The following is a 137,725-nucleotide window of genomic DNA, read 5'->3' on the forward strand; positions in this document are numbered from 1 at the left end:
CTGCTTGTGAAATCCTTTGGGTTCATGTCCCCGGCATTAACCAGCCCCCATGGGCAGCCAGCCCTGCGGACCCCTGTGCTCTCAGGTGTGCTAGTGCTCGCCCCGCGCCATCCCACCCTCCACATGGCAGGCACCCAGCGGCTCCCATCTTTCACGCCAGATGTCCAAGGGGCTGAAAAGTAGTTGAAGATTTTTCTTTTAATTAAAGGAGCTCTGCAGACATGCTATATTCATATATATTTCCCCTTATTTTTTAATTTATTGCTACATCAGCTATTAAAAAAAAAAAAAAGGCAGAAAGAAGAAAGGAAGAGAGCTGCCACAAGCTGAGCGCCTTTCGGGATGACTCACTGCAGTACTGAAATGGCTGCTGGCTTCAGACTCGCCCTGCCTCTGCGATTTGCTTCCAGACTGCAGAAGAGACCATGGCAAGAGGTTTTGCCCCCCATCCCCACGTGGAGGATTCGCCGTGTGGTTGTTGACATCATCACCCCTGGGCTTTGGCGGGGGGAGACCTGCCTTCCCCAAGAGAGGGAGATGGGGGGGAGACATGAAAGGAAGAGATGGCGAGGCATTTCCAGCTGACCTGATTTTCTGCCTGTTTCCTTCTCCACATCACTGCCAGTTAGCTCAGGAGCGACGGCAGAGGCGCGGAGCTGGCCCGTGCTGCGGTGAGTTGCACCCTTCCAGCCTGGCTGCAAACCCGGCTGTGCCAAGTAAGGGCCCTTGCACCTCAGTTTTCTGGGAATGATCATCAGAATGGGAGTCTCCTTTTCCTGCCATGGCTTGCCAGTGGCAGTGTGAAGTCAGGCCAACCAGCTCTGGTCAGCTAATGGGAGAGTCAGGCCTTTTGCTTCTGAGTTTGTGCAGCAAAGGGAAAATTCACCTCAAGTACCATCGACGCTGCAGCCAAGTCCCGTCTGAAGGATGCTGCGATGCCAGCACAAGCCTGCGCAGGGTCTCTGCAGCTGGGAAGGTGAACTTTGCTCTCCTGCAGCCCTTCCAGCCAGGGCTTTGAGTTGCAGCAGGAGACATGGAGGTGTCTCCCCTCTGTGTCCCCCCAGCCCCTTCCCAGGGTGATCCCTTCCACCTGGGGCCATTACAGGCAGAGCCCCTGCAGCTCCCTGCCTCGCTTCCCACTCATGCTTCAGCTCCTCTGCATGGCCCAGGGGATGCTCAGCAAACACCCCGGTGCTGGGAGAGCTGGTTTTTTGGGGGAAAGGGCTCAAGTCTACCCTGCAGTGGTGCATCAATGAGGCTCTGGTGCAGAGACAAAGCGCTGGAGGGAGTGGGCACCCTTGCAGAGCGAGGCATGGCTCCTTCCCTGAAAAATGGGTGGCTGAGAAGTATTTTCAGAAAGGAAAATTCACCCCGATGACCATATGTCAGCGACAGGCAGAGAAAACCCCACGTGGGAGCCAGCCCTCCTCCCACCCCGTGGGCTGCACCCCGCTGGGGCTCAGCACCCGCTGTCAGCTGGGCTTGCAAGTGCCCAGAGCAGACAAAGCTGGGCATGTTTATGTTGCAGCTTCCAGGGATGCTCAGCCATCCCTAATTGCCATAAAAATAAATGCTTTTTGCTTCGTATCACAGAACAGAGGAATTTCCCTCAGGGTATTTTTTTTTTCTCCTCAGTTTGTCTTTTTTTTTTCCTTTTCTGAGGCCTCCCTCAATGTCATCCCTTCCCCCTCCCTCCGCTGCCTCCTTCCCATGTAAACAAGCACATGGCACACACAGTCTGACACATCACACACATGGAAACACGCTGATGGCCCCCCAGCAGCAAGCGGTGCCTGGCACCGGGACAGGGCTGGCAGCACAGGCGGCCATGGGAGCAGGGGTGCAGGCAGGGGGAAGGGTGCTCACCACCAAAAAGAGCTCTCAGCTGCCTGTGTGCGAGCCTGGAGAAGGGTGAGCACCCACAGGCTCCAGCCCCTCGGGCTGGTATCGGCAAGGCGAGGGATCTGATGCGCAGGGTGGTGTGAAGTCTCGTCCCGGCTGACACAGCTGCTCTGTGCTGGCTGCCCAGTGATGAGCCATTGCTGTGCAGACACGCGGTCCTGGCCAGCACCCCTGGAAGGTCTCCCATCTTCTCTTTCCCATCTCTCTGCTCCAGCAGCTCACTTTTGGGGAAGCTGCTGTGCTTGCAGTGGTCCCCGGGGATGGGTGGTGATGGCCCTGTGCGGCGGTGGCAGCTTGCTGACCTAAACCCCAGCGTGTGCCATGCCCGGGGCTCACTGCCCTCGCCCGCCTCCCAGTGAGCCTTTACAGAGGCAACTGGGAGCTCAGCCAGCCAGGGGGGCTCTTCCCTGGGGGGCTGCCCCCGTGCCTTATGCACCCCCTGGTCCCAGGGAGGAAGATGGTGCTGGACCGCATGGAGGGGCTATAAGGTCTGAGGTGCATCGTCCCCCGGACCCCTGGGTCCCCCGGCGTGGGACAGCACCACACAGCCCCAGGGGCTCGGCCCCCCCAGGGCACCTTCCCAAAGCGCTGGGGCTGGCGGGGCCGGGTGATGCTCCCCGGGCTGCGCAGGGCACTGCCGGCAGGTCAAGGCCACCGGGGCAGGGGCACCCCCGCCCGGCCCCGGCCGGGGGTCCCGCTGCCAGCCCCGCGCAGCGCAGCCCGGCAGCGGGGCCGTGCCCGCCCGCCAGCCCGCCTTGCCGAGCCCGCTCCCCCCGGGGGTCCCGGTGGGCTTCGTCAGGAACGGAGTGGGCTCCCCCGTGCCGCGCATCCCCGGGCGTCCCCTCTCCCCTGCACCGGCGCGGGGGGCCTGCGCTGCTCCGGCCCCGCCGTGCCGCCGAGGCGAGCACCGGCCTCGCTCCCCGCTCCCGCCCCGCGGCTCCGGGCGGGCGGGCCGAGGGCGGCACCCCCGGGAGGGGCGGCGGGCGGGACCCCCCGGCCCCGCGGAGCTGCCGCCGCCGCCGGCCCCGCAGGGCTCCGCGGCTCCGCGCCGGGCGCGCACGCTGCGGCGGGGGCGGCGCCGAGGCAGGTGAGCGGCGGCGCGGGGCCGGGCTCCGGCGCCCGGGGTGCGGCAGGCACCGGCATCGCGGGGACCCGGGGCGCCGGCAGCCCGGGGTGGGCACTGGGGGCGCCGGCATCCCGGGGCGGGGTGGGGACCCGGGGCACCGGCATTCCGGCGACGCGAACCATCGGCATCCCGGGGTGCTGCAGGCACCGGCGTCCCAGGGATGGGGGGCACCGGCATCCTGGGGTGCGGCGGGAGCCGTGAGATCGGCAACCCAGGGAACAGTGGGGACCGGGGCGCCGGCATCCCGGGAACCCGGGGTACCCGCATCCCCGGGGCATTGCAGGGATCGGCGCCCTGGGGCGCGGTAGGCACCCGGGGCACCGGCATCCCGGGGTGAGAGGGCAGCCGGAGCAGCGGCATGAGGGGTGAGCAGGGATGGGGGCAGCGGCAGACCGGGATGAGGGGGGAAGCGAGGCACGGGCATCCCGGGATGTGCAGGGAGCCGCCGTGCCAGCATCCACATGGCGGAATGCTGCCGGGACCGGGGGCACAGGGACACTCCTCCCCGCCCTTCTGCAGGTGGGTGTAGGAGAGTCCCGCTCCCCGAAGCCCCCCCCGCGGGGGCTGCACCTCCTCCTCCCCAGGGACGAGGGCAGGGCGCGGGGGTCCCCTCCGGAGAGCTGTGCACCCACTGCGTGTGGCCCGGGAGGGGAGGCTGGCACAGGGCAGGGCACGATCGGCAGCAGGCACCGGGCCGGCCGCTGGCAGCAGAGAGCCGAGCGGTTGGTAATCACCCCCTCCTGCACCCCGAAGCCAGCAGAGTCCCGTGCCGTGTCGTTCCCCCGTCCCCCCCGTCCCCCCCGTCTCCCCCGCCATCTGCATCCCCAGCCCTGGGCATCTTGGTGGCCTCTCAGCGCACAGCAGCAGCTCATGCTCTGCCTGCAGGGAGCAGCCGGCAGTGGGAATCCCCCTTCCATGCTCGCCCCTGCCCGCCTGGCAACCCCCCCCCGCCCGCCCCCCCACCCCCCCCCCCCAAGGTCCTGAGCACCTTCAGGCCGGTGGGGACGGGAACGCTCAGAGCTGGGGACGGGGCTCTGCAGAGGCACTTTTGGATGACCAGAAAGCAGGTGTCTCCGCGGTCCTGCCCCAGCCCATGGCTCACGGGGACACCATCCTGCAGGAGCTGGGGGGTCAGCCAGCCCCACTGTCCCCTCAGGTGCCCAGCGAGGGACACCCAGCCCTATGGGCATCCCACACAGGACTTCTCCAGCGGTTCGCAGCCACCACCCCTGCACACCTGGAACATGCAGGGTCACAAGCCCGGGGTGACGGGGTGTTTAGGACTGGGCTACAGGCAAAGGATAAGGGTTTCCTCCTTCTCTACGAATTTCTAATGGCTCCTTTGAGACAAGGCACACGACTCCCCGCTGGGAAGCCTCGCTGAGCTGTAAGTACAGGGCTTTTTATTTGGACTGTTAATCTAAATCCATTGTACCTGGCTGGAAAAGCCCCTGTGTGCAATACTCCCTGCACTTGCTGCATACTCACTTGAATGTCTATTAGCATCTTCCTTCCCACTCCCTTGGGTCCCCTCTGCCAGTTAGAATAAATATACATAACTTCTATATGAATGCCTTTAAGAAAAAAAACAACGTTGTCAAGGGAAACTCTTCTAGCATTTCTTACAGATATGCTTGATCTGTTTTTATATTTTTTACTGTCATAAATGCATATATCAGAGATTTTTTTCTCCACAAGATACATATTCATCTGGATGCCCAACACCCAGCTCACACTGGGCTTGTGTAATTCTGATGGTTGTCTCCTTAAAATAGCTTACAGTGTATTTCAGAATTTATCAGAAAGACACTGGACTTATCTGTTCCATTTTTCCAATCATTCATGGAAATCTGGGGTTAGCTAAAGGAAAATTTTGCAAATTCACATTATTCTAGACAGACATATCTGTGTTCTCTGTCCATTGTTCTTTAAAATAAAAAAAAACCTGCCAACCTTCCAAAAGTAAGCTTCTGTTTCCCAGCAGATACCCCTGGAAATGTGACGGGAACATGCTTTGATGATCCAAGAGGGGAGATCACGCCAGGTTCAAACCCCGGGTTTGTTCTGAAGCTGAGCTTAGCTAGTCATGAAACGAGTAGGCAAAAGAGTTATAAAACTATTAATTGCTGCATTAGATTCCTGGATGAAAGCTGTACGTGGGCAGAAATAATTTCCTCCATTCAGAAGTGAACATCAGCAAGGAGCATCTCAGACAGTTCACGACCCTTCTCCTTGCGCTGCTTCCTGCGCGGGAGGGAGGGAGGGAGGGGGAGTGGGGATGGATGGAGGGGTTTCCCTGGAGTACAAAGGCTTGCGGGGTCCTGACACCCACATTTCTTTTTTTTTTTTTTTGAGCTGGGAGAGAGGTGGGAGCTGGCTCCCTCCTGGCTCTCGGGGTTTGGTATGTCTTGCCCAGAGCTGCAGCTGCACAGCACGGCTGTGTGCTGTGAATGGTCCTGCTGAGCTGGAGCATCGCTTTGGACTTGTCCTGCTGTCCCAGCACAGCCCCTGGTACCCACCCAGGCTGCCCTGTGCCCCAGCCCAGCCCCAAAACCACCTCGCCTTTGATTTCAGTGACATTTGGCCTGGCCTCCCAGAGCGGCTGCTGTATAGGGAGGGTGTGGAGAGAGGCTGAGGACGGGCGTGGGATAAATTGGATCCCACAGATCCACCCCCACAGCCCCTGTGTGTGTGTTTGTAGCCTGAATGCATGAGCATCCTTCTGGAAGGAACCTGGATTAGTCATCCCCACCCCACAGATGGGCTGTGTGATGTCTTCCCTGGAAAAGCTAATCTGTCACAGAAATTCCAATTTATCCCTTAGAAAGGAGTGTTTACACCCCTTTTTCTCCCTTGTTTTTGTCTTAAGCATTAAAAAAGTTGACCCTTCTCTCTTTTTGCTCCCCTTTGAAAGGCAAGAGAATGAGTCCATTATGCTCTGAGGCTTATCAAGCTGGTTGCTTCCTTCATACATGGTGTGATGGGAAGTGCTGGCTTGGTGTGTAAAGCCTGTGTCTTTAAGAAGCCCCGGCTGGGAGATGCAGTGGAGTTAGCAGATGCATTTGCCAGGCTATTTCACACAAATCTGGCATTTGCTGCACCCACAGCCCCACTCAGCTTAAAACCACACCTCTGGGCTTTATTTCTAACCATTACTCCATCACTTGTCCCTCTCCAGCTCTGCTCTGACCTCCAGATTTAGACGTGAAAATGTCCCCCAGGTCCCTCCTGGTTTGACGAACCCTTTATGCTGCGTTTCTCAGACACTGGAAAACATGCAGAGCCCTTCCCCTGCTGGAGCGTTTGCCCCATAAACCCCACGAGATGTCCGGCGAGCAGCGCAGGGCTGGGGTGCAATGGGGTCCACAGGGGAGCTGGGATTCCCCTGGGCGGGGGGGACCCACCTCGTGTCGCTGACCTGGCCTTGGCCCTCGGTGGCTGCTCTCAGACCCAAATGTCCTGTGCAGGGTCTGGTGGCACCTCAGCATCACCACGGGGGCTGTTGCAGGCTCTTCCCTTGGCTCCTGCTGCCTGTCTGCTTCTGCCCCTGTGTCACCTAGAAGTTTGAAAACTTCAAGGGGTGACACAAGACAGAGAAGGTGATGGATTTTTCTAGTAATCTGCCTGATTAAAACCAGGGAGGGAAGCCTCTGAGATGGGAGACAGCCAGTCTGGAGGTCACAAATGCCTCAGTGACCCCTGCAGCAAAAGCATCAATGGCAGCAGAAGTCATGTCGGTACCAGCAGTGACCCTGAATTGTGAGCAGAGCTCAGGAGCAAGTTAAAGAATCAGAATCATTTAGGTTGGAAAATACCTTTAAGATCATCAAGTCCAACCATTAACATGCCTAATAGCGGCATGCTTTTCTAAAAGTAGTCACTGCATGGGGAAATGTAATTTCTCAACCACGAGAGCAAAGGCAACATCCTTCCTGACAACACCCAATGCCCCCATGTCAGGAGTGGGGGGACGTGTGGGTACAGGGCTGCTCTGCACGTCCCCAGGCATTGTGAAGAATAAGGTAGGTGGAGAAGTTTGATTTCAAGGTGATGCAGGAAGATCACAAACCTTTTTATCTGCCTTTTTTTGTCTAAGCTTCTGGTCAAGATGGGTAAATGCATATGAAGGTGTGGGAATGCTTCTTTTTGTTAGATGCTTTAGCTGCTTCTCATTGGGAAATGGAATTTCTGCTGCACAGAAAAGCCCAGCCCCCTGAAACTTTTAAAATCCTGAAACCCAATAAAAATCAAAACTTCGGGTTTTATTTCCCTAACAATGTACAGATTTTTAATTCAGTCATCAATGATTCTGAATCATGTTTTTGTTATGTTTCAATGTTACAAAAATAATCTTAATATTTTACATGACAGAACACACAAGAGGAAACAGAGCAGGCAGATAAATTGTTTTGACACATCTTTCACTGAAATTCTCCCTAAAACTCACACCTTCTGTAAAAACACTGATTTTGGCAAAACTGCCTTTGCTGCTGGGAAGGCTGCACCCTCTAAGGACTTTTTGACCAGGTCTAATTAGCAACATAGGTAGTCGGGCTACAAAGCTCTTCTGCAGAATCGCTGCAGTGGTGACTTGATGAGATCTATTTTTTCCACAGGGAATTTTTCTTTGGGGGATAAATCTTTTCTTCAGTGACTAATTCCCAGCTTGAACAAGGAAAGCCCCATGGGTTAGGTGCTGGAGGTGCAGTAAGCTGCCTTCCTTAGGCTGTTAGTGAGCTACAAAGGGAGAAACTTTAAGAGATAAAAAAAATGAGGTGTTTCACCTGGAAAAATTATCAGCTTTCTTTTTTTCCTTCCATACCACAGAAGAACAACTGCCCAAAGCTGTTTCTGTCTCCCGTCTCCCCTCTCCCTGGTCCTCACTTTTCAAAATGCAAACATCCCTCCTCGCTCCCCAGGGTGTTTCTGTCCCCCTCCCCAGCAGCACCTGGATCGGGGGGGAGCCCTGTGCCCCCTCCAGCCCCGCTGTGTCTCACCCGCAGGTGGAGCCAGCTCCTGCTCTGCTGATCATGGTCAACAAGACCTTAAATTACTGGCGTCCCAGTTTTGAGGAGGACGTTATCAACATCAACGTAGGGGGTCTGAGAAGGCGGCTCAGCTCCAGCGCCCTCTCCAAGTTCCCTGACACCCGCCTGGGACGCCTGCTCTCCTGTGACTCGGAGGAGTCCATCCTGCAGCTCTGCGATGACTACGATGTGAGTGCCAGGGAGTTCTACTTTGACCGAAACCCTGGTTTCTTCCTCTACGTGCTCCACTTCTACCAGACGGGGAAGCTGCATGTCATGGAGGAGCTGTGCGTCTTCTCCTTCTGCCAGGAGATCGAGTACTGGGGCATCAATGAGTTCTTCCTGGACTCCTGCTGCAGCTACCGCTACCACGAACGTAAGCTGGAGAGCCGGCACCACAACTGGGATGAGGAGAGCGAGGTCAGCAGCGTGGACACGTCCCCCGATGAGATCTCCGACATCAACCATGACCTGCTGCGCTACAGCACGCTGCGCTGTGGCAATGTGCGCAAACGCCTCTGGCTCACCATGGAGAACCCTGGCTACTCCATTCCCAGCAAACTCTTCAGCTTCGTGTCCATCAGCGTGGTGCTGGTTTCCATAGCCACCATGTGCATCCACAGCATGCCCGAATACCAGGAGGTGGACGAAAATGGCAACGTGCTTGATGAGCCCATCCTGCACAAGCTGGAGTATTTCTGCATCTCCTGGTTCACCTTTGAAGTGTCTTCCCGCCTCCTGCTCTCCCCCAACCCCAGGAAGTTCTTCAAGCACCCGCTGAACCTGATTGACATTGTCTCGGTGTTGCCCTTCTACTTCACCCTGCTGGTGGACTTGACCATGGGCAGTGACTCAGAGCTGGGCAACCTGGGCAAGGTCGTGCAGGTGTTTCGCCTCATGAGGATATTCCGGGTGCTGAAGCTGGCTCGGCACTCCACCGGACTGAGGTCACTGGGGGCCACCTTGAAGGTAAAGTGGCTTTCTATCTCCCTATCTACTCCTTTAGCCTCTGGGCAAGAAGGAGACCTGTGGTATGGCTGGGGGATGTGGACATACCCATTCCCAGTGAGCTACCAGCTCCGGGTGGTGACTGGCAAGCTTGCTTGGGGTGGTGGGCTGGACTGTTGGTGAGTCTGCTAAAGCAATCAGGTGTGAGGAGCACTGCATGAGTCCTCTTTGTACACACACTCAGAGCCAACAGCAATTCACCCCATTGCTTGCAGACTTTGCTTCACACACAACTGGTGCTTCCAGGGACTCAGCCATCCCTTCCCACCGTGGTGTGCGAGCCCTGTTGCATGGTGTTGGAAGGGACTCAGCCATGCACGGGTGGCTGGAGATGTCCCACCACAAGTGAGTCAGTGCCTAGTTTGGGCTGCAAAAGACCTTCTGAGCAGGGACCAGGCCAGGCAGCAGCTGCTGGGTATGCCAGCACCAGCGTGAGTGGCTTGAGCTGCTCCTGTCCCTAGGCTGGGAGGAGAGGGGAACCTCCTTAGGGCATGCTGCCAGCTGGCCAGAGACTAGCACCCAGCCCTTGGTGTTTGCCCATCTAGGGAGACGTAGAGATCCTGGTCCAGTTGAGCTGACAGCTGGATGCTCCAGGATACGATGAGATTGAGACTGGGACATGGTTAATCACGGGTAGCACAAAGCAGCAACAGAAAAGCAAAGGGTGCAGGGCCTGGGACAACCAGCCAAAGGCAGGGTCCAAGCCCCCAGCAGAGCCCGGGCTACTCTCAGTGTGCTGGAAAACCTCGGGAAAAGCATGGTGTGCAGGGCTGGAGGAAGCTGGCCCCAGGTCCATGAAGTCCTGAGGATGAGGAGATGCTGAGACCTGCAGGACCGGGGCCCAGTGGGTTTGGTGAGAGGTGGTCTGCATCCTCCATCATGTGCCCCAAGGCTATGTTTCTCCAGCCTCCCTCTGCAGCACCCCCAGGCTCCTTGGACAAAGAACAGCTGTGACAAGAATCAAAGCATGAAGCTGTGATGAAATCCTCAGCAGCCCGGTGCTGCAGCCCAGCCCTCCATCGCTCAGCCAGCGGTGCAGACCAGATGTGGTGCCCGGTGTGGCTCTTTGCTCTCCCCCTGCCCTCCCTCCTCCACCCTCCTCGTGCTGAGGGCCACATGCCTGAATCTGGGGGGAGTGAAACTGTCCCCTCACCTCCTGCACTTAGAAAGTCCAGCCTGATGCAGAGGCCAAATCAACTCAGCCTTTAACTGTCTTTGAGTCTTGGTGACCACATCCAAGTGGCCACATCTGAAAGCCAATCCTCGAGCCTGCCAAGACGCAGAGTGACACACGCTCCTGATGCCCCACCAGATGTGGGGCTTGTGCTGGGCACAGGGGGATGGCCACCAGGGCAAACATCTCCTTCTCCTTGTGGGACTGCCTCTGGTCCCCATGTTCAAAGCAGAAGACTGGTTTTTCAAGCACTGCTGATGCAAATATTCCTATGCTTTCCCCCGCCCTTCAAACAAACTGCGCCAAACAAATGGCCAAGGAAAGCCAAGGAAAGCAATCTTCGGAACAGAGCCTGAAATCCAAGCAAAAGGCTGCTCTCCTCCTGCTCAGAGCCTGGCAGGGGCCAGTGCTGCAGCTCCTGGTGCTGCTCCCCCTGAAGGGCCATTGCACGGATGAGGCAGGCACAGCTGCAGCTGGGGACACCTGGTTTCTCGCTGCTGCAGCAGTGGCAGGGCTGGCATGGGATGTCCTGGCATTGGCCCGACTCGACTGCCAGGGCTGGACCCATTCCTGTGGGTGAGCCATGGAGAAAAGCAACCCTTGAGTCTGGCTGGGGATGAGGATGGACAGCAGGAAAGGTCTTCTGCCAACTTCTGCTGTGAAACAGGACCAGCCCAGCACTAATCTTGCAAACCCCACAGAGCACCAGAATAAGTGTGTGTGGGGAAATTCCCTGCAACCTCAAAGCCTGCTGAAAAGAAGATCCAGGGAAGATTGTTTGAAATGAAGATGCCTGAAGTCCTACCTGCATCATACTTCTGAACATCCACCTTGAAAGAGCAATTAGCAAGTGACAGACCCGTGTAACATACTGTTTGTGAAATTTAAATAAAATTGTACACGTGGGAAGGGCTCCCTGAACCCTTTCTGCACTCCGTTTAAGTGTGAACAACATGTTGCAGCAGAGCAGGGACTGACGGGCTCATCTGCATGTTATTAAGCAGCAGACAAGATCCGAGGAGCTGGCAGCATCCTGGCTCCGGCCTCTGCCGAGCCGCTGATTCACCGAGTGACGTGCTGGAAAGTGCCGCTTTCCCGGGGACTCCAGAGTCAGCTGTAAATGGGGATGAGCGAAGACACAAATCTGACGCAGCAGCTTGGCGTTGTGATTTACTGGGCACATAAATTACAACGTCTTGTTAATCATAATTTACTTCCTATCGCAAGAGCATAAAGCAGCAGCAGAGGAGTAAAGGCTGTTAACAGCCAGGAAGTGGGAGCGATGGCTCTGGCAAGCTGAGTAATTGTTCCCCTGCCACGAAAGTGCTAGCAGAGGGATTTCTGCCATTTGAGCATTATAAACTCTGAACAGTCTTCAGATCACTTGGGGCCTCATCCAGGACCCATTTAATTTGAGGAGAGGCTTCCCACCTGTCTCTGCTCTTCCTCCCTGCCATACACGACATCCATCACCATTCCTGCAGCTTCCCTGGTGGGAGTTTGGTGCCTGTCTCCCACCAGCAGTCAAGAGGTGTTCGGCACTGAGTAACTTAGGTGTCTGCAGGGATCTACAGGAGTTGCTGTCCAGCCCCTCAGAAGCCTAAATACACAAACAGGTTGGAAGAGCCAGAGCTGCACATCCCCAGACAGCAGATACATCACCCTGCTGTTGCTACCTGGGCCATCTCTGTCTCGGTCCCCATGCTGGTATCTCCAGCAGGCTCAGACTGGGCTCTTCACACCATTTGTCTTCTGCTGTGCTGGAGGAAAGGTGCATTCAGCAGGGAAGGAGCCCATGCATGGCCTATGGCTGTCCCAAGGGCAGACAGCCCTCCGGCCTGGCAGGAGCCCAGAGGGGCTGCTGCTGGGGTGGCTTTTCTGTTGGAGCCTTTTATCACCCAGCATCACCTGCTGCAAGGCTGGCTGCTCGCTCAGCTGCATCCCACCCAAACCCCAGCTCAGCCTGCATCCCACCCAAACCCCAGCTCAGCCTGCATCCCATCCAAACCTCGGCTCAGCCTGCATCCCATCCAAACCCCAGCTCAGCCTGCATCCCATCCGAACCTCGGCTCAGCCTGCATCCCATCCAAACCCCAGCTCAGCCTGCATCCCATCCGAACCTCGGCTCAGCCTGCATCCCATCCAAACCCCAGCTCAGCCTGCATCCCAACCAAACTCCGTCTCAGCCTGCATCCCACCCAAACCCCAGCTCAGCCTGCATCCCACCCAAACCCCAGCTCAGCCTGCATCCCACCCGAACCCCAGCTCAGCCTGCATCCCATCCGAACCCCGGCTCAGCCTGCCTCCCATCCGAACCTCGGCTCAGCCTGCATCCCATCCGAACCCCAGCTCAGCCTGCATCCCATCCGAACCTCGGCTCAGCCTGCATCCCATCCAAACCCCAGCTCAGCCTGCATCCCAACCAAACTCCGTCTCAGCCTGCATCCCACCCAAACCCCAGCTCAGCCTGCATCCCACCCAAACCCCAGCTCAGCCTGCATCCCACCCAAACCCCGGCTCAGCCTGCATCCCACCCAAACCCCAGCTCAGCCTGCATCCCACCCAAACCCCAGCTCAGCCTGCATCCCACCCAAACCCCAGCTCAGCCTGCATCCCACCCGAACCCCAGCTCAGCCTGCATCCCATCCGAACCCCGGCTCAGCCTGCCTCCCATCCGAACCCCGGCTCAGCCTGCCTCCCATCCGAACCCCGGCTCAGCCTGCATCCCAACCAAACCCCAGCTCAGCCTGCATCCCAACCAAACTCCGTCTCAGCCTGCATCCCACCCAAACCCCAGCTCAGCCTGCATCCCACCCAAACCCCAGCTCAGCCTGCATCCCACCCAAACCCCGGCTCAGTCTGCATCCCACCCAAACCCCGGCTCAGCCTGCATCCCACCCGAACACCAGCTCAGCCTGCATCCCACCCAAACCCCAGCTGCAGCTGCCTGCCCCTGGATCAATGAGTGAGCCACATGAGGATAAATGGCTCAAATAGGCGGCAGCCTGCCTGAGGATCAGCTGGGAGATTCCTGGAGCCTCCCCTGTGCCACAAGCCCTGACCCTGCCTGTAAATTAAAGTAGTAGGAGCAATTGAGCTCCTGACTTTTCTCTTGCCTTCACACTTCAACACAATCCAGGGCCATAACTGACGCTCTTTAAAAATGTATAAGGTTACTTGGCTCTGCTGCTCCCGAGCTGGAACATACAGATGTGCTGTTAAGCTCCAGCCAGGAGCAAGTCTTTCATGGCCAAGTGATACAGCCTTGAAACTCAGTGGCTCTGAGCTCTTTGTCCCTCTCAGGGAGCTCCCTCAGAGCTGCTATAGGGCATTTGCAGCCACAGGCGACGGCGAAGGAGGTTATTTCCCCTCAGTGTTACTGGCATTAGCCAAGCAACTTTTGCTAGCAGTCTAAGCAAAGTCTTCTAACTCCCTGCCATGAATCTACCTCTTTTATGTCTCACCTTGATTGTGGAAGCTTTTTTCCCAAGTCCTCTGCTGCTTGCTTTGCTCAAATGTTATTTTGTTTAGTCATGATATGGTCTCCAATAAAGCATTCCCTGCCTGTTAGGAGACTGGGAGAAACCCCCCATGCTCAGAGCTCTGCTTTCCTTGCCCTGAAAGATGAAGAGCAAGCTGGCAGATCAGTGGGCAGAAACACCCGAGAAATTCACTTGTGACGATTAAAAAGCGAGTGGACGAGCCATGTGGTGAGGGTGGCAGTGGCTTTGGCACTGGTGTGTGGTTAGCCTGGCTCTGCCAGAATACGGGGGCTCCACGGTCCCCTCCTGGTCTGGGAGGCTTTAAGAGCAGGCTGTGCCGGGGTCCTTGGCCCTGCTGCGTGCAAGGTCTTGGCTCACACCTCCCCAGCCACAGGGCAGGGGTGGGAGCTGGGTGCTGGCTGCGGACCAGCGCTGGCCCATGGCGGTTTGCCTGGTCCCAGCTTGTCCTCCAGCAGCCCCCTTCTTGGCATCACCTGCTGCCTCGTCCCCCAGCCGCCTGCTGATTTTCTCCCCAGGGCTTTTGGCACAGGTTTCTACTTTGTTCAGCAACTAAGGACATCCAAAGAAAGCCTGCGACACAAAGGTTTTACTTTGAAACCAGAAAAAAAATGGCTTCTTCAAGGAGCATGGCACACCCCTGCCATTCATCTGTCCCCCCAGGTCCTGCGTGCCTCCCCCCCCCCCCCCCAGGAGGCTGGGTGTCCCATGGCTCCGTTCCTGCCAGGGCTCCCAGACCCCTCGGGCTGGGGCTCATCGAGCCAGGGGGTGCAGCACCCTGTGGGGGTGGGTGCTAAGACCAGCCCATGCTGACGTTGGATGGATCCCCTAACCGACCCGTTGACCAGGGCTGCTTGGATTCTTGTCAGCTCTGAGGGTCGCTTCGAGTCTCCCGTGGAGGAGCAGCAAAACCTGAAGGGAAATGTAATCGTCTCAGGAACAGTAGCTTCTGCAGGAAAACTCCTCCCCTTACATGTCTGATAAAGGGTTAAACGGATGCTGAGACTGTAGGTGGTGTTGAGGCACAGGAGGAATCAGGTCCCCGGGGCTCTGGCTGTGGGGTTCCCCAGTCCAGCAGCCGGGAGCTTGGGCTCAGAGCCGGGTGGGAGCTGGAGCTGAGCCTGCGGCAGGGGCACACACCCTCCCCCAGCACGCCGCCGCTGTCCTGGGAGGACGTAAACTGCTTTGCTTAGAGGCTGCCTGTTAGGTGGTTTCTGAGGACCTGACAAGATAAAAGGAAAACGTGTCTAAATATTGTTAGCTGAGATCAGGCTGGAGCAAGTGCTGGAGGCAGGGGGGTGGCCTCTGCTGGGGAGCCCTGGCTGGGAAGCACGGGTCCCCTTTCCCTGCTGGCACTGCCTGCCTCTCGCGGGCTGCCGGAGGGCAGGGGGCAGCTGTGGCTGCCAGGTGTGGGTCACAGCCACCCCCAGCCCACCTCAGCCCAGCCCACAGCGGGACATCCCACAGCAGAGATGGGTAGAGGCACCGAGATCCCCAACGGGGGTGAGCAGGAGCCTGCATGCAGGGCTGTACTCGTGCTGGGGGATCCCGGTGTCCTGGCATGTGGTGGTCCCCGCTGACCACCCCTCCGCTTTGCCTTCCAGCACAGCTACCGGGAGGTGGGGATCCTGCTGCTCTACCTGGCCGTGGGGGTCTCTGTCTTCTCCGGCGTGGCCTACACGGCTGAGAAGGAAGAAGATGTTGGCTTCGACACCATCCCGGCGTGCTGGTGGTGGGGCACGGTCAGCATGACTACTGTGGGCTATGGCGATGTGGTGCCTGTCACCGTGGTGGGCAAGCTGGCTGCCTCGGGCTGCATCCTGGGGGGCATCCTGGTCGTGGCGCTGCCCATCACCATCATCTTCAACAAGTTCTCCCACTTCTACCGCAAGCAGAAGGCGCTGGAGGCAGCCGTGAGGAACAGTGGGAAGAAAGACCCCGAGGATGTGGAGAGCACCTCAAGTCGTGACCGAGACTCAGAGGCTCTGAGCGAGACCTCGCTGGACAGAGGCAGCCCCGACCGCCGTGGTCTGACCCCTGGCACCCACCCCACACCCTGACCCCACCGTGCCGCGGCACCGGGGCACGCGCGGGACCTGCTCACCATGAGCATGGCGTGGCTGTTGCACCAGGACATGGCAGAGGAGCCAGGCTCTCCCCACCTCGCAGCGTGCCTGGCATCACCCCTGCCCTGCCAAGGACAGGAGGGGTTGGAGGAGATGCCCAGCGGGTGCCGGCTGCCTCCAGCCCCCGGGATGCAGCCCCCAGGTCTGCCTGGACGTCACCCAGCGACAGCCCTGCTCCCCCCACCGCTGCAAAGGGAGGCTGCGGCGCTGAGGTACCCCTGCCAGAAAGGGAGTGAGGAAAAATCCTGACAGGTGACCCCTGATCAGGCACTGCCCTGGATGCGTGAAGGGGGATTTTTCTCTGCCCTGAGGTTTTGTGCTGTCCAGGGTGAGGTTAAATAGCCTGAGGGTGAGGCAGCCCCGACCAGGCTGACTGCCCTTGCAGCTCCTGTGCCAGGTCAGCATCAGCTCCAGCCCCAACCTCATCCTACTCCCAGCTGGAAACAGCCTCGAAATGCTCAGCTGCCCCGTTGGCCATGGGGGAAAGGGGGTTGGAAATGAGCCTGTATGGGAGGAGAGGTGGTGTCCAGCTCAGTGTGAGCCCCACTGTGCGCAGCCCCTGCAGTGGGATTGACTGGACCTCACGTTCCTTCCGTTGCAGTGGGGGTTTAAGTGCTCTCCTGCACGGCTGCTGCTGGGACCCCCAAGCGATCCGGGTCTGGGGCCGTGCTGGGAGGGAGCGCGGCACAGCTGGGAGCACTGTCCTTGAAGGGGGGACACCAGCCAGGGATGAGCAGGCAGAAGGGACGCTGTCCTCTGAGGCAGGAGAAGCTGGAGGGGATCAATCTGGGAGAATCAAGGGGCTACCCCCAGAGGGTCTGTCCCCCCCAGGCCCTTCGCTCTGGGGGGCTCCCATGCCAAGGGCATTTCTTCTGGCAGAGCAGCTGCTGGCACCCAGCCCTCGGGGCAGAAAGGAGGCAGAGACCCTGCAAAGGGCCACCAGGGAGCAGGCATGGGGAGATGCTCCTGGGCACAGAGAAGCTGCCTCTGCCATCTGCCATCTGCCATTGCCATTGTGCTCATGATTTCCACCGCAGGAAGAGCTGCCAGGGAGCCCAGGGGCTGCAGCACCCCATGATGGGGTGGGGGAGATGACCAAAGCCAGCTGGGTTTGGCACGTGCCCTGGTCTTCCTCACCACGGCCCCCAGCCTGGCTTCATTCTGCCATCTCATCCCTCCCTGCCTCGAGGCCAGGCAGGGGCAGGAGGCTGTAAGGACACCCCCCATCGTCATCACACTGCCCTGGGCATCACCTTGGACCCCACAGGGACCCCAGCTCCCCGGGTGCCGATGCACTCACCCCGCTGCAGGGAGGGAGCACCCCACATCCATGGGACAGCCGGGGCAGAGGGGACCTTGCACCGCCCCTCGTCACCGCAGCCGCTGAGCACCACAGCCGGGCAGGGACATCTGCCTGCAGCACTGGGCCCCCTTCCCACCCGCGTCCCCAGCCTGGCTGAGCACATCCAGGGCTGCTCCCAGAGCTGTATTAATTCCCTACACAGCTTTTCCTTGCCCCCCAGCTCTCTGTTTGGAAATCGTGCAGCTCTTCTGTGCACAGAGGAATACATCCAGCTCCTGTTCTGAGCAGCAGAAACGAGCACCCTGCGATCACCTAATCAGCTCAAAAATACGTTGATGGCTGCGGGATGGCCCCGGGTGCCTGGATTGTGGGGTTTGCTGCCGGTTGTCCTGGCTGGCTCTTGGCATAGCCGCAGCTGCCGGTGCTGGCTCTGCCTGTAGTGATGTGCTGATCAAACCCCGGTGGGACCTGGGGAAGGGTCCCCAAGGAACAGTGGTGTGGGATGGGAGGTGCTCACGCTCCTGGCATCATTGAGTCTTCCAGTATCGACAGTTTGTGGCCCGCTCTGCGCTCATCCTTACTGCGGGCTGGGACTGGTGAGCTGCATCATCTGCTCCGACCGGCTCCCGCTGCACTGTTACTTGAATAAAGGAAGGAGTTTCCTCTTCTCTCCATAAGTATTCCAGTAGCAAAATGTATTCAAATGTGAAGACTAAATTACATGTATTAATTAAAAAGCATTATGCAAACAATTAAGAGCATGTAAATTAATTTTCTATCTATGCATGGGATGCATACTGTATATTTTATTAAAGACCTAAGTGACCCGCTTTGGACGCTGGTTTTCTGTTTCACAGCTGATCGGCGTGCCTGTGCTTGTGTAGCGCATGGGCTGGGCTGGGGTCGGTGCAAGCAGCCCCCGGGGAGCAGGAGCAGCCCGGCTGCTCCCGGGGCGGCTGCAGGTCCCGTCAGCCAGCTCCAGCACCGGCTCCCAGCACAGCGGAGCTCCCACCCGGACAGCATCATACCTGCCCCGGGTGGTGGGCAACAGTCCTTGTACCTGGACCACTGGTGTCATCCAGCCTGGAGCAGTCTCCCTGGAGGCCCAATGAACGGGGTGTCCCCAGGGTGGGAGCCGGTGGGCTCTGGGAATTGCCGCACAGGGAGCCCGGCATTGCGGCTGGGAGGGAGGGAAGCGCAGAGCAGGTTTCAGAGGGAGATGAAAGGATTGCAATTAACATTAAAAACGCAGGATGATTCCCAAAGCAAAAAGCTTGCGCCATCCAAGCATGGCTTGTTCCTCCACCCCATTCATCACACAGCCGTGGAATCTGGGAAGCAGGCAGGGAGGAGCAGAGGCTTGCAGAAAGGCACCCACTGTGATCAGCAGCACCCAGGGACACGAGAGCTGAGCCGCCGGCTCCAGCAATCGCGGCGCTGGGAGCCGAGGAGCAGCAGCCGGCTGCTATTCCCCCTAAGAGCCACCCTTGTTTTATGAAACTAATTTTAACCGCAGGCTCATGGGTCACGTTTTGGACTAGAAGTAGTAAAGGCTCCATTCTAAAAGAAAATACGGTTCTAGCAGCAAGTGTTTGCTGCTTAACAAGGTTTAACAGCGTTTCTGGCGCACCTTTGCCAGCAGCAGGCTGGAGGGTGTCTGTGCACGTTCCCTGCGGCTTGCCAGCCGTTTTCGCTCGCAGCTGCGGCTGTTGGCCACGGCAGGGGATCAGTGCCCAGGATGAGGAGGGAATACAGCCCACGGCAGCTCCGGAGACCTGAGAGGAGCCAGTCCATCACACTGACAGCTGCGTTCACCCCTGCTGCTTTCATTAGCTCCAAGTATGAGCCAGGAGGGCTGAAGCCCACCCAAATTCCGGCTAGCTTGTGCAGGCCAGCAGCTGCTTGAATACCACAGCTGTGCTTAAATCCCATCTGCTGGCATGGAGAGTGTCCCCTCAGCTTTAACGGCCCTAATCACATCCAGCCTCTGATGCTTTCCTTGCTGCAAAGTCAAAGCTCAGACTGGCTTCCAGCTATTGCTAACTGAGCAACGTTACCGTGGGCTGCCTCTGGCCAGCACTGCTTGTAGACTTCAAGAAGTTCAGTAGCCCCTTGGGAGGTTTAGAAGAGCCCTAAGGATAGCACCACACAGCACCAGGATGCCTAAGGAAACACCGTTGCACCTGCAGGGGGTTTTAAGCCCCCAAACAGAGGCTGAGCACGCAAGGAGCAGCATCCCTAGCCAGGCTGAGCGAGCCCAGCGCCAATTTTCTTTCCAGAGAGAAGATACCCCACCAGCGTGTCCAGCTGCTTCAAGGAGGTGGCTGCTCTTTGGGACCCGGCTCTCCCATGTTTCAGGGAGCGCAGTTTGCGCTCTGATGGTGCTTGGGCTTTATCCATCTTTGTTCTCAAGGCAGCATAAAAGGCTGAGCAAGCTCCTGACACGGTAGGCAGCCTCTCCGATGCTCTGAAATGAGGGAGGGTGGGGGGTGGTGTCTCTAGGCTGTGGCTGGGGAGAGGAAGGCTTGCTGCTGCTCTCCCTGTGTTAAGTGCATTCCTCTGCTAGATGCGTTAGGAGGGGAGGGTTAAAAATAGAGTTTAATCCTTATTCCTTTGAGAGTTTTTCCATTTCAAAGAATAAAAATCCATATGCTGCTAATCTTCCCAAGGCAGAAGCTCCCCTAACTTGGGGGTTAGAAGCAAGGCAGGACCTGCCATGAGTCCCTCTGCCATGACGCCAACGGCAGCTGCCCTTGGAGCGGGGCTGGTGTGTGAAAGCTCCAAGCTTAGGTTTGGGAAAGCCACGAAAGATGTTTTCTTTTTTTAGCCTCCTGCTCTCTGTGAAGACATTAGGATTTGTATGGCTGTGAGTAACTGCACTAGGAAAATCCTCCCACTGCTGTGCGGGTAGATCTAGCAGAGCTTGAGTTCTGCAGAGCAGGGAAGAGCCGGGTGCGGGAAGGTGCCCAGCAGCAGGAGTGGGTGATGACAGCCCACGTTTGTGTTAGCAAGACACTTCTGTGCAGCGATAGGTTGCCAGGACTGGTCTGACAATATTTCTAAGGCAAGTAGGAAATTCGTGTTCTTTCGCTAATCCCTAATCAGTTTTCCTGAGAGTGACTGTGTTTTCATTTGGTACAGTGGGTAAATCAATTACATACTTTATCAGGTTATTTCTACAGAAACTGCTCTCCACACTCACAAAATGATTGATGAGCGACTCTCTTGCCTCCAGGGAATGGTGATTAAGGGGTGACCTTATTAAGCTATTTCATGCAGCTGAGAATTAGACAACTCTGCTCAAAGAGACAAAGTAAACTTCATTACCTCTGTTCAAAACTTCTTTTCCTTTGCCAGCTTTCAGGTACGCGACTACCCTGAGCATGGTCTGTGCACTCACCTGGTTGTTGGAAAACTGGGAGATTTTAAAGGGTTGATCTGTAGGAAAGAGACTCCTTGCTGGCAGCATTTCTGGGATCTCTCCTGCTCATAGGCTCCTACAGCCCTGCTGATCTCAGCAGCGTTCAGGGAGTCAAAAATCAGAGCTGACTGCTTGAGCATGCACGCCTTACATCAGCGTCACTTATAATTCCTGTATTTGCTGAACTATATACGGACACCAGTAAAGACAAGCAGTGCTGTTAATTCAAATCCGTTTTTACAAAATTATGCTAAACCACTTTCTCCTGGTAGTAAGAAAGCTCCAAGGTCTGCATATACTCATGGGTTTGCTGTAGCCTTTATCTGAACTGTAGCTATTAACTTAGTTTTAGGAAACACATGAACTCAAGGCTTTCATTCTAACCATTCGAGATAACTTAAAGGAATAACCTTATTAAAGGTGCGGAATTAAATTAACCAAATATGCCTAGGCCACACAATTCCAGGAAATGAAACCCACGGGCCAGGCGTGCAGGAGAGCACAGCACCAGCGATGCACGTTTACATCCAGACCTTGAACGTGGTGAGAACAGCAGAGAGAGAAAAGTGCCTTGTGCTTTTGTTTCAAGATCATCCCCCCTACGGTCAACGCGTGATGGTGCAGAGCTTGTGAGGCTCTCGGGGCTGAGGAAAGGCTGCCCGACAGCTCAGCCGGCCGTGGATTGTGCAGAGGCAGGTCTGCAAGAGGCTGTTCTGCTGCTGTGACCGCTCTGGATGGGATTCAGGGACTCTGGGCTCCATCCGCTTCCAGTACTGTACTGATTTTAATAGCGACAACCTAGAGGGGAGCAGAACAGACTGTGCTTCGTAGATGGAATTGAATTGTTCTAAAGTTTTTAAACAAGTTGGCTGTCTTCCTGGACTCTTAAATTAAAGGGCAATTAAGTCACTTTCTGTCTGGAAAGAGCTGGTGGGTGCTCCCTGGTTTGACGCTTTAAAATTTTGCCAGAGTGATTAATGCAATGAAAAATTGTCAACTCTCAAGTCAGGGCTGTCAGCCAACACTCAAAGAATTTATCTAAAGCACATGCTCAGGCTCTTTTGGTCTGTGGACGGGAGGAAATGGGACGAAATGAGGGTGTAGGGAAGAGTAGCTGGGCATACAGGACACTGGCACAGCAACACCTGATAATTATTGCAGGAAGAGGGAAAAAAAAACCCCTGCTGGTGCTGCGGGCTTCTTGGAAAGTTGGCTTTTCCCCCCACGGGGGGAGGAGAACCTGGCTAGACATCAGCAGGAGCTCATGGCTACTTGTCAGTGTTGGTTTTCTTAGTTATATGCAATTAATATTTGTGCAGCAGGTGCACTGCCCCCAGCACAAAAGGAGCACACGTGTGCACACACCCCTGGTACAGCTGCAGCGCAACCCTCCCTTCGTGCTGGGGCTCCACGCTATCCTGGTAGTGTTGCTGAGAATATGCAAGAGCTCCGGGCTTTCCTAGTTACTAGAAATGCCCGCAGTCTCCCTCCCTTTGATTTCCATGCTCCTTTTTATCATTTAAAAGCTCAGATCTATTTTGTTTCTTCCGGGATTGCTAACCAAAGCTGACTCCTGAATGAATTCTGTCTCTGCTTTGGTTAGTCATCCCTTCAGGACAGATTTAGTAACTGCTTAGGGAAACCACAGAGGAGCCAACAGTTCACCATTGGAAAGCAGCACCCACTCACTGTCAACTTCATCTTTTTCTGAGCTAGAAAGTTTAAAGTGCAGCAAGTCAGCCAGAATTAGGAGAGCGAGCCTCTAGCCTCACCTGTTGTGTAGGAAGGTGGATAAATTGGTATGTACCCAGCCCCAAACCTGACTGCAGGCTCAGGGAAGTTGCAGCAGTGTGAACGAGAGCACAGATAAGGAGTATCTACAGCAGAGTTTATCATCCCCAGCTGCCAGGGCACACAGACCTGCCCCTGAACCGAAGCAAATCTCTACTTGAGGTGTAGAATCAGTAACGATTTAAGGCTAAAGAAGTTGGCTGTTCAAAAAGGTGTATGTGACATGTTTACTGCTTGTGGTTATTAGAGCTTGTATGCTCCTCCGGAATTTTGCATAACAGTGGTTGACTAGAGGCACATCATGTTAAAACTTGTCCTGATAAGCAGTAATACACCAAAGTATTTTAATGCATAAATATGAGTCACAACACTGATGCTTTCAGGTAAGGACAGTTTATTTCCCCCTTTAAACAAATAAGGCAAGATATCTGAGAAAGATCAAAAAAAATCTCCTGTATCAAACTCAGAGGAATGCAATAAAAGTTACTATTTCATACATATACAAACTAATGACCCAACACTATTATATACAAACAGCCAGATCTTACAAAATAGCATTTCAAGTCAGCACTTTATGCCAGTGTTGCTCATTTCTTTGTTACAAAAAAGTTAAAGCTACAAACTTCACATTTTTAAGTCTCACATGACTGACATCAGTATCTCTGGGTTTGAGAAGCAAAGATAATGGTTTGTCCAGAACACTTTCAGCAATGCAGATGGACCCAAGGAGCACAAGAATGCAGCTTCACAATTAACCAAGCTTTCGGCTCAAAAACTTTGTCAGAACAACTTTCCCTTATGGTATGAGCCTTGGTCTTAGCCTGGAGGACTCTGAGAAGCGAGCAGATATTACCCTCCCAGACACTCTACAAAGGGACCAAAAAGGGAATTATTTTCTCTTAACAGATTGAAAATCAGCGAAGCGGAAAATAATTCCTCTGCATTAGAGCTCCAAGTACAAGAAACATCAAGTCTCAGCCACTGCAAGCATATAAGAAGGGTTCAAAGACAGTTAAGCCATTGGACCAGCTTTACTTATTTTGGTTCATTTGCTGTATTTTAAGACAATTGCATCCGCAAAGCAAAGCATTTCAAGAGTGCTTACATTCAGTTACAGCAGTCACGGGTTGCATATTCTGTAAGTAGACAACACCCTGTGGTGTTTCACCTAAAACTTGGGTTTTCTAATGCCCTCCAATCACTAGAAAGTTACCTACACAGTGCAGAGATAAAAACTACTCCCAGTAGAATCTGCTTGATCCACGCCACATGCAAGCAGTGCACAATTCACCGTGTCACACATACGTCTGTCACATCAGAGGTGTTGGGCCAAATCCATCCAAGTGACTAATACAAGATCCAACACTCGGCCAGAGAACTCCCTCCTACGTTGCGGGAGTTTCTTTGATGCAAAGGACACTCAGGAATATTGCTCATCATTAACACATATTTAGGGCAAAACGTATTGCACAGATTCCAGACAAGCACCGCATGAGCCCTGATGGTCACACAGCACTTTACCAGACCTCATTAGAGAGTCCAGACTAAAGGGATTTTAGTCCATTAACAACAACGAAGCTTTTAATTACCTGGCTTTCCCAATTCAAAACTTTCCCAAGACTTGAGGCTATCAAATACCTGGTTATCCCAGGATGTATCTTACTTCAGCACCCTCGACGCACTGCTTAGTGCCTCCCTTTTCCCTTCAGGACAGCGGTTTGCTGGTCTCCAAAACAGCCGTGTTTGCACTGCGCATCAAACTGAGACAAACTGACGCAACCAGATCTGCAGAAGGGGTAAAAATGGCTTGGTTCCTTTCACAGCAACGGAGTATACATGTTAACAGTAGCCAAGAGTCTGCTCCAAGGGGAAAAAAAGAGCCTATGGAGGCATGAAATGAACACTTCACCTCTCTAGCAGCATTTGATTCAGAAGACACTGCTATTTAATTATCTAGGTGATGTACCAAGGTCTATCACAGAAGAATGTCATGGAAACTGCTCTATCACAGCAAAATAAAAATAAATCTGAAGAAATACTTGCTCTGTCCAACTATTTCATCATATGCTGGATACATCTAAAACTACACACCTCTGCAGTTACAGCCCACAGGGCAGAGGCATCACTTGGTTTCTGCCCTGCAACGAGGCTCTTTGCTGCTTCTGCTTTACTCTCCACTCTACTGGTGTGAGTTAATTGCACCATCCTCACAGCGATTGTACATGCTGGGGCATTTTCAGTGACTGAGCTACACCAGGCAGGAACGGCAGGGAAATTTAAAGAACGAACACAAGAGCATCCAGAGGAACCGGATGAGAAGAGGCTGTATTTCTTTCAGCAGGACATCAGTAACTGTCTTCTCATCCAGAACAACTTCACCTTTGCTCCACCATCATAAATGCATATCTTTGTTAATTCAACAAAGTCTTTACTTTCAGTTCAACTTTTCTGACCTGCTAAACCTTACAGAAATGTGAAGGATTGTGAAATTAAGTTTCTATTCAAGCATCTAATGATGTAAAACTGAAACAAAGCCTCTAAAATATTTCACAAACTGTGGAGATTTTTTTAAGTCCTCTCAGACACAGCAGAAGTACCTAATTCCTGAGAGAGGTTCACACAACTTCCACCCATCCGAACAGCTTCCTTTTCCCAGCACTCCACCGTCAGCAGGGTCTCCCTGAAGGACATTTCCAAACAGACAAAGGGGAATCAGATCACCGATTGGCTTTTGGTTTTAAGTTGGTGTGGATTTTAAATTACAGACTGTAATTTCTTCCGATGGAGGCACAACAAGCTTTATCTACTCGTATTAATTCATAAAGTACACAAAAAGAGGATAAAACTGAGGTCTTGAAGAAACCACACTTGCTTAAAGCACACAGTGTAAGGCATGGGGCTTATTACAGGCTTTGTAAAAATGAGATTTAAGTTTCTTTCAAAAGGCTGGAACAATTTGTACATGTTTCACCTGCTCTCTTCAGTGACTTAGCAGTACCTTAACAGTAAAAAGATACAGTTAACAGATTGAAATTGAGTCTGTGCATTCAAAGAAAAACAAAACAAAACCCACAAAAGATGCAGCTGTTAAATACCACAATCCATATTAACTTAAAACAAAACGGACTACTGAAAGTTCAGTTGAAAAGAGAGTGAACCAACTTTCATTAGCCTATTTCTACCTGTTCCTCTGATTTAAAAACAGTCCCCCTAAAAACAGTAACAAAACTCCTTCGGAATAATGTTTTAAATATATGTCTAACATTAAAACATACCATCAGGATTTTCCACTTAATGGCATTCCTGAGTTCACAAAGGTGCTATGGAAAAATAAATGAGCAGAAGTATTGCCCTCTATCTTGCTAGCATATTTCAATAGAAATCAATCTGTTTAGTAGTCATAAAAGCAAGGAGCTGATTGTTTGAGGATGGAAGAATATTCTACCAGTGGCTCAGAAATTCTGCTGGCGCCGCTTCTTGGCTTCAATGGCATCAAGGATCGGCTGCCGCTTCGACTGGTACTTCTGGCGAATTTCTTCAATCTCCTGCTCCATCATGGGGTCCAGGGCCGAGAGCCGCCTCTGAAGTTCATCAACACTCCAAGTCTTTAGCTAGCAGGGAGACAAAAGAGGAACAAACGTTGGCATCAGTACAGCCACCACCACACATCTACGGGGATTTTGCTGCCCATCTGACGGTCACAACGCACCTTCCAGTAGAAGGTGGAAGCGTTCTGCTCCAGACTGCTGCGCTCAGTGAGACTGGCACGAGCCTCAGGATGCTGGGCTGATCGTGCTCATTTTACAGATACATTACGTGCTCCGTTTAGTGACAGCATGACTGCATAAAACAACCATTTCCCCCACTGAGATATTTTTCTAATGCTTCAGTTTGTAGGCTTAGAACAGAAGTACTGTGCTGAAATGGAACAGAATCGAAGTTCTCTCCCCCTCCCCCTTCCTTGCAACTGAACTTCCTTCGGCTAAGTGACAAATGGAGACTGAGGGGAATACGGAAAAAAAATAATCATTGACAAAAGTTGCAGTTAGGAAAAAAAAAAAAAAAAAAAGGCAGGCATTTCTGTACAACCAGGCTGAATCTCAATCATGGGGATGAAATCCAGACTCCTCGAAGCTAGAAATCTCAGAACACACACAACAGGTCACTTTGGGTCAGCCCTATACTGATATATAATATGCAAGTACAATTTGTATTTTACTTTTACTGTACAGGTGAAGATGTCGGGCTAGTTTGGACAAGCTTCCCTTCATTTAATTCCGTATCGGCCTGCCCTTTGTTTAATTGGCTCTCTTGCGTGTGCCAATTTGCTGAGAGCTGGCACAGGCAAGTTTTATTCTGTGATTACAGATGACAAGTGTGGCCTGGGACAGTCCAGATTGTCCATAGCTACCCCCTTTATGAAATCTTATAATATTATAACCTGTGGAACAGGCAGGATTTTAGGATAATGTTAAAAAATATGGACACTGGAAGTGCTTCTGATGTTCAACTAAGTACCAGTCACCTTCCCACCCAAGACTGAGTGACCCCCAGAATCACAGGGGAGACACTGTTTTACAGCCACTGCAGCAGGACAGGAATGACTATTTGCACCAGCTGCTTTCAGGGGCCACCTGCTGTAGAGACTAAGAACACCCAAAATAATTTGGGGTTTTTTTTTTGCACACAAAGAAGTGTCAATTTTCAGACTTTAAACAAATGTTTTATCCGAGTGATCTTTACTTCAATTAAATGCAAGTGATGCTGCTGTCCTGGTTTAGCTGTTAATTACTCAGCTATCGTGGCTATTCTTCAAGCCATTTCTCCATCAAAACACACAGTGAAATGCTGTTATAAGGCAATAACCAAATTACTGTTTCTTTAACAGCAGCTTGTATCAGTCCTTAAAATGTTTGTAAATACTAAAATACAGAAATGCTGATCCTTCTTCCTGAGGTGGAAGAGATATCAGTCCACAAACCACAAAGTCATCCGCTAGCCGATTTCTCACAAGGTCTTTTGAAATCCGTCAGTGCATTCTGCCAAATAAGGTACTTCCCAGCTGCAGTTACAGGATCACGACTCCACTTCAATAATCCAAGCACACATGAAACAAAACCTTTCTTGCAAGGGTACACAGTCTTTTGGCCTCTCCAATCAGACAACTGTTCACTAGAAAGACAAAGCACTTCCTCCGCAAAGATATACATTATTTATACACATTAATGCAACTTTACCAGACAGCAGTTTAAGTTGATGCATGGCACCAGTTGCCTTTTCACTCTAATTTATTATGGAGCAGGTAATTATTCAACATTCCCCTTCCTCACAGTCCAGGGAATTGATAATGGTCAAATAAAAATGCAAAAAAGAAGAAAACATTAATTCAAATACTGAACACATGTACTAAGCAGCTATATTGGAGCAAATGGCTGTCAGCTGTCCCAGAGTACCCAGTGCTAGACCACTAAAAGAGAGTTTTGCAGCAGATCTAAGATATTTTGCTCATGGTTTAAGCCAACTATTAAACATCAGGAATTGTCCTCGGGCTGCAAGTTTCCACAGATGCCCTTTAAGCCTTCTCTACCATCCTCCCAAAGTGCTAGGTGCCAGAGGGCAGAGCAGTGACGGTCTCTCCAGACTGAGGACATGGTAGTAAGAAGAAAAAAACCCTGCCCTATTAATGTTCTTGACATGATCTAGCATCGTGGGACATCCTCCGTGGATACCACCACACGAAGTCTTCCTGGTAACCATGAACAACTGTGTGCCAAGGGACACAACGGCTTTGACAATTCCTGGGGCTGTGTGTTTGTCAGGACAGACTGCAAACAGTATGGAAGATGCCAAGTCTGGAGCGGGCAAAAGCCTACAGATATATATTAATACAAACAAACTGGGAAGTGGGTTACCCGGACAAACACAGGACGCAGAACAAAGTAGCTACTTAAGGAGACCTATCATGGGTTAAACAGAACAGGGATGGTGGGAGAAGGAAGTGAGGCAAGTCAAGGCTGTGCAAAAACCTACGAGCACAGAAACACATCCTGTGTGCAATGCTGCGTGTTGATGAGGATGAACTAATTACAAGTTTTCATCTAGAATAACATCAGTATGGCTGTGAATGCCACGCTAGTCCTAAAAAGAGACAGAAAAGCTAAAGGGCAACACTACTAAAAGGTCCAGAACGTGACTGTTCACCACAGAGGAGCTGATCAGAGACTGACAGGCATCCAATTACTAATGAAAGCCAAGCACCCACGCAGTTGGGAAGGATGCCCAGCCCTCTGCTCCCACTGTGCTTCAGGCTTGTGACAACACAAGCCCTGGGACCTGGCTGAGCTATTACTCAGCTTGTCATTCCACTTGCACATGCACCTTTAAAAAAAAAAAAAAAAAAAAAAGACAAGAAAAAAGAAAACTGCTTAAAGCACGATGGCCTCCATTTCACTTTGCTGCGTGGCATTTCACTGTAAGCCAATGCCACAGACAGACTTTCTCCCAGAAATAAAGTTTTTAAACTCTAGCATATCTGTCTCTGCAGTGGTACCCTCCTGGGATACTGACATTATTCTCCTAGAGAAATGCCAGAAGCAAAATAAGACAAGAAGGACAAGGACAGAGCATCTCATGACAGACAGTTACTCAGGGTAAAGTCTCAGTGCTGAACAGCTGCAATTAGAGCTGGTTTTAGCCACGGGCTCAGCCCCATTCCTCTCCTCACTTCTCAGCAATTCTTCCATTGTAAGAAGTCTAAGTGTCTTTGTAAAAGCTATCTGTTTTTGTCCACAGTGATTAAATAGCCAAGACAAACTTCTAAGGGAAGGAATCTCATTTCAAATGTAAAGACTGATATAAAATCCTTGTTCTAAGGTTGGTCAAACTCATCTGTCAACAGGGAGAGGTGCCAGTGCAGTGAAATTGTTCAAGCAAGGTTAGAAGTGCAGAAAGCTGATTTTTAACCATTTGATTAAGTTGTGTTTTTACTCAAGGTTTTGAGAACGATCTTAACTCGGTAAAAATGCCCAACTGAAGACAAATGTCAGAGGTTCAAGTGTTCACCTGTAAGCCTCTCACCCACAGCCATTTGCTGGTTTTCAGGCTGCAGACGCCACTGACAGCAACATCTTGTCTTAATATCCTGATGATTTCTACTAAGTAATTCAAAAGGACATATATAATTACACCCTTTAGAAGGACATAACCTACAGCCTTTGCCATGCATATGCAGTAACGATGGACAAATCAGGACCAGATCATTTGATACACAATTTCTTCCTCTAGAAGATTTGTAAGCTATTCATGACATCCCTTTGCCAGCATTTCAGGCAACTTGCAGGTAACTACTCTGCTGAACGATGTTCACTTGAGCAAACTGCTTGTGAGTTGCTGTCCTTTCAAAACAGCACTTTAAAAATAGCGAAAAAAAAATACCACCTGCATTTGTTACAGTCAGGTAAAGTGTCACTGCAACATGATATTCTGAATGTAAATGAATCTAAGCAGCAAAAGGAGAATAAATAAAGGCTCTCTGCAGAGATGTTAGACGTAGCCACAGGTTCAATATTCAAGGGCACCATGGTCTGAAATTTATACCGATGCAGCTCCGTCCTGAGCAGCAGGCAGTCTAAAAACCTGCCACAGTGTTTTTAAACAGCCCATGCCACATTCACATTTCACACAAGATCTACTATAAAACACAAACCCTAGCGACTTAGCTCAGCCCCTTCCCTGTCCCCAAGGAAAACAAACAAAAGACCCGAACAGTGAAAACTTTTTAAATTAGAAGCCAGTGTAAATGACTTCACAGTTCTCTTGGTACCCACAGTCCTTACACTGAAGAGCGAGCACCTGTGCCTGGTTTTCCTACAGCAGGGTCTGTAGCTTGACCAGTTTGGGACCTAGCATACTCCTCTGGTCCCTCAAGAGCCCTTCAGCAGCCCAAGGTCACCACTGACTCAGCCCAGTCTGCACTACTGACATAAATACAGTGTCGTCCAGTAATCCCCGAGTCACTTCAGCTATCATTCTTACTTGCTCCTCTACCAAAAACACTGCCAGCAAAATCCTCTGGCTGCATGAATTATGAGCATCAATAGAAACAAGCTGTTCCCCAGCAGCTTTCACACATTTCTCCCCCAACAAAGAAGTTTCAGGAGAACTCACCGGCTGCATGGGAATCAAAAAATATTGTCTTGGGGCAAGTAAGAAACATGCTCCTCCTGCAACTTTCTTTTCACTTGCTGACACTGATTCTGATCCCTAGATTTAGCACAAAGCCTTTCCTTTGCATCTTTGCAACTTTTCATGCCATCTGGGCTTTGTTTTTAAATACTCTTTTTGAAGTCCTGAAGCTTGTGCCAAACAGGAACCTTACACCTCCAGGGAGGAGGTGCAGCTCTTCTACCATCATCTTTCAAACATGCAGACAGACCCTGACTTCTGGAACAAAATTGGAAAATATATGACATCGGTGAGATGGGATTATTTTCCTCACAGTGCAAGTATTTGAACAGTTTTTGCAGAAAGAGGGTATTTTCAAGTCTTGATGCTACAGCAAATCCTACAAATACAATTCGGAAGTTGTTCTCCCCTTCCTTAGCCCTCTAGCCATACCCTTCTACCATAATTTCTGCGAGTTTGAACGCTTGTCTTCCACATGCTCACAGAGTATTTTCTCAATATCCTCCCACCTTTACTGCCACCAGCCTGTGGCTTTTTAGAAGGGAAACACCCAGCTACAGCAATCGTTCTGCCTTTCACGCAAATATTCCAGGTAACATTTACTGCTCAACATAACTTGGTGTCAAACTTCTACGTTTTATATAGCCTTTGGAAAAACTGGCTTTAGCAATTATCACCTCATAAGGGGCAGTGGGAGTTTGAAGACTAAAATACAGAAGTAATAAAATTGCAGCTTCCCACGCTACACAGGAAAATAAATCTAGTGGAAAAGATGTGAGCTAGATGGCAACTAAAGAAAAAACAAATTAATTGCCTATTTAGCATAACTTTTATTGTTGCATCTTCCTTCATTGCCTATTTTACGCTGCAATTTTCTTGACTGCGTGTCAGTGATCAAAGTCCCCCCAAAGAAACACAAGATATCTTGAATCACGGGAAGCAGGGAGCACAACTCTTCATTTACTTGTGTGTATTTAGACAGGCAAGATTTAAACGTGGCTTGAGAGGGGTTTTTATCCAAACCAAGTTATCCCAAGCTACACTAAATATTAAATGCCAAATAGGAATCTGTTGCTAGAGAAAATTAAAAATATTATCACTGTAATGTAGTATCAACAGGCTATGTTGGAAAAACAAAACAAAAAACAACCAACCAACTGGGACCACAAATGGTATGGAAGCACATCTGAGCCCTTCACGGGAGGCTATTGATGATCACACTCTACACCAGAAGTGGCTTTGTACCAGAGGCACGTACAAAAGAATTCCTACAAATAGTCTAAGTGTTCAGATGTCCTTTGGGAAGGGAGGCTCTTCACAGAAGAGACTAATTAAAGTCTTGCTTCACTTGACCTTGGCTATCTGCAATACTATCAAGATGCTTCCCTTCCGAAAAAAACAAGGGCACGCTTGCACTCCCTCTCCAGGATCCTGCAGATCAGTTTGATGCGTACTCACTTCAACTTCTGAACTTCTCTTCTATCACCTCCTCAAGCAGTTTTATTTCTGGGAGGCAATCACCCATCGGATGCCACTTGCTGCGACTATTTGTAGCAGCCACCTGGGAGCATCGTGCAGCCTGCAGCATGCAAAAGTGCACGGGTGCTATAGAAGACCAAGAGCTAGGGAGAGGTGTCAAATCTCAAGAATTCATGAATGCGAGCTCTGACAAGTGGTAAGAACTGAGATTATTCTGGAATTAGCCTTCTGTAAGTTGAAAGACTGGTTAAACGCAGTATCAATTAAATGCTTGTATCAAATATAAACTGAAGGAACAGATTACCGAATAGTGCATGCACTTTTTTTAAACCGGCAAAAAAAGCATTCAATATCTCTGGCCAAAATTAAATGTAGAGGGTGATTTCTCACGCTGAGCAGCACTCCAGACTTTAGGTCTTGAAAATGGTGATATAAATTGGTGTTGGAATAGCATGCCATTTTTTTCTTTAGCATTTTTCCTGAAATGCTGGCTCAATACCATTTGGCATACTTTCAATCACTGATCTAAAAATTAAGTGCCTTGTTCTCATTTCTGTTTCTAGCATAAGGAGGCCTTGATGTAATATATGAGCTAGCATTAACTATTTATTCACTGTAAGTTGTCAAAAACAAAGGACACAAGAATCTAAGAACCTACAGGCACTTACTGCCCACTTTTCATCATGATTGTCAGATCCCTACAACTTCACAAATCTGTCAAGCAGCCATGTTACAGAGGGGCTACAGTAAATCAGAACAAACCCCAGTCCCCACACAAACACTAATTATCTTGATTTCCCCCCCTTTTATCATTAGCATGTCAGTGAAGTTTCTCACTGTTAGGAAAGCAGTGGATGAAATGCACTCACTGCGGGCTTTCATGCAAGATTAAAAATACAGATATTAATCTTTCAAAGGATTTGAAAAATAAGTCTCAGCAGCACAAGCTTCTGCTTTTAATGCACCTTAATTATTTAGGCAATGTGCTAGCAAAACACATCATGGCTTGCAGCATCCACACAAGTCAAAACAGCACTGTGGCTAGAACCTCCCCCAAAAAAGTGAACAGGATCTGTGCTCAGTGCACATCTGGAGACAGTTGTTTCAGGCCACCTCACCTGGACAGCAGATGACTTCCCACAGAGAAGCAGCAACCAGCTTTCAGGTAGATCATCGTGTGCTCTAGAGGCCAAGTCAACTCGTGTCAGTGCAAGTCAAGCAGCTGGAACAGTTAAACGAGCACAACCACAAGACCACTTTTTTGTGGAGGAAAGATGGACGCTAACACACACTCGGCGTTTGATCCCCAAATTGGAAAAAGGTATTTCAAGAGAGGCTTATATCAGAGGAGACCCAGGCTGCCTCAGATAGCACGTTTGGGCTAGCTCTGTCTTACCCTCACAAACGTAGGTGTTTATGGCTACTGAAAGTGAAACATCTTGCTGCTACAGTACCAGCATGGATCCTAGTTATTTTCAATGTTGCTCTGCTTATTTGATTAAAATAAAGGTGCATGATACCATACTGTATCCGTGCTACTCCTACAAAATTACTGGAAGGAACGTGTGCCATTCTTCTTCCCACCCTGCTCCCTGCCAGCCGCACTGTGAAGGTCACATCTAAACTTCCCTCCGTCCCGCATCTGCAGGGGGGGCTACTGCCAAGACCCCCCTTTTCAGCTTAGCACCTTGCTAGCTTAGTGAGGCTTCTCTCAAGCTGCCACACGAGTGCGGCCTGACGGGATTCTTGGGAAGCTGCCCCTCCATGTGAGGCACTGCGGCCCGCAGCACCAGTCCCACCACCAGTGGCTGCCCAGGCCACTGCTCTGCTCTAGCAAGAACTGCCAGTTTTATTACTCAACTATCTCTTCTTCCAGGCTATATTCAGGTTCAGCAAGGTCCTTCCTCAAGCATACTGTCAGCAGCTAATTCCTGTGGCTGTGATGAGCAGACATGCCACATGAACTGCTTCTCCACCAGTTAACCGGCACCTTTGCTTTGCTTTCCCACCCTCCCAGTTTGGAAGTTTTCCCCCTTTTCTCAAAAGCCTGTAAGAGCGAGGAGGAGGCTTTGCTGTCGGCAAGATATCAGAAAATTCTCAATACAGAAACCAATTTCAGGGGATTGCAGCAAACAGCCGGCTCTCCCTGGCTACTCTGGCTACCCAGACATAACTATGCAGCGATTATGCAGAGCAGTTATCCACAGAGCAGAGAAGATTGCACAGCTGCGGGAACACCACAGCCTGCATCAATAACGCTGGCATCCCTGAGCTGCTCTTAGCCAAGGACTGCACTTTATTAATTTTTACTGTAATCCTTAAAAGCCTCAAAAAAGTTTTGGTGTTACAGCCAGCACAATCATATAACCTCCGCATGTTGTTACTACCCTCAGCATTGTACAGAAGTTGTATTAAGGAAGAAAACCCATCCAAACCTCTACTCATGGAGTGGTCATAGACAAAAAAAAAAAAATAAATATTTTTTTATAAAAAGAGCAATGCATTTTAATCTTCTAAGCTCCAAGATTAAATTTCCTTTTTTAGCCTTAGTATCACTTATGAGTATGAATAACCTTATTCACTTCCAAATCACATCCCAAGCACTGTACGCAACCTAAACAAAGGCAATGACAAATTGTGTCAGTGTTATTCTGCAGCACTGAACTTCAACAAGTCCAAACCTTAAAATCCTTTAGGGACTTAGAAAGCAGCTGACGAATCCTGTAACCACAAAGATAACTTTTCTCTGGTGGTTTTTTTTTTTTTTCCCCAGTAACTGAATTAGAAACCAAGCTAAAAGGTCGGCGTGTCTGGACAAAAAAAAAAAACCAACACAAAAACCCAAAAGGAAAATAAAAGAAAAGAAGGAAGAAGGAGCAAAAAAGGAGCATTACTTGCTTATATAAAACACTTGCTTACCAGAGATTTGATTAAGGAAAAACACAGCAAGGGTTTTTTTCCTTCCCTAAGTGATTTTGCTTTAATTTTCTTAAGAGTACCAAAATACCTCTGGACATGCTAAAATAAATCATGTCATTTTGAAGATCTCCCTAGCTGCACAACTCAACTGTAAAGTACACAGCTGACCAATGTGTGGGGCTTTTTTTCTTTTTTTTTTAAGAAATGCAATCTGTCAGAAAACGCTGATTCCCTGAAACCAAATACAATTTTCTACAATTTTTGAGAGAGGTTTAACTACATTCTGCCAGGAAGGGTACACAGGTCTGTAACAGAGCTTCCTTCCAATCCGACATACCCTTCCCTCCCCTCTCCCTTGCTTCTAAGGGCTCTACTCACTTCAGGATTAAAAATTAATTTATGTATTCAGATCACTTATTCTGAATAAAGCAGAACTCCTGAAGAATTAGAAGTAAGAACACCTGAAGTAAGAGTGATTACTTCACGCAATATTGCTCAGTGTACTATTACCACGAAACACAAATGTAACTGAAGTGGTAATCAATTAGGTAACACTAAATCTGTATGGCAATACAGTCTTCATTAATAATGTATAGTGAGAAGTTTGCTGCTGGTATATTAGCATCACTAACATGTCTTAAGACTTCACACAATGCACAAAGAAGGCTTAAGACATGCAGTTTCAGTTTCAAAGGCTTAAGACTCTCTCATCCATGGTAAATAGCCATTATAGTTTTAAATAACCTTGACCTATCTATCTTGAAAGTGTTAACCTTTATTCAACAAATGTGTTTAATTAGAGTCTTGGTCTCCCCATTTATTTCTTACCCCAGGAAGCCCACACCAGTTCTCTAAGCTGTGCACCCAAAAGCGAGGCTTGTCACAGAACCCCGGTCCACGGCTGCTCTGCCCCCCACTTTCACTAAGGGAAAGAAAGCAATAACCTGAACTTGAGGGCAAAGCAGACAGGAGAGAGAATTAAAAGCTTTCTGATTAAAGACCGAATTACAGAGATTTCCAGGGCATTTTGAAAAATTAATAGCTGCATGACTGTGGGAGAGGCTGTTGTCTTTAAAACCAGGCACATATGTTTAATATCATAAAGACAATATTTATTTGGGACAGTCCCTCAGTGAACCATCTCCATAAAATCTGTATCGCATAAACCTGCACGCCTCACCATGCCAGGCTTTCCCAAGTGGTCACTATTATTTGTGCATCTATTTCTAATGATCCTGCATGATGGCAAGAAAAAAAAAAACAAACAGGAGGAATGAAACCCTTAATTTCCAAATAATATTCCTTTCAGCCTCTATCAGTCTTTATGTATTAAGCTACTCTTTCTCCCTCCTTCTTGAAGGTCAAAGCTTGGGTTCTGAAGCTGAGATTACTGAAATAATCTCTTTGCTAAGGCAAACCTCCAGGATACCTTGGTCATTGGAAGCAGCCACAGCCATCTGCAAGCTCCCATTGCCTTCTCTGTGCGGGCAAGACCTCAGACATGCCTCACGCATGACAAAACTGCTCCCTGCAAAGTCTCCGGGTGAGGTGAGCAGGGAGACACCCAATAATTACACGCACCAGGTAACACTGGCAATAAGCAACATCCAGCAAGCTTTTCTGTGGGTTTTATAGTAATACAAGAAGAGGATGCGCAAAGGCAAATGCACCAGGTTCAGAAGTCAGAGCTGAGATAAATTTGCTCCTCCACAGTATGTAAGTTCAGGCACTTGTCCAGATGAGAACCTACCCATTCAAAAGTATTCACAGAGGCTTGATGGAGGCTTTATCCCCAGGCTTTTCTGTTAAGGTCCAGAGATTCCACCCTCTAAGAGCCAAGCCAGAGCAGCTACATCAGGCTCCTGATCCAAGGAGTCCCCAAGAAAAGCCCTTTTTGCTACAGATGAGAAAAACCTGGACAAGCTTGTCCTTTAAAGCTACACTACCCTTTACAAATATTCGTACTGACAGATGAGTTGCAAGAATTCAGAAGCATTTCAAATAAACCCTGTTTGAGCAGCAGTGTTCTTTAAGGGAGATGCTGTGCCAAGAACACACCCAGCCTTGAAAACAAATCTCAAGGCATAACAAGGCTCAAACAGGTTTTTTAAAAGAATTTGGCATGCTCAGAGATTTTTCCAACGTCACACCTTCAATTATTAATTTCTCTTCCCTTTCTCCCAAAGCAGAAAAGCACGTTGCAGCCTGACCTTAAATATACAGCAACAGCGGAACAAATCCCACGATCAAAAACCCTGAATGAAGTTCTGTTAGTTACTTCGTTCAGCAACAAAACTTTCAGCCCATAAAATGCTACAGTAGGAAAAGGGCCTCAAAGGTAGTCCAGGATGGTGAATTTACAAGTCCGAATGCTGTCATATGAAGTTGATTTCAGGTTACAGTACGTCAGTCTCCATTAAGGGCTATGACCTAAGCAATTCAACACAAACGGCAACTCATTTTACTTCCCACTCACTGCAAGTTTCATTTAAAAGCCTTATGTCACAGAAGGCCTGCTATATACAAAAATACAGCAAAAAATGAAATTTTGACAGCAAGTTGTGGCAGTAAGTGCTTTGCAATCAATGTCAGTGTGCACAAAAGTGAAAGCAGGTGGCGAGCAATGACCCTGTTACCAAACGGAAGAGAGCAGAAATCTATTCTCTTCCACAGCAGATATAAGAGTCAAGCACTGAATTAGCTTTTTCAATTTCAAATTCTGCTAACAAATTTTAAAGCTAAATGTGGTACCTTCTGGGGTTTGGTTGTTTGGGGTTTTTTTTTCCTGTTATAAGGGAATTTAGAAAGGTTTATAAAACCTAGGAACATGGGGCTTGCTGTAAATCACATTGGTGGTTTGAAGCAGCCACAAATTTGATGAGGTTTGCAGTAAGGTTCAGTGTCTTCCTCATGCAAATGTTACAGAAGATTCAAGACCACTTAAACAATAAAAGAGACAAGCAAGCTGTTCCTGGGCTTATTTTTAAAATGACTATATATTTGATTACAAGGTGACAAAATGAACTCTTTTTCCCTAATAAAGATGTCACAAGTTAGAAATATTTGCTGGGAAAAACATGCTAAATATGCTGAGAAGGTAATGCTTAAAAGAAATACATACAATTAGCAGAGCTTTAAAAATTCTTGGCAGATGGCTAAAGGAAGAAAAAAGGAAATCCATTTAAGGGACATCAATGTTATGAATCACGGCAGGTGACATTTAAAACCAATGAATAAAACATCACAAAAACCTGTCTCTTTTTATAAATCATACTTCAGAGTGGAAATTACATTTAGGTACTACACTTTAAGATCTTCCTCAATTAGCAGGACGTACCACAGGGGTTCAATTTCAGGTGTAGAAATTAATGATTGTCTGTTCTGGACTGCCTTCTGCTGTCAGAAGAAAGTACTCTTTTTATTAAAGTCTGGTTGTGTTGTGTCATCATCGCCCCCCCCCCCCCCCCCCAATAAAATAATTACGGTCTTAATGCTCTCCCACTGAAAGAAAGCTTTCTATTTTAGATTCAACACAACACAAACAAGTATCTCAAGTTTACTAGTTTCCCAACTAGGAATCTGCCCTAGTTCCATAGGACCTAGACAGGGATATCTGTCAGTCATCCCAGTTCTGGCTTTATCTCTCAAACTGATGAATGCCCTAGCAACTAAGTTCACTTTATGATCAAAAACTATTGGAAGAAATCAGTGTCTGAGAAGCAATTTTTATTCCAGCCACCACTGCGAAAAAGGAGAGCTCATGATAGATGAAGGGAAGAAACTTTTGGACAGAGAAATCCCTGAAGATTCACTCAAAGTGTTTGGTTTAGTCTTGGAAAAAATGTTATTGAAAACCCCTCTACTTTAACCAAACTTGGGGTTTTTTCTATGCATAACTACACATATTCAAATGAATTTCTGGAACAATCAATCTTCATTCATCACATAAGGGTCAGAGAAACTTGCTCTCTTAGAAAAGAATATATTGCAAGTTTCATAATAATTCGATAGAAGTCTCAAGATCATTTGATTTTTAAATAATCCCATTTAAACAGCCTGCAAATGTGCACACTAATAAAGTGGGGTTTTTTTCTCCTGTCCAAGCAGATAGACTTTCTGTAGTCTTCGTAACCAGCTTGAATTCTTCACCTGAGTAATTTGGATGGGAGAAAGGAGGAACAAGAAAGAGTAGTGTAGAAGCCTACATCTGACACCTTTACCAAGCTGCTTAAAAGACAGAAGTAAAAAGAAGACAAAGCTCAGAGGATCACAGGAGAGTCAGGAAACACTACAGATTGATAAACTATGAAGTGTCACACAACAGCAGCTTACCCATACAATGCAAGCACTTTTCTTCTGGCGTCTGCCTTATCCATGCATCCTCAGCATGCCCTCTTCCTACTGCTAGAAAAGACCCACAGACCAGTTCCAACTAAACAAGCGCCAATTATTTATCCGCTATCATTTTCAAAGCCTGTAACTGTACAGAAATACTCTTAAGTTTTTAATCGATTGAACTTCTAGAAGGATGAAAGGTGGTAAAGCTATAAAGCATCAATATTAGATTGCTAATAAACGCTATCCAAATGAATGTTCAGAGAAACCAAAGACACGACATGTTCCAGGTAATGGTAGACAACAAGCTGTTCACAAGACAAATGACACCTTCACAGACAGAATACAATAAATTAGAGACTCTGGTCATTGTAAAGCAGAATGTGTTTACTGTTATTGATAAACAATAAATCACCTGCCCTCTAACAGTTCCTCCCTATAAATCACTTCCAGTGAAGGAAACTGATGGTTCCAGTACACAGCCATTCCTCACCACAGTTCTGAGCCGGGAGAAGAAATCTGCGCTGAGTGATAGCCATTTTTAACTGCAGTTGTTCTGGAGTGGTGTAGGGGAAGTAGCAGGGTGATGCAAGAGACCTAACACTGCACCCGCAGGTACCAGCTGCAGCTTCTGCAGATTCCTGCCAGGGCTGAGCAGCACGCGGAGCTGTGGCGTGCGTCCGTCTGGTCTGGGCTCCATGCAGGGATCCATCGTGGCTGGCATTCCTGCTGCCTGGACCGCACCTAACACGCAGAAGCAGACCCTGATCTGCAGGCATTGTCAGGCTGGTGTCTACCAGCAGACTGAAAAACATCGTATGATCCTAATGCAATTTGACTCACTTTGAAAGAATTAAACTTTCTGTAAACTTATTGGTAAGGACTTCGATCTCTTGCTATCACACTACCTAATTTGTCTAACTAGAAGGAAAGAGATTCAGCTTCATGATGTCATAGCAAACCAACAGCCATCTGTGCAACCAAACAAGCTGAAGACACCATGAGACCAACATACCCTCCTCCTCCGCTGGTAAAGATACCAGAAGTGGGTTTACTTATTTATTTTAAAATCTTTGTTTCCAATGTAATCTTTCAAACTACTAAGTAAAAGCATATAAATTAAGATGTTAATAAAAAGTATAGCCCAGATGAGAGCAGCATAATGAAACATCCTTGTTTCAGTCAACATAAAATTATATTTCTCCTTACTGCTTCAAAAAAAATGAGTATGTCCACTCAGGTAAGAAGGAGGCTTGCTTTCATTTACATGATACTTGTAAAAAAAAGAAAGATCTAAGCAGTAGCTGTTAAAAGCTCTGGCTAGAAGCTGCTTCCAGACAGACACAAAAACCATCACAGTTTCCTAAGAAGTATAAACGGACATACAGTTCTTCAGAGTTATTTAAAGGAGGCTGCAGTTGTGAAACCGGCTCTTGCAGTGCAGATAATTCAAAACCTCAAAAATATGCGCATATACTTTTAGAAACTGGACTTCATTAAAATTTAAGTGTTTTCTCGATGTTCTGCTTCAACAGTTTGCCCAGACTATTGCTCTGTCTCTTATCTGAACAAATTGCAATTGCCAGCGTGGACTATGTTTCAGCTGCTCACTCCTTTGTCCCACGGGCTTGGTGAACCTCCAGCTCCTACAGCTGCCTGCTCCAAGGAGCCCCTGGCAGGACTCAGTGCAAGGAAGAGGAACACTGGAGCAAGAGCTTCTAAACACAAGCAAAGACCGCAGTAAACTGTCTACAGATGCTTTTGAAACAAAGGTGCCTCATTTCAAAATTAGTCCTTTGTGGATTGTGCTCCTTAAAATGAAGTCGGGTATCAAACAGCAAGCTACAGCCCAAGCACTTTGGGAGCAACAGGCTGGACAACTGGTTAGTGGAAAGTGATCTGTAACTGTGGGATCAAACCCAGCCCTTCCTCCAACTCCTTTAACTCAGCAAATCCCTTCCCTGCCCTTGCCTGTCTAGCAGATGGTGAGATGGAGGCAGGAACTGTTGCTTGTACATGAGGGCTCTGACTGTGCAGCCCTGACATTAAGTGCAGCTGACCAGCACCTGCATTCTTCCCCCTAATAGAGGCAATTAACACCTCCTGCTCATCCTTCCATTTTTGCCCTAGAAAATTCTCAGAAGCAACAGTTCCACTGCTTGCAGGACAGTCTTCCCCAGCAGTAGAGAAACAGATGACACTGTGCGCTGCAAAGCAATAAAAGTCTGCTTTGGAGTAGGGGGAGATCACATCAATCTTTCCTGTCCAAAGACATTCCCATCAGCAGCCAACGAGATACTTCTCAAAGGGAGCTAAAAAGATGAGCTAGTGCAGTGAACAGCACTGACAGCACGGAAGCACGAGACCTGAAACACAAATTTGCTCACAGCAGACTAAAGCATGGGGAACCTGTGAACAAAGGCCACGACAACAGCCACCTTCTGCAGTCCTTTCACAGAAAGCTGAGAAGTTAGCCACGTCTAGTCCTTCCACTTCTGCAAACCTTGGTGCTCTCAAAGGTATTTGTTCATTTTATTTTTGTAAGGAAAAAAATCTGCTCCAAAGTTTTTCTGCTTCAAAGAGAGAACCTGTGAAGGCAGACCCAAACTACTGGCTTTTGATAACTGCAGGAATAGGAAAGGTCTGAGTCACCAAGACTTAGCAGAGATGAGCAAATCAAGGTCTTCCCAAAGCAAACAGGAGAGTCCTTAGGAAAGAGACATAAACCTTGTTTCTGAATGTCAGATTCATTCCCAGAGCTGCAGCAGCACGATGGCGACTGCCAGTGCAGAGAAGAGCTACTGCTGGTTGCAGTTCTCCACTGAGGTCCTGCAGGTGAATGGCAACGCTTTCCTTCAAGAGCTCCACTATCACCTGGTGTTCCTCCAGGGAAGCACAGATAGCAAGAGCAGCTAAAGACAACATAGAAGTAAGTATCTGTACCATCTATGCTCTTGACAGGCTGCCTTACACAGGCCACGCACGGTCAGCAGATACACAATTCCTGGAATCAGCCTCGGAGCAAATGGCTTCAGCTCCTTGTGTAAAGCCTGTGGAAAGACTTGATGTCCTGCAGTACACTCGATCTAGTGTCTGTTAAAAGTTCAGGTCCAATTTGACTCATCATCCAAAACAAGCCCCAAGGATACTTAAGTAGCACAGATTCACTGACATATGAAAAACTATGAATGAGAGATACAGCAAACCCAAAGCTCAACACCACGGGTATTAAAAGAAGAGCAGTTGTGTCACGATGGCAAAATTCAAGATTGAGAGGGGTTCTACTGCCACGCGTTTTCGCCAGTGAAACCACACTCATGGGATAGAGCTGAAAAGGTTTCAGTATTGTCATGGCTACCGTAAGCCATGTATGACTGCAACCTGCTAATTTGCTATTAAAATAGGCTTTCAATAAAATGACTAGTGATGTAATACAGAACATTCATGACTGGATGATCCATGAACATGTGTTACAATAGGTTTGGGAAGACTGAGTGCCTTTCAAGAAGGGCCAGAATAAAAAAAAAAAGCCAACCCCAAATAAAAAAAGCAATCCCACTTTAGCCACAATTGATACTACAATACCGACCTGCTCAGAACAGCTAAAAGACTTTTAAAATAGGAGTAAGCAAAAGATTTGTTGGGTCTAAGGGCAGGAAACACTGCACAATTAATTCTGCCGTACGTTAACGGTACTACTGAAAGATTAAAGTGAAAAAATGTATGACATTGTCTAAACAAATCTTCTAGCATTATTAATTTAAGTCTGTGCAACAGTATGTGACTAATGTTCACTGGCAAAATTAAATTCAACTAGAAAAGATCTGAAATCTGATTATGGCAATTAGGAATTCTACATACAATGCAGCCTGCCCATTAACAGCCTACCCCTGCAGCATTTTTGTATTAGAATTTGTTATATTCTACCTAAAAGCAAGAATTTCTGCCCATAGTATCCCCCACCCCGTTAAATAAATCATAATGTTCTTGAAAACATAACCAAGCAGGGCTTAAATCCTTAGAGATCTTTATTCAAACATGAGTGGGGATAAAAATTAATGGCCATTGGGCACTGACTAATCAGTTAATAACTGCTACCTCAGAAATCCAAGGCTGGAAATACGCTGTTGGAAATAGGCTGGGTTTCTGCCCCCGCTGACCACAACCAGAGCATCACGTTTGGGAGGAATGGAGCCCGTCACCTTTTAGAACAGGATCTCTGGTGATTCAGCTATGCAGTGGATAGGGCTGCCTCAGCCTAACCCTCATCTGACACGACACTGCCATTGTGATATAAATAGTGTCTTATTTGCCTGCTTCAGAGGAACAATGTTAGTCAAGAAAAGGCCAAATGGTTTTGCCACAGGGGAAAAGACCAAGAATCTTTCGTAATTTAATACTGCCTTTTTTTGTTTGTTTGTTTTTGTTTTTGGAAGACAGGAGACTCCAGGTGCTAGTCACATAGGAGGGAGAAGAATACAGAACACAAGACAAGGTGTATTTATCTAGTCTGCAGTAGCGCAAAACAATAATATTTTCATTGTTTCCTACGGCCCAGGAGGAAGCAGCATTCACCCAGCATCTCGCTAATCTCACCTCTACTTGGAATCCTGCAAACTATAGGCAAATTCTGCTCAAACCTGCCTACTCTGACAATGCAGAAATAATTTATAGCTGCAGGCAAGTCTAGGACACATGGACTTGATATGCCTAACAAATCTATTTTTTTTCTTCTTCCACAATGCTTACTGCATTGATGTTTTCAATTAATAAAACATTAATAAACATGATTTTTACCCACCGCTAGCCATCACATTGATTCATTTTCAGCCAAACAGGAAAAATACCCAGTTCTAAATCTTTGAATACATTACACAACATAAGTTACTGCTACTATCCCTCAGATAAAGACTATACAAATAAATACCCATGAGTGTTTATTAAGGTTGCTTTCCCACATTTTTGTTATCCTACAGAAAAGAAAGTAGCTCTGTTAGAAAATCTGTATGCAAGACAGGCTGGTATAGTCATACACAGTTGAACCAGAGAAATATGTACAGCTGGGAAGCAAAATTTCTACAAATTACTACATGAAGGTGACCCAAAGCCCGATTTATTGCTAGCTTTTATTGCTTGCTTTTATTGCTTCCAGCGCACTGGTGATCTATGCACATGGCAATACTTCAGTACTAATGGAGATCAGTAAACAAGATCACGTGCATGTCAAACAGTTGCTTTGCACATTCTAAAAATATTTGTAGGTACTGGAATGGCACTGACCTTTCCTCATCCATGCTGTCTGTGCTGCTTGCTGGGTCTAGCCTGCACCTACAGCTCACTGTATGCAGAGTGGAATACATCCTACTCAGGGGAAATAAGGGTAATTGCTAAACTTGTTATCAACCAAATTAGAAAGTAAAATGATTACAGCAAACTTCCCTTTGGGCCATCTTCTGCAGGCTACAAAAAACTTCTAAGACACTCCAAACTAGTGCATCTTTCCTGGGAAAGGCCACACATTGAAAAATAATTGTTTATCATTAAATTAAGTTACCGTATGTAAGGTGAAGAAGATAAACCGAGTATCTGACTCTACACAGACAGCTTGCAGGTCATGCAATGACTTCAAGCCTTCAGGCTAAACATAAGTACAAAGGGCTACAAGAGGGGATATGCAGCAGGTCCCTTCAGCTAGCCACCCTTTCCAGCCTAAATAAGAAAATCTGAGATGCAACAGCAAAGACAACAAAATACATGTAACAGCAGCAGTCTATACAATCTGTACAAAGAGAACGAAAGGCTCCAGCTATTATTCCAGCCTTCAAGTAAAGCATCTCCTCGAGTCGTGACCAGCAGAGGGATTTCGCTTTCCACACTGCTTTGTGAAGGTGGAGTGAATCTCACCAACTGCCGAACGCAGCGTGACAACCTGAACCACGGGCAACACGAGCAGACGTCGGAAGGGCGTACAACGCACTTCAAGCAAAAAGTGCTTGCAGTGAAGTATCATTAAAAGAAAATGCAGCCGAGCACACAGTGTTCAGCAGAGCATGCATCTTCTGGCATTTTGTACTCAAACCAGAAGTTTTCCATCCTCACAAAAAAAACTAGATCAAATTTATAAATCATAGATCTTACTTTGAACTTCTGAAAAGTTCCTGAAAATTCTGAGCATGTAAACATTAGTTAGGACCCGAAATTGAGGATTTGAAAGAGAAATTAAGACAAGCTTGATACTTATATAATAAAACAAAACCCAGTGCCTAAGCTTGAGCAAAACAAGGAAATTCAATGGTTCTAACACTGTTCCTTGCCAAACACTACTCATTCAGAATTTGCATTTTCCAACTGCCACCTGGAATTCTATTTTTTTATTTTAAATGCATAATAAGGAAGTAAAGTAAGATAGCTTGTACCCTGCATATCCTCAGGCTTTTTTATTCTTTTGTTTGCTTTTAAACAAGTATACAGATAATGACTGGTTATGATTACTGAGAAATACCTAAAGCAAATGAGTTTTTCAAAATGCCCCATTCAAATGCATTAGCAATTAGAATCTCCTCAAGTTTCCATTAGTCTGTCAAAACAAGAAATAATCTTATAGCAGCTCTGACTAAAACTTTTAAAGATTATCACATTGATTGAATTTCAAAGTATAGACTTACAAATTCGTAGTCTCCATCCTGTGGTACCTTCCAATCAGATGAATTTTTTGTCTGGCCAGATACATTCTTCCCAAAGCTATTGATTTGATTCTCCTTTTCCTTCTGCTCAAAATATTCAAGGAATGATGGTTTGGCTGGCTGCATCGTTTCATCCCTCCCTGGAAACATTAAAAATAAAAAAGAACAGTTGTTTTGAAAAAATGTATTTTCAGTTATATAGCCTTACATCATGCCCAAAAGTGATTTCAATTTTTTAGTACACACTAAATCACATAGTACTGCTAAAGTACTTGCTGAAGTACTATTTTTTCAGTAGCTTTTCAATCATAAAACTGACTGTCCAGTGAGAAAACTGGATAAGGGAAGCTTAAAGCCCACCACACAAGTGATTACAATGCTGGAGGCCTTGGCCTCTAGACCTGCAATCCATCCATCAAAGCACGCTACCAGGTAACTGAGCTTCATGCACTGAATACTAGAACCAAACAGCTACCAACTAGAGAGGTTGGGTTTTTTAATCCCAGCCAGGCTGCACACACTGCAAAATATGCCAAATTCCAAAACGAAACGGCATTGTTTTAGAAGCAGAAACTCATCTTTATATATATATGAATAGAATAGTACAAAAGCGAGGCTTTCAAAGACGTCTACCACACAAATATCACAGAACTTGCCTTGGGTAGAAGTAGTCATGTTCTACACTTCTTGGGTATACAAGATTAATTTGCAAAGCTTCTTTTTTTCTTTTTACAAACAGTAAGTTTTCAAGTTTACTGCCCTAGTCTTCTTTTTTTAAGTTAATTCCTCTGAACACACATTCTTAGCGGATTACTCAAATAAGCCACACATATAGAGTAAACATTCACTTCTAGACTGCGCTTAAGGAACTTGGGGTAATAAGGAATGGGCAAGGGTACAAAGAGAAACAGAGACGTCAAAATAATCCCCTAAATATGAATACTTTTATTTTGAAGAGCAGGTCTCATAAGCCTCCTGAGAACTACTCTTAATTAAAAAAAAAAAAAAAAAAAGAGTTCACCCATACTCACGGGAGAAGAAAGGATATGGCCAAGAGAAGCCTGAGAGCAACTAGATTCACATTATTCTCACTGGTCTAAATTATTCTTTAGAACAAGCAGAAGTTAGAACAACAACAAGAACACTGCTGATCCATTAAGAGCAATGAGCTAGTAAAAACTACACACTCACAGGGAGCCCAGATACATTAGGTAGCGGGTGGGATTAGGGATGTGAGCACTAACGTATCCTTTCTTCTTTAGCCACCACACCATCTGAATCCCTGCTCATGTGATTTAAGTACCATTACGTACAAATAAATCTAGCAATCCATTCGGGAAACGGGTTTCCATCACTGAAGGGAGAAACGCAGAGTCACAAGTCCCCAGATCCAAGCAGATCCCTAGTGCTTTTGGAGAGGAAGGAGGTGGCTCCATGAACAGAAGGCAGCTTCAGCTGTAGGGTGACGACAGTGCAATAGGGAAGGAAGTGATGAAAAGCTAGAGGATGAAAATATCGATTCCTAGCACAGACAGCATAAAAGCCAACACAGAAAGAAAACTCAAAATTTAACTCCACAGCAAGTCAAGACCAAAAGACTTTCAGCATCTCCAGAGGAAGACTGCTTTACTAGTGCAACTGGCACAGCATCAGATGCTGCCCAGGCTACTCACACTAAGAACTGGCCTGTCCTGGGAGTTACAGAGCAGCTAGTATCTTGTGAAGAGTCTCCATCTAAATGAAGAGGCAGGTTGGCACAGCAAACACACTCGAACAGGCTGCACCACAAGAACATGAAGCTACAAACGCAGCTAAGGACGACTCACAGCTTAATGCCGTTGTGCTGCTCTTCATGATAAAATGCTTCGCAAAAACCTGTGAGCATAACGGAAGTAAGCGCTGTAACAATACCTAGTAAAATGTTTTTATTCTGATAAAATATGGTTCTCTAGACACTGGAGTACGCTACTCATACTTGAAACACATGTTTTAGACAAAACAGAAATCATCATTTTCAGAAAGCAGGATTAGGACTACAGTTAACAGGAAATGGCTTCAGAATAACCTAAGTCTGGGCTGTGAAAGTAAGTTCACTGTTGAATGCCATACATTTGAAAGAAATATAATCTGTCAGGCAGGCAATCAACCAAAGGTTTAGAGCTTCAGACAAGCACACAGGAGATGGAGCCACCCTTTGATAGGTTTGTGGGGTCTGCGTAATGCAGACTCTCCCCGAAGAGTTTGTACAGAAGGCAGGCTATCACAAGAAAATTCTCACCAAGGATACTCAGTGTTGCTTTCCTCTTGAAAAAGTACTAGCTATTGTGAGAACCCATTAAGATTTAATCACCAAATATTATTCTTGCACGTAAAATTGCCATCTAGTGATCCAGAACTTGCCTGGCAAACTGTCTGAACTTGAGACAAGAGCATGAATACCTTGGTCAGCTATGAGGTAATTCAGGAAGTTATTTGTCTATAGACCTATTACACACAGAAAAAATTTCCGCGAAGTATGAGAGATCTTGGCAGGATATCTGTGTTGTGATACTGAGAGAAGTGTGGTTCTATACAGCCTGAAATGTCACGATGCCTTTGCAAAAACCACTGCATCGTACTGCCTCTCCAGGGTCAGCTAAAAGCTCAAGCGTGAACTGAAGTGCTTATACTTTTGCACCATGACAACTGGAGCAAAGACAAATTATTCTACCCCTGGCAGTAGTTCCCCTTTTTAAAAAAAACCACAAAAGCCATCATTGTACAGGCTTAGATCAAGACAGACACCTTCAGACAGGCTGCGTGAAGGTCAGTTAGGGAACACGTCTGCAAAGCAGAGAACAGATTTGCTGTTGGGAATAATTACTGAAATACAATAGCAATCCAATTACTGCTAAGCGATCAAACATTTATTTAGAATGAAGTAAATACACCCCTTGTATTCTGCTGCAGCCTAGCCTGTTTGAAGAAGGAGGATCATGTCAATGTTTAACACCAACAAATTTTGTAGAGAGAGATTCACAACTACCTAGGCTACTATACGCAGCTTACTGACAGCCAGCCTAGGTGTCAGGAATGCAGGCTTCCTAGGGAAAAAAGTTAAAATCTAAATCAAGCTTGTATTCTGTGTTTTGAAAACAGTTATTCGTAGTACAGGAAACTTTGAAAGCAAGCGTTTCACTCCATTGACATTGGCTTATTCAGTTCATTTCTACCTTTTTTCTTAAAAGAAAAAAAAAAAGACTGTTTGCTTATACCAGGGCTGCAGCAACTATGCACAGCCCTAAGCAATCACACCTGACATCGCACAGGGAACAGGACCGATGACCTCCCGAGGTCCCTGCCAAGCCAAGCACTTCTGCAACTCACAGTCTTCACACCCACCGTCAGACACCTCCAACCCTGCAGTCACCTCAGGCCTTTCCAATGCACGTGACAAGTAGTCACCAATTTTACTACATTTCTACACATCAACACGTAACGCTGCATCTTTATTTAGTGTTGGTTGGTTTTTTTAAAGTGAGTAAAACGGAGATTGCTAACCGACAAACAAAAAATGGGGAAAAAAGATAATATAAAATGAAAAATAGCCAGAAAACAGATCTAAGATGTCTGAAATTTTAGTTGCTGCTATAATCTCAGTAGGGGTGTATGTGCAGCAAGACAGACAGAAACACTCCTAGAGACAGAAAGACATTACACCAAATCAATTATCATTCCAGCACAACTGGATTTCTTTTCATCAATCTTGGCACTTAACAGCAGCGTCATCTTTCCAAAGATGATCTGCTTTTAATTCAACAAAAAAATCCTACATACTGCTATATCTTTAAGATTTCGATAACAGGCAGCTGAAGACAAAAATCGATTACTGCTATTTGCAGAAGCAGATGCTGCTGAAAGATGACACTGCACTGAACGTGTCAGTGCCAAAAAGCATTTAACTTCCTACTTTTACAGGGTTAGACTAAAATATGAACATTTGACAGAAAGTGAGATCACAACTGTGGCAGAGAAGAGCCTTTTATAAAAAGGTCACCCTGCGATGACAAGAAAGGCTTCACCACGCATTTATTTTGGAACCTAAAGAGTTGCTTATAAGGATGAGCCGTGAGAGCTCCCCAGAGCCATTAACAGTCTACCATTTAGATACACATTCATCTTTTAGGAGCTGTATTAATTACACAAATGGAACACTACAGCTCTACTGGAGCCAGTCCAGCTGACTGCAGAATCGCAGGTTTGGGCTAGCTGTGCAGAACCGCAGGCACCGGGAGGACTGCTCGGCGTTCAGCCGGCCACGCAGCCAAAAGCAGAAGCCCTCTGCAGAAAACTCACAAGCACTGCCTGGCATAAAGTCATGTTTAGAAAAGTATACCACCATGTACTGCTGGACCTGAGAACACAAAAAGATGAGAAACTGGTGGGTCCAAAGGCAGAGAACACCGCCTTAAATCAAGCAAAAGATGACAAAGGATAACGTGGAGAGCCTTCAAGCCATTTGTATTTCCCTACGATGCTGCAGAGAAAGTAGAATGATAAAGAAGAAACAACACAGTCAATTAAACCAGCAAAAGATTTACTCTTTTTTTTCCCCAGCAGTAAAGAATACCCATGAAACCAGATCAGTCAGTATCATCTAGTCCCAGAAATCAAAGCACTCATTTTGTTAACTTTGTCAAATTAGCTCTCAATTGAAAATTTTGAGAAGCTCACGAGCTTCAAAGGATGCCTTCAAAAGAAAAGTGAGATTTACGAAGTCTTCCTATCTATCTGAAAAAGCTTGCTGAGTAATGAAACTAGAATTGCTGCTTTTCTCTAAAATTATTCTTCTCAAACTTGACAGCAGAAAAATCCTCATTTTATTATTCTTTGCTCTTGAAAGAGATTGCTATTATCTACCTAGGGTGACTATTCCAGGGTCACAAAGCTTGTCATAAGAGAAAGATAACCTCAGGAGCACATTTTGTGTGCTCTTTACTCAAGTCAGTTTATACAGTTAATGCTTAAAATACCTATTCTTGAAGCCACAAGTGAGATTTCCCCCTTGTATCACAAAAATCAGAGCTAGAGTTGTGGCTGGGAACTGTCAGGAGATGGTATTACAAATTAATCTACAAAGCAGGTAATGTAAATCAACGACAATGAAGTGATCAATTACGACATTAGCAATATCAAACTAAGCTGCGATATTTGGTACGCTTACATGTATTTGTCAAGATATCAGGAGGCTGCAATCTTTAGAAATACAGCTGGCCTCGGCTCTGGAGAGTACTTGTTTTGTGAGGATGAGGCATCAGGAGCAACAGAACCAAAATTTTTTAAGTTTTAAACATTTTGTGCTAGGAAAGTATCGTGAATGCCCTGCACCAAGCTCAGAAAGCTGCACGCCTGTGCACAGGAGCTCAAAACAGCTCTGCAGAGATGCGGTGAAGAGCACACACGTTAACTTTAAAGAGAGCAGAGCTATGGCTGCCTTTAGTCAGACACGGTGCCAGAAAGGATCCCCTGGGACAAGCAGCACAGCCTCCAGCTACCATATACAAGATTATATAGTCCCTTTCACAGAGGGATCAAGATCCATTGTAAAGCAAATTGCTTTGCTTTGTCCTTGCTGTTCTCCTGGAGTTATAAACCCACTCAGTTCCAGCCTGAAGTTTACGGGTAGCCAGACTACACCACTTGTTCTTGAGCAAGCCTCAGCTCTCCCACGTTCAAATGGTGTTCACCTTCTCCTTTTTTTCTTTTTCTTTTTTTTTTTTTTTAAAAAAAAGGAAGTTCTTATAGCCAATGTCATCTTTCACTTTAGTGGTCCACATAAGCATAGATCTCACTGACTTCTCACATAACAGGCTCAGTCCCTGGCAGTCTCAGTAAGCTTCTGGCTGCTTCCGATTGAATTAATGTAACTTTAAGACTGAAAACGCACACACACTTCGGATACAGAAAACAGCGCCTGATGATTATGTGCAAGCAACACTTCATTAATATTAAATTTCAAATGGAATTGCAGTTTTATTTGCTTCAGGCCATTTCTTAGAGATCACAGATGAACTTTAGCAGCTGGACAGCATAATTTGTACAATATGAACAGGACTGAGTCATTTTATGCAGCAGAGCAGAGAGATGCCAATTTATTCAACCAGAGCAAAAAGTGCTCCATCATTAATGAATTCACCCCATGGCAACACTAGCTGAGATTTCCTCATATTAAAAGCAGACCACATAACACTTCCTATCCATTGAAACTTATGAGGAAAAGCCTTCCCATAATTACAGCCTATCTCAAACTAAATCAAAGCAGAACATACCTGACAGGTCCTGCTATGAAGAAGGAGCTCCTAAATGACCATAAAGATCAACACTAGGTATTCTAATTAATCTCTTTTAACGAATATAAGGCATGAAAGCCACCCGAAGAGAAGAGTACCAGCACTCATCCAAAGCTGCAGTATATGTAATCAAGGACCCTTTCTGAAAAGAGGAGGAAATCCTCACAGTAATTAAAGTTGTTTAAGACCAAGTTACCTCCTTTTGGCTCTCTTCTACTTGAAAAAACAGAAAAGATTATGAATATACAGCAGCTTTCTTCCATTGCAAATTTTCATTGGACACCTTCTGTCTTTCATGTAATTACATAAATTATTTAGTCCAGCAACCACAGTGTGTAACACAGGCAGCGAGATGTGAAAGAGCATCAAGAAAGAACTTCATTCCACGTCCTGCCTCATCCAACTCAGGTTCTGATGAACCTTAACAAGAAACCACCACATCAACAGGGATGCAGTCTTCAGGTCCAGCATACTGTGCGTAACAGATCAGGCCCCCCAAATGGCATATAGCCAAGTAAGCATTTGTTAACGTAATAAAATAACATTTTATTCACAACCTGTAAACTCATTTGCTTGTCTGGAGAAAACAGAAAACAACATGGCAATGAATATTTCTTTCCTGAAGCCTGAAAATCTGCTGGTAAAAACAAATCCACTTTAAACTTCTGCAATTAAGGAATTTAAAGAGTTTATAGAGTTTTCATTCCTGCTCGGGAGCAAAGTTTTCTCCAGGTTTTATTCTGATTGAACAGGAAGTGTATTTATTCTTAGAAGAGACAAATAGGTTAGTTTGCCTGTATAGGCAAATATATGCATGCATATGGGACAGAGATATACTTACTAAGTGATTTACTACTCCTCTGTCTCTTGCTTAAGTCTCCTGAAGCATATTATTGCCTCCTGTATGCTATTCAGGACTCTGCTAGCTATATACGTCCCATCTTCCTCAAGACAATGCTTCTGTCCAAAGAAAAAAATCCCCCTACTTTCAATCCCCCACCATCACAAACACAGGTGTGCTTTGGAATAGCTGTGTTAAACACATACACCTCTTTCTCCAATTTCAGTATCTCTGAAAAGATAAATATTAACAGATGATTAACTTTGTCTTAGCGTTAAAGCTTTGTCAAATACTCAGGACAACCAAAGGCAGACAAGCATCCAACTTAGATCCCAGACTTAACTCTTCTTCATGCTTCAGTCTACGCAGAACCACTGTTTCGGTTGCTAGCACGCCGCTCTGGGGTCCAGAGCCACTATTCAAACAGAAAAACCAAAACCTACAGCGAAAACTCCACAACAAAATGCCAGCACATACAACTCCTCCCGTTGCTCAAAAATACCGTCTGCATGTCTGCACAACTTGACTTTCTTAAACACACTGTGCTGGCCGCTGTTTATGTCAAATTTGCCAGCAAAGTTGCTATTAAAAGTCAAAAAGTAACACAGCTGGAAGACTTATCTGGGAAGATTTGTATTCTCTGCACCTCAAGAGTGGCAGTACAGTGATTCCTACCGTTCAAGAACAATTTAATCAATGCATGTGTTTCTATAAACAGTGCGTTATTTAAATGCATAACAATGTGTGTTTTATGGTCTGATCATGGCTAAATGGACCGATTTATTTTAAGCACAGAACTGTACCACTGGACATTAATAACGCTGACTAGTGGGAAGCAACTACAAGGAGCCATCATCCACGGAGAAAATCAGAGGCAAAACGCAGCAAATGTATTTGACGCACACTAACATAAATCCTGACAAGACGTGGAGCTATTATTGACAGTACCTGCATCGGCTCTTTGGATAACATGTATTTGCATTTTTTTGGGGATAACATCTGATATTACACCACCTATGGCTACCTCAGCTTCATACTAGTAATACTTTATTCAATTATTATACTAGTGCAATCACATAAACCTTCCGCCATCCATATTCATCCTGCTGTTCACGTTACAGCTTTTACAGTCATTGCTTTGCATGAAAAATCACAGGTTAATTAGCACAGAAAAAAGTTTCCCCAAGTCTTGGCAGCAATACTTCTCTGGTTTAGGTTTAAGTGTCACCCGTGGGATGTGTCACAAAGCCACCAAGACTAACAAGCTTAGTCTGAATCATTTTTCTAATAGGAAATTGCCAAGTTTGCATCTTAGCTCATTTAATTTACTAATGAAACCCAATCTACCCTCAATAGGGAAAACATCTTTTTAAAAGGCCACAACCATGCTTAGCAGCACGGGCACGGCAAAGCCGTGAGAAAACCCAAACCACCCTAACAGTATTATGAGAATGAAGCCTAGAATTTTTTATTTTAAACACTCACAAACTATTAAGAATTTTTACCTGCACATTACATTATCAAAGTAGAGGCAACAGAATTATTAGGGCTTCTGGTTGACCTCTGCACCAGATGCTCTACTGACTGCATGCCGCATTAACACAAATCCCACACCCACAATTCTTCCACCACATCCAGATCCCTCATTCATCTCAACCCAAAAAACTCACACCAGTGTTGGTAGTTCTACATTCTCCAGTGTCATTTTATCTGGTGCTTAAACAAGCAAGAGGCACTTTAAAATAGAAAACAGGACAGATTTTAGTACTAGACAAACTAGATTCTATTTCACTTGGATCTGATCATATTGCAGTGTCCAAGGAAGGCAATATGTTTATCTGCTTTATTATAAGATTATGTTCCACTCTTTAAATCAAAGGACAAATTCATGCCAAGTTTCCACTAAGGACCTATAACAAATAAAATAGAAAAAGCAAAAAAAAAACAACCCAACCCCACAAAAACCCCCAGTAAAAAATGCTGCACTGTTTAGCACCACTATATCTTCTCCCATAGAAAATTTGAAGAAAAGATTTTAGACATATTAAGGGTTCAAAAGTTATTCCAGCTCTCAAGCCCAATGGAAATGTCTGTTATTACAAAGCATTGTTCATCTATAGTTCTTCAGCTACTTCCAAAGTTTTCTTGGAATAGTTTAACTGCAATCCGTAAGTAATGATAGCAATCGATTTATAAGTAAAATGTGTTGCAGCACAATTTAGTATCTGTGGTTTCAGGCAATCACTTCAGTGCTTTCGAAATGTGTAACAGAATGTCACAGTGACATTTTTAATGCTGCTTGAGTATTTATATTCAGTGCCCAGAAAAAAGCCAAGCAAATGAAAGAATTTAAGCAAACAGAATTATAGCTCAATTGACTACAAACCAAAACTTGCCCCACTATGTAAAACCCTATAATTTAAGAACACTTTTCCTCTGAGCCTGAAAAGTCATGAATTGAAATCACTTTCAAGGCTACTGGAACTTGTTTGCTAGAGATTCCTGACACAATCTTATCTAAAGAATCATATTTCAATGTCCTATAAACATTTTTTACATTAAAAAGAAATAAAACCAAACCAAGAACTGGTGAAGAGACAGGGTTTTTGGTTTGGTTTTTTTGTTTGTTTTTTTTTTAAAGTAGGAGGAACAGCTAGAACACAAGCTCAGAAGATTGCAGTTAAAAAGCCCAAGACACCTCGGGAAGCTAAATTCTACAATGCCATCCAAGAAAAACCAGAACTTTTTTATTGACTTAAACCAGGTTTTATTGTGAGTCATAACACAAGCTGCCAAGTGAAATATAGATGTCTTTAAACATATGAATCAATGAAGCTTTTTCAAACTCCGTGGTTTCCAAACAGCAATAATACATTTATATTTAAGATTACAAAAAGAACTCCCTCCAGAGAGTTCTGTAGCTGGCTGATGAGCTTTACAGTTAAATCAATTTAACTGAATGTTAACATTGAATATGAACATGGACATGTTCATGGATATGGACATGAATATGGAAATGGCAAACTGAAAAATGGAGCTATGGGCAATGCACATGAAGGGCAAGCTGCTCAAAGACGCTGCCTTGCAGTACGTCCAAGAAACAATCACAGAACTGCTCTGTGCAGCAGCCAGAATTTCAGAATTATGCTACTGGGGAAGGAGAAGAATAAGAATAAGGTGTTAAGGAAAAATTGTTTTAGTCTGGTACAAAGATTTTCATTAATGTCAGATGCCTTGGAATCAAGGTGCAAGTTATTAAAATGCAGCACAAGGTGCAGCAGAGAACACTGAGTGCAGCTGGGTTTCATCAGACACCACTGTGGGAAACCCGTTGACATGGAAGTGGTACCAGTGCCACCCATCGCTTGCACCAGGACCCCCAAATGCTTCCTCCAGAAGGCAGAGCTGCTCAGGCACTTGTGCCGCACGCACAGCTTCAGGCACTGGTAGCCAGCAGCAGCCAAGAACAGCGCTGTTAAGAAGTCTGAAGTCTAAGGAGGGGGTAAAATGAAAACTCGACTTTCTAGTCACAGACCCAGAGCTCTCAGAGCTTGACGTGGAGCTCCCTCTCGAGGTTAGATACCACGCGGTATCAAAGACCCTGCTATACCCTCCTAACTGATTCCGCTCGACCGTGGCCCTGCAAGGCAGAGGTGGTCAAAGGCACCTCCTCAAACCCCCGTACACTACTCTGCAGAGAGCATTAGATGCTTTTGAGTTACAAGCGCTGCAATCTTAAAAGGCTGGTGAGAAGATAAGCATGTTAAACCCAAGAAGACAGACCAATAAGGCGCTTTACTTGCGCACACCTTTGGTAGCCAGTACAGGAGCATCGCAGGCAATAAAACTCGTTATTGTGAATCGTTAAATGGAACAATACACGCTGATGGTGAGAAACTAACAGCATTGCCTGTCTGTAAAGAAACTGCAACTTCACTATGTTTATTTAAGGCTGTTAACATCTCCCAATCTTTGTGCACCTTTAAGCTACTCTAAGCATCTATGTCCTTCCTAGAGCTTGATCCTCAAACCCTGATGCTGTTACACCACTTTCTTTGTTGCCACAAGCTGCTACATGGGCTGACACCTCTTTTTTAATGTGCTGAATCAGTGTTTGCCAGAGTTCAGAAAACTTAAACGGGTTCTGCTGAAACGTCACTCTCAAGAGCAGGATCTTTGCACAAGCTCTAGAGGGCCCCCACATGGAATATTTCAACGTGGAAATTCCTGAGAAAAGGGTTTTGCAAAATGTGTTGAGTAGTTTTTTTATCTCCTGCAATAGCTGAAGGTTCAAAATCTGACGGCCAAGGAAACCTTCAGAAGCAGTACAAGAGCCAACAGAACAAGCCTTGCCTATGGATGGTTGTACTTTGCTGCTGCCAAGCCCCCACTCAGCACTCTCCTCGGTCCTTGAACAGACATCCATGCTGGCAAGCCCAGTCAGCCAGGACCACCTCCGCCTCGATATTGTTGAGGCTATCCAAGCAGCGGGAACAGATTTCTATGAGAATCCATAACTGAAAAAAAATAAATATTCTTTTCCTTCTAGTCATACTTTTCCAGGGAGGGTCTCCCTGCCACTTCTTTCAAAGAAAGACTTTTAACCCTTTTTCAGCTCCAGCTGTGAGGTCTTCCACAGACTATCAGGGATCAAAGTCACATCATTTTAAAACTTGCATTCTTTGACAAGGCTTGTCGTTTTAGTAAGCTTCTCTATTTTAGGGCAGAATACATTTCTACTTGAATGTCTCAGAACAGCAAGAGAGTTTGTTCAGTTGTCCTTAGTGATTAAAGTAACACTAAAGAAGAGATGCTAGCTCTTCCCACTGTGTGCCTTGCTGTGCTTGAAGCACACAAGATCTTTCTCATTTCACAAATGTAGCCCTTGATTTGGTGCATCAGCTCTGAAACAGTCTTGCTGTTTTCAGATGCCAGGTTACGGCCAGATCACCTTCTAAAGCAACACATTTTTTATTAACCCTATGCACAGCCTCCCTTCCCCTACATTCTGTGAAGATGACAAAACAGGAGAGAACCAACAAAAGTCCCCACACTAGCTAGAATCAGATCTTATTCAATCAGCACAAGAAGCTTACAGAAATTGTCCATAACCCATTAGCTATACCAAATGCAAGACTACAAAGAACAGCCTCAGACTAGGACCTAGAAAGGGCCTCCCCTCCACTGCCAGAGGGCATCGACCCGAGTTCTAGCTCCCTACAACCAAAAGCTATGACAAGCTACCAAAAATATCACAGCCTACATTAGGCCCTAAGTAATATTCTAGAAGTAAAAGATGTTTTCTTACTTTTCATGGTGCCCTCCTCCTCTTCCTCTTCTGTGTTTATGACCATTGTACCCAACTGGGATTCCAAGGTGCCATCGTGTTCTATCATTGTGTTGGCTCCATCACTCATCGTGTTGACAGCTCTTATGGTACCAGTTTCATCTCCACTCGCCCTCACCATGGTACCTGAATCCGTTTCATCTTCTTCCTGTACAAGGATGCCATAAATACATTTTTATTGATAGTGGTGAAGTCGCCTGAAGAATGCCTGTATTCAAGGACACTGGCAAGTCTTACTAATTCAAAGATTTTTACAAATACACATAGAAGCAACATTTTGTTTGATGCATAGTTCTCCCCCGTCATCTCCAAACAGGTAATGAAAAGTCTTCATACTTTTCTGACAGCATGATAAATAAGAGAACAGATAAATAATCAGCAGAAGCTTCTCAATGCAGGTTGTATCTCATTTCTGACCTGGTGAGCTGTCCATAAGAGTAGATTATAATACTCATTCTGTCATCTGTGTTTCTATTCATGCTGTCGGTTTTAACAGTTGACCTAAACCCCCTATCTCTAGTGGTACAGTGCACTGAGGGGTCAGTAGTTATTAGAGAGCAACAGGTCTAAGTCTGCAGTGCATGTGGCACACTGAAGAAAAAACACCACCCTATTTTTTTAGGAGTCTGTCTTTAACATTTAGGTAGTTTTACTTGCTATAAACTTCAGATGCACTGAAGAAAAAAGAACCAAATTTGCAAATCTTTAAAAAGGAATTAATTGTCAAAGTCTAGTCATTTTTTCCAGATGAAAATTATTTCTTATCCTTCCATCTGTAAACAGGTACTAATATTATAGAAGCTTGAATTATTGCTCTCAAGGCTCAAGAGACTCACTGCAGGGAAACACAAGCTCCTGAAATTCTGGTAGGACAGCTTCCTGGCAGATAGCTACATTAGCCAGAGGTAGTTGCATTAGGTGGGATGCTCATCCCTAACTACGTATGTGGCTAGGATTTCATGAAGAACAAGGTCAAAGTTTCTTCAGTTTTTTGGAAATGTCACCTTGGATGAGATGCTCATGTTTTGTTATAAGGACAAAGTTCACAATTCTTTACATGTGATCATGGACTTACTGATCTGTATTAGTGTTAGACGGAAAACACAGGTCTCACACATCAAGCTGTAATACTCCACCTCAATGTCATTGAAAGAAAGTAGCACACCCGCCCATGTTCTGGTGTTCCACACGTTTTATCTGTTCTGTCAAGGGCATCTATGTAATCTTCCCAACCTCAAAACCAATAGCAAGAGGAGGAGAAAACTACACAAAATCTTAATGGAGAAAAAGTAATTTTATGTGGAGATGAGTGGGTGAGAAGTAATAATAAATTCGTCAGCTACACATCATTTAACAAAGGACTACAGCAGAAATTTCCACAGCACTTGAGAAGTGCTTGGGAACACTTTACTGCTAGTAAGACACAGAGTAGAGAAGCTTCGGGAACACACACACACCAACAGAGACCATTCAAGTCCATAGACATCATCTCTCAGCAACGCGACTCCAGATCAGTCAGAAACGAGGAAGAGAGGGTAGAGACAATACTCTTAAAGTCAACATCATGGCAACGTGACCAATAAAGTTACTTCCATACTGAATAAACAGATGGTCCTAAACTGGAAAACTAGATGAGCGATGTCTTCAGCATAAATACTGTGGACCATGCCATTCGAGTTTAACCTCTGAAAAGGACTGGCATTCAATGCCTTTTCATTTCATTTATTCGGGCTGAAGCAGGCAGAGGCTCAAAAACCAGCTTTCAACATGCTTTCCATATTCACATGCTGTAACCACTGAAACAAGGAGCTCAAACTTAAATTCACAGCAATCCCCTGAATACTTGCCATGCCCTCACCTCAAGTTTCTGTCGGTTGCTCTTGTGTAGTAGAAAGTTTCTATAAGGGGGGTTCTAAAGCACAACAATCGTAAAACAACAAAACATACTTATATTATAGAGCATCACAGATGATATTATTATTTTATACCAGGAGAGCAATCTAAGACCTGAATTTACAACGACAAATTCTCATTACTGCATAAATAATGTAATCCAACTGGGAAAATAAATAAGAGTCTTTTGCGGATATATCAACCCTTACTTTGTAGACCTATTCAATCACTATATAAGCTAAAGAGTAAGACATACATGCTGGCTATCCCACTCAAATATAAAGACTGAGCAGGGACCAAGCATCAGGTTAAGCAGTCATAAAGTAGAAAACTTGACAACCAAGTCAAATCCACAGGCGATTGGACAAAATATTTCAAACCCGAAAACCAAAGCAGCTAAGCTTTATGAAAGGAGCAAGAATTTGAACTTTGTACACTGTTACTATTAAATACTCACTGAATTTTCCTCATCGTCTTGATCTAGTTCACGCTGCTGTGCCTCTTGACGTTTCAGCTTGATATCCATTGCTTCATTAATCAAGTCTCGCAGAATTGACACTCCTTTGGCACTTTTAACAAATGGATGCTGAGAAGTATTTTAAAAACAAATAAGCACTGCATCCAAACTAAGATATAACAATAAAACATTGTTACTATGGCCTACTTCCAATCAAAATTAAGGTTTAACTTGATACATTACTAAAATTAAAATCCAACACTCCTGTTTGGCACAGGAGGAAGATCTCCCACCCTCCAGACACGATCGTGCCCCAAAGGCACTACTGCTCTCAGACCTTGGGCTCATTCCCCTCTCACAGCTCCGCTTGCCTCTTGCTGAGAACCAATTACACAGATCACCACCATGCCTAGACCATTCTGAGCAACCACTTTCATTTAGCCTCTGCTTTTTAGTGTTTTAAGAGGCAGTTTCCTGGCAGTGCTGGTGAAAATTTGAAAGTAAAAAAAAAAAAACCAAACCAAAACAACAAAACCCCCAAAGTCCTTCAAAAGCAAAGCAAACAAACAAAAAAAAAACCCACACACCCAGAGAAGACAAAGAGAGGAAGTTGAAGTTAGACTGGTTCTTAGAAAAGAACAGAAAAGATGAAGTTGAGTGTAAAAATTTTAAAATGAGATATTAAAAAGTAAAATCTGTAGCGAGCAGGAGCAGCAAGAAATGAAACCAACACCAAAAGACACGTAGCACTGCCTACCCTAGCAAGCCTTCTCTAGAGCTTATGTTCTTGTAAGAAAAGGCAGACCTGCAGAAGCTGTGTTGCAGTGGCACGCTGCTCCGGGCTCTTAACAAGACACTGTTTTACAAAGTCCATAAAATTGTCTGACCAGAGCTCTGGTTTCCGGAATGTTGGAGGGGGATTGGTAGGAATCATAAAAATTGCCTGAAAACAGAAAAGTATTCCAGATCTCCAAACAAAATATAAAGCTTTCCAACAGTACAACATAAATACACTCAAACATATACTGGTACTAAAGAATGAGTGATATTTTAAGACTGCTGCTTCTGAAGATTTTGTGCCAATATTACAAACAAATTTGCTCAGAGGGATCAAGTAGCAAGAAATCAGACTTTCCTCAACAGGTGCCTGCACTTCTGAACTATTATGTGCCCCAAAATGTGTGAATCTGCCATTTTTAACACTTAAACATTTCTGCTCGCATTAAAAAACCAAAAACCACCACAAACCACTTTGGATAATACAACTGAAAATATGTTTCTTCACATCCAATACAGGGAGCTTCAGCTATGACTTCACAGAACAGGACTTTCATACCCATGCTGATTCTCCTTCTCAAGACCTATTTTTCATTTAATCAACAGTACAAATAACTGACAGAAAACAAATCATCTACTCTAAATTAAAAACAAGATGGCACGTTGCTATGTTATTCAGCCAGCTATAATAGCAAATCCTTTCCGCAGAGCAATAAATTTTGAAAGGCCAGAGTCCTTACCCTCATCGGATGAATATCTGCATACGGTGGCTTGCCTTCAGCCATTTCTATTGCAGTGATTCCCAGAGACCAGATGTCTGCAACACAATTATACCCAATTTCTTGAATCACTTCTGGAGCCATCCAAAATGGGGTTCCTATAACTGTGTTCCGCTTTGCCATGGTGTCCTAAAAAGAACATGATAAAAATCCAGACAATGGCAACTGTATTAGCCACAAATGTCTGCTAATGAATTATCACCCCAATTATTTTCCGCTTGCATGCATGCACATTATTAGACTCAGCAAGACTGGGATATGGAGGACTGTAAAAAGGAATTGAAATGTGCCTACAGAATTTACAAATATCTTGAAGAAAACAGCAAGTGCTATTGCAAACCAATACTTAGATATAACAGCTTCCAAAGAGGAAACTCTGCTCTAATCTGTTGATGGCTTAGCATCTCATTGTTGATGTAAAGTTCTAAAAAACAGTTTAGAACAATTTTTTTAAAGTCTCCACAAGCACATCATACTCGCACACAGGTTAAACTGAATCGTACACAACCATCTTGGTTTTACTTACTGTAAGTTGTCCTGCCACTCCAAAATCTGCAAGTTTAGCATGTCCCTCTGTATTTAGCAATATATTTCCAGCTTTGATGTCCCTGTGTATCTTCCTCATAAAATGCAGGTACTCTAGTCCTTTCAGTGTCGATTGCACTATAGTAGCAATTTCCTCCTCAGTGAGCTAAAGAAAAGAAGAGTTACAGCTGCTGAAACTTAACACTATCGTGTTTCAGTTGTGTTTTCCTGAGATTCATTAATTGGCATTTAATTGCCTTCATTAAAGATTGCCATGCTAATGGGAAATTAGTCAGCCACCTACAGCATTATGTAGAATTAGATTACAACCAGCATATGTATACGCAGGTACCATATTTCACACACTATAACCCTCTCTCAACTACTAATTCTTATCCTGCAATAACCACAGTAAGGCAAAGTAGACTGGTACTCAGAATCGGTCTGAGTTTTCAGGAAAACCAACAAACTGAAGTCTGCACCACTGATTACATTATCTAGATAACCAAAACTCGATCAATGTGATCAACTTTCATTTCCAGAGGCACAAAGGGACTGCATCTCAAGTTACGGCCAGTGATTGCATCAGGCATTGAACACAGTGAGAATTACATCCAAACATCTCAGCATCCTTACGCTGCTGGACACGCGTATTTTCCTATTCATACATTCAAATGAGAAAGAACGTACAGTTTTATTTCGTAATCGAATAATGTCAGACACAGATCCAGCGCCGCAGTATTCCATGACTATCCACAGGTCTGTGTTCTTAAAATAGCTGCCGTAGTATTTCACCACATGAGGACTGTGAGATGTGAAAAAAAGCAGAAGAAAACCAAGGGTCAAATACCAGTAACCAGTGTAACTGAATAAGCACAATACACTGCAGAGTCCCTAAGTATGTTTTAGAAATTCAGAGTTGAAGTGCGACTGAAACCCTGATCAAAAGTATTCCAAAACAGTCTGAACTTGCACAGGGCTACTGCAGTTCTGCCAAGCCTCTTCCCCACAGCAGTGCTCATCTGACCCACCAATAAGTCAGTTCAGGGAGCTAAACCGTCTGAAAATCTGTCCTACAGAAATAAGGAGAGATTAGCTTTCAGTCTGGTTTAGCTCCCTGAACTGGATTACAAGGTCAGTGCTGTGGCAAGCAACAAGGCAGGACAAGGGAATGAGAAACAAACCAGTGCAGTCTGTGGTAAAGCTCCTGCAGAGCACTTGCAACCACATGGAAACATTAAATAAGGTCCAAAGTTTGCTGAAAAACAGCTATCATGTTCATCAAGAGGAATGTTCCCCCACTACCACATACACCCACTTGTTTCTACAATTTAACCCACAATGTATTTTAGGAACCCAGGACAACCTTGGATTGTCTCTCACGGTCAGCTACCTGGCTGCCCCAAAAAACAAACGACCTAGTAAAGTGTATTGGTCAGCATAACCATCTGTCCTCTGGAGAAGGTAAAGCAGAAAACGAACCGAAAGACTGTCCCCTGATTTTACAGGAACAGAGCTAAGGAACAGCAGTGTACTTCATCTATCCTCTGCTGAATGTTTTCTAATGAAAAACTATAAAAATAGTAAGCCAGTCACACCACGCTGTGTCCCTTAATGCTTGCACAAAACCCACGATGCTCCAGTGATTCACTCCCTCTGCTGTTCATAACTGTGAGGTCTCATTTTAGGCTTTACAATGTTAATATTTAATTTCTTTTAAGAGACACCTAGTAACGCTTTCCAAGTTACACAATAAGATTTTTCACAAAGAAATTATTTTCAAGTTACGTTTTGTTGTCTGCTACCAGTCACCTCCATTTAAAGATAGCGAGTGCGAAGTGCAGTAGAGTGAGTGACTGGGACCATAGTTTTATATTGCTAATGTAATTTATTTTAAATGGTTTTCTATGCCTGAAATCCATCAAAGTAGTGTTTCTTAACGCTAGATTCATAACAGCAGAAGAAATTAGTCTATTTTAAACTTTCAGCCTAGACCACACTTTGACAGGAGGTCTTCCACACCCATGAGCTCTTTATTAGCCAAGTTATTACAACACCTCTTCCCATAAGAAACATGCAGAGGCAACCCAGAGAGCCAACCATCAGCCCACAGAGCTGCCAGCAAGTTATTCTGAGGATGCCCAGATCAGCAGATAGCCTTGCACCGCACTAGAACCTGCACAGGCAGAACAACTCTGCCACCCAAGCAGATGACAGCATGTAGGTTATGCACATGCAAGAGCAGTCATGCGTTAGTGGCTCTCATCCACAGGCCCCTTAAAACCAAACAAACCCCCTCTTTAACAATTTTCTATGTCCATACCAAAACCTGTTTAGAAGTCATTGCCCCTTCAGCCATGGGAACTGCTGTTGTAGCACACAATCAAGTTACCACTGTTCAACAAGTGACGGCGCGTGGGGAGAGCTGCAGTCACTGCTCGCACGCTTGGCTCTTCGCTGGCAGCAAGTGCAAGGTTATTCAACTTAGCTTAATGCTCTCTTGTTGCAAGCTACATTTTTGTTGTCTTACCTTTGCTTGGATTAAGACTACTCAAATGGTCAGTTAACATGAGTCAGCTGATATGAGGTAACTTGATCGTACAAGTCCAGCCTTTTAAAAAACATTTAAGGCAACATCATGGCTTTTATTTGATTAAATGCCAGATCATAGACAATACTTTTCTTTGCATACCAATAATGAGTTTTGCAGTATACATTTACCTGTCACATTGCTGCATTATGGATATTTCCTTTATAATCTCTTGCAGGTCAGATTCCACAGGAACTTGTTTAATTGCAACAACTTGACCCGTTTCTTTATGAATGGCTTTGAACACACTGCCATAGGAACTATGAAACAAAATATTAAACAAACACTGAATACAGTAACATTTTAAAAATGCAAACATTATGGTTTTGCTTTTTGCAAGTGCAGCCACCAGGTAAAAAATTAACTATCCTACTGCTAACAATGTTTTGTATTTTAGTGTAAATAATCAGCCCACTAAGTTCTAAACGCTATAATACTACAAATAAGTCACAGCACACCAAGACTGTCACAGGAGAGCTCTGGAAATTACGGGCATCAATACACTGCCCGTAGCTTTGCAATGGCCTTTTACACAAATCCAACAAATACAATTCTCCCTTCTTCCAGCACACAGTACCAGGTGAGCATCAGCAAGAACTACAGCTCTTGTTAGAGGGGTTTTGCCTGTTCTTGTCAGATATTATCTGTCTTTATTTCCAGCTTTTTTACTTACAGCAGCCAGGCAGATTTACAACTCAGCTTTTTCAAACGAACTACTTAAGAAAGCAAACATGTCACTCGCTGAGCATTCCCACACTGCTCTGCCTTACCAAGTGGCACAATGCATTAGTAGTTCATTTCCACCATGCAGACCTTCTGCAAGATGAACTACCATGGACAAACTAACAAAACCTCTTGAGTTCCCAAACAGCCCTATCAATTCCAGACTGGCATTTTTCAACAATGTTTGTTGAAAACCCCTACTGCTGAGCCGTGAGCTACTGTTTGAGTTGAGATATCATACTCTTGGGAAATAAATTCTTTATTCTGTTACTAACCAAACACCATCACTATGTCAATACATACCTTTGCAGTAACAGGATCATGACAAAAGTGAAAAATCAGAGACCACTGAGCATATAGCCATTACTTAGATCTGTTCTTAGAGAAACATACATTGGGCACAGTGGAAAAGAACACATACCCTTCTCCAAGCTTCTCTAATACATCAAATACTTCCTCAGGTTGCTTGGTTAAACTGTCTTCATCTAACTTCTTCAGCTGCCTGTGTATGTAACAATAGAGAAACGATTACATTTAACACTTTATCGCAGTTTGGGCTTTGTTGAAACAGAAGAATAAATAGCACCATTTAAACGTACACAAGGCTTAGCATGAGGTAAGTATATTTCACCTGACCAAGAAACTGAACATTATTAGTATCTAATAGCAAAGGTAACTACAGAGAATAGAATTTGACCAGGCACACAAATCTACATTTTCTCTTGGTGGAAACTCATCTCAGCAGCTATACACTGGTGGTCAAATTCCAACGCAGCACTGCAGTCTTGCAGCTATTGAACACAGCTGCTAAAGTTCAGTATCTTGAATGGAAGGATAGGCACTTAGGCCAGGCAAAAGGGAACAGCATCTTCCCTGATGCCTTAGCGTATGTGTGGAATATGTTCGTTCAGAAGGAGGCGGCAATAACAATCTCACCTGTACATTTTTAATATCAGAAGATCAGATTTCAACTCTGTGGGCCTGGACATATACTAGGAAAATTCTGTTGAGGGGGTGGCAGGAGGATATGGGGTGCATGGGGGGAAAAGGAAACTGATACCAGACTCTTTCAGGATCTTAATGCTGTTTGGTCCACTCCTCTTAAATGCATTGCTACCAACAGCTGAAACACTTCCTAGGGAAATGTGATGCACTGTGATCCTTCACCTAGCCCCTCTCACCCCAAGTACAACTTTCAGGGAGATTCTGTACACAAAGCAACAAGATGATCAACCACATTTCTTTCAGTCCACCTCTACCACACCAGAGATCTGTTCGAAACTTCTTGAAACAGCTAAGGATGACATAAAAAAAAAAAAGTTCTGAAAACAAAGTATTTACTGTCAAAAAAACAGTATCCAATAGCCCATAAATAAGTGCTCTTTCCTCTTCACAAAAATGAAATAAAAATCTGAAACAATAAAAAACAACAGAAAAACACCCAAACAAAAACCCTCCAACTCCCCAAACCAGCTCATACAAGGTTTTCAAACACAGAAACGTATTGGTCTCCGAGTTTTCAGAGCTTACTGGTCTTGCAGCGAGCGGTGTTTAAAGTGAAACAAGTGGGGTCACCTGCAACTGCAAATTACTGCTGAAAGCTCTTCCTGCTGCTGCTAAAGATCACGACTCCAGCCACAGGCATATTAATTTCTATACTAAATAATTTATTTCCCAAATTTCTTCAGAAACAGAGTGAGATCAAACGCATTGATCCCTGGCTATTACGTTTATGTACAAGAGCCATACAGGAGGAGCAGCTCACACATGGAGTACATACAATGGCTTCCTGAAGCAAAGGAAATGTTATAAAGACGACTCAGGAAGTGGTGAAATACTGAAAGTAGTCACTAGCTTCCCTGCAAAGATAAGCACTGGCCAAAAGAATATTGCTTGTCCTCGTAAAAAAGTGGAGGGAGGAAGGTGTGGGAAGAAGAGAAAAGGGGGAGAAAATATATGTATCGGTAACCGCACAAGCTGCCATTTCCAAGCAGCCCAAGAAGTGGCGATGCGAGAGGCAGATGCTTCTTGCTTAAGTTGACACCTAAAGTCTCTATATAAAAAAAGTCATTTCATACCCCCAAACACAGTAACTAGACAACTACTGTGCTTGCATCATACTGGCCCGCTCCTGCTGTCAGAACCTCTCCCTCGGTACCGCACACGGGCATACCGGCCGTACTCTCACCCAGGCTGTCACTCAGATCCAACCTGAATCGCCTTCCAGTTAAACACGGCCGTAAGCAATTACAGAATAAAGCCAGACTCGCTTATTTTAACGGAACATACATCGCTGTTTTGTTTAACAAAAAAAGAAAAAAGCCATGTCACTGAAGGGCAGAGCCAGCGGCTTCCTTTGCTCGCCGCCGCAGCGCTCCCCGGGACCGGCTGCGGGGAGCTGATAGCGCCCACGGCCCCGCACCGCGGTCCCAGTGCCGCCCACGCCCGGGACGACGCCGGCACCGGGACCCCTCACTCAACCGGGCCCAGCAGGCAGGCGGCAGCGCCCGGGCACGGCACCGGGAGGCTGCAAACCTGCGCGGCACTCGCCCTGAGAGAGAGGGGACGGTGCGTTACCGGGGGCTCTGAAGCAGAACGGGTCAGCACAGCTCTGTAAACCGGCGTGAACCCCCGCAGCGACCGATGCTTCAGTTTAAGCGGTTTCCCCGCCAGCGGGGCTCGGCGCTGCCGCAGTGCGGGGCCTACCGGTGCTGCCCGGTCCGCCCCGGCGCGAAGCGGCAGCCGCCCGCAGCCCCGACGCTCCTCCAGCCACCGCCCGCCCGCCCGGGCCGACGCGCGCCGGGAGCGCCCCGGGGAGCGGCAGGGCAGGAGCCCCGGAGCCGTCCGCGCCGCTCCCGCCAGGCCCCGCGCCAGCACCCCTCAGGCTCAGGACGCGCCGGCAGCACACCCGGGGCCGGCCCCCGCAGGGGCTCCCCCCGTCACTTACCGGCGCGGGTTCCGCAGCTGCACCGTCTCCATGGCGCTGCGGGACAGCAGTCACTCAGCCGGCCACTCCCTCACCCCGCCATGGCAGCCCGCCGCACAGCCACTTCCGCCCGCCGCCGGAAGTCAGCGGGGAGCGCCCGCCCCGCGCCCGGCCGGGAGGGGCGTGGCCCCGCCCCCGCACAGTGGGCGTGGCCCGGCGCGGTCCCGGCCCGGCGCGGGCGGCAGCGGCGCGATGGCAGCGGAGCCCAGCGCCAGCTCCCTGCGTCGGGCCGGCAACGAGGAGTTCCGCCGCGGGCAGTACGGGCCGGCCGCCGCGCTCTACACCCGTGCGCTGGCGCTGCTGGAGGCTGCAGGTACGGCGCGTCCCGGGGCTGGGCCGGGCCGGGCCGAGCGGACCCCGGCTGAGCCCCTCTCCCGCTTTGTCCCGGCGCAGGGGAGGCCGCCGCGGCGGAGCGGAGCGTGCTGCTGGCCAACCGCGCCGCCTGCCGCCTGAAGGAGGGCGCCTGCGACCTCTGCGTCGCCGACTGCAGCAGGTGAGCGGGGCCGGGGGGCGGCGGGGCCGGGGGGCGGCGGGGCCGGGGGGCGGCGGGGCCGGGGGGCGGCGGGGCCGGGGGGCGGCGGGGCCGGGGGGCGGCGGGGCCGGGGGGGCGGCGGGGCCGGGGGGCGGCGGGGCCGGGGGGCGGCGGGGCCGGGGGGCGGCGGGGCCGGGGGGGCTCGCTCGGTGCCATCCTGCCGGGGGGCGGCGGGGCCGGGGGGCTCGCTCGGTGCCATCCTGCCGGCGGGCGGCGAGCCGGGGACGGTGCCAGCCCCGGGGCAGCGGCCCCGCGCCGTGCCCGCCCTCAGGCGGCGGCGGGCCGCGCTCTCCCTCTGCTGCAGCGCCCTGGCCCTGGTCCCCTTCGCCATCAAGCCCCTGCTCCGGCGGGCCGCGGCCTACGAGGCCCTGGAGCGGTACGCGCTGGCCTACGTGGACTACAAGACGGCGCTGCAGGTGGACTGCGCCGTGCAGGCGGCGCACGACGGCGTCAACAGGTACCGCTGGGCGCTGCCCCGGGGGGGCGGGGGGTGCCGGGGGGCCCGGCAGCTCCGCCGCACCGGGAGCCGGCTGGGTCCCTGGTGCGGGAATGGAGCGGCTGGCCGGGCTCCCTTCGCCTGCCGGCTCCTTCCAAGGTGCTGGCTGAGGGCTGGGGGTGATGGGGGTGAATGCGCTGGGGCTGCTGCTGCTGCGTTGCTCGCTGCCAGGTTTAAAGGACATAACAACCTACAGGTTGCAGTGCCCCATCCCTCAGCCCTCCCCGTGCTGCTGTAGCCCTTCTCTCCCTGGAGCTGCCTGCATCGCCTCACCACTTGCCAGACTGAGGAGCGACACACACGTCTCGCCCGAGCACTGAGAGTCCCAGCCCTTGTTCTGTGATATTATTAGCCCTGCTGACAGGAAGAAAGTCCTTTTATTCATGTCCTGTCTGTAGAAGGAGCTTAGGTTAGATGCATGGAAAGGGATTAGTGGGGAGATGCTGGCCTCCCTCAGTACATGCGACAGTTTACAGAGTGACCTTACTGGCTGCCACCCATCCAGCCGACCACGAGGTGACTGCCAGCCATCTCTTCCAGGATGACTAAAGCCTTGCTGGAGAAGGATGGTGTGAACTGGCGCCAGAAGCTCCCACCAATCCCCACAGTCCCCATTTCTGCCCAGACGAGGTGGAGCGTTCCTTCTGCCGGGGCAAACACCCCTCCTGCTGCTGCGCCACAGGGAGAAGCAGGTGAGAGCGTGCCCTTGGGCTGGGTAGGGAGCCCTGTAGCTCCGAAGGGTGACAAACAAGGCAGCTGCCATACCTGCTCTGTGTGTCTGCAGTTGGGGCCGAGGCCTGGAGAAACCTGCGCCTGGTTCTGCCACAGCCTTTTTCAGTGGATTCTGGATCCTTTGATTTCTCTGTCTTGCCCCTGGTATGGGGATATTTGCCTTCTGAGAGGCTGCGCTGATCTTATCAGTTTTATAGTGTTCTGTATTCCTACATGCTGTTTCCAGACCGGATTGCTGCTGGCACGGAGAGAGCTCGAACTCTGAAGGAAGAAGGAAATGAACTCGTAAAGAAAGGAAACCATAAAAAAGCAGTTGAGAAGTACAGTGAGAGTTTAAAGCTCAGTCAGGAATGTGCAACTTACACCAACAGGTACTACTGAGCTCTTTGCCCAAATACTTCTTGGCCCTTTATAAAAACAACCATGGTACTTCTGACAGAGCTGCCTGATGTTTGCTCCCAAACAACTGAATAAAACAAATACACCCACACATGTTCACCCCAAGTGCAGTCCTCCCTGTAGCTTGTATAACATTCTTTGATCATGTATTGCAAAAACCCTCGGAGACACTCAGCTTAGGGCTGCTAAGGGCTTTCTCTCTTTAATGCTTGTCTGCCAGGACTGGGGTATTTTGAGTAGTGTCTGTTGCCCCATGAACCACAAACTGCAGGCTGCTATACTTACAGACTCAAAGTACGTCTAAGGCAGTTGCAGCAAGCAGAACATGTTCTGGACTGGTATAGATAGGAACCTGCATCCTTGAAGTGCAAGTACTTGGCTTTAGAGCAGGTTGCTCTAAAAATCCTTTTTTTTTTTTTTCAGACTGAAAAAACTTTTCCTTTTTTCTCCTCTCAACTGAAACAAACTTGAGCTCAATAAGTATGATGACTTTGTGCTGCACTGGGGTTGGCTGAGCTGTGCTGTGCCTGATGCAGCAGTAAATGCTGCTTTTAGCCAAAGGTCTCTAACCAGGTGTCTGTATTGCAGAGCTCTCTGTTACTTGACTCTGCAGCAGTACAAGGAAGCCGTACAGGACTGCACGGAAGCTCTGAGGTTAGATCCTAAAAACATTAAGGCACTCTACAGACGTGCTCAAGCACTTAAAGAATTGAAGGTAAGTAAAAAAGGAGTTTTTCAACTGTTTTAGGCTAGGACTAGAAGCCTGTTCATGCATGATCAGGGCTAGAGATGCCCTTTAGAACTTGTTTCTGTGCTAGACAATGTCTGCCATCAGATGTTGAGTGAGATCTATATGGACTGAGGGCGGATTTTCTTTCACATCACTGTTTGCTCTTTGGATCTCATGAGTTTCTGAGCATCAGGTCCTGTTTCTAGAGATGCTGAAAGCACCTATTTGTTGCATTGAGCGTTAGGTTTTTGTGTCTGGTGAGAGTCTGCAGGGTATACCAAATGACATATTGTATTGGTGTTGGACTCGGAACCCAGTCAAGTGATGGAACTGTCTTCTCAGTCCTAGTTTAAGCAGGCTAGTTTAGAACAGCTACATCAATGCCAGTGCTTTAAAGAATTACAGGGAGGGAGTCACAGGTTTAGTTGTGTTGCCTTTGCCTCTGTTGCTGGGTGGTAATTCTGCAGCCTTAGACTGCATTTTGAATGCACTAACACTTAAAAATACTCTCCTTCTAGGATTACAAATCAAGCATTGCTGATATCAAGAGCTTGTTGAAAACTGAACCAAAGAACACAGCTGCACTGAGATTACTGCAAGAACTGAACACAGCCTAGGGTAACCAAACAACAACAAAAGCTTCGTTTTCCACTGCAGAAGAAAGCTTTTTTCTTTCCGCTGTTGTTACAGGGACCAATCTTAATGCAGGATCGGTACTGAAATCTGTCTTCCACTGCTGCTGAGATGTAACAGGTTCCGTATCAGCACAATGAATGTTAAGACACACAATCTGTATCAAAATCTATTATCTGGCTCTAAGGTCATTTAAAGTTTTAATGCCACTCCCTGAGAGGCATATAGGTTAACTTGCCTGTAACTGCTGGCCTCAGGGACTCTTTCCACGTTGGCCAAGATGCATGTAAAGTGGCTATTCTCTTCCTGAAGAGCTACAGAGGGTTTTTTTTGTCCTTATTCAGGTGACAGTTCTGCATTTGTGCTGCTATTACTCAAATAGGGTTGCTGCAGGAACTACTGCAGTTGCCTTAGCACCATGTACCCTTTTTGTAACAGGTACAGTTACTTGTGCAGGACTGAGCTTGTTCCCTCTCCCGCTTGATGCCTGCTGGCCCTCAGCTGAATTTGTGCTGCTTAGCGTGGCTAGGCAGATGTTTACAGTAGCAGCTTGCTTTTAATTTTTCTGCACATTTAAGAAAACAGCAGCAAGTTAAGCCTGCCTTGTTACACTGTGCACTACTTCTTTCAGATTCTGGGTGCTTTGGAATTCTACAATTGTTTTTTGGTTTGTTTTTTGAAAACCACTTTAGCTCCTCTGTGCCTTTTGGAGCAGTTGCTATGGGGTGTTACAGGGAAGAGGATGGCCAGTAACATCCCAGCTGAGGTCTGGCTTACTACTTCAATGCATGTTTATACTTTCTGATCTTCTCCTTATCTGGTATTGATGGCACTGACTTAAAATGAGATATTTGGAGTTATTCTATGAACCATGAAAACCAGTTCTCATTAAAGCCATGTTTATTTTCACTTTAGAGCTGTGGTGTTTTTTTACATGATGGATAGTATAGGGGAACTGGAACACTTTTATAACCACTTCATGCTGTCCCCCCTTTTTGTCAGGGGCCTTCAAGCACTGCTGTATAGTGCCTTGTTCTGTCAGATAGTGGCAATATGTCAGAGTCTGTGCAAAGCTGAGTAACGGTTAGAGCTCTTCAACTAGTAAGTCAAGATGCTGAACAGCCCCAGACCTGAGCCAGCTTACAGTAAAGACCAGGAGACAGAAGCTAGCCCTTAAGTCAGGGTTCAGATAGCTTTGTTTCCCACCTTACTTCTCCCACTCAGTGCTTCAGGCAGGTACCCACTGAACTGAATTTACAAAGCAGATGATCTCTGTAATGCCATTGAAGGCAAGGACTTCTTACAATAGCCTGACATTAAGCAGCTTTTTGTAGGTCCCAGGGCTATACTCCATTAGCTGTAATGGGCCAGGGCTTGAAGCAACTCCTCCCGAGGGGCACAGGTTGCTCCATTCACTCCACTCCCACTTCTAGGCTGTGGTTCCATTGATCCTGCAACCAGCACTTGCCTGAGCTCTTGGCAAGCACAGCTAATGGATTTCAGGGTGGGGATGCACAGGCCAGCAGTACAGAGATAAGCAGAGGAAGGTCACAATACAGAGGAAGCCTGGCTTCACTTAATTAAGAGCTATCCTTTTAACAGCCCTGCTGTTATCTGGAGTGCAGATACCTGCACTGTTCAGCTGCAATTCATTACAACACCTCTAAGCAGCAGCAGTCACCATCTCTTCCCCCTTTCAGCAACAGATACGCTGTTTTGTACCTTATTATCTCTGAGACTCCCCAGCAATACCACCAGGGAGGCAAAGATCAAGCACAGCAACAAGACACACTACTTCAAGCTCAGGGTCACTTCTGCTCCTATCTCCCCTTCTGTTCCAGCAGTGGTGCAGGACACTTCCCAGGTGGGCAGCTGGAGCATATCAGAGGCACACCTTCATTCATCCCTTCCAAAAGCCACAGCAACTATGCTAGATTGGAGACTCCTGATTTGCGTTGGCATTGCTGCTTCTGACTCAACTCCCTGAAGCCTCAGACTTCCCCAAGGAGTTCAGCCAGATTGCTACTCTGAAAACTTTCCAGTATCCTCGGGGATCCAAGCTCCATCTTCACATTTTACGATAAAGATTTTAAAGACCTTGGCCCTTGTTCACAGCCTTTCTTAGGCTGTTCTGATGTTCCTTGGCCCAGCTCTGCATTCCCTCTAGCTTTACAGCTGTCTTCTCCAGCCAAGCTAACTAGGATTGGAGGTGGTGTCACAGGCATGTCTGACTGTCCTGATACATCTGAAAAAAAGGTGCAAACAAGCTAGCCAACAGTAGAATGAAGTTTACCAGTACAGTTCCATTGCAGCTCCTTATATGCATTACACACACAAATACACATCTTTTTTCCACTAGAGACAAAGCATAAAAGCTTCCAGATGGTTACACTTCAGGAGAAAAAAATATATGGGACCTTCACTGAAGTGGCTTAAAGTCGTTCATAAGCATCTTACTGAGCAGGAGATGCCCAAACAGTGCACAGTTCAGGCTGAGGCATCCACTGTGAGGAAAAGAAATATTTAAGGAGCTCAGAGGAAGAACTGGCAAAGCAAAGGCAAGAAAAAGCAACGATGAAAAGCCCCAGGGAAGAGTCCCAGCTGAGCAAACACCATGCAGGAGCAAATGTATAAGTGATTCTATTAAAATGCTGGAAGGAAGACAAGAGGTAGGAGGGATGACTCAGCAGTGAGCCGAAGCGAGGCTGTGATACAGCACAGAAGGAAGATTGAGACCGCAACGCCGGCACACAGGTTGGACAGAAAGAAGGTAGGTGGTGCTGATGGAGATGTGCTCCTGTCAGCTCAAGGAAGCAGTCAAGTAAGGTCAGTACATCAGCCTCAAGTACCAAGGAGCCCCTAGGGACAGAAATGCCTTTCCTAACTAGGAAGAGCAGGGCATTGAGGCCAGGATGATAACACCACACTCTGGGAGGGGTCCGGAGAGCAGAACACAGATTAGATATTAGGAAGAAATTACTCACTGTGAGGGTGGTGAGACACTGGCACAGGTTGCCCATTGAAGCTGTGGGTGCCACAGCCCTGGCAGTGTCCAAGGCCAGGCTGGATGGGGCTTGGAGCAACCTGGTCTGGTGGAAGGTGTCCCTGTCCATAGCAGAGGGGTGGAACTAGATCATCCTTAAGGTCCCTTCCAACCCAAACCACTCTGATTCTAGAACAGGTCCCAGCTACTCCTGCGAGCAAGGAGCGTGCCAGTGAGATGCGATGTGGTTATGAATGTTTTCAGCGACTCCTTGAAACTACTGGTCAGGCACACACATTGGAGAAGCAGCTTTTGATTTACAGGTTGCTCTACAATACCTCAAAAGCTGGGTCTTGTGCCCCACAGACACATACCCACACGGTGTGGTGACTGGCAGAAGACACCCGGTGGCAGTACTCCTGCAGGCATGCAAGGTCCATTACAAAAGGAAAACCACAAGAAGATGATGCCCTTTGGAGGGAAGTTAAAAACAGCGAGAAAGGATAAAATCCAGGTTGATGGCATGAAATCTGCTTAAAGCCATCCTTCTAGAGAGTCAGAAAGAAAGAAGAAATCATGAGAGCCTGTTGGTTGGCAATTTGTTCATTTAATCCTGTATGTCCCTGCTTCTGAGCTCTCAGGACTGCCGCCCCACCAGCATCACAAGCTTCAAACACTAATTACAGCAGCCTGACCTAAGTCCATCGCTCCACCTGTGTGAATCAGCAAAAAAGTATTTGCTGTCTTTCTGCAAAGGGAACTAACCCATGCTTTGGGGGTGGAAGCATCGGTTCTTTATTAGCATCAGCTACAGGAACAAATAAAACTACAGAACCCAATAAATTCACTAAAAATGGTGATTCATTTTTAGTTGTCATTTCCTGGGCAACTGAATTGGGCTGGGTTCCACACTACACTTTACAAGATGCTTTCAGGAGCGAGAAGAGAATTAACATGGGATTTTTTTTTATTTTTTTTTTAACAGATGCAGGAGGAAGCAATCCTGCAAGGTTTACAATAAACAAAAAATAGGATGGGGCACTGAAGACAAGCCAGGGTCACTGTTCAGGCACAATTCCAAAAGCACGGTGAGGCTGCTGCTGCTGTTCTCCCAAGGCAACGTTCTCAGGGCTCACTCTCAGTCCTGAAGTCTACAAGAAACAAAAAGGACACAGGCGTTTTTCAACTGCTAGAGAAAGAATTTCATCCAGACAAGATGAAATTCACCTGAACTTGGATTAACAAACAGTTTCCTTGAGAACATAAGTCAAGGAAATATTATATTCAAAGGGGTACATGAGAGTCTGAATTGCTTGTTAATGTATCTGTCCCAGCCCCAGCAGCAAGGGCCAGCTCTCCTAATTAAGCTCACATAGAACCATAACATTTTACAGGGTACCTATTGACAATGTCCTGCAAAAAACCACTGGGAAGTCCCAGGAATGATGATGCTGGTCCCCACTAGACCTACAGAAAAAGCAAGGTCCTTTCCTTTCTTCCTTTCTGGTAGGCACAGTCATTTCTCTCATCAACAGAGGAAAAAAAAAAGACCAACACACAGAACCATGTCTCTTCAGTATGATGAAGGAAAATGGAGAATGCATTAAGACATGGAAAAAGGGAATTTTACAGTCAAAGATATTTGCGTTGCCCATCAAGCCTTACTCGGTCTGGCCAGGAAACCTAATCCCAAGTTTGAGAGAGAGAAAGCAGAGACGCTGAGCACACCCACGCCTGCGAGGGCTGCCCGCACCTACCTGCGGTCACTGCAGGAACGCCGTGGCACTGCTCTTGTGCAACGTCTCCGAAGCCTGGTGCGCCTGGAGAACAGCCACCGCTTCCTCCATCTTAGGAGAGAAGGCACAAAGGGAGGGGGAGAAGTTCAGCAGGAGCACCGCACAAAAAACGCAATATTCCCGGTCCCGAGCTGGCCTCCGCGCAGACCAAGAGGTAAAGGACTCAATTATAAAATCCAAGTCACTGCTTCTGCAGGAGACTGATCAGCCCAAAGACCTCTCTGTCTCTTCCCTAGGGAAATGCTGGGACATCTCTCCTTTCTATAGCAGCAGAACTTCTGTGAGAGAGATCGGAATTCTCCATCGGTGAAGCTGCCTGACACCACGCAGCCAGAGCCCAGGCTCCAAAAAACATCAGCAAGAGGTTGAAAGTGAATCCTGTCTCCAAGAAGCAACAAGGAGATGCAGTCAATTCACTGCAACTATTTTGATGGGAACCAAAGCTAAATGTTCACCAGGATTAAGGAAACCAAGGAAATGCTGTAAAGAGGCAGTGTTTGCTTGGTTTCTATTCTCAGCAAACAGCATCTCCCCATCTTCCTGCAAGCGACACCTACCCAGGTTTTCCCCTCTCACTTCCCAGCCGCCCTCAGAGCTTGGCCCGTGCTTTCAGGAGCTGCTCTGAGCTTCTCCTTTTGATGAAGGTGTGCAGGCATTCAGGCACTGGGTGGAATGCCATCAACCCAGGATCCTTTCTGCTTGCTTTTCCACTCAAAAAAAAAAAGCAGCGACTTGCTCTTCCGATGGCTATCAACACCATTGGCCCATCTTGTCGGCAACGATCCCCTTTCCTTACAGCAGCACGTAGCTGCTAGCCCTTTGAGATGCTATTTTCTCAGGCACAGAGTGCCTCCTACCTTGGAGCTCAGGGAGTCGGGAGACTCCAGGAGCAGCAGCAGCTCAGAGTTGTCCATCTCCAGCAGCATCCCAGTGATCTTGCCAGCCAGCGAGGGATGCGTGGCGTGGATCAGAGGGTAGAGGCGCTCACCTGTTCCAGACACCAGGGAGGACATCAGCACTATGCAAGAATTTTAGCATTTTCAAACACAGTGCAAGCCCTTCCACCCTCCCAGCTCCACCCTTTCAACTGAAAAGGGATACAAGGGTAGCGACGGTGGTGAAAAATCACTGCTCCCAGCAAACCTACTCCAGCAGGCACCTGCTGTGGGAGCAGGGCAGTGGAACAGTTAAGTGCTGCCCATGCCTGCCCACCAGCATGCAGGTGAAGGGGCCCGCTCCTGCAGGAGCGGTCTTCTCCTCGGGAGGGAATAGCTGGTCCATGAGCTGCTGTGTTTCTGCAAGGCCAGTGGAGCAGGGCAGCCTCCCTGCAGCAGGGCGAGCGATGCCCTCCCATGCCACAGGCACCAGCCACCCCACCAGCAGGACGCCAGGTGGCACCTGAAACCCAAGGACTGCGCAGCAGTGCTGACCCCAGCACCTCCACAGCCACCACACCGTTCATCAGTGCCCGAGAGCGGTGATGGAGCATGGCCCAGAGTCCCGGGGAATTGCAAATGCACTGGTGCAGCCTGGCAGCACAGGCAGGACAGGGCTCTGCCTCTCCTGTGGAGCTCCACCAGACACTGTCTTACTGCCAGGCAGCTAATACAGACAGGGAGGGGTTTTACTGCTTCCCTACCCTTCCAACACCACCTAGTTTTTTTAATTTATTTTTTTTTTAAAGCAGCATAACATCAGAGCAATCCCACAAAGGCTTACAGCTTCTCCCGCCAGCTAGGTTTTCCCTGGTGCATGCAAGCCCACACGCCCTCGCAGCCAGACCTCCTCCCGCAGAGCGGCAGTGACACTCACCTATCATTTGCTTCTGCTCCTGCGGAGGGGCTGCTGCAAGCATGGATGCTGTCAGCGGCTCCTGCCCCTGGACATGCACAGCAGGTTCTCCCACCTGGAGAAAAACAAACAAAAAAGAATCCAAAGAAGGGCAGCAATCAAAGGCTAGAACTGATGTGCAGGTTCCCTGGCTTGCAGGAACGGTGCTGGTCCCCGAGTGCTGCGGGGCATTTCACCCTCCCAAGATGCTGATACAGATTCTGGCATTGCCCGTTTGTATCCAAACACCAATTCCAGGAAAGCCGGAGCCGGGCATTATGCTGCGTGGCTACTGGATCCACAGCCCCAGTTACCTCAGCAGCCCCTGGGAAAGGTCCCCATGGCACCAGTCAAAAACAGAGCCATGGGGCCGCCTGGGGCCAGCGGCCGCATGACCCCAGGGTGGGAGCAGGAGTGACACACACTGCGGTGGCCGGCCCGAAGCCGGGACCCTGCCGAGGGGTTACCTGTGGCGCCACCACGGACGGCATGTGCCCCATCGGCTGGACGTTCCTGACGGCCGAGGAGTACTTGTACTGCGGGGTGCCCCGCAGCAGGGTGGGCGAGGAGGACACCCGAGTGCTGACCGTCTGCGTCCCGATGTTGGCTGCAACAGGGACAGGAACGTTTGTAAGGAGGAACCCATTAAACAGATGGCTGTGCCAAAAGGAGGCTGAAGCCACAAGGGCACCGTGCTCAGCCAGAGAGCCTGAAAAATCTCTCTGTGGGGCTCAAAGCAGCCCCCGGGTCAAAGGCAGCTTCCCTGGGACAGGCAGGGCATCGCCAACCTGCCCGCTGGGCTGGGGTGATCTGATTTTGTGCAGAGGGCAGAAGAGCTGGCAAAGGCACCTATGCTTCATTGCATCTCTCCAGAAACGCCCGTCCGCATCAGCAGCCAGAGGATGGGGACAGAAAGGGCAAGTGCCTCTGTCCCCCAGCTCACCCTGGCTTCCCTCCTACAGGGACACGAGGGTAGAGGAATGAGGGGACAAGGACGAAAGGAGAGGGGACTGGCCAAACAAAGTCCTCCTGGTGCCCCTGCTTGCTTCAGCAATGAGACACTCAACACTGAAGGTGACCTTGGGCTAAATCGCAGAGCTGGGAGAGCTGCAGGTAGATGCTGCCCCTCCAGACGGTCCTCTGTTTTGGGGGACATCACCCACTCACCAGGTGAGCAGCTTCCACCCAGCACCACTTAAGCCTCTCCTCAAAGCCTGTCCACAGAGGAGCCTCGGGGAGGAGGGGGCCATGCTGCAAGCCCTGCTCAGCATCCTCCTCTTCCTCACCCAAAAGGCAGAGAGGTGACAGGACAGACATGGGGATGAAGCACTCATGGGGTGAGGAGTGCTCTGGGCACCACGTGCAGGACAGCAGATTGGTCACTGCCCTGCTGGAGCACAGCCACCCCATGCTGGCTAGGCAGAGGAGACACCTCAGGACACAGGGACAGTCCCGGCACAGCCAGGCACTGGGGATGCCAGAAGGTCTGGTTCTCAGGCCACAGCACCAAACACCTCTAACACAAGTGGGTTTTACTGGAGGCTTGGCTTTGGCAGCAGTTCAGCCAGAGCCTGTAGGAACCTCTGCTTCTGCCAAGAGGTCCCTTCCCAACGTCCACCTTGGACTGAGCGCTATGCCTAGGGTGCCATGGCTGCATCATCATCATCATCATCTTTAATGAACATATTCAAGAAGCAGCACCCAACAAGACCAATCTGCATACTGGAGACCTGTCCCATTACCTGGAAGACCACAACCTTCCCCAAAAGGTACACACTGATTTACTGCAGACACTGCTCCAGTCCCATCACACCCAAGGGCACCACCTGGACTCCTCCACGAGCAGTCCCACAAACTGAGCCATCTCCAGAGACAGACCCAAGCTCACAGCAAGCACCTTTGCCAACGCACAGCCACTGTGGCTACATCCAAGCTGGGTCCTGCCCCCACTCACCCACTCTCTGGGCCTGGGGGGGCACACGGGGCACCTGGGTGGCAGCCTGTCTCATGGTGCTGATGTTGGACAGCAGGCGCCGGGGCGGCACAGCAGCCCTCAGGATGGGGGTAGCTGCAGGATACGCTGTGGGAGAGATGGGGTACGTGATTAATAAAGCGTCTTGGTAGCAAAGGCATGGAAGGAGACAGGGGGGGAGCGACTGTGGCTAGGGAAAAGCTCAGGAGCATCTCACCTCTGGGGTCAACCCCAACATCTCATCCACCGGTGCCCGTCACCAGGAGCCCTGCACCAAACCCTTGTGCACTTCTCCAGGCAACAGCCCCCCATGGCTACATGCTTTGTGGTGCTTTTAGAGACCCTCAGTCCCTAAGTGAGCCCAGGTCACACCGAGAGCCCCCAGGGACAGACAGGCGGACTCACAGGGAGGCCGGGAGGGCTGCGCACTCCAGCGAGTGGCAGGACGGACTGGGACAACTGGGCTGGGGCTGTAGAAGGTAGCTCTGGTTTGTGGCTGGGAAAGGAGAACACATTATCCAAGGTGACCGGGGAGCTGAGCTGAGTCAGATCTAACCCAGAGCATCTCAGCGGCTGCCAGACAAGCCAAACCCCACGCTCTGCAGCGTGCCAGAGTGCTTTAAAGATCAACCAGGCATGCTGCCTGCATGTCCTCCAGCAGCTCCATTTAACTCCTCCCCATGAGCCTTTGCACCTCTATAACCCTTCTCCCTCCTCTTGTTTCATCGGCAGACTTGTTCTCCATGCTCACACCCTTCCACCAAACTCCTCCTTGGTTCCTCCTCTGAGGAGCGGTCAGTAGTTACTAAATCCTCAGCGCATCACCAAGAGCACCTGTGCCCCTGCAAGGGGCAAGCCCTGCCGCTGAAGCAGAAGCCCAGCGCTGATCCCACCGAGTGCCTGGGTTGGCACAACCCGGGATATGCTCCTCATCCCAACTGCCACCTCCCTCCTCCAGCCCAGGGCAAATTCGGGTCCCCGTGCAAAGCTGGCATTCGGGAGCAGGGACTCACCTGGGGGATGGGGGGGATGAAGTACCCCGGGGGGGGCTGGAAGGAGCCCAGGAGAGGGCCAGGCAGGGCCCTCATGGTGGCTAATCTCTGCATGTACTGGTTGGTGAGGATTGCTTTCCGCTCCTCTTTCCTTTGAGCGAGCGCAACGTAGAGAGGCTTAGTGCTGACGATCCGCCCGTTCATTTCTGTCACGGCCTTGGTAGCCTCTTCTGGGGAGGAAAAACATACAAACCCAAACCCTTTGCTGTGGCCACCCTCTGTCATCACCTAAAATTGGATTAGAACAAGACAGCTAAGTCCACAGATCGCCGCAGCACCCGCAAAGCACAGCACGGAGGGGGACATGTGGGACCTGCCAGCCACAGCCACCCCACCGCAACCCCCGTGTCCAGGTTGGGATGGATGGGGCTGCACTTGTGGGGCTTCACGGAGAGGTTTCTGTGGGGAAGGGGAGGATGCACTTGGGCAAAACCAGTAGGTTTGGGAAAAGAAGGTGGCAGAGTCTGGGCCAGCCTGACATCCACAGCCTGTGATCTGTGCCCCAGCCCCACAGGGCCAGCAATGCTCTGGTGCTTGGTGCCAGAGGAGCCAGCAAGGGCTGGGGATCAGTGGGACACTGTCCCTGCCCAAGAGCCAGGCAGCATCTTTCACTGGCAGCTAGCAGGTTGCAGGCAGCTGACCTTAAAGCCAGAGCATCCCTCCACACCTGTACGCACAGCATTCAAGAGAAGCTCAGCACCAGAGTTGGTGGCAGGACTGAAGCTTTTACGGTTTTTCAAAAGGCAAAACACCAGCCCATCACCCCGCTCTCCCCAGACTGAGGTGGCTTGTGGGTCATTTCCATTTGTACCAGTGTCACATCAGTCCCAGACCACAGGGCAGCTGTGCAACGCCTAGAATGACATGGCTTTAAGGTCCTGTACCCTGCATCTCACTGGGGCTGGGGTAACTCAGCAAAGCTACAGAGTATTTGCTGAATCAATAAGCTCCTCAGGACAGCGTGAGGTACAAGTGACATGTCCTTCACACTTGGCCTGAGGTACAAGCCATCAGCAGGGAGCCATAACTCAACAGGATGACAATCCCGATCCATTTCCAAGGGCTGAGCACGCCAGCCAGCCAACCCTGGGAGCCCCGGTGACAGCCCCAGTCCTTCACCTTGGCGCTGGTGATGGTGCCATAGGGAGAGAACTCCTTCCTCAGCCTCTCGTCATCTATCCCATCATCCAGGTTCTTCACATACAGGTTGACCCCCTGCAAAGAGACAAAAAAGCAGCTTGGGCTCCTGAGGTTTACAGCAGCTTTTCAAGCTGGGTGTGTTTCACCAGCAGCTCAGCCGGAGGGTGGGACATCCCACAAACACGTCCTCTCCAGAGCTGCCACAGGACCAGTGACACAGAGAGGAGCCAGGGCTGCATACATGCTCCATTTGCAGGCAAGACACCCCGAGGGAAGAGGGCACCCAGACTATTGCTGCGAAGCTGCTCCAAAACCTCAGGGAGCTGCCTCATTTCCAGACTAATATTTTAATTTCTAGAAAAGAGCAGATGCATTTGTTCACCTGCCAACATCATCCTGGGTTTAGATCTCTGTCCTCTTTCCTGATGCTGCTTCCCAGGACATCATCAGGCAGTGACTGGACTCCTGTGCAGGTGTTTTTCAGTCTTTTTTTTTTTTTTTTTCCTCCATTGCAGAAGGCACCCAGCGCTGATCTGCTCCGGAGAGCCCTGTGCTGTCCCCAAGCCAAGGATGTCCCTGGAAGCCTGGGGCACATCCCTGGTGCAGACCTGCAGGATGGAACATCCCGCTCGCTCTCCCCTTACCTGGTACCGGCTCACTCGCTCCTGCTTGATTTGCTCAAATTTCCGCTTCAGCTCGCTCTGGCGCTCCAGCCGCTTCTGGGCTCGGCCCACGTACACCATCCGCCCATTGATCTCCTTCCCGTTCATGTCGGCCACCGCCTGCCAGCGGAGGGAAGGGCCCTGAGCACCACAGGAACCCAACGCCATGGCTCTGCTCTTCACCCCCCACGAGCAGAGACTTTCCCAGGCAAGGGCAGGGAAGCAGCTCTGCTCCCCTTTGCCAGGTCCTGCCCACCCAGACACCCTCCCAGCGCCAGCAACCAGCCAAGCATGCAGCTGGTGAGGTTCTCCCCGCAAGGAGAGGTGGGAACATCAGCAAGCGACAAGCTCGGGGCTGGGACAGCAGACAGGCAGCGAGGAGTTTCTTGCCTTCTGGGCTTCTTCGTGCTTCTCAAAGTTGACAAATCCAAAGCCCTTCGAACGGCCGGTGTTGTCCATCATGACTTTGACACTTAGTGTCTTTCCTGCAAGAGGGAAGGGAAGCAGGTGTCTGAAGGAGGGTGCCCCCCCAGGGGTGCTGCTGGCACACAGCACCGTGCTCAGGAGCCACCATGAGGTGCCAGCCCCGTGGACGGCAGCAGCAGCACAGAAGAGCCAAGTGGGAGCACAGACAGCAGGATCCCTGCCTCGGGAACACGAGGTGTTGGTGGATGCTGCTCTCACTGCTCTCTGCTTTTCGGTTTCTCCAGCCAGTGCACTGAGTTCCTTTGGCCAGAAGCTCCCATCTCCTTTATGTATGAATACATAAATTGTGTTCGTATGAAGGGTATTCACAAATTAACAGAGATAACAGTGGCCGAGCACAGAGAGTATGGCCCATGGGTTGGTGCAGCCCTAAACCCTCTCACAACAGGCATACTCCAGTAATGGACTAAACAGAGAAGCTTTTTTTTATTATTTTTCTTTTTCTTTAAGTTCAAACTCAGCATCTCTTATTCCCAGGGCTCCTAGAACCAGACAGCATACTGGTCTCCAAACAATTTAAAAAACTAACAAAACAAACCCTCCACATTTTTATTACCCATGGAAGTAAAAACCTTTTTCTCAGGAGAGCACCTAATAGAAGTTACCCTCCATTGTGGCAGGAAGGTGCATGTAATGACCGCTGTGGCTTAAATTGTCAGGACCTTTGGTGAGGGGGTGCCTGAGCAAGGCAGATGCCACTGAGCAAAGGGGCTCAGCGTTGCAGCCAAGCACTCACCCCAGCTTTCTTTGCAGTTGCCCCAACTCCAGTTTATCAGACACGAGGAGACTTTGCTTCAACAACTGTACTCACCAAACTTGGAGAATATTTCCCGCAGTCTGTCGTCATCCATGTCATCACCGAAGTTTTTGATGTAGACGTTGGTGAACTCTATCGCCCTAGCCCCAAACTCTGTCTCACGCTCTTTGCGGGATTTGAATTGGCCAACAAACCTGAAGGGAACAAGGAAAGGGACCTGAAACCCTCCATGTGCCCTGTAGGGCGAAGACGGACATGGGTACATCTGTCTTGGTGCAGGCCAAGAGAGATCCCGTCACCTCAGGCCATGCTTTGCTCACCCATAAACCCACCATGTGTTTCACATCCAGCAACTTCAGCACGTCCCACTCTGGTGTTCCCCTACCCACTTGGCACTACTGAAACGAGGAGAGTAGTAACACAGGGCACAGCCCCACACTGGGGATGTCACCCCAGGAGACCCCAAAGGGTGCCAACAAGTGCCAGCTCTCTTCCTCCAAGGTATCCCCAAGCCCCTTGGGCAGCTGCTTGCCTCAGCAGGGACAGGGATGTAGAGAATAAGGTGATGCAACGTAAGCAGAGAGCAGAATCTCTTGCTGCCCAGATGATCTGATGCTGACAGCCGAGATGGAGGACCAGCCCTGCTTTGCAGGCACTCCTTACACTGCCTCAGCAAAGCACACAGCCTGGGCTTGGGCTCCTTCCCCACCACCAGGAACGGCTCCAAACCACTATCACACTTCCCCCAGCACTGACCACAAGTGACTCACTGCCCTGGAGAGCAGCGCAGCCGCCGTGCCCAGCAGGGACAGGGAGAGAGAGAGCAGCAGGAGGGAGCAGCCTGAGCAGGGCAGGCGCTTGCTCCTGAGCATGCACCAAGGCAAGGGAGGAGCAGAGCCAAGGAGACACTCTCCTCTGGCACTTACACCTTTCGGTCATTGAGCAGCATCCCATTCATGGTCTCAATGGCCCGAGTTGCTGCCTCGTGAGTCTCAAAGTGAACGAAGCCATAGCCACGGGATCCGTTTTCATCACAAACCACCTACAAACACAGAGCAAGGAGGAAGGGGATGGGTGGGAAAGGGGAGGAAAAAAAAAAAAAGAAAAAAAACCCTAGAGCTAGGCACTGGTTTTCTCCATGTTTGCACACGAGTAAGTCGCAGGAAAACCCACCCTCATTTCCAAGGATATTTGCCCTCCCTGACACCCTGCCTCTGCTGCAACTGAACTCTGTTGGGACGTTGGCAGCAGGTCAGGAGCCGGGCAAGCCCAGGGCCAGGTCCCCAGTGCTTTGTATGATGCTCAGGAGCTTGCGGCTCACCAAGACGCGAATGCTGGTGACACACTGCGTTCAGACAGGACAACACACAACGTCTCTATGCAGGGACTGGGAAAAAGGAGGGGCAGGGAGAAAAGCCCCTGTTCCCAAGGGAGAGTTCTGGCTTCAAGGCAGGTGAGAATTAGAGGAAACTTGTTGGGAAGCGAGATGAGAAAGTGAATTTCAGCTGGCTGGAGAACACGGGGCAGCTCTGCAGGCAGCCCTTTCCTGCAGGGCCCAGGGGCACGTGTACCTTGCATGACAGGATGTTTCCAAAGGCCGAGAATGTGTCATACAGGGCTTTGTTATCAATGGAGTCATCCAGGTTCTTGATGAAGACATTTCCAACCCCTGACTTCCTGAGCCCAGGGTCCCGCTGGGACCACATGATGCGGATGGGACGGCCTTTGATCACCTCAAAATTCATGGTGTCCAGGGCTCGCTCAGCTGGCAAAGAAACAAGTATACAGGGGGAGAGAGGAGGGTAACAGAGACAAAGCCCTTCACATCCTACAGCAGCTCAGACAGGCACAGGAATCAGGGATACTGCTGGACAGGGGTTCATTAACTTAGATGAGGCAGGCAGCTCTGCCTCTCAGGGCAGCAGGGCCAGGCAGGGGTTGCTCTCCTCTACAGCCGCATCACTCCTTTTTTAAAATTATTTTTTTCCCCCTCTCCGAAGCATGTCCAACTCCCACAGGATCATCCATTTCATTGCAAGCTCCAGTTTGGCAGATGCCCTGGAGACCAAAATCCTTCCTGGGTGGATGGGTTGGGCAACTAGCCCAACACCTTTGCATCACCACTGCCTCGCCTCGGCATGAAACACCTTTCGGTTACAGCACTATCACCGTGACCACTGCCAGGAGAGAGACCTCGCTTCACACCATGAGCCAGCGGGCGGCTGGCTGCCCCAGGGAAAGGCAGAGGGGGTTTTGCTGCCCTTCTCCATCAGCTCATGGAGGGAGGTAACTTGCAAGGCACCTTCCTCCCACCGCAAACCCAAAGCCCAGCTGCCACATCCTTTCCCGGTCTCTAAGAAGAGATGGGAGTGGGATGGGTCACCACCTGCGAGCAGGCTGGGATTAGTTACAACCCAAACTCAACAGCAACAGAATATTGCCCAAGGCCCAACGGCTGGCGCACCCGTTCAGATGATTGCTCCCCCCTTTTCAGCCGCCTGCCCTCCAGCCCTTGCGCACCCGAGCCCCCAGGGGCTGCGTTACTGGCAGCGTACCATCCACGGGCTGCTGGAAGTTGATGTAGGCATAGCCCAGCGACCGGCGCGTGGCGATGTCCCGGCAGACCCGGATGGACATGATGGGCCCAGCAGGCGAGAATTTCTCATAGAGCATGGCTTCGGTCACGTCAGGGTGGAGGTCTCCCACGTAGAGGGAGGCTAAGGGGTAGCCAGGGCCGCTGGCGTTCATGGTCAACCACAAATCTCAGCTGTGGAGGAAGACAGACCCAAGGCTACAGGGCACAGGTTTCAGACCACACGCAGCAAGCACAGACGCACACTGGGGCTGGCCCCACTGCAGCAGCGCAAGCCATGCCCTCCCCACCAGCAGCGGCAGGACCAGGAATGGCCCAAGGATGCTCCAGTTCCCAAATGTTTTAGGGACGTTTCAATGCTGGTGCAAGAGGCAAGGTGAGGTGCTCTGCACATCACAGCCCTCGCACACCCGGGGAGCGGCCAGAGGGACACACCACACACCAACATGCCCCTTTTGATGCTCAAAAGCCCAAGGTAAATAAAACGGACTTTAACTCCTCAGAAGGTAAACAGTCCTGGGGACCTCCAGAGCCTGCTGTTTTACACACACACACACACAGAGCCCCCTCCAGGCAGCTGCCGAGCCGGAGCAGAGCCGGGGGGGCACAGGTTTGCCCCGCTGCATGGCACAGCCCCCCCGAACAGCCCCGCACCCCTGCGGCCAGGCTCCCCCCAGCCCCTCCACCGCCAACAAAGCAAACACGGGCTTTCAGCCAGCTCTGCCCAGCTCCCCAGCTTGCTGGCCAGGCCCCCAGCGCAGGAGAACTGGTACTCGGCCTCTCGCTGGTTTTAGCTGTGTGGAGCTGCTCGGGGAGGTGACCGACCATCGCTGCTGGAGAACACAGAAACGCCGCCGCTGCCCTGGGAGCTTCCAGCCCCGCCCCGGGGCTCCTACCTTAGAGCTCCAAAGACCCCGGACACCGGCTAAGGTACCTGAAACACGGCGCCCAGCGGAGAGGCGCGCCAGGCACCCCGAGCCGGACACCGGGCAGCCCCGCGGGCGGGGGGACACCCGCACATCAGCCCCCGGGGCTGCCCCGCGCCGCGCAGCCCCCCGGCCCCGCAGCAAGGCCGGTCCCGGGGACGGACAGAGCGGGGCCGGGAGCGGGGGCTGAACACGCACAGCCAGAGCGGCGAGGCTCGCCCTGCCCGACCCCGCTCCGCCGCTGGCGGACAGCCGCAGCCCCCGCAGCCCCCGCCCGCCCCCCCGCACCGGGCTGGGCGCGGAGCCCCCCCGCCCCCGCCGCCTGCTCGCCCCGGGAGAAGCCGCGCTCGCCGGGACGGGACCGGACGGCCCGGCCTCGCACTCACGCCGAGCGCTCCGGCAGGCTCGGCTGGCAGCTCCGCTCCGCCCCGGCGGCCGACAGCGCCCGCCTCTTCCCGCGGCCGCCCCGGGGGCGGGACGGGCCCCCCGCCCCCCGCCAGCTGCGGCGCGGCCCCGCCCCGGGCTGCGCCCAGCCCCGCCGCACCGCCCCGGGCCGGCCGGGATCCCTCCCCAGGACCCCCCAGCCCCCGGGCCGGCCGGGACCCCCCCCGTGCCCCTTCACCCCGTGCCCCCCAGCCCCACAGGGCTGCCGGGTTCAGGCAGAGCGCCGGCGGCTGCAGCCCCTGATTTCGCAGCCCGGCAGCTGCCCCCCTGTCCCCGGGCTCCCCAGGTATCGGCAGGTGCTGCAGCCCACCCCCGGTGACCTCCCAGCGCTGCACGGGTTTTTCATGAATTTTCATAAATCACCTCCAAGCTCTGGTAGGTAATTCCCTGAAGTTAAGAAACCCCGGCAGGAGCCGGTAAGATACACAGCTGGGTACAAACCCCTTGGCATTCCGCACACCTGCGCTCCCAGACTCGCAGCAAGCCCCCTCCGTGCCCAACAGAGACCCAGGGGATGCAGAACCTGGTCCCTGCCGTCACCTGGTGTCCGGATGAGTGTTGTAAGGTCACCTTCATCCAGAGAGATCACAGCCCAGCTGTGCTGGACATCACGGATGTGGACGGGAGGAGCCGATTTGCCACTAAACAGCTTGCTGTGCAGCTGAACGGTGGCACGGGAACGTACAGGAGCCTAGGGCAGCAGCCAGGCACCGGTGACATCCCCAGCATGGCTGTTTGTGGGGATCTGTGGGCCTGGGGCACCAGCACCTCCACGTTTCAGCCAGGCTCGTTCCGCAGCCACACATCCCGATTCTGCACTTCCAAGTGGAGAAACTAGTGCAGCAGGACAAGCGCCTCATGTTGGCTTCAGCTGACCAGGTCTGCTGGGCTTCATGCAAGGCGATTCCTCCGCTGCCGTGGAGTCCCTGGCCACTGCTCAGGAGACACCAGCCTGCTCCAAGCAGCACATGCCACCATGGTCCCACATGTTGCAACAAAACTCATCCAAGTGTGGTTGCTCAGCTCCCCCCATCCCAGGCCCTTGGAAGGGGCAGCTGCAGTGCCCATCAGGGGAAACCTTACCTTCACAAAAGCCTTCTGGTGGCTTCCCACACCGAACCGCCTCACCTGGAGGCCAGACCAGCATCAGTTAAGATTGGGTGAACACGCAGAGCACACCTGGACTCAGTGTGGCTGGGCCAGCTGGAGTGCCCATTCCCGAAAGGACAGAACTACTTGAAAAACTAAGATACTCCCTCAACTCATCACTGCTGCAGACCAGCCTCCGAGGCTCATCATTTCCCCCAAAAGAAAGCAAGGATGGGAGAGGTTATCTGGAGGAACCGAGGCGGGACAAGTGCTCCATGAACAGGAGCTGCTAACAGGACCCAGGATTTTTTCTTCCCAGGGCTGACAATGTCATCAGCATGAGTCAGATTTGGGAGTTAAGATACACTATAAAATCATTTAAGAGCAGGTATGTCGATAAAGGCTGAAGAAATGCCAAAGTAGCAGTAATTACAGATATAAACAGAAGGACGGCCATTCCAAGCCAGGGCACAGGACAGATCAGTGCTCGGTCAGCAGCTGGTCAGATTTTGGCCTAATGCCTTTGTAGTGGTCAATTAAAAAAAGCTGTGACACAATCCACAGAGCACACCTGTATTGCCTCACCGCAGGAGCGAGAGGCTCCACCAACAGCTAGGACACCTCTTCTGGCCCCAGCCAGCTTCCTCCGTGCTTTCAGGCTGACTGGTATCAACTAGCCTGGCTACTGCTATCCCCGTTCAAGCACTCATCTTTCTAGGAAGACGCCTCCAGTTGCAGGTAGGTGTCCAGCTGCACTCCCAGTATTGCGTTCGCACACCACCGGCTGAGAAGAGCGGCGTTAACTGGCACGCGAGCAGGTTACAGTTCACTCGTGCAGCTGGGTGTGCAAACAGACGATCGATAAGAGGGCCAGCTGAAGAGCTAACCCTGCTCCAGAAACGCGTATTGAAAAAATTCCCCAAGACCTTTAAAGGTAACCAACAGCCTTATCTCACACAATATGCAGTGACTCATGGCAAGTTAAATCGGTATTTATAGTTGCAGTTTGAGTCCTGCAATGACAATGTAAGTATGACCTCAACTACTTTTGCTACTACAAATCTGGCAGGGTGTGTGGGGAAGTCTCTCTGCAAAGGAATGAGTAATTAAGTATTTGGGAACCATGAATCGCTCACACAACCCAAGAACTGAGCCTTTAATAAAAGTAACTGGTTATTTTACAGGGTTTTTTTTGCCATTAGGACAGCAAAGATAACAGACACAACTGATAAAATTTTTTTTTATTATTCACTTTTGAATTCTTTTACACTTTCCTGATTATTTTGTGTAAGGTGAAACTAGAACTGTTTAAAAGACATACACAAATCTAGTACATCAATAACCAGGTATTTCTTTTTGCTATACTATTCTCACAACCACGTGTGTGCTAGGCAATATAACCATCACAGAAGCAAACTTTAGGCAGAATACTGGTCAGTAAAAACAAAGCGAAAAGAGCTACCAGATATACAGACAGGCTCGGTTCCACATTCACTACTGCATTTATCAAGCGCCAAGTATTAACTGCACAATTTGTTCAGCTAGTAGAGGGGAGTTTCAAAATCAGTGCATGAAATTCTCTTCAGCAGACAGATGGACAGACAAACAGATGGATCCTATACCTAAGTGGAATGTGAAGGTAGGGGGATGATACCGCGAGACTGACAGGTGACTATTCCTAATCTTTTCCACTGCATTATTCACGCCAACTCTTATTAGGTTTTATTGAATGGGACATGTTTGAAACATAACTAGGTGAGGACATTTGGAGCTCAAATATTACACGTTACAAGCGTTACGGATGTGTAGGTCTGCATTCCAGTACGATAAATGGGAAATCCTGAACATTGGAGCTGGCTCCCACTACCACCAAAAACGGGCAGACGAGAGCTGAAGTCTGCAACAGCCCTGGCAGCTCTCAAACATCCAGGAAAGAAACCTGTCCTTGAGCAGGCTCAGGTCTCACCCACCATCCTGCCATCACCCATAATCAAAGAAAGGATGACGCATGTGTGGGAGTCCAAAATCGCTTTAATGGAGTTTAAACAGGTGAGAGGGTCAAGGATGAACAGAGTCCAATGGGAGAAAAGTTTCTATAAAGTGAACTTAAAGATGGCTCAGTGGATTACTTAAGGAGTTTCCAGAACAAAATCAAAATGGGAATACCATGGAGATTTCGATTCACCTAAGAGTAAAGTAATGCAAAAGTGGCAGATCACTTCATGGTATCATCCAAACCAATAAGGCCATTCAAAAAATTGAATCTTCTCCTATTGCAAGTCCATGGTAGTGAACCAAGAATTCTCACTACTGAAGAACAGCTAAGGTATAATTAGGTAAGTTATTGCTGTGGGAAGGGGCTTAGTCATGCATGTCGTATGAGCACAAAAGCACTTTTAGAAGTCAAAACCCAGTTATCTGCCAGTGTAAAGAGTTTGGAAATCAAGCTGCTAACTCCCCCATCACCCTCCTCCCCAAAACAAACCCCATCCCCAGAAAGACAGGATTGACAAAGTGAGCTTTTGACTGAAAGCGGTGCCTCAGACTTGGTTACAAATGTCTACAGAGTGTGCCTGTTCAACTAACCCATAGCAGTGTTACCAACTGGAATGCCAACATCGGACTGTTCTCCTTCCATGCCCCAGTGTCACAATAGAATCTCTTATAACTTTCTGTACAACTTTACAACAGAATTGTACTTCGACTATTTTGGTGCCAAATTAAGCTTGCCAGAGTTACATAATTGATGTCTACTTTTCTACCAATAAGAGTTTTGTAAAGTCAATTGCAATCACAAAACCCATAATCACAGTGTTCAGTTAAAAATATAAACACGGTAATCGTAACTGCAAATGTTCGAAATAGGAAAGTTCGGAATGCCATTATAATAACCGACCTCCGCTTTAAGTACACAAAACACCAACCAACTGTTTTTACCCCACAGACAGTTTTTGCTACGTTGAGGTTGTGAAAAGTCGATGTACTATTCTTTTTGCTTGTCGCACAAAGGGATATATGTGTAGGATACAGGGTGACATTGAACATATAGTGAAGCGTGACAGCCATTAGTTCTCTCCCTCCCCAGCATCCCCTTCATCTCCCTGGTTTTCCGACGTCCATAGCTGTAAGAAAATACAAACACTTGTTTATTCTGAAACCACAGAGTTAGTTACAATTGTCAGGAAAGGGAAGACAGCATAATTAGCAGCAGCTGTGCAATTTTGTCAGTTAAGAGCAATACAGAACTGAACTTAAGAGTAAAGCTAAAGAATAACGAACTAGAAAATGAGTGGAGGATAACAATTAAAAAGCCAGCCCAAGTTTGCAAGCTCAATGTAAAGCTGGCTGTTAAGAACAGACTCCACTTTGTGTTCCAAAAAAAAAAAAAAAAAAAAAAAAAAGGAGAAAAATCTGAGTTTGTTACAGCGGTTAACAACAGATTTCTGGTTTAAACAAGCAAGTCTAACTGGTCTGGTTACAAAAACCAGTGCAGTTGAGACATGCAGCTAATGCCTCAAAAAAAGGCTTTTAATAGTACAGAACTACTTGAGTCTTCAGGAGTTGAGTCCCACTTATGGGGTCCAGCAGCCTAACGAAGTAACAGCACAGAATGCGGTGGCTTGGCACATTATACTTACAGTGAGGTTGTCCCTAAGCAGCTGCATGATCAGAGTGCTGTCTTTGTAAGACTCTTCATTCAGCGTGTCCAGCTCTGCTATCGCTTCGTCAAATGCCTAAAAACATGCAAGACAGCACTTTCACGTCCTGCGCTCTGAATTCACTTCTGCTTACGCAGAACTGACAAGTTTGCCACATTACATTCAAACTCTGTGACAGCAGCTTCCAGTATTTTTCTTTTCCACCAAAAGAAGGAATGTAAACCAAAGCAAACACCAAACCACCAGCGGGAAAACAGAAGGCTTCAGGAGGATCCACATTAAAGCCTGGAACAACTTCACTACCATGCCAATACCAAGTGCTGAAGAGGCAAGCTTCTTTCTTTTTACTAATTTCAAAGTATTACTCTGTCGCGCTGAACAATGATTTACACAGCCTGAAGTCAGGTTTAAGAACACCACTTCAAAGCAATACTTTCATTAAAAATGAATGTCTCACTGGTCTAAACTGGCAGTAAAAGACAAAAGTACCATTAAGTTGATATATATTGTACATAAGTAAGTAGGCAAGAAAATGGAAGACCAGGGTTTCTGATGGTGGCGTGGAAAGTTTGGGATTTCTATTCAAAACAGCATAGGAAATCAGGTATGCTCCACTAGAAATTAATAAAGCTATTCTTCCCATCAATCTGTTACACATGAGCGCCCATGTTACAAGGCTGAGAGCAGAAAGCCAGGAATAAATGCTATTTCTTCCTTCAGGTTTCAAACAGATGTAAGCCTATTAACCAAAAAAAGCAGGAACAGCAGCAGCATTTTACACAGCAAAACATCGCTCCCTGTTACAAACTATTATTGAAGAGCATATTAAGAACACAAAGATTCAACTAATACCATATTATTCAAGTTACTACCAGGCAATTTTCACAGATGCAAAAAGCTCCATTTAGAAGGCTCTAATCCTATTTTAGGGAGAAGGCTAAGAAAAATAAGACTATTTGTTTGGCACAACCCATCACACAAGCTTTTTTTGGTCTCTGGAGAGAGGCACATGCAGATACACAAGGACATTTAGGGCTATGACTGTAGTCACAAAGACGACACTTCATGCATTTGCTAAGCATTCAAATTTAAATAAATATTTCACTTTAGAAGCGCTAAATCAATCTAAGTGTTTTCAAATTTGTCACAAGCGCATCCTAAGAGTTAGGTGGATGTAAGAAGAGGTATTTTGTCCTCCCTTTCATTGGATCAACTGCACTAGCAAATTAGCTTTACTTAAAGCTAAGCTAGTCTAGCTAGCTAACCTACCTGAAAATATACTACAACAGTTTAAAGACGACATAATTTTAAAGGAATTTGATATAAACAAGCATGACCTTCTACAAAGTGCTACTGTAACTATAATTATCTCCTTAGCCTCCACAAACTTGGTAACATGAAGAGTTTGCTTACCGTCTTTGCCAGGTTACAGGCTTTTTCAGGAGAATTTAGTATCTCATAGTAGAAGACAGAGAAATTTAGAGCCAAACCAAGTCGAATGGGGTGTGTTGGCTGCATCTCTTTCTTGCTAATTTCAAATGCCTCCTGGTAAGCTTGCTGAGAGTTTGCTACCGTTGCTGCAAGGTAATTACAATCACATTAATGCACAGTACATCACCCTACTTTACAGGGGAAGCTATTATATTCTTGGTCTAGACTATTGTGCCACCAGAAATTCCTACAATTACATATGCACAGATGCTTCTTTCAATATCTTTACATGTAAAAGCCTACCGCTAACCAAACTATTAAGGCAGAAATATTTCTTCAGATAAAACTCTGACATACAGAAATTAAGTTCAACATTTTAATAAAGACTTAAAATGAAATTTATGCAAAACAAATTCCAACCAATCTGAACGCACACAAACTCTACCTAAGTTGAAGTGTACTGCGATTAAACTGTCTGATTCCAGTCAAGCTGCAGAAATAGTAGCTCTGAATAATAAACCCAGTCAAAAATCGTTTGGGGAAGAAGAGGTATCTGATCTACCTATTTAAACTGAAGGAAACATTTAGCAGCTAGGTCGTGAACTTTGAATTTCAGTTTGGGGTTTCAGAGGAAAGATAACAGTCCCTTCCTGGCTAATGGGTAACAATAAGCTCCAGAATGACGTCAAACTAAGTTTGCAAGACATGGACTACATCAGACACTCACTAGAAATTCAGGCACAGTTCAGCATTGCTTTACAATGTCAGGATTAATCAGCTTAGGACTCAGTAACCCAATATCCCTTATTTGCATGCAGAAAGCTTGCAAACAGCTAAGACTGAGAGCTAAATTCATAGTGTAAACAAGAGATGACAGGAACAAAGCATTTTCCATGAGAGAAAAACCCCCACATTTTCCAGGAAAAGGATTTATACTGCCAAACATACTTGAAAATCAGTCACTGAGGTCAGGGGCTGCAAGTAGAATTTGACTGGTTTGATGAACATTTGCCAATCCCTTCTAATAATTTCAGTGAAGTCTTTCTCTACAAGTGACTTGCACTGCACCTGTCTTCAATACTACAGAGCAGTAGCAAAAAGAAATAGATACTTTACGTTAGAGGAAAAAAATGTAAGTATTTTTTGATACTTTATTCTGCTTGGCCCCCAGCAGAGTAAGAGATTTCATCTCTACTTACTTTGCTTATTGTCCCCAGATGCCACCTCTGAAAGGTATCTGTAGTAATCGCCTTTCATTTTCAAATAGAAGACCTTGCTTTCTGGCTGTGTTGCATTGACAATAAGGTATTTATCCAGGAGTTCCTGAGAAAGGAAACATCACTTTTTTTCCCCATCAAGTCATAAAAATAATGTCTGAAACAGTCTTTGTTACAATGGTAAGCATGAGCTATTAAAATAATTAACAATGACTTATGTATACTCATGCGTTAATCACTTTCCCTACTGTTGTCTAAACAGAAAAAAATAGAAACTATTTGTAGCCTAACCCCTGGAAAGAACAACACTTGTTATGCTGAGGCTGCCCACAATTCACTCCTGCAGAATCTAATGGCTATCAGAGCTTAAGGCTGCAAAGATTTTCCTCGAAATATGGTTGCAAACCTACCTTCCACAACCAAACTAATGAAAAGCAGCAGCTTGACATCAGTACAAGTCTGGTCACTTTTGCTGCCACAAACTCAAATTCTACCCATAGCAGTGAAATTATCCACAACAAACTGCAACTCCCATTGAAAAGCTGAATAGTAGCAGAGTCAGCACATGTGCGTTCAGAAAGAGACGCAAAGACTGACAGTACTGACAGCAACTGCTCCTGACTGATCTTTAGCAAAACGAACACCAATAAAACAAATCCCTCTGGTCTAAGTGAAAGAAAGAGCAAAACCAGTTGGCGGGGGAAGACATACATACTTTCTCCATCCCCAAAAAAGTATTCAACCAGCCTCAGGATGTCAGCATTCATTAACGAAAGAATTTAAACACTAGGCCTTTTAGCAGGACTCATGCCAGTGCCCCAGATCTAAATTTGTTTTCACGGTGAGCCCTAGCCAGCAGCTAGCGGTCTTCAATATTGCCTTGTTTGCTTTTTTGTATTAAAAAAATATATGCTCTTTTATAACAAACCCCCTAAGAAACAGATTAGGTAACTTAGGAGCTAGAACTGGACCCACGTACATGGCTATGCAAAATTATTCCCCTGCTAAGGTGCTGCAGTGTCTACAGCACCAGTAAGATTCCTTAAGCCTCTCTGAAGAATGCTGCAGTACTAACTACTGTTATTTTTGCTGTTGGATTATTACCAGAACATCATTGCAGATATCCTGCAATTCAGCTTCAATTTTCTCACGATACTCTCTTCCCATCTGCTGTTTCTTCTCATTCCTCTCTGTTTTCTGTTCAATGCTGGAAATCACACGCCAGGATGAGCGACGGGCACCAACCACATTCTTGTAGGCAACTGAGAGTAGATTCCTTTCTTCGTTGGACAGTTCATGTCCTTGCTCAGTGACAGCCTTCATAGCAGCAGCCATGTCATCGTAACGCTCAGCCTGTTCAGCCAGTTTGGCTTTCTGTACCAACTCACTTTTATCCATGGCTCTCCTGTAATTAGTAGGGAATAAAAAGAGAGAAAAGTGTCTCTTGATTGTCTGCACTGTGGAAGTTAATGCTGAAAGGTGAAGCAGAACCCACAGTCACTAGTAAGTAGGAAATCCATCAACTCAAATACGAAGGATTTCTTTTTCAAAAATTATTTGACCCTTTGCCAAATATGTATAATTTCTATGCATAAATGACTAATCACAATCCTGAAGATAGGTAAGCACTATTCTTCAAAATGCAGCAAAATTCATATTGGCATTAAGCACAGCAAATCAATATGTTCCCTATGTAAATCTCTCCCCTTTCCTATACTGGCCACAGCTCAGCTTGGGACACACTACATGTTCTAACCCAGAAACCACCAGTTTTGGTTTGGTTTTTTTTTGGCTTGTTTTGGTTTTCTTGTTTGTTTTCCCCCCATTATTATACAACAGCAACTACTTAGGAGCATTGAAGCACTGGACAGCTCCTCCCTACACCAAGACTTTTTGCCTGCTACAGCAGATGTTTCCGTGGGCTTAAATAAACAATACCTACTACAGCTGTAGTTGTTGGCAACTATGGAAAGTACATTTATACTGTTCTGCCAGAAGAATGTCTTTTGGGGCTTTGGGTTTTTTTCTTTTCTTTTTTTTAACACATGTATCAACATACGTGTAACGGACAATTCTATACAGCTAGGGTGCCTGCAGTCTCAGGTTTTCAAGACTTCTTAAATAACATTGACATCCACAGAAAGTTATTGGGATGTGGCCCACATGACGGTCACTACTGCAAAACTAATTGTTTATAGGGAAACAACTTATCATTTCCGATAACGCAGTTTAGCCACTGAAGCCAAGAAAAACATGTCACGTGACCACAAGGCCCCTGAAGAGCTTAAGCAATGAAAACTGAAGTTAGTAAGGAACATGTCAGTGAGGCAGCTCGAGTGTTTGCTTATCTCTACAAGACAATGCTAACATACATTTAACTCGGCCATTGAGCTACCAACCTTATATTCAACCACCTAGGGCTAGGTTCACAGGAGAAATTAAACAAGCTTTGTTGCCTTTATGAAAGTTAGCGGACCTCAATACCTTACAAACTCCCAGACGCCCCAAATTAACCTGTAAAATTTCTCCAGGTGTGTAGTTTCACTATTGGACAGACCCAGAATCGTTACTCTTGTCAGTACTGAGCAACAAAGTTCCTCTCCTACTCCCTAAATCCCCATCAGGACTCCCAGCTGTCCAGGTAAGAACTTTTCAGGCTGAGACCTAACAGCCTGAAAACAACTTCTAAAAAGAAGGAAAAGCAAACAAGAACAGTGAGTTTACAGTTTGCCTTTCACAGGCTTCTGTGCATTAGACAAGCATCTACAGCCCTATTAGAAAGAACCAACAGGCTGAAAGCGACTGCTGTAGCCTTTTCCCTGGCGCTCTCCTTTGAAGATCCCAGTCTGACAGGCTCCTGATGGAGAACGGCTTGCACACACTGCTCAGCTCGTATTTTAATCCAAGCGTTACCCTACCACTATTATACAGGGAAACCAGTCCCCTATACTAAATCCTCAACCAGGAAAATGAGATGCAGATCCAAATTTCCATCATGTGTATGAGCAGTTTCAGAGTTTCCTACTGCCAAGGACGGAGTCCTAACTACAAAATTATTTTGAGATGAGCATATTCAATCCCTCCAGCTGAAGATATCGCTCTTTAGCAAAAAAATCCCCAAAACACAAAATCACACCGGATATCAAGGCAAACATTGTTACATCATGTGAAAGCTCCTGAAGTAAACCCAGCAACCGAATCTCTTACCCGTTTTATATTTGCAAGTCACACTCATTCCTGCTTGTGTTTGATCCTTTGTAGATCTAGTCTAATGATCCATCCATGTAAATGCACTCAAGTTAGGATATGTAATGCTAAAAGCAGCCTCCTGGAATGAGACCTCTTGCAGACTTGTGTAAGTAAAGCTAGGCTGCAGTTCAGTTCCATTTCAAACACTGCATTTAAACTAGTGGATTCTGGCACCTATTAAAAGGTGACACACAGACTTCAGATTGAAGCCCTCAACAAGACAGGCTGACTGTAGGTAGCAGTGTGACAAGTTCTTGTAAGGCATGATTAGTTTGGCTCTCTTTTTCCCAAGAGGCTTTCACCATGGGGATATGCTGAATTATCATTGGCTTCTGCAGACTTACCAAAAGCATAGCTCCTGAGGACAGAAAGGTATGAGCAGAATGTGCGATGTGCATTTTTTCTGCCCCTACTCTAAAGCGTATCATAGTACCAATGCGTAACAAGCCTACGGAAATCATCAGACTGCTTACCATTGAGAGAACCCATCCCACTCCTCACTGTTGAGTCTATCAAACCTCATAAACCATTCCCTTAACACAGCACTAAATTTAGACTATGTGCTTAATGCAGGAAGTAATTTGTGAACGGCATTTCTCTACCCACTCACTAAAATTTGAACATGAACAAAGTACACCTGAAGAACGCTTTTAACATTACAAGAGCCAATTTTAAATAACTGGACATTAAAACAAAACAGTTTCAGAACAGTTCTCGTTTCCTCACAGTCTGCAAAGCTTGTAGAAGCATTTCTATTGCAACCAGCTTATCTTTTCCTTTTCTCCTTATGGAATGTGATTATTATGTAGAAAAAGCCTGCTTGTTGATGTCCAGAGGCAAGTAGTTCCAACAGAGTTTACATTTTGCCATTGAAAGGTCAGTTTTATCTTTGATCTGCACTTTGCCAATAGTGGTCTAATTTGTAGACAAGTCATACGTGCAGAATTCAGTTTACAAACAATATAGAGTTTAGTTTAGAAATGGTGCAGAGTTTGTTTTATCAGGCTCACTGACATATTTATCTTTAGATGCAAATCAGTTCAAGGCAGTCAGTGGGTTCATATAAGGACATATGAAGGAAATCAGAGGGAACTGCAAGGGCCCAAAGACCTAGTGGATAAAAGAGATCCAGAAACCAGTTTAACGTATCTGGTTATACAAGTGAAACACCAGCACAAAGCATTAGAATGTTGTTTCTCATCAAACAACTTCCCTCAGTAATGTAAGTAATTTATGCACATCTTAAACGTAACAATTATTGAAGATGGGAGCTCCTCAGAACTTCACTGGCTCAGTTTTGACATAAAAATTCAGTATACAGGGTCTTGAGTTATTTAGTTAGTTCATCTTAATATCCGTACTGTTAGTAGGTTTGCTACAAAACACAAAGTATTATTCAATGACATGGATTTAACAGAACTTAAATGCAGTAAGAAAATCATTGCCCGCACCAAAATATCTGCAATTTACAGGAAGCCTACCATTATTTTGTTCTCAGGGTGCTGCACAAAGGAACACTTAAAATCCTTATTTGATTCTCCATTGCTTACCTTGTTAGAAGCTTGGAGAGAGCTTTGCAGAGCTATGGTGGCTTGAGCTCCAAAAGAGGGAAGTGTTTGCCAGAAGGAAAAAAGATACAAGGAAAGGAGTGATGTTTGAAAAGGCAAAGAAGCAACTATCAGTTATAACTGGTCCCTCCCATAGAGGAGATGAAAGCCACACTCTTAACAATGGATCAGTGTGCCACAGTCTGAAACAAGCAAAGCCTACAGCTAAAAATACTTCTAGGCTACAAACAGAAGCCATCTAACAAAGGTTACCTGCAGCTAGGAGCGAAACACACAAAGGTGACGAACAGGAGGCCAAGAGGAATGATCTATTCTAGCACTAATGAAGCCATGCCATGACGGCAAGGAGGAAAGAGGGAAGATGGAAAAAGGAGCAGATACACATGTGCAGATCACAGCCATGGAAGAGTCCCGAAAGTTGCCCATTCTAAGCAAAAGATTCTCATATTAGATGCATTAATACATTTCAAAGTCTTAAGACACTGTCTTTTTAAGTATCTGTCAAACCACAATGTAGTAGCCCTCCGTAAAGAAGTGGCTGGGCACTATTTACAATAAGGAATGCAATCCACTAGGCAGCAGTTACAGCCAATAGTACCGGCTGCCAGAAATTTGAATCACCCTAAATCCCACACTTAAAATGTAACTTTCCCCCCCCCTCCCCCCCCCGCCTATCTCCCATACAACCTGGAGTTCTTTCAATCTGTTAACAAATGCAGAATAGCAGGTATGCAGCTACTAAAAGTTACATGTGCTTACTTCTCACCCCCAGAAAAGCTTTACGCCTGTGGACAAGACCCTGAAACATATCACAAAGCATCAAAGGCAGAGGTCTGAACCAGTAAAACATCTGTTTGTAACTGCCTTGTTACTTTCAGTGGAGGATGCAGTAAGAAGGGGGGGATGGTGTGACAATCCTGGGAACAGCACCTGAAGTCAGTATACCCACAGATCTTTCAAGAACGGATGGACACACAAAACCAGAGGTTTACGTCTTGGTAACAGCTGAGGAGTAAAACATACAGATAATGTTCTTCAGAAGACTGCAGGAGCTTGAGAACTACATCTTACTACTCAGCAGTTACTCCATCTGCTTCATAGCCTTTATTGTTTCCAATTTCCATGGGCTGTTTAGGACAAAGCCAAAACAGATCAGAAGTAACCCTGTTTAAAGACTGCAGAAAGCAAATGAAATAACCGACACTGAAAAAAATCTGGCTTATATAACATATTGAACTGACAAGACAATACTAATAAGCCTACGTTGGCCTGAAGTCTGCTGCTCTTGATGACCTGTTCTTCTGATGCTAATTAAGTCATTGATTTTTGTGTACTGTTTTTCTCTTTATAGCAAGCATGAGCATCTATCAGACAAACACTTCCACTTTGTAAAAATATTAGTGAGAAAGCAGTGTGGTCAGTGGTTTGACATACTGGTCCCTAATGAGTCAAGCAGAGATGCAGGTTAACAGACCCGCATGTTTCACTGTGAGAAATCAATGTAAAACCAGATTTGGTGAAATGGGATGCAATCATAGTTCTCAGTCACAAACTCTGTAAGTCTGTTCAAATTGTAACAGGCAAAGCAGCAGACCGGTACAGAATCTGTAGTTCAATCTTCTGACAACATGTGAACAAACCTTATTTGATTTCTGGATGGGCAATTCATTCCCAAATTAAACATTCACATGAGGTAAGTGGTATTTAAAATTACACTTCCATAATTACATAGAGTAAGAGCTTTGGAGATACCATTTCTAAAACAAATGGAAAATCCTTTTCCGTAATTCAGGCACACACATGCTGATGCAAGTATCTACATGATGTTGATGGCATTCACTGTCAAGTAGACATGGCTCCCGACATTCTTTACAGGAAAGGAACCAACTCCTTAAATAGAATGCAAAAAACCTTCCCTGCTTTATCATATTAGGCATTTGATTTTATTAGTTGTGTTTCTCTATTTTAGTTCCCTCAAAGGCTACTACATATTGTTAAATAACTGACTGAAAAATGAACATGCCTGCTAAGACCTGACCAAGTGAAGTCTTCCACAACTGTCAAAAGTCTGGGTATAACAACAAGTTCAGTAAAATAACACTGCAAACATGATGAGGGAAAAAGGCAAATGACTTCACAGTTGTGATATTCTTGCTGACCTTGTGCAGTACATAACTTCAGCCTCCTCTGCATCTACTGATTAGCCGTATACCCTGGCCTTCAGCTCAAATCTTTATACAAATGCTCAGATAAAATTAACATTCTATAAAGCCATGCCTAAACCTGCTCTGGCCATCTTCTGGCATCCTTCTTTCCTGCTTCCTAAACCTGACCAATATAATTTTTGAATAAAACGACATTCAACAGTTTTCAGCCTCCATAGACAATGGCAAAATTTCTCTGAGAAGTACCAATAGCACGTAGGAATACTGACAGCGTACCGACAACTTAAATTTAGTGACAGTAGCCTTGTTCTTAATGTCATTTAAACAAGGGATCGCAAGCTGAAAAGCACTGCACTGCTACATACCTATGGCACTCTGCACAGGACAGCTGCAGGTGGAGACAAGCACACAGTTCCAAAGTACAATATACTTACATGGTAATACCTTTTTGTTCCAACTAGTAGAATTGGTTTTTGGCTAGAGTTCAGGTGGAAATAGTGCGTTATCCCAAAAAATCTTCCCCCAGGCATAAAGTTCATGCCAAACTAATGTATTCATATCACAGATAAATCACTTTTGTTAATAATAAACCGAGAGTATTTACATTATAGGGTGGGGCAAAAAGTGCGACCATATAAAAGACGATACTACTGTTAACGCCTAGTCTTACTGGGACATATTAGGATACGAGATGGATTAGGTACTAGTTTTTTACCTCATTATTCATATCATTATTTACTTAACTCCTCTTCATCTGAGTTTATTCACATGCAGCACAAAAAGCTGCATACTGGCAAAGGCCTGCTTAGGGAAAAAAAAACCACTCAACATCAAAATAGCAGAGATCAGGACATGCGGTACTGACATAATGAGGTTGAGAAAACTGCACTAGGCCCATCTGTGCAATGAGTCTATCACTTTAACAGTACCAATTCAATAAACAAAATATTATACAGGGTATATTCTCACAGTCCTGTAATACGAACAGCAAAAAAGGCACCAGCATTCTTGTTTTCTTTTTAGGTCAGTTTATATCTTGTTATTATTTTAAAATAAAAGCAAGCTCTTCTTTTCATCAAGTAGTATTAAAATTTCTGACTGAGGTGTCCTGCAGCAGTGAATGGGTGAAGACACAGATATTCCTACAGCCACTGAAGTTACAAAACCTTACAAATGTTTTCAAACTCTCTGATGTTTTTATGTAGGAATTTAGCTTTTACAGTGCTGCATGATGTATATTTTTGTTTTCCTACCACGTAGAAAAGGTATTTTAACTATTAATAATGAATTCAGCCGAAAACAACTGATTTGTTATCTCTGCATCAGATGCATTTTTGCTCCCATTTGCTAACACGGTGACTGTATGCCACTGATCATCCCAATCAATACCTGATGATACCTACCTCAAACAAAACCTCTGGTTGTTACTTTTGGGTTACTGCCCAGCCTTTTTGTAGGCCGGGACTGGCTTGAAGCAGCCTTCTTTCCCTCTGGAGTCCTCCCTAAATGCATCTCTATTCCCAAATGGACACAAACGATCAAAACTGGAGAAGAATAATAAACCTGTTTTGTTTCATTCTAAAGGGCTCGTGACACGTCCGTGGGCATCCCCGGCCCTACGTGCCGGCAGGGCCAGCGCTTCGCCCCTGGGTTTGCCAAGCGGCAAGGACGCCCCAGCCCCTCCCCTGGGCCGGGGTCGTGGGCGCGGGAGCCTTCGGGAAGAGGGCGGCAACCGACGCCGACCGCTGCGCGGCGGAGCCCACCGGCCCTCCTCCCCCGGCCGCCGGGCAGGGCAGCCCGCGGCGCTCGGTACAGGTGTGCGCGGCCGGCCGCGCCCGCCGGGGAGACACTGACTCACCCGGGGCGGGGCAGGGCCGGGCCGGGCGCTCGGGGAGGAGCCGCCGCCGCCGCCCGCTCGGGCCCCGCAGCGGCAGCCGCGGGAGGGTCACACCGTTACCCGGAGCGGGGAGGACGGGGCGGAGGGGGCAGGACCCGCCGTCGCCCGTCGCCCCCCGCCCCCCGCGCGGGGACCCTGCCGCAGAACGCCGGAGGCAGCCCCCCGCGGCCCTCGCCGCCCCTCCCTGCCGCGGGGGGCTGCGGCGGCCCGGCCAGCGGAGAGGCGCGGGGCCCGGCCGGCGGGGAGGCGGGAGGCAGGCCGGGGAGGCCTCCCCCGCACGCTCCCGCGGACGCCAGCGGGGCCGCAGCGGCCCGGCGCCAGCCCGCGGGGAAAGGGGAGGGGGGGAGGCGTGGGCGGGGCCGCGGGGCTGGGCCCGGGACCCTCACCTGGCGGGGGCGGTGGCACCGCGGCCTGGATCCCGGCGGGCGAGGCGACTCGGAGCGCGGCGGCCGCTCGGCGCACGCACACACCCCTGCGGCGCTCCGGCCCGGCTTCCGGCGCCGCCGACACGCCCCTTCCGGCGCCAGGGGGCGCCACCGCCCCTCCCGCCTCCCCATTGGGCCGACGGGGCCGCGGCGGCGGGCGCCGGCCGGCTCGCGGTTGCTATGGCGACGGGAGGGGCCCCGCCGCGGCCTGGCCGTCTCCGTGCGCCCCGCCGCCTCCGCCGTCTCCGCCGCCCGCCCGGTCCCGCCGGCCCGGCAGTGCCCAGCCCGCCCGTGGCCCGGGGGAGGCGGCTCAGCCGGGCCGGGGGGCTGGCGGCTTTCAGCGGGGCGGTGGTACGCGGGGAGGCCGAGTGGCCGCGGCCCCGGGGACCCCGCCGGCGGCCTGCCCCGGCCCGAGCGAGGCCTGCCGCCGCTGCCCGCCTGGCACCGCGGGGCTGCCGCCTCCTCGCCTTGCCCGAGCCCGTGGCACACACGCCGGGCAGGCCTTGGCCACTGCCGCCCGCACTCAGGCACCGGTGCCAGAGAGCGAGCAGCTCCGCTGGGAAGTGCAGCAACTTCTCCAGCAACAACACGACAGCGTTTTCGGGTTTCTGGCCATTTCTTGCTACTGTTTTCCAGCTGAACCTCACGATAAAGCACATTGCCGCTGACAGTGGGTGCCATTCTGTGCACCGTCATACAAGTAAAAGCTCACAACTGCTTTAAATTGCAAGGTGACCTTTAAGTGGCTCCTCCTTACAATTTAAAATTGCATGTTTTCACTGAAAAGACAAGATCCTTATCACCTAGATAAGTTTTATGCAACTGTAATAAATGACATTTACTAGAGAAAAGGTGAAAGAGAGCATTTTTGGGGCATGAGGAAAAGTCTAGCTCGGTTTCCAAGGAGGAATCCAAGTATAAGAGTTCAATTTTGTAATGCATGTAATCCTTTTGGATAAGAAGTGACTGAACACCCCCCCACACCCCTCACTCCCAAGTCTCACGTTTATAGCAGCACCGCTTCTCAAGGCATTGTTATTGGGGCTGAAAGGTGCTCTGTTCAATTACAGTATCCTGGAGCCTAATTTTCTCTCAGTGTCTCAGATACAATCCTGGTCCTGTTAAAGTCACTGTCAGATTCCTTTTTGGTGATGGAAAGACTTCATTAGTTTCCTGCTTAGTCTCGGTCCAAAGGTTAATTACTTTGGAAAGTCAGAAGGAAAATTACTTGGCACCCGCAAGTTATCTCAAGCTGCAAACACCAATTCAGCTAGATCTGTTACTGTCATATCTCTCTCTCTTTTTCTTTCCTAGGCAAAACTTGTTTTTTTCCCCTGATCTTCCCTATTTTCCCAGTTTCCATCTGGGCCATTCCCCGTGTTCTTGCTGAGGCCTTGGGAGTGCTGGTTTGTGGCGGAATTACTGGCGTTCCACAGTAATGTATATCCGCATATACTGCTTGGTTTGTAGAAGCACACTGTCGACACCTGTTCGTTTAGTCACCTGCTGTATCCCCCTCGGCCTTCTCACCTTGCTGCCTACTCTAGCTCATCACTGCAGTGTCCATGTTGTCACAGCTCATGCCTCCCACTTCCAGTGAGGTCCACCCATCTCCCTTCATACCGCTCCTCCAGTTTGCCCAGATCAAATTCCAGCCATCGCCTCTGAAGTGCTTTGCAGTCCTTCTCAGCTGGCATTTTTGGCTTGTGCATTCTCTTTCGCAATACCCAGATAGAGCAATTCAGCACTGTGTAGTCACAGAGGTGAAAATACCACCCTCTGCTTCTACAGGGCATGCTGCTGCTCCTGCGGCCAAATCCCTCTTGAGCCAGAGGCCCCTGAGACAGTATTAATAATACAGTTAATTCCTCTGCAAACTCCTCTTACCCTGGGGTCTTCCTAGTCCTTGTAAGTGAGATAAGCAATGCATCCTGCAGCTTCTGCGGGCACAGAAGGGTGGAGGCTGGAACTAGCACCAAACCTCAGCTCTGAAACGTGTTGCAAGAGCAGCAAGTCTTTCCAAGTGTCACCTTTCAGAGAAGGAATTGCACATTGGCTTGATGCTGCTCAAAGGATCTGAGACAGGAGATCCAAAACTTTGTGAAAGAGTAGCCTTTTCCTCAGGGGCAGCCTTGATCCATGAATAAACAAGACCAACACAGAGACCAGCCTGCCTGGCTCTCCAGAAGGAGGCACACTGCTCTGCATTTTCTGAAAGAGACACACTTCAGGTAAATAAGCGTGAAGTAGAAATGGTAGTTGGCTTTAGCAGCTGGTCAGCATTATCCCTGTTGTTGCTCTGGGGAGGGCAGAACGGCTGGCTGCGCTGCGGACATGCTTGTTGTGTTCATGGTGAGTTGCAGGCACATGCAGAGTAAAAATGCAAAGAGGGAGATCACAGGATTCTGCTCTGGAAAAGGAGACAGCCTGTGGCCAAGACGGAGTCCCCCTGTTAGAGAAGTGGTTCATTACAAGAACTGTGAGACCCGTGCTCTTCTCTGGCTATTTATCAAACATATATAAAATTATACATGTGCCTTTTCCAGGTTAAGTAAAGTTGTCCCATCCAACAGGGATGACCTAGGAGGTCAAGCCTGGTGATTGCTGTCTTCTGGCAGGATAGATGATGCATCATGACTCCAAGCCTATTGTTGTCCCCACATACTACCCATAATAGGCTTCATCTTTAGAAGAATCCTCTCTGCAGACAGCCCAGGCATGCAAGGACAGTTTGTTCCTGGCTTTTGCAACTGCTTTCTCTACAGAGAGAGGATCTCAGTCTTCAAAAATGTTTCTCAGCATTAAGTTTACTTAGCATCAAAAACAGTTAAAAAGAAGCAGAACAACCTCATTGTCAAAGATGGCCTGTTGCCAGACCAGGATTCCTGGGTCTGCTCCCTCTGCAAGCAGGGACACTACAGCAAGTTGTTCCCAGCAGACAGCACCCGCAGCTGCTCCAACTGCTGCTCTCCACAGCAAGGTACCTGCCCTCAGGCATCCCACTTCTTGCATAAGAAAAGGGAACCTGAGCAAAATATTGTGTTTAAATTGATAAAAATTCATTCAGAAACAAAATCCTGATGAGTTGCTCAAATTTTGCAATTATTTTCCAGTCATTTTTGTTGAAAGCAATAGGTCTCATGATGTGGATACAAGAAGCAAACAGTTGATGGCACTGCATGATCACTGCGCCTGCAATTGACGTCTCCCTGGCTACTCAGCAGTCTTCGAATGAAAAGGGAAGGTGTTACACTTTCATGCTGTAGCAAAACCACTCACGAAATACAATTGTTACCTACTGAGTAATTTTGTTTCTTGATTCTTCTGTTACTCATCTTCTTCTCCCATGTATGAGAGTCTGTATACAGCCTGGATGTTTCAGTGGTTCTAGAGCTGTATCTCACAGATCACTAAACAATGTATTAGGTGATGGATCCCAAATGGAATTAGCGTAGTGGTTTATGACAGCTGTGAGGCTGCCCTGCTGGAACTGATGGCTGGGATGGCCAGCAGAACTCTGGCCAGGGTATTAAGAATTTCATCATTTGTCAGTGCTGGTTGTGGTGCTGCTCTGAATTGTACGTGGTGGAGATAAGAAGGAGGCTTGTGAGGAAGCAACTAGGAACACAAAAAAAGGAAAACGATCAGTATTCTTTTCATTAATATTTCTGCAACGGGAAAGAAAAAAGCCCCAAGGGAAGAATTTCTGCATTTCATTTCTGTCTTGTATTTTCTCTGTACGTAAGCTGCTTGTGACATTACAGGCAGCTGTGATGAAAATGAAACTAGAATTAGGTTCGTTAAATTTACAATCAAACCAGGATTAGGCATAAACATCTTGCATAGGCTAGAATTAATATTAGCATTATTATTAACTATAACTAAAGCAACATTTAAAGCAAAGAGCAGCAGGTTTTCCTCACGGTTCCTGCCAGCTAAATGCTAGACTAAATAATACTTTGTTTGGGCATCTTTCAGTTCTTCCTTGTGTCCAAGGAATGCAAGTGGTTTAGCACAGCTTTTCTATTCAATGCAATTTGGACTGAAGTCAAATGGCTATTTTAATTTGCAGGTGTTTAAAAGCCTGAAGGTGACTTCAGAGAACACAGGTAAGAGCATAATTGCAAAGTAACATATAAGAAGTGATTGTGGGAGCATGAAAATATAAATGACCTAAATAGTATAAAATAATATGATGGGAAATATGGGTAGAACAAATGTCTTGGATGGGATAGGAATTCAGCTCCAGGAATGCAATTTTGGCAGTAGTGTCCCAAACAGAGAATGCTATTTCTGGGGAAATGCACTGAACTCTGGCTCATGAATTAAACTCAGGTAATTTATGTGCAGCTCATAAATAGTGGCAGTGCAAAAACCAAAGAGAAATGGAACAGCATATATTGCTGTAAATTTTGTAGCCCTTGAAACCTGTAGAGTTGTTGTGTACATCTGATACGAGGTAATGCCCAAAAAATATTTAAGCCAAGGAACACATAGCAAGCCCTTCAAAGCTGCCAACTCAATGAACTTAAGGAAATCCAGTTTCAAAGCAGCCTGATAAGAGGGGTTTGAAGAGGTAGCTTCCCAACCCCTGATCTTTTATTTATTAGCTGTTTCTGACAAGCCGTAAAGAAAGGCAAATGTCTTGGTATTTTGAAATTGTGTGGCAAGCATTCATTTTATAGGAAACTCAGATCTTTAGGACATACCAATACTACTCAATTTCCTGATTTCTCATTCTTTGTCTCTCTTGGTATGTAATACCAGTCTGCTGTGCAGGTCTTCCAAGCCAGCGTCGGTTCCAAGGCTTGGCTGCCTGGGGCTTGCAGAGCTCCAGCTTCCTCACAACCAGCTATCCTCTGGGTGCCTTTGAAGTGTGATTTCTGCTAGAAAAGTAGCTATGGAAGAAACATACCTCCATACTAATCAGTCAGGTCTGTTAAAATTTTGGTGGTCTCAGCGGGTGCAGGTCAGCTGGACTTCTTCACGGGAGATGCAGCCAGTGGCGAAACCTCCCTTTGGCAGGAGGATGGATCCCTTTGGGGTTTGGTGGGCTCAACTTAGACAAGTCAAGGCCCCTTATGGCAAATATGGGAGAAATCTCTCCTTAATACATGGAGTGGTGGAGCTCCTTCTTTGGTATAAGGCATAGAGGAGCCTGGCATGATGTTCTCTCTGAAGGTCCCTGGGGAAAGCAGCTTCTCTCACAGCAATATGTATCTGTTTCAGGCCATGCTTCAAAGTCAAGCCTGGGTTTTTGGTGTTCACTTTGTTTCTTTTAAACAGGAACTATCTGAAAGCCTAAAACCCTCAAGCTTACACAAGCTTCCTAGAGCTCTGAAGAATTTCTTTATATTTAGAATAAATGCATGAAATATTTAGCCTTCATCCTGTGCAAACCTTGACTTTCAAAAAAGAATTTACAGCACAAAGTGGAGTTTTATCTGCTCCTAAATAGGACAACAATTTCCCTCCTTCCATTTCTGCCCCAAATATCAAATTCCAGCGCGCGACGAATCAATTGCAGAAGAGACTCCACCTACTCATGCAAAGGACTCTTAAAAACTTCATTTCTCTGAGAGAAGTCAGGGTGAAAACTTGAAGTAGCACGTCTCCAACTGGGTATCTGTTCTTTTTTCTGGTTTGTGGTTCAAGGTGTCTTTTCCTTATTAAGCACCTACCACTAGACCCTTAGCAGTTTAACAGCCCACAGCTTCCAAGGAAATGCTTACCAGCAGTCAGAGCTGGAAAATAATTTAGAGAATGGCATAAGCCTGATAAAAGGATTAATAAATCACAGCACTGAAAGCTGTGAGTTCAGTTTTGTCTGACACTGGCACTAAGGGTTATTTTGTATATTCAGTGCTCTTAATTGCTTTTTCTCCCCAGAAGTTCCATGTGCAGCTCTGCAATAGGCTTTCTAGAGCTTTCCCAAACAAACTGAAATAGATTTCTTCCTAATTTATATTTAAAGTGTGGTTGTTACAGCAGACTCTTGTATTTGAGGTATACTGACTGGAGTGATAAACAGAGGGAATGGGGCAACACCTTCCATCACTTCCATCATGGTGAAAGTAGAATATTTTCACAGAATAAAACTGCAAACAATTCTAATCTAGCTCCACTATTCCACTTTTCTTGGAATTGTTCCGTCTGTTTCTCTGAAAATGAAAGTCTGTTTTCACTCCTGCCACCTGCTATTTCCATATGAAAAAGCTGTGTTGTTATAATGAAGGTATCATTTCTCCCAAGGGCAAACTAAGGACATTTCATTACACTGTTCTTCCTGAAATTTCAGTAACCAAATTCAGTATGTTACTAGATTTGATCTACTTTTTAACAAAGCTGTAAAACCTTTCAGGGAAATCTCAGGTTCTGTCTGCAGGTATTCACAAAACAAATGTCACCTCCCTGCTGAACCGTAAGACAGTCTGATCTGGCAAAACAAAAAAGAGAATCCAAACCCAAGATTCACTTTAGCTTTGAGGCTTATCTAGTGACAAGCATTGGGAAATGAGGGTATGATTTCCAAACACAGACCTTATTTTTATCCCAGGCACCAGTGAAGAACACTGTGACCAAAAAGCTTCCTCATGGTGACCTCTTGATGCAAGCAAGGGTGGGCAGCGGAGGTGGCCTGAGGCTTGTCTCCTGGGCAAGTCAGCTTTTTGCAGATTCACCTGTGCTTTTCAAGAAACTACCAAAACTGCCCTTTGGCTCCAGGAGAAACTCTCCAAAAAAGTCATTGTTGACACCCACCTTTTAACGAACCCCTTAACATCACACATACTGTTTTCCCAACAATGTGAGTTAGTCCTACTTTCCAGGAAGAAAGCAAGAAAAAAGTTGGTGGGCTGATCATGGGCCACCTGAATTTCCTCAGCAGGATTCCTAGGTAAGAATCAGGGAAAATTATCTTCTTAGCATTTGTGTAGATGAAAAAAAAAAAGTGTAACCCATCAAAGTGCATGCTCTAGAGAACACAGGGCACCCAGAAGTTTAGCGTGCTGTTAATTTGACACTGGGGACAGGAGATACACAGCTGGCTTTGGCATGGGTCTGGACGGGTGGGTCTGCTGTGGGTCACCTGCTGGGTGTTCAGCTGGGCCTCAGGTCACCTGTGCAGACACAAACATGATACCAGAAAAAAAGGCCACAGTTCCACAGCTCCTTTCAGCACTGCATCATTTCTCCCGGTCGCCTGGCATTCCCCTTGGATGAGATATACTCTGTCCTCTGCCCCGGGGTTAATAGGTGCCATCAGGGGTGGAAGGGAACAGGCTGAACTGAAGGCTCAAGAGAAGACATAGCTGAATTTTTGCTCCAAATCCCAGAAAGCCACCGTCACCACATGTCTGGCCAGAATGCTACAGCTGATCATGCAGCCATACCTTTGGGTTAATAACCAAATTGTAGTAATCAATAACTTCATTGTGCCAGTCTGGTTACTTTGTATAAACAGTGCATGCCTTACTAACCGCTCTGCCCTTGAAGAAGAACTAAAAGACTGACAGAAAGGGAACACCCCAGAAGGCGCTGGAGGCTGGGAGTCAGCAAAACCTGCAGTGACTAAGGGAAAAGTAAAGGTGGCAGGGGGAGAGCGTGACCACCAACTCAAGACTGGAAAGACTTGCCCCCCCCCCCCCCCCTCCACTTGCAAGGACTATGCGTGCTAACCTGCATGGCAAGAGAGGTTAATTTGAATATAACTAACCGATGAGCATTAATTTAGGCAGGTTTTGCTAATCATGTAACAAGATAAACACACTGTAGTTCTTATGTGCAGTGTGCTAGCTTTGTGGGATTACCACCTAGCACCCGCCTTTATGCAAACATGAAATAAATAAACATCTCAGCTCTGTGTGTAAAATCGGCTTATTGCACACCGGGTACTGGACCCCACTTGTAGAACAACAATCTGAGACTATCCACGTTCAGACAAACACACTACGAGTACCACTTCTTTTCTGAATCCTTTAGGTTCTTGCCTAAGGTGAGTCCTATGGGAATAAGGAATGGGGCCCATAACAGCCTGAGGCTTTCTTGAAAATCCTAACTGAGACTTCCCTGTTCATATTAAAGATCTGCCTGGTTCTGAAAAACATCTTTATTTCAGGTCTGAATCATGCATTGCATGCTCACAGAGCAGGCAAAGGCCAGGGCAGTACATGGAAATGTGTTAATACGTTTACCCTTGGACTGCTGAAACGTTATCTAATTATCTATGTTAAAGCAAGCTGCCTTGGAATACAAAAAGCCCTTAATAAAGAAGAAATTGTGGTAAAGAAATGATGAAATGAAAAATAGCAGAAGATGGCTCCCCAAGCTGGGTGAGTTTGAGATGCAAAGGGATAACAAAAGCATCGTAAATGCCTACCTAAACATTTTGCAAACACAAATGTCTCAGGGAACGAGACAATCTGTAGTTGTAGCCCCAGGAACTGAGACAGAGTGTGTTTCTCTGTTTTAAATCAGTTTTCTGCCAGATTTCTTGCAAGAAGCATTGCAAAACTGCCGTGAGCCCTGGAACGGCAAGTGCTACCAGCCACTAGATGTCCCAAAGAGGAAAGGCAAACTCAGCAGGGCAGGGGGGAGAGGAACTTTTAGCAGACTAACAGATTTAGCTGGAAAAAAGAGGTGAGCTTCCGCACACACGTGCCTTTCTTCACGCCTTGTGGCATTGTAGCTGTGATGGTGTGAGGAAATAAAGAACCTGGACAGACGGATCTGAAGTAGAGCTTCTGCATCCCAAAGTTGGACTTGTTTCATTATTACCTTAGACTGGGGTACAGCAACACTACTGCCACGACAGGAAAGCGAAGGGAGATGGGAAAGCCAACATTTCTGCATTAATGAGCTCCTCAGAATAATGATGTGGAAGGGCAGAAGGCAGACAAGTATTTCTGCTCTTGTCAAGCTGGTGTAACCATGTGATCTGCGTGTGGTGGGTCGTATGAAGGTGCAATGTCAAGTTGCTTTTCTTTTCCTGTTCCTCATTTGTGGTTTAGTGGCTTTGCTCAGCAAGCTGCAGTGATGTGAGTTTCTATACACACATACACTGTTCTGGGCTCACTGTTTCTCCCCTCATTTAATTGCTTTGCCATAATGTTCAGCAGGTTTTGTGATTCTGCATGCAAACCAGGAGAAAGTTGTGAGCACCTCGCTAAGAGGAAAGAAACAGAAAATGGCCCAAGCACGGCTCGTGGTCCTTCCACACGAAAGTGTTCTAGAAACAAAAACCTTTCCAACACCCTGACACCCACAGGGCCACCCTCAGCTCATGTTTAAGCCCCCCTACATCTCCCATCCTTGGCTAGCTCTTCTCCTCTGAACAACCTTTAGGATGATCAACCGTATCTCTGCTTGTATGCAGCTTCCTGCTATGCTGCAGTATCGTGTTAGGGCTTCCATAGTTCTTTTCTCCAATTTTTTGTGCACACGGGCTATGCCATTGCATGATACCTCTGACACAACCCAAGCAAAATGGCTTTGCCAGACGTGCATCATGCCTCAATCCCGAGTAAGCATAGCAGGTCCTTCCTTTTTGGGGTCTGCCAGACGGGCTACACATATACCCTGCTGCTCGGAATGTTCCCCTAACACGTGGCTGGGATTTTGGGGTGCTCAGAAACCCTGGGAAAAAAGCCTCAAAAGCCCACTGCTCTGCTTCCTGCTCTAAGTATGCTCCTACACATAAACACTGATTTTTTTCCCGATTATTAGGGAAGCAAAGAAGGCTGTGGTCCTGTGACATATCCAAATCTGCCTCTTTCCTGGGTCTTCTGGACTCACTTGCCACTCAGTTGCTATTTCTTCTCTGTCAGAGCAGTAATTTGGTAACACGTACCAGGAGCCAGCATGTCCAATAAGGGAACAGAAGCAATTTAATGTGATTCATGATCAGTCACAACTAAGCAACAAAGCTAATTTTTTGGCATTCATTCCTGGGAGCAAGGATTCAAGAAAAAAACATAATCTTGATTATATTCAAAGAAAGTAGAGGAGTCTGCAACCTACTTACAGACAGAAAGGAAGGCAAATGAATCCAGGACATGATTTTTTGTAAGTGACCCACTGCACTGTGGGATGAGGAGGAAGAAGGGGTCGTGTCCCAGCACTGTGGTGCTGCTGCTTGCCTCCTCCAACCATTCCTGCCAGAATATGTGAAAAATTTCATGAGACAAGGCCGGATGTAATAGCATAAGGTTCTTGAAGTACTCTGATCTCTTGCTTCCTTCCCCTTGAATACACCAGCTACTAAGCAAGGTGAGAAGAAATGGGTGTCTAAAGGGGTTTCGGAGGCAGGAAGGTTGCACGGGGGCATCTGCTTTCTGTTCTGGTGCAGAATGGGTGCAGTCATTTGTGCTCAGCAGGTCCTGAGGATGAATGAGAGAGGGCTAATGAGAACATCAGGAAGAAACTATCTATTAAAGCTTCCCTTGGTAGGAAAATCCATCGTGTCCTTCTGTTCCTTCTACCTTACTTACAACTCAGTGACATGGGGTGACATTTTTTAGCTTAGTCATTATACCAAGGCTGTGAGATAAATCACTGCCCAGTGAGGGAAATGAGCTCAGCAACATTTATAACAGTGTGGGGTCTCATGAAATCTTAATTTAATGACCTTTAAGTAAGAATAGAGACAAATCTACACCATTGTCAGGGGATGATATCCTGTCCTGCCTGGGAAATGGACTCAATCAAATCCTGTCATTTGTGTCTCTGGCTGTTCTGAGCCTGTACTGCAAATAGGCTTATGTCTCAAATGGTCCTCTCCTTTAGTCTAATGAAAGCACATGGAGAGTTCATTTCTGCAGCCAAAGCCACAGACACAGGGATAAAGCCTTTTCCCAGGGGACCGTCAGTAGTCAGGACTGCCAGGCGCAGGCCTGTAGCTGGATGCTTTAATGCCATCCAAAAGCAGGCGGGGAGAGGAGCAGGACAGGCTGCAGCCTTGCTCTTCTGCAGCTTGTCTGTGGCCGTAAGAGCCACAAAACAGGACCTGTTGCAGCATTAGCAAACCACATTCATCTGGCAAAGCCATCGCTTTGCACCTCAGTCCTGGGGAAGACCTGCGGTAGGCAGGACAGCAGCCAAGCCTCCGCCTGTGCCCGAGGTGACAGCCTGCTCAGCGTACCTAGGAACCTCCCATGGGCACGCGTGGCTCTGAGGTTAATGGCATTAACACAGGCAGTAACTGTAACAGAGCAGGGCAGCGTCCTGGGAACTGCACCCCAAAAGACCAGCGGTGACAAGTTTATACTGCAGCTGTGTAGACCTTTCAGCCAGAAGGTAGCAAGACAGCGCAGTGTGGGTTCTTGAGCAGGTGAGCTCAGACTGCCCAGGCCATTACACTCCGCTCTTCAGAGTACCATGTCACTGCCTTTCATAATACGTTCCTTTGATGCTTTATATGCCCACTTCTTCTTTATATGGCCATGCCTCTGTAGTCTTCCTCGCACTTCTATCTGAATAGTGGAAGAAATCAGAAGAAACACCAAAGAAGCTGTGATGCCACCATTTCTGTGACCATCATTATTTGTCATATCTACCATCAGTTATGGCTTCCTTGTGCTGGGTTTTATCCAGAGCCACGGGAATAAGATATTCCCTGTCAGAGGGAACACACAGTGCGGTTTAGGGTGTGATGTAGCAGATGGGGGTGATCCGGACTGGAAGGGGACCATCGCTCCCTGTTTGGTTCCATGGCTTGTGCTGTGGTGGCAGATTTTTCTGGTCCTGGGCAGAAGGCAGCCCCACCGACTAACAAGCCTCTCGTCTGCGAGGAAGCAAAGATAAAGCGTTTGATGCCGGCTCTGCCTGGTGACAAGGAGAGGAGAGCTCCTCAGAAGTGGAGAGCTGGCTTTGCCAGAAAGCTGAACTCCTGGGTGGTGGGACGTGGCTGTCAGGAAGCCCAGCCAAATGTCTCAGAGAGCCTGTGACGTGGCACTGCCTCACCATCACACGCACGCCATCTGCCACCAGCCATCCCCCGGCACAGCCTGAACGTGGAGCTGCTCTGCAAAGCAAGGCTGCAAACCAGCTCAGGGAGGAGGGGGCCGGTAAGGAGTGCCACCCCACGCAGGGGTACCGAGCGTGGTCTGTGAAACGTGGCAGGTGACCTGCACGGCACCCTGCCAGTGCCGGGCCCCAGTGTCACCCATGGCTGAAGCCAAGGGCTGCTCGCTCCGCCCAGCACCCAGCATGCAGAGTTCACACAGCAGGCAAAATGGCTTCACCTTCCGTGGCTTTCTCTCTGCCCAAGGTTTGAAGAGACCTCCAAAACCAGAGGAGACAGCCAGGGCTGCGCTCTGGCTCACGGTAATACGGTTACCTCCGTGCTGCATTGGTGTGGTGGAGCACGTGCAAGTGTGCCGCCTCACACTTTGGTTAGCTCGAGGAGGTTTGGAGCATGACCCTCCTGCCAGCATCGAACTGCTCATTCCTCTGCTGACCCTGCTCATCTTCTGCAGCCCAGACGCTCCTGGTTCCCCCCATGAGGCGCTGCAGGACAGAGTCTGCCTTCCACCCACAGCACAGCCAGGACATACGCACCAGTCCCTCCCACAGGTGCAAGAAATCTTGGAACTGGTGTTTGTTTTCTCTAGGGCCAGTCTCCGACATATGGTCTATTGCCTTCTTTACTGCCCAGTACAACTCCCATGGAGCTAGAGGATTTTGCCATTTTAAGAGGAAACAATTACTGATGAACATTAAGGGTGTCACAGATTTTAGTCTCCCCCACCCTCTCCCTTTCCTCTCCCAATTTTCTTGCTGTTGGAGACAGCCATCTGCTCTGCCTGCCCCAGGGCTCAGCCCTTGGGATAATAATATCTCCAAGTAGTCCTGAGCACAGGGAAGCCGTGAGCCAGCAAAGTCTGCAAGCACCAGGATGAGGAAGCCTCGTGGGAACGGAGTGAGAAAATAGGCTCAGCCTAATCATCCTCCTGGAGCACCCCCATTGCTTGGGAAGCTGAGACTGGCGGCGGAGAGAAGCTACTCTGGGTTATCGCTGCTGCACATGGAGCAAACCTGCGCCAGGCGTATTTCTTGATTCCCAGGCAGCTCAAATTCAGAGACTTTGCAAAAACCGGACTGCCAATCTTATGAAATGCTTACTAGTGAGTTCATTCCCAGGAAGGAAAATGTGGCTTTATAATGCAGCTCTTATTCTCTAGTGTTTTACAGTTATCAGCTGCAGCCTGACAGCAGCGTGACAACTTCAGCAAAGCCCAGAGCCATGCTGCAGTCAGCAGAAGCTGGACAGAAGGAGCTGGGAGCTGTGGGATTGCCCCTTGCCTGACCCTCTGCAAACTGGGACTCAAGTGCAGCTGCATGAGGCTGATAACATATTGCATTGCTTGGTGTGCACATCGCCAAGCAGAAGGCGTTGAGCCCCACGACTCTTCTTCTCAAGAGGCTGGGATGTCAAGTCCAGCCTGGCCAGCAAAATCGATTCCTTCCTGCCCAAGGGCAGGGTGAGCTTAACAGGCTCCGGAGTGGTCAGGTAGCACAGGCAAAGGTGGCTTCTTGCAGCGTAGGGTTGAGTTCCACCATCCAGGCCGTTTCCCCTCCACCCTCAGGAAACAGGACTGTGCTCCACTTTTTCTTTGAGAACTTTCTCCCTGCAGCGCTGCAAGCCTTTAGCTAATGAGACATCCCTGCTCTAGAAACTCTGAAGAAAAAAGCAAATTGTTTCCAACTTTCTGCAAAGTTCCTTTTTAGGGAGTCCAATAAAGCACAATAATAGATCTGATCTGCTAGAAAGTAGGACTTTTTCCTCCCTCGAGTTTGCTCTTACTGCCATGGAGCAAGCTGCAGCGTGGTGACCCACCTGCACCCAGGAGCGTGGTGGGAACAAGCCCAGAGGCAGGTGGATGAGCCCCAGCTCTGGCAGAGCAGTGGCCCTGCTACAGCAGAGCTCCGGGCGTGCAGGCAAAGGGCTCGATGCTGTGGCATTGTTCACGATCCCCTGGTAGGTTCTACAGAAGGGCAGCCAAACGTTAACTCCGTTTCTCTCACCCTCCTGCCAGATATGTGCTGTAAGTGCTGGAGATGGCTTCTGTAAACGGTTAATGTAAACAGAAAGGGAAGTTTATAGCAAACAAGAAGAGATTACATGGTGTGAGCCACAGACAGCCTTTTAAAGAGGGACCTGGGAGGCTGGGAGCTTTCTCCACTAATAATGCAGGCTGAAGGGGGTCCTACTGAGGTGGGGATGGGGATGGTGCTGCAGCCCCACACCTGTACACAGGGCACTGTATCTGGCCGAGGTGGTCCTACAGCCCACCTGGGCTCCCTGGGGAAAGCATCAACATATCCCATGTTTACAAAATCCCCACTTAGTGCTGGAGCTGGACAGGCTGGGATGACTGCCTTTGCCAGGGAAATACGCTCACTTGGGGTGACAGGCTGCCTGCAGCACTGCACAGGCATGTAGGACAGGAAATCAAGGAGAACAAATATCCTGTTCAAATACCAGAGGACAGCATGTAATTACCTGAGCTGGGAGCCAGCCAGGACTCCAGGAGTAATACTGCTGCAAAAGCAAAAGAGCTGAAAAGCGGGAGGGAGGGATGGGGAGGTGGGTACCGAAGAACAGGCACAGAATTTGATTCTTTCTTAGGGAAGGCAATAGCACAGCATCTCTGCACTCTGCCCCTCGCTCAGGCTTTGATCCAGCATGGATGGAGAGAGACAGACATGGTCCCCAGCATGTCTTCTGCACCTTGTCTTCTGCAGCCACTCCGCTGCCCTGTGGAGCTGGGGATCTGCCCGGGGGATGCTATGGCGCAGGTACTCTGCATTCCATCCCTCAGCGCTGTGACCCAGCCATAGCCCCTCATGCTAGAGTCCAAAGGAGCTCTGCTGGCCTCTTTGCACTGGGTCATTTTATACCCTGTGCCAGTCCCAAGGTAAGTTTTTGCAGCCACACCTGAACACTGCTGGAACGGCACGTAAGGACTTTGAGCCTAAACCAGCCCCAGAACCTGGTAAGGAAGATGCAGATGGGTTGGACCAATGCATCACGAAATATTTTGGGGACAGAGCATGGAGTCATAGTCTTCAGCTGGTGCTAAGAAGCTACTATCAAGGGAGCAGTGTCAGGAAAACAGTGCCAAGGGCTGTGCTGCTCGCAGAGACCGACCCACAGCGGTTTCAGCCTCACATCTGTGGATGAAACCTGCTGAATTCAGGCTTCTCCAGATGCTTCAGGGCTGTCAAGCACCAGGTCAGGCTGTGCTCTTTAACTCAATAGCCGGCACCTGTGGGCTTGCTGCTGGGCTGATGTGTGCCTCAGGAAAGTGGCACTGCCGTCTCTAAACCAGGGTGAAAACCTTCAAGCTTTCTGAGGGAGGCAGTGCTGGAGTCTCTGCCGAGGAGCTTTCTCAAATTGGGCCAAGCCTTCTTGGCTCCATTTTGTGCCTGGATTGAAAGAATGTGCAGAGGATGATTACGTGCCATTTTCTCAGGACTCTGCTGCGTTTCCTTGGCTGGCTCATGCCAGGCTTTGATCCCCCAATCTCTGCTGACAGCTCTTGGTTTTTGAAAGAGCAGCAGTTACACGGCTGGGGAGCTGGACCTAGAAGCATCCCCAAGTATCAGCCTCATGGGGCTGACCTGGTATGACCAACAGTGAAGTGCAATCAGCCTGGTAGACCAGGCTTCTTTACAGAGAAGAAGCCTCACCCCACAGAGCCTGGTCCCAACACTCACAGACGCTTTTCCAAAGAGCTCATCCTGCTCGGTGCTGCTGGACCTGACCTACAACCCCCTCGGCACAGTGGAGCTGCTGGCTTTGGCTAGGGCATGGGGCCAGAGCCATGGGTGGCAGTGCCCAGGGCAGGTGGGCAACTGGTTGGCTTTAGGTGATGTGTGTTAGGATCCAGGACTATCCTGGGACTATTAGGATTAGGAATATCAGCCCTAAACTTCTGTGTCTCCCTTGGGATCTTGCAGCTGCTGTGGAAGTGATTCAGAGACCCACCTGGTCTGGGGAGCTGCGTTTTGGTGTCCTCTGGCATGCTGGGCTGTGCAGTTCCCTCTGCGGAGAAGTGAGCAGCCGCCACCGTCTCCTCCTTCCTGTCCCTATCACTGCATATCCCATCACACTTTTCAAGAACAATTTTTTCTCCTTAACCACCAGCCCTAAGTTTCAAAGTTAATTGGGGCTGGTGAGGTATAAATAGATGCTGGACCAGATGGAAACTCTGTCATGATTTATAGCTAGCTGAGCCATCACATGTTCCACTTGTACTCTGAGCAAGGGCACTATTAATTATGACACTGCCCAGGCAGATCACATGGGAGGTTACGACAATGATATTCAAGCTGAGGACTTAAATATAACTGGGCTGTGACGTTTTGCTGAGTGAGCGAGATGCAGAGAGGACCTGCCTGTTGCAGCAGCACAGTTTTCAGTGTGTTTCTTCTGTGAGCCCCAGGGAAACAGGTGTTTTGGGGAGCTTTGGATGGACAAAACCATCGTATCTGGTGACTGCTCCTTTGCAGGATCCTGCTTTCGTCCAGGCAAAGTGCAATAAAGCCAAGGGATATTTTCTCCGTGCTGAGGCTGTGTTTTCTCACTGTTCATCACAGCTGCTTTGAAAAGAGCCCACACTACAGGCACCCTCTCGCTGATGCAGACAAAACCTCCTGCTCCACACAGGGAATTAAGATTGAGCTTCTTTTACAGCAATTTCCCATCCCTGTGCCTCTGCCTGGGGCCCCAGCAACGTGCTTCTGGATCCTGAAACAGTTCTCAGAGGAAGGAAAAGGCTCCTGTAAGAGACCCCGAGAAAGGGAGGACTGGGACGAAGTAGCAGGAGATGAGGGAGCCCAAGCCCTGACTGCAGCCAGCCTCTCCTGCCAGCTGCCCTCGCTGCACAAGGCAAACCGAGCCCTGGGAAGGGAGCACTGCATGTTCCTGGCCTGAGGAAGTGCATGAAAACAGAGGTGGGGTGAGCATCCTGCCCCACAAGCCCCGCATCCTTCGCTCTGCAGCTCCAGCTGGACGTGGACCAGGAGCACATGCGTCACCCCAAGGGGCTGCAGTCCAGGCTGAGGAGAGCAGGGCAGAGGGACGAGGGACGGCTCCTGGTCGGTGTGGCCGGGGGGATATAAGGATCAAAGGACTTGCTGGAGGTCATGTGGGAGGGTGTTGCTGCACAGGGTCTCCTGAGTTTCAGGCCTCTTTTCATCACTGCCTGTTTCTTCTTGTAGCCCACACTTAAAACATCTCTTCGCTTATCCATTGTGAATTGGGATTTGGCTAATTAGAAGAAAATTAAGCCCAGGGCAAGGGGGATGGCTATTCCTCCCTTTCCCCAAGCCCTTTCTGCCTGAGGAACAGATTCATGAAGCAGTCAGTTCAAGAACAGTTTGCAGATGTCCTGATTTTTCTGGGACCTGCTGCTCAGTGGTAAAATGAGAACAGGAGCCACAGCCGCCTCTTGCTTTTAGAAAGTATCGACCTCTTGCATTCCCCAAGCTGAGTGGCTTGTAAAATATGTACAAGTGTCACACAGAACTGTCAGAGACAAAGAAATCTGTACAAAAGCTTCCTTGGGAACTCTTTGCATCACAAACTGAATAAGATGTGCAATTACAGAGCCATGATTTAAGAACTTAAAACCCGGCTAAGCTTGATGGAAGGTATCAGACTTACAAACAATATGTAGGGAGAATTTAATCTTGCAGGGACTGCGGTCATTTGAGGGGAGAGACTGTTGGGATTAAGATCCAAATTACTGCACAAATTTTTATTAAATCTTTGTATTTTCAGCCATACCTTATTATAGCTGTTTTGGGACAGGAGCTTGGTTTTATGGTGGGCATAAATCCCCCCAAATAGTTCACATTCTCTGAAACAGGCAAAACATGAACAAAATGGATTTGGGCCTTACCTGGGCTGCTGACTACTTAAAGCTCCCACACGAGCCTTTCATTAAGGCATGCGATTTTCCAGAAAGCACCAAAAGGAGACAAAAATTATCTAATTTCTCTAGTATTCCTAAAAACCCAAAGAAGCCCTGAGCACATACCCGCACCCCCTGCTGGGAACCCTCCCTTTCCACCTGCACTCATGCTGGGAAGCGCATGTTTGAGCATCCCTATTTTGAACCGATCTCAATATTAACGCACCACAGAAACATTCACTTGGGGAAGCAACCTCCTCATTATCTTAGAGCTCAAGGGACCAAAGCCCAGCTCCTCCTGTGAGACGCCAGGTGGGCATTAAGGGTGCCCAGATGGCTGCAGCCCCAGCTGGACGCATGAGGTGGCTAGGCGGGGGAGATGGGGAGCAGGGGGCTTGGGGACTGCTGGGGGCTCACACCTGTGGCTGGGTCCACGGGTATCTATCTTCCACTCTACAAATTAATCCAAACACACCAACATCATGCCTTGGTGTGCAACGGACGTATCTGCACAAGACAAGGGATTGATTTAGAGTTAGCATTGGTGCTGTAGCGGAGAGGGCAGGAGCTGAGACAAACACTTTTCCCTCTTGATGTTTCATATTTAAGTGGCTTTATTAAAGCAGCTGGCAGCGGACTCCAGGACCAGGAGCTGAGCTCAGAGCTAATGGAGCTGATTGACACAGCAGCAGCGCGGCATCCCTCTCCTGCATTACCTGACAGGTAATGTCATGTTATTAGAGCAATGCTGACTGCAAACATACTTGGGAAGCAAAACCGAGGGTTGCTGGCTTGATGCAGGCAGTGCTGGCCCTTGTGCCTCTGTGCAGCAGCTTGCTGCCACTTGTCCTTAGTGCCAGTCACCCAGGTGCGAGTGCTTGCCTTGCTGGATGATGTTTAACAAACCTGTTCATGTCTCTGCACCGCTGTAAGTGGGGTGACAAATGCGAAGTGCTTTGAGATCCTCTGGGGGAAATAACTCACTTGTACCGCCAGACCTGAGCATGTGAGCATCATTTTATCTACCAGGGATGCAGGTCTATGCCAGGTAAAATGGATATAGATCGCATGTCATTAGATCAACCGCAGAGGCCAGGAGCTGGCAGAAGGAAGGAGCAGGCTGAGACAGGGAGCAAAATACTAAGCACACACTGAAGTGTTTGTGGGTCAGATCCATGGTACCAGAAACACTTCAGCCTCAGCTGTGAAGAACTGCATTTGTTGCCATTCAGGCTTCCTGCTAGTCTAGTTGCCCTCTGAGGAGCAAAGCTGCTCCAGACCCCTCCTGGTGTCTGGTGCTTGGTGCCACCTTCCCACGGGCACAGCTCCCGTGCAGGCTGCTGAGACCCTGCTGGGGCCAGGCACTGTCACAGCTGACACGGCAGAAGGAGAAATGGTCTGTTCCCTGTCACCTCTCACTGTCGTGCTGCTGGCTCACCCGCTGCTCTTTAACGGGCCACCCTTCCTGGCTCCGTTTGCCGCTTTGCCCTTTCCAGCACAGCGCAATTGCTTTATTCTTACGGGGATTCACATGGTTTCCCAAAGTGGGTCAGTGTGGGCAGTTCCAGCTTGTGCCAGGTCCCAAAGACCTTTTCCCCTTTGCACTTCCCATTGGCAGAGGATGGGGGAAAGCTGGGACAGCAGCGTGCACTGACCTGACGTGGGTACCAGGGAGCTGCACCTGCTGAGAGCATCACAGGCACCGTGGATGTAGGTATTAAACATTATTCAAGGAGTTGTGTGGTAACATTCTGCTATGAAAGTGTCCTCCTTGTCACTGTGGCTGTGGTCAGCTGCCACTACAGACTGATCCAGGCACAATCCCCTTTCTGTCAAACAGCTTCACAAACGCCAGCTGCTCCTCCTGGGCCAGCCAGGCTCGCCTGCAGCATCCTCCCAGGGCCAGCACCATCCTCCCTGCCCACTGCCCGCTGCTCTGCCCAGGCAGCACGAAGACAAGAGGCAGGGAGATATTCAGCTAGTCGAGGGCTGGCTTCTTATTAGAGAGAAGCCTGATTCTCTCGGCAAGATGAGCACTTCTAATATATGGTGACAGAAGGAAGTAATTTGATGTTTTCTGGCAGCCGCACTCTTCTATCAGCCTTAACTTAATCCCTGTTGTGTGGAACACTGGCTCTGCACAGAGGGAGCTGCTGGACAAGGTTCCCTGTCGGGAAATGGCCCCACCGAGGCTGCTGCCAGGCTTTCCATCAGGACACAGCACTCAGCGCTAGCTCCACATACCTGGCGCTGTGATATGACCTCCGCAGGGATGCAGTGCGGGACTACCTTGTACAGTTCGCTGACACCCCCTGCTCCCCACACCCTCCTGGGAAGGAAAGCTGCCCGTGCACACTGCCGTGCCCTCTGGGCTTTGCACACAACTCCTGCCGCAGCACACACCTTGCGCGAGTCCCAGGTCAGCAACAGACAAGGAAAAGCCAGGGCCCTGCCCTCCAGCACCTTGGCCCAGGCAGCACCATCCCCGCTGAGGGGCTGCTGCCCCCTCCCTGAGCCACCAGCTCCTTCCCCAGCGACCCTGGCTCACTCCCATTGCAGTTGCTGCCGTTCTGGGTGATTAATTCAGTGTGAGTAATTTTGGAGCAGATGATCTCATTCACGTGGTTCCTGCTATTTCTCCAGCAGAGCAGAGGGAAGAGAAGAGGAGAGGAGAGGGGAGGAGAGGAGAGGGGAGGGGAGGAGAGAGGAGGAGAGGAGGAAAGGAGGAGAAGAGGAGGAGAGGAACGTGAGGTCCATGAGAGCTGTCCCTCTGCGTATGCTTGGGAAGCCCAGTACCAGCCTGCAGACCACTTACTGCTACAGGCAGAGCGGAAGGAAATTTGCTGGCAAATTGGTTTCTTTCAATAGAGAGCAATTTAATCATTTAGGCTGATAAGGGCTCAATTATGGCTTTGCAGCAAGGCCAGCATTTGGGGCAGCAAGTGGCTGCTGTGGCTGAGGAGCAGCCTTGCTTGCTGGGCTCCTGGGGGGCTGGGGAAGGCCCCCAACATGGGACGTGGCACTGGATGGCCGGGCCATTGGGGAATGCCAAGCTCTGGCCCTGCCAGGGGTTGGGGAGGCTTTGTGATCATCCCCCTGTACCCGGCACTGCTGAGGCTGCAAATCCCGTGTTCAGTTTTCACCCCCTCACTTCAGGAGGGATGTGGACAGCGGGGCTGGGGAAGGGGCCGGGGCACCAGTCTGATGGGGGGTGGCTGGGGGAGCTGGGGGTGCTCAGCCTGGAGAGGAGGGGGCTTGGGGGGGACCTTATCACTCCCTACAACTGCCTGAAAGGGGCTGTAGGCAGGTGGGCGTTGGTCTCTTCTCCCAGATAACAAGCAGCAGGACAAGAGGCAACGGCCTCAAGTTGTATTGAGGGAGGTTTAGGTCGGATATTAGGAAAAATGTCTTCACTGAAAGAGTTGTCAAGCATTGGCACAGGCTGCCCAGGGAGGCGGTAGAATCACCGTCCCTGGAGGTGTTTAAATACCACATAGATGCAGTGCTTAGGGACAAGGTTCAGTGGTAGACTTGGCAGTTCCAGGTGACTTGATGATCCTAAAGGTCCTTTCCAACCTAAGTGATTCTATGATTCTATGAAACTGGAGTGAACCCTACGAAATGAGATGAGATTAACAAAGCAGCTGAATTATTCTAAGCTAATAAAGTATCCGGTCCAGATGGCTCCCAGTATGAATACTATTAAAGAGAAAAACTCAGGCTAAATTAGGAGATTTGAGGCTAACGCTTTTAATTCATGTGCAGAAGATGCTCTGTGGAGTGGGGAGTAGCCCCCTGCTCCCTGCCTATCTCCAGCAGCAGAGATTTGGCACTTTCTTGCAGCCCTGGGGAGAGGCGTGTGTGCTCCTTCTCACCCAATTTCTGCTGTCTTTCCCTCAGAAGCCCATGCTGGCTCCTCTTGTTGCCTCCTGTCAGCACAAGGTTTGGAGCCATGGAGGTACTTTCCTGCCACACGTCTGATCATGCAAGCCCCAGCTGCTTGGGATCCAGAGCTATTTCCCATCTCCCATCACGGTCTGAGCCCCCAGATACCTTCATGCTGCCCCCCTCCTTCCATCTGATGGGAGCCCACATGAAGACTCTCTACTAAGAAAGCAGCAACATGAATTTCGGTGCCTGGTTTAAGCCGTAAGCAGCAATGAGACCTGCACTGTCTGCCTTGCACAGGGCTGAGCTGCAGCCTGGGATGCAGAGGGGCTCAGCAGGAGGCTGCAGTTAAGGGCGAGCTGCAAACCTCAGCCTGCCAGGTACCACGTATCCCTCCTTTGCCCTGGGAAATGGGTGACAGAGGCAATAAGTGAGACATCATCGCTACAGAGCTGGGGTAGCCGCAGCCCGGAGGTGTGCTGGAGAGAGGGGGGGGGGGCAGTGCTAACCGGGGTTCAAACCACCTGGGATATCCGTGCCATGCAGAGCGAAGTGACAGCTCATGACATGGGCTTGACACCGGCCAGAGCAGCTCAGGGCAGGGAAGTAGAGCAGGCAGGACCCAGCGGGCACTTAGAGGCAGGGAATTTCCTACCGGCCGTACTGTTTGGCTGAGGATGGATGTTTAAAGTACATCCTTATTCCAACAGGGAAAGGAAGAAGCTATGGCAGAGAGAAAAAAACTGGTTTTGCTCCATCTGCAGTGACAGGGGCAATAGATGGCTGGTATGTTTAGTTTTTGAATTACCCTGATGAAATGTATAAGCTTGTTGTTTGTTTTAATTAATGTGAAGCAAGCTGTCAGAGTGCCAAAAAGTGGCGGGAGAAGGAGCAGGGAAGGGAGATGGGGACATTTGGAACAGAAGCATCCTATTAATATTCCTGCTGTTGTATGAAAGGTCATTAATGAACTAAAGAAAAATGAGCTGGGAGAGAAGTAAGAGAACAAAATCCCTCTCTGCCTCCCATCACCCACCCCGCCACCAGGACACCTCCCAAGCCCTGCTGAAGCCCTGCTGCCCCTTGCCCTGTGCCTTTCTCTGCTGTCTTTAATCTGCTGGGGGGAGCCATGCTCGCACCGATGCTGGACGGGGTGGGAGGCTTTCAGGGAAGATGAGAGCTGGTGCCTTGCCACACTGACACGAGGCTGCTCAAAACTGCGCTCATCTGCTGACATCTAAATCAATGTCTCCTGCCTTTGCCCCAGGACATCCCCTGAACACAGCCTTGCACCTGGTGCTGTGGTGAGCAGCAAGGCTTGGGTGAGCAACAAATCTTCTGCCGAAGGCATCGAAACCCCAGCCCTGGAGTGATGTTTGACAAGGAGAGGTGCTGCAACAGGCCGTAAAACTTCACTTGGTTTATTTATCTCATTTTTTCTGCTCTTCTGGAGGTTAACATGACCAGTGTGTGTTCCCAGCCCTGCGCTGAAGCTGTGCTTGCCCAGGAATTGATTTGCCACGCTTGAGACGGAAGAAAACAAAGATTAAATTTAAGCTATTTGTTCAGTATCTCAGTTATGCAATTGGACATTGTAGATTAGGGAAGGTGACCTCCTGTAGCACAGGGGGATTTACTGACATGTTTGAGCAAACAATACACTTCCTGGGATCCAGCACAGCTCAGGATGGAGGAGAAAAAAGTACCAGCCCTACTGTCCTGCCTGCCCATGCTGCCTCCCTGCACAGCTGCCTGAACCCTGGTGATCTCCATCTTCCCCCAGACCTTCAGACTGGAGGACCCAGGATCTCCAGAGCAGGGGCCAGCCCTCCTTCCTCCAGCAAGCAGGAAAGGGAGAAAAGGAAAGGAATGAAAGGTGAATGGGAGGGGAGCAAGGAAATGAGCCTTTGCAGGATCTCGGCCACCTGATAAGCATGACCAGCCCCAGGAGATGGAGGATTTTTTTCTGGTCACCATCTCCTACACTCCTGGCTCCTGAGAGCTTTGTGGTCTTGGTGGAGCCAAGGCTTTGGGCTCTCGCTTGCCGCAGGGAGGCTGCCCAGGGCCAGGATTAGTCCCAAGGGCTGTGGCAGTGGGCACGGGGCAGGTGGAGAAGAGAACAGAACACTAGAAGCCATGGGAAGGTTCATTCACCCAGGAGGCTGTTAATGGACCAGCAAATTTAAAATTTAAATCCGTGTGCTTAAAAAAGAAAAGAAGGGAAAGAAGCCATTGGAGGACTTGTGTTTGCATTGCAAACTGTCACTGTCTGTTTGTGAAAAGGCTTTTGACTGACAGCAAAGTTTGTCAGAGGCTTCTGACGTCAAAGCTCTGCGCAGCGAGGTGTCAGAGTGACAGCTTGCCAATGGCAACAGCAGCATCAAACGCCTCTGGGTAGCTCCAAGCTCCCCTCCTCCTCCTCCTCCTTGCCAGGGTTTCACAGCAGACAAGCGGGCTGCCCCAGCACCAACCTGGCCGCTGCCCATGGAACTCCTGGGTAGAGGAGGAAAGGAAAGATGCTTTCATGCTTACTGGATGCCACATGGCTACGGCGCTGTGGTTCTCCCATGATGGAGACATCCTGACACAGACAGGGCAACATGCCCAGAGCCACGTCCCTCTCCCCACACCCCTGATGCCCTGCTGGGCCTTGGCCCCAGCTGGGCTCTATCTGCAGCCCAGGAGGGGAGCGGTGCAGGGGAGCTGGGCTGCTCACAGGAACAGGGTAGCAGAGCAGACTCCAGCCCAGAACCTCCCCTTCTCTGGCTTCAGGAAATTCGTGCGTGTGCTATGTGCCAGGCTGCGCCACTAACCACCTCTTGGGCTTTTGCCCTCTCCTTGCTGGCTTCCGTGCCACCTTCAACACGACCTGGACAAAGCAAGGGCTCTGTCTGGAGCAAACCAGGCAAATCAGCAGGACACTAAACCAGTTATTGCATGCTTTGACACTGAAGTGATACAGTAGCTCTGGCAGTGGCAAGGCCAGGGCAGAGCTGAGGACAGAGGAGGAGGCTGAGGTGAAGGCAGCGCAAATGGCTCATGTTTGCTGTCTTGATGTGAAGTCTTGCAAATAGAAATGATTCGCCAGGAGAGCATCTGTTCCTCAGGCAGGGGCTGTACCACTGCAGGCATCCTCCAGAGACATCACTGGCCCTGTGAGCAAATAAATAGATCAATAAAAGCAGTGGCTACAGCAAGGGATTTGGCCGTCCAGGCTTGGACACACCTGAGCCATCCAGGATAATCACCCTGTGGCTGTGGACAGATGGGTTTCTGAGCCCCAAGACACCTGCTTGCTGCTGAAGTGGTTTAGTCCATCTGTTCAATGCTGTGCTAGCTGGGAAATTGTTTCTCTGCTTTGGGCTTTGGCTTTAAATGATGAATTGTTGCCTGAAAGATTATTCTTTGTTTATCTCTGTTCCAGTGACTCCCTTTACTGCCTCTCCTCTCACCTCTGCTTGGGCACTGCAGGAGCCAGGGCAGAGGCAGCAGGAGACGTGATCATTCCCAGCCCTGAATGTCAGGCTGTTGATCTTTCCTCCAAGCCATCTCACCTCCAGCTGAAACCTTGCCTCTGTCCAGCTTCTCCAAAATGCAGAGCAAGGTCTGTCACTCCTGAGACCAGGAAGGAGCATCAGAAATACGTAATAGCTGGAATGAGAAAGGTGGGGAGGAGAAGGACCGATGGGTGCATCTCACCCGCTCCTTCCCTTCACCTCCTGCCTTTAATCTCCTTGCCTGGGGACAGGGCTGTGGAGGGCCAGAGGGATGTCCTGGGATGGAGGGGGACACATGCTCAACCCTGGCTTGGCTTGGGTAAACTCTGGTGGGACTGAGCCAGGCTCTTGGCATGCTCTGCTGCTACTGGTGGGACTGGGCACCAGGCAAGGAGACTTGTGCTTGGAACTGGCTGTGGGACCTTGCGTGGGTTCTCCTTGCTTTGCTCCAGCACCCCGCACCCCAGCACTATGGGCACCCAAATGCCCCCAGGGTGAGGCCACCTCTGTGGCCCTGCTCAGATGATTTCCTCCTTTCCCTGTGTCCAACAGAATGGTGTCCAGGGGAGGAATTTGCCCGCTTGGTTTGAGGTTTAGATAATTTCCCTTAGAAAAATCCTTGGGCCATAACTCTCTTAGGAAGGGCAGATATTTCCTCTGAAATTTGGCATGGCTTGCTGCTCTGTCGATGCAGGTATGAAACTGTTAAACATGCTAGGCCATCTGGGTCTCTGGTCCTGAATCGATAGCAGCAGTGACCCCAAGCCCTGAAGCCACCTGTGAGAAGCTCCCATTTCATTTAGGTGTTTCTGAGAACCAGAGCCCGACGCTCCCTGACAACACAGACTAACTAACCCCTTGGAATCCAGGTTCTCATGCAAATGAACTCGCTGAGGAAAGGGAGCTGTTACGAAAACGAGCTGAATCTCACTGAGGAAGCTTTGCAGCATGAGCCCAGCTCAGTGCAAGAGCCAGAATACAGCAATGAAGTGACAGAATGGATTAACCTGTAATTTGGTTAGAGCTGGGGTGGGGAATCTGCAGAAGGTCACAGTGACACTAAACAAGTGTCTTGTATTAAACCCAGCTCAAGTTTTCATGTCTTGGTAAAAGAGCTGGAGCATCTGTAACTACTAGCAGGTTATTTTTGGCATCCCAACCTATTTTGTAGCTCCCAGGAGGACAAAACTACTTCTCTTTGACTTTGCAAAGCCTGGATTTCTTTTTGTGTCTGTAGGATGCTGGGATCTGCAGTTAAATTCTTTTGCCACTGCCTGTCTTAACAAAAACTCACAGGTCCAGGCCATTACTGTTCTTGCTTGATTTGCACACGGCAAAGAGCCTGCAGCCTACATGAGGGCTGCATTGTTCAAGCTGCTGTTCAAAATAACAATGCAAAAGGGTGTTGCAGCCCTAAAAAGCCTAAATTTTCAGCAGATGTGGTGGTCCAAAGGGTCATTCTATTGCCTTCTTACAGCTCACTGGGCCACAGACGTGCTTGAAGTCATTTGGAAAGTCAGTAGCAGAGGGTGGTACCAGAGGCAGGCCACCAGTGGTTTCCACGGACCTGTCATTAGACAGGTTTCCATGACTCTGCCTCTTCCTTATCCTGCCCCTTCCCAAGCCCCGATGCACCCACACCATGTTCCCACACTTCCTAAGGCTGTTTGTCGGATGGGTGCCAGATCTCCAGTTCTGCAACGCACTGTGTGACATCTGGTCTGCCTTCTCTCCTGCTTCTCCCAAACGGAGATAACCGGAAAAATATTTAAGCCAGCATACACAGACCCATCAGAATCAAAGTACTTCACAAAATTGACTGCATTTCACGGGAATTTTGTTTTGAAATGAAATAAACAAACAAAAAGATCTGGCAGCATCAAAACATCTTGTTTCAGCATTTTCAGGAGCAAGAAAACCTTCCTGTTCTATTCTGAAAAGGCTTTTCACTGCTGAGATTGTTTCAGAAAATAGCTAAATCAAGCAGAAAGCAAATTAAAAAATCAAAGTCTTTTGGAGATGAATCCAGTTTCCAGATTTTTCTCTGACTGGCAGCCAAGCGGGGCAGTGCCACTCCTGGCATCCCACTCGGTACAGGGCTGGTACCGTGCTGCTCCTCTCTGGCTCCCTGTGTGTGCATGGGGGACACACAGAAGAGCAGGGAGGTGACCCAGAGCTATCTAAAACGTGGGAAGAACAGGCAAGATCAGGGAAACCCTACTATCCATGAGGAGATGCTCCTCCTCTCATCAAGGACCAACCTCCAGAATAAAGTTGTGCACTGAAGAGGGACAAAGACGACTTGTGATGTGGTAAGGGCAGATGTCTTAGAGGCGTTGGGACAACCCCTGCCTCTGTCTCCTGCATGTGGAAGAACCAGGCAGGTTTTTTCACCACAACAATGCACATAATACCCACAGCAGGTACCCTGGGACAGGAGTGCTCCCGCACTGCCCGTGCCAGGGCTCCATCCCAGCCAGGCGGGGACAACAGAACTGAAGATTGCTGCAGCACCCTGCGGCTCCCCCAGCAGCCGGGCAATGCGAGCAAACCCCACGGGGCTGGGGTACAGCTCGCACGGTGCACAGCCTTCTGCTGCAAATTCATTATGGGAGACTTTTCAGGGAATGCAGGGCTCTGTGCTTAAGCTTGGTCTTCAATTACCCAAACATCTCATCTCTTCATATGTTAGTATTTCACGTGTCCCTCAAAGACTGGTATGCATAAGGCCACTCAAATGCTTGCTGGTGTTCTGGAAAGTGGCCTTGTTAGGGAGCAGAGCCCCTGGCACAGGGAAGCTGGGCAGGTGCCTGCAGAGCCATCAGCTGCGGACTGTGGGATGCATGTGGGGGGAGCACCTCCTCCAGAGTCCAGCCAGGGCTGCAGCATTTAGTGTATTTTGCCTTGAAAATCAAAGATAAGCAACTGCTTCAATAAATGATCTGCTTCAGGGCAGCCATACATCTGCTGGAGAAAATGTTCTTCCGTGCTCGAGCTAAACTGGAGCAGTCCGCGGTGCCGGGGTGCTCTGGATCCCCACAGTGCGCTGGTGTGAATGCCGAGGAGCATGTCACCAGTCCACTAAGACCTTGGGCAGATGCTGCTGGATAAACAAAATTCCTGTATCTTTTAATGATGTGAATTTTAGACAGGCAGGAGGGAAAGAAGCAAACATGGTGCTTACAAAACTAAAACCACCCTAAATCTGAATCTCCAGGATGGCGATTGTACTGTCCACCAAGTCCACAAAAAAAGCTGGTACATAACCAGTGGTGAATACCTCCTTCCCATACTTCTACATCCTCCCCAGCTTTTATTGAAATAAACTAAAAGCAATCCTTGGACCTTGTAAGACAAGGTAGTTACCTCCACAGCCAGCCAGCAGATTTACTGACCTCTAAGATGTATTCAAAATGTATTTTCTTTCACATGACAAGTGTTCTATTTTATTAAAGCAGTTTTTCAGCAGTCCCGAATCACTGCTGCAACTCCATTTTGTCAAAAGCAAACTGAAGATGTTTTCAGCTAGAGGCGAGGAAATTGAACACAGTACGTTTGTGAAATAGGGAACGTCAAGCCTTTAATGGTAAGAATTAAAGTTTAAAAAGGGCAGGTTTTCGGGCGATAACGATAAACACTTTAATAGTTGAACTTGAAAGTGAGGGAGTCTTTAGCAGCAAAAGTAAAAAAAATATGGTAAACTGCTTTTACAGTACTTTCATCAAGTATTTGAATGAGTGGACCTAATATTCTGAAGATTGGAGGCAATTCGGATAAACCTGAAGAAATCTCCTCAGCACAAATTGTGAAAGCGTCTGAATTGCATTAGGGATGTTGACAACAATGCCCTCAACAAAGACTGACAAAGATGAATGATTTGATGAGTTTGCAAATGTAAAGAATGTTGAAATTAAATGTGAAGAGTGGAATAAAAATAAGACTGGTGAGATAAGACATGGAGTGATATATTTGAGTACTTGGTGTGAAATATAGTCTCTGTAAAAATGAAAACATTATCTGGGTTTTTACTGGTACTACCAGAACCAGTGTATTTGTATAGACAGTTGATAAGAAATGTAAAGGCTCTGAGACTACTAAAGCAATCAATGTAAAAATATATTTCCAAGATATGTTTGTAGTGAATTTTATCATATGTTTCTTTAATTTTAAACTTTCAGAAGATATACATTCTTCCCAGTACAAAACCCCTTACATTTCCTCCTATAGTTTTCTATACTTAGAGAATGAAGAGAGGAGTTACGATACTTGAAAGAGCAGTCTACTGATATAGTTATAGATAAGCAGATATAGATTAGGCATTTTGAAAGTGAGAACACATTATTTTTGGTTTTAGGACAGGTTATGTCAGAAGACGGAAGAGAGCTGCGAAGCTCAGTGTGAGCTTGCTGGTGAAGACTACAGCAGGTTATTGAGATCTCTGTTTATTTTCAAGTTGATACAGTGTTTTAGTGTGTTACGATAAAACTTGTGATATCACTTGGTTGTTCATAACTGGTCTTGCCTTCATTTTGTAGTTACACAGTTTGAGTCACAGCTTCAAATTATTTGGCTTGTATAGTCTTCTATAAACAATCTGTTAGGGGCTTCTTATGTAACATTACTCTCAAGTTCAGCAAAAAATGCTGCATCCTTAAAAATGCGCGCAGTGTATAACAAATTTAGCCCCTTCGGTAAGTCCAGACAAGTGAATCTTCTTTTCACTTTGGAACATGGTAATCGCAGCCTGGAGGAAGGAGGGAGGGAAAAGGCAAGGCAAAACAAGAAGGGTGAAAGCAGCCTTTGTGGCAGTCCATAAAAATACACACCCATTTTACCAAACTGTTGCTGGCTTTTGAGACAAGAAAAAGCATTTTTCCCTTTCTCCATTGGCTTCTAGGCTCTTGCCCTGCGCTGCAGGACATAAAAGCCCTTTTTAGCTGAGACTGGCCTCAGCACAGGCACAGGCGCAAGATGGCAACACATCCAAAGTATCCTCAAGTGCTTGCAGTGATTTCTCTCTCCAAGATGCCGTTTTGCTCTAGCCACTGTCGCTGATGCGACATTCTCCCATTCTATAAACCTGTCAACGTCTAGCTAAACCCGGAGCAAATCCATTTGCTACAACTTTTACAAGTATTAAAGCCCATCTGTAGGAAGCCGCCCAGAGGATTATTTCTGCCTTCTTCTTATTACAGACTCAACAGACTCATTTAGAAAACATATTTCACAAACCTGTTGCTTACCAGGCTGAGAGTGTGTGCGCAAAGTGGATGGTAGTCAGAAAGCCACCGACTTCAGCAGCATCGATGACCCCAATGTGCCACTCCTGCGGAGGGAGAAGAAACGCTGAGATGAGGCATGCTGCAGCACGGAACATTTTGTCCATATGATTATATGTTCTGGCAACTAAAGGACCCAAATCCTAACATTAAATTCGAACTAAATTACCATTCACTGAGCTGCTGAGAGGTATCTGCTCTAAGGGAGGGTTTATGCCACAGACTGCAGCAAAATCCAAATAAAATCAGCTCCCGGTTAGCTTGAGTGCCAGCAGCACGCTCGCTGCTGCAGCACAGAGCTCACATGCCCTTGTTTGCTGGGTTTCTTGGCCCCCCGATGAGGGGCTGAGCTACCCAAGCCCTGCAAAGCTGGGGCTTGGTGCACCGAGGGGGCTGCCCAGGCCACGGGGTGGTCCCTGCTACGGGATGCTTCCCGGTGGTGGCTGCAAGGTGGGCTGCACCGAGGGCTGCCGCACGCCAGCACATGGGGGCAGCTCACAAACGCCTCCGTAGCTAAAAAGCTAGACTCACGTCTTCAAATTGAGAAGCTAATATCGGAAAGATGAGATGTTTATTTTCTGTATTCCTTCCTAGAAAACGGTCTAGTCGCACAGGTAGCAGAACTTGCCAGTCTTGGCACTGAATATTGACGTTACAACAGTATTTAAACATTTACACTCCTTTCACACACGCAAACATATGCCCGTGTGTGTGCGCACAGGGGAATGAGGTGGAAACACAGTCCTTTTAATGTCAGTGCAGGAAGGAAGCCTGAATCTTTCTAAGCATGGCCTGGGATGGGTGCCATACTACGGCTATGTAATTTGGCTGGATAGTTCTGAGCCATCTTAATTCTCCAGCCATCATTACTTTGCTCAGTTATCATTCATGCATTTCTATATGCTAGTTTGCTTAGAGGAAAGAGGTTGGAAATTTACAGCTAGAGAGGATGAGTCTATATTTTTGGAATTGGAGCTAAATTACCCACCAGTTGAAGCATTATTGTGTTTTACAATAATTACTGATTAAAATTCAAATGCATTAAATCCCACCTG

At 48.1% G+C, this 137,725-nt stretch overlaps 5 protein-coding genes across 9 annotated transcripts; 2 read left to right on the forward strand and 3 right to left on the reverse strand.

Moving 5' to 3' along the window:
- The first annotated feature begins 2,890 nt into the window (after positions 1 to 2,890).
- Positions 2,891 to 17,996, forward strand: KCNS1 (potassium voltage-gated channel modifier subfamily S member 1). 2 transcript variants are annotated; one of them, XM_055722958.1, is made up of 3 exons: positions 2,891 to 2,989; positions 8,032 to 9,024; positions 15,342 to 17,996. In XM_055722958.1, the coding sequence occupies exons 2-3, from the start codon at positions 8,059 to 8,061 to the stop codon at positions 15,795 to 15,797; spliced, it is 1,422 nt and encodes a 473-aa protein (XP_055578933.1). In that variant the 5' UTR covers positions 2,891 to 2,989; positions 8,032 to 8,058; the 3' UTR covers positions 15,798 to 17,996. The 2 variants fall into 2 exon arrangements, with proteins under 2 accessions (XP_055578933.1, XP_027661005.1); XM_027805204.2 differs by lacking the exon at positions 2,891 to 2,989 and adding an exon at positions 4,296 to 4,415.
- Positions 17,997 to 22,755: 4,759 nt separating this feature from the next.
- On the reverse strand, positions 22,756 to 69,332 carry STK4 (serine/threonine kinase 4). 2 transcript variants are annotated; one of them, XM_055722352.1, is made up of 12 exons: positions 69,187 to 69,332; positions 66,661 to 66,741; positions 65,648 to 65,776; positions 63,617 to 63,731; positions 62,928 to 63,092; positions 62,363 to 62,530; positions 61,651 to 61,788; positions 60,846 to 60,974; positions 58,457 to 58,643; positions 45,961 to 46,118; positions 25,824 to 25,989; positions 22,756 to 25,058 (listed from the first exon to the last, which is right to left on the reverse strand). In XM_055722352.1, exons 1-11 carry the CDS (start codon positions 69,216 to 69,218, stop codon positions 25,831 to 25,833), a joined length of 1,461 nt encoding a protein of 486 aa, XP_055578327.1. In that variant the 5' UTR covers positions 69,219 to 69,332; the 3' UTR covers positions 22,756 to 25,058; positions 25,824 to 25,830. The 2 variants fall into 2 exon arrangements, with proteins under 2 accessions (XP_055578327.1, XP_055578326.1); XM_055722351.1 differs by having other exon boundaries at positions 22,756 to 25,989.
- Positions 69,333 to 69,364: 32 nt separating this feature from the next.
- Positions 69,365 to 73,661, forward strand: TOMM34 (translocase of outer mitochondrial membrane 34). The gene is made up of 7 exons (XM_055722357.1): positions 69,365 to 69,538; positions 69,619 to 69,718; positions 70,062 to 70,214; positions 70,794 to 70,945; positions 71,212 to 71,356; positions 71,973 to 72,099; positions 72,633 to 73,661. The coding sequence occupies exons 1-7, from the start codon at positions 69,418 to 69,420 to the stop codon at positions 72,729 to 72,731; spliced, it is 897 nt and encodes a 298-aa protein (XP_055578332.1). The 5' UTR covers positions 69,365 to 69,417; the 3' UTR covers positions 72,732 to 73,661.
- A 222-nt stretch (positions 73,662 to 73,883) lies between these two features.
- PABPC1L (poly(A) binding protein cytoplasmic 1 like) lies at positions 73,884 to 88,603 on the reverse strand. The gene is made up of 15 exons (XM_027805211.2): positions 87,981 to 88,603; positions 86,997 to 87,190; positions 86,352 to 86,467; positions 85,480 to 85,619; positions 84,573 to 84,667; positions 84,165 to 84,302; positions 83,500 to 83,595; positions 82,342 to 82,608; positions 81,734 to 81,824; positions 81,311 to 81,436; positions 79,824 to 79,963; positions 79,339 to 79,432; positions 78,384 to 78,514; positions 77,488 to 77,577; positions 73,884 to 76,881 (listed from the first exon to the last, which is right to left on the reverse strand). The coding sequence occupies exons 1-14, from the start codon at positions 88,171 to 88,173 to the stop codon at positions 77,494 to 77,496; spliced, it is 1,905 nt and encodes a 634-aa protein (XP_027661012.1). The 5' UTR covers positions 88,174 to 88,603; the 3' UTR covers positions 73,884 to 76,881; positions 77,488 to 77,493.
- A 3,100-nt stretch (positions 88,604 to 91,703) lies between these two features.
- Positions 91,704 to 106,199, reverse strand: YWHAB (tyrosine 3-monooxygenase/tryptophan 5-monooxygenase activation protein beta). Of its 3 annotated transcripts, XM_055722359.1 has the most exons (7): positions 106,050 to 106,162; positions 104,482 to 104,567; positions 97,889 to 98,189; positions 96,767 to 96,890; positions 95,550 to 95,713; positions 94,116 to 94,211; positions 91,704 to 93,599 (listed from the first exon to the last, which is right to left on the reverse strand). In XM_055722359.1, the coding sequence occupies exons 2-7, from the start codon at positions 104,484 to 104,486 to the stop codon at positions 93,543 to 93,545; spliced, it is 747 nt and encodes a 248-aa protein (XP_055578334.1). In that variant the 5' UTR covers positions 104,487 to 104,567; positions 106,050 to 106,162; the 3' UTR covers positions 91,704 to 93,542. The 3 variants fall into 3 exon arrangements, with proteins under 3 accessions (XP_055578334.1, XP_055578335.1, XP_027660969.1); XM_055722360.1 differs by lacking the exon at positions 104,482 to 104,567 and having other exon boundaries at positions 106,050 to 106,199; XM_027805168.2 differs by lacking the exons at positions 104,482 to 104,567; positions 106,050 to 106,162 and adding an exon at positions 101,584 to 102,233.
- Positions 106,200 to 137,725: the final 31,526 nt, after the last annotated feature.

This window comes from Falco cherrug, chromosome 10 (genome assembly GCF_023634085.1).
Source record: "Falco cherrug isolate bFalChe1 chromosome 10, bFalChe1.pri, whole genome shotgun sequence".
Taxonomy (NCBI): domain Eukaryota; kingdom Metazoa; phylum Chordata; class Aves; order Falconiformes; family Falconidae; genus Falco; species Falco cherrug.

What these genes read in the sequence shown, in the direction of transcription:
- KCNS1 (XM_055722958.1), top strand. Translation starts at nt 8,059, where the DNA reads ATGGTCAACAAGACCTTAAATTACTGGCGTCCCAGTTTTGAGGAGGAC. An exon ending in CACTGGGGGCCACCTTGAAG is followed by an intron (nt 9,025 to 15,341) that starts GTAAAGTGGCTT and finishes TTTGCCTTCCAG; the next exon opens with CACAGCTACCGGGAGGTGGG.
- STK4 (XM_055722352.1), bottom strand. Translation starts at nt 69,218, where the DNA reads ATGGAGACGGTGCAGCTGCGGAACCCGCGCCG. An exon ending in TTCGATTACGAAATAAAACT is followed by an intron (nt 63,093 to 63,616) that starts GTACGTTCTTTC and finishes TCTTTTCTTTAG; the next exon opens with CTCACTGAGGAGGAAATTGC. An exon ending in CAGATATTCATCCGATGAGG is followed by an intron (nt 61,789 to 62,362) that starts GTAAGGACTCTG and finishes TTCTGTTTTCAG; the next exon opens with GCAATTTTTATGATTCCTAC.
- TOMM34 (XM_055722357.1), top strand. Translation starts at nt 69,418, where the DNA reads ATGGCAGCGGAGCCCAGCGCCAGCTCCCTGCGTCGGGCCGGCAACGAG. An exon ending in GGCGCTGCTGGAGGCTGCAG is followed by an intron (nt 69,539 to 69,618) that starts GTACGGCGCGTC and finishes GTCCCGGCGCAG; the next exon opens with GGGAGGCCGCCGCGGCGGAG. An exon ending in TGTGCAACTTACACCAACAG is followed by an intron (nt 71,357 to 71,972) that starts GTACTACTGAGC and finishes TCTGTATTGCAG; the next exon opens with AGCTCTCTGTTACTTGACTC.
- PABPC1L (XM_027805211.2), bottom strand. Translation starts at nt 88,173, where the DNA reads ATGAACGCCAGCGGCCCTGGCTACCCCTTAGCCTCCCTCTACGTGGGA. An exon ending in CTTCCAGCAGCCCGTGGATG is followed by an intron (nt 87,191 to 87,980) that starts GTACGCTGCCAG and finishes TTTCTTTGCCAG; the next exon opens with CTGAGCGAGCCCTGGACACC. An exon ending in AGCGAGTGAGCCGGTACCAG is followed by an intron (nt 83,596 to 84,164) that starts GTAAGGGGAGAG and finishes GTCTCTTTGCAG; the next exon opens with GGGGTCAACCTGTATGTGAA.
- YWHAB (XM_055722359.1), bottom strand. An exon ending in ATATCTGCAATGATGTTCTG is followed by an intron (nt 96,891 to 97,888) that starts GTAATAATCCAA and finishes TTCCTTTCTCAG; the next exon opens with GAACTCCTGGATAAATACCT. An exon ending in CCTGTAACCTGGCAAAGACG is followed by an intron (nt 94,212 to 95,549) that starts GTAAGCAAACTC and finishes GCATGTTTTTAG; the next exon opens with GCATTTGACGAAGCGATAGC.